The sequence below is a fragment of the Diadema antillarum genome, unplaced genomic scaffold (assembly GCF_040938485.1).
Source record: "Diadema antillarum isolate AM-2024a unplaced genomic scaffold, OU_Dant_1.0 scf00000141, whole genome shotgun sequence".
In the NCBI taxonomy this organism is placed as follows: domain Eukaryota; kingdom Metazoa; phylum Echinodermata; class Echinoidea; order Diadematoida; family Diadematidae; genus Diadema; species Diadema antillarum.
Genome location: NW_027271030.1, coordinates 1,934,285 through 2,056,180, shown reverse-complemented (window position 1 = coordinate 2,056,180; position 121,896 = coordinate 1,934,285). Strand labels below are relative to the sequence as shown.

At 40.1% G+C, this 121,896-nt stretch overlaps 5 protein-coding genes across 5 annotated transcripts in view; 3 read left to right on the top strand and 2 right to left on the bottom strand.

The window, feature by feature from the left end:
- Positions 1-2,010: 2,010 nt before the first annotated feature.
- LOC139721335 (PR domain zinc finger protein 12-like) lies at positions 2,011-33,500 on the top strand. Its single transcript, XM_071632654.1, has 6 exons — positions 2,011-2,155; positions 22,526-22,698; positions 23,161-23,316; positions 23,800-23,911; positions 25,797-26,012; positions 33,295-33,500. The coding sequence occupies exons 1-6, from the start codon at positions 2,011-2,013 to the stop codon at positions 33,498-33,500; spliced, it is 1,008 nt and encodes a 335-aa protein (XP_071488755.1).
- A 9,299-nt stretch (positions 33,501-42,799) lies between these two features.
- LOC139721284 (2-aminoadipate transaminase-like) lies at positions 42,800-65,476 on the bottom strand. The gene is made up of 9 exons (XM_071632606.1): positions 65,276-65,476; positions 55,966-56,084; positions 54,796-54,950; positions 50,739-50,894; positions 50,083-50,356; positions 48,394-48,508; positions 46,631-46,702; positions 44,146-44,249; positions 42,800-42,935 (listed from the first exon to the last, which is right to left on the bottom strand). The coding sequence occupies exons 1-9, from the start codon at positions 65,474-65,476 to the stop codon at positions 42,800-42,802; spliced, it is 1,332 nt and encodes a 443-aa protein (XP_071488707.1).
- A 4,321-nt stretch (positions 65,477-69,797) lies between these two features.
- LOC139721283 (uncharacterized) lies at positions 69,798-74,564 on the top strand. Its single transcript, XM_071632605.1, has 2 exons — positions 69,798-70,190; positions 72,842-74,564. Exon 2 carries the CDS (start codon positions 72,849-72,851, stop codon positions 74,442-74,444), a length of 1,596 nt encoding a protein of 531 aa, XP_071488706.1. The 5' UTR covers positions 69,798-70,190; positions 72,842-72,848; the 3' UTR covers positions 74,445-74,564.
- Positions 74,565-89,979: 15,415 nt separating this feature from the next.
- Positions 89,980-91,179, top strand: LOC139721334 (uncharacterized). The gene has a single exon (XM_071632653.1). The coding sequence runs from the start codon at positions 90,055-90,057 to the stop codon at positions 90,463-90,465; it is 411 nt and encodes a 136-aa protein (XP_071488754.1). The 5' UTR covers positions 89,980-90,054; the 3' UTR covers positions 90,466-91,179.
- Positions 91,180-118,830: 27,651 nt separating this feature from the next.
- LOC139721282 (uncharacterized) overlaps positions 118,831-121,896 on the bottom strand; it is a 25,889-nt gene continuing 22,823 nt past the window's right edge. The window contains exons 6-8 of the mRNA XM_071632604.1: positions 120,386-121,891; positions 119,849-120,067; positions 118,831-118,930 (exon numbers count right to left, since the gene is read on the bottom strand). Coding sequence (XP_071488705.1) covers positions 118,884-118,930; positions 119,849-120,067; positions 120,386-121,891 — 1,772 coding nt within the window. The 3' untranslated portion in view covers positions 118,831-118,883. The remainder of the gene's footprint in view (positions 118,931-119,848; positions 120,068-120,385; positions 121,892-121,896) is intronic.

The window sequence follows — 121,896 nt, the reverse complement described above, 5'->3', positions numbered from 1 at the left end:
GCGGTGCACAAGAAATGCAATACACAGTGTTCAGCTTGTTGGAAGTGTTCTACAAGGTATTATCTCTTCACAATCTTACGCTGTACGTAACGATGTGCTTTTTATTTCTCTTGTTGTTGTTGTTGTTGTTGTTATTTTGTCCTTTGTATTGACAAATTGCAAACGTGATACACATAATCTTATCAAAACATGTTAGTGCATTGGACATTAGGAGTGTCTGAATCAAAACATGGTAATCAAGAATAATTTTCTTTTTAATTTACGACAGGAAAGATCACTCTTCCCCCGGAAAGTCATAAAGCATTGTTTGAAAAGTAACACGTGTTTTGAAATACACCAATCTGAATAATCCTGTCTTTGGATGAATAGAACTTTGTTCCACAAGGATAGGACCTGTAACAAAGATTGCGTGATATAACAATTCCACCTGTTGAGCGCAGTTCGCTTATCACGCAAGGTGCAGAGGACGCGTTGCCCCGACCAGGCCTGGTGCGGATCGATCGCAGAGATCTTTATTACGCCTCGCGTCTGGGTTTGCCGTCCGACGCCGCGCGATCTTTGCAACCACAATCTCTTTGTTCCCGAAAAACATTCCAAGTCTTAATTGAAATATAGAAGTGGCCCAAGTCTCCCTGTTACCCTTCTATCACCCGCTATAAGCTCTAAACAGCGTCCGAGTCATAATGTTTGCCCTAAAAGCCTGTAATTTTGCCTTGCAATTGTGTATTCTAAGGAGAAAGTTGTGCCGATTTTGTCGGCCATTGTGTGCGAAAGCAGCGTCATGGGTGTGCCGACGGGAGTCCTGTCATTTCGACACCCCACCGTCCGTGCAAGACCCACGGGATGGGTCCCCCCACCTTTGATTGAACACTGTTTTTTGATCATCTCGCCAGGTGGGAGCGATGCTAGATTTGCCTAATTTTATTTGGTTTTCCTCTGAACCGGGCACGGTTTTGGGCCTCGTAGCGAGGTTTTCAAGCCACGCCCGGTTGTTGTGATTCGAGGCGAGGGGGAAAAAGGGAGTGCCCGGCTGCTGGTTAGTTAAAACTCATCGCTGAAATCTTGGTGTTTCAATTTATGCTTGATGAAGAATGAATTGGTAACGAACAAAAGAGGCGTCAGAGTCGTCCTCGTCGATCTGCTCGCCTGGCTGACTGGATGGTCTCGGTTGGTCGCCAAATCTGCGTCGACAATAAGCCAAATGGCAGGCCTTGCCGTCTCCCATGAGCCGTACACAACCCGGGCCCTGTCGTGACGCTCCGACGCTACCAGAGCGCGAGGAAAACCCAAAAGGCAGAAAGTCTCTTGGGTCCACATGTGCGATTTTCGGGTGTTTTGTGGCATTGTTTGGGCCACCAGCCGGGCGGCCGCTTCCTAGCGGCATTAGAGTGTAGAGCAACCAAACCAGGCTTCGGCCGTGATGCCGTTTTCTGCAAACAGCGTCTGGATGGACCAACCACTCATACAGTCACTAACTGGTGGCTAATGCCACAGCCGCGCAAGCGACACACGCCCCCAAAAACATTTATCGTTTTGTTATTTATTTATATTAATTGAGCTATTAGAACAAGCAGTGGCAGGCAGCCGACGATCCATCATGTTCCCCGCTTCACCATTGAAATCAGAACACACGATCGACTTTTGTCCAGGGCGGGCGTCCGGCTAGAAGCGCACGGTTGGCCGCGAGCAGCAGCTGCGGTTCGCCCGTCAAGAGTACGGCGAGCAGCCAGAGAGCTCGCTAAAAAGGTCTGCCAGTTGATATGCCACATAATAATCATCGGAGACACTTATTATATTCAATTGGGGGGAAACAGAGTTCTTTGTTCGACGCTGCACCGTAGTTTTGGGCTTATTACGAGCATATTTGCCGCTCATTACGCCGTGGTGTGACTGAACGGCGAAAAGGCACAGGTTTTATTGAAAGCCAGATATATAAACAAGTGCTCGACGCAGACTGACTCACAACTGAGCTGCCTTCACCTGGCTTTTGCAGGTCCCACTACAGCTGCAATGGACAGACGTCTAGCCTCCCCCGATTACATCAGCCAAGAGATGCTTCGAAACGCTCTCTACGGCAAGTGGTGCGACTTGAACGGCCGAAGTTTACCGGCCGACAGCAACACCCTGGCTCGCCAGCTACTAGAAAAGAAGAAAGGTAAGTCCTAAACTTTTTTTTCTCTCGTCACACATTTTAGTACCTTTACCCCGTTATCAGAGAAAACCGTCTTTTAAGCAAAAATGACTGACACATGATAGCCTAAATTTCTCAAAACCACTACTTTTTATTCCAAAAAGAAAATATTCTTTGAAAAAGTCTTATGAATTTTGTCAAGTGCGATTTCCTACGATTTTGGGCAAATTTTCATCGCTTTTGACGAGTCAAGGGCATGTCGACACCCCACAGTTACAGAAAAAAAGAAGCATATACTCAGTCCAAAATGGCAGTTACCTCACTGTTTTTTAACCTACGGGAAAGTAAAAACAGCCGTAAATACGAAACAAACTATTTTCCCCACCTGTTGCCGCAAATTAAAAAAAGTTTCCTTGTGCCGAAATTTCGCCACCCAAGGTTGTCGAAAATCGTCAACCAGCAGACAATGGTGATAATAGTCGTCGTTTTGTCTAAGTAACTTTTTAAAAGTCCATGAGTATATCCATTTCATGTATTACCGTGTTTTCTAGACAGCCTGAGTGTGAGTTTCTTCTTTGGTATCCACAGCATGCATGGTAGCAGCGTTCTTTAAATGAAAGAAATGATATACAAAAAGTCATCATAAACTGTTTATATTGTACTTTGGCACACTATTCGCAACGAAGACAAGACCATGCCTCTAACAGGGGGCAAAGAGGCGACATTAGTAAAATATGTCCTGTTTGCAGACTGGGGATCTACCTATACTCAGAAATGAAAGTTAAGGTGGCGCATGAATAAACCGGGCAGAAGAGCATACTTTTTTATGTTTGGTAGAGTTTTGCAGGCAAAAAAAAAAGAAAAAGAAAAGAACAGGAGAGATAGTTTCTACCCGAGATCGTTTGTGTTTCTCTTCTCTTGGACGCGCATGCAGTCGCGCACACTTTCGATGTGACCCCTCCCACCCGGTACGTGCATTGAATAAAAGCTTTGAGATCAAGTGATGCGAACAGCGAACAAATCAACGCGTCCAAATCGGCTTCAAAGTATATTTGAGAAAGCTCCCTGCTTTTTTTGTTCCTGGTAGTCGGGACGAATAATTGTTTCTGAAAATGAAGTCAATGTAGCGGCTCCAAAGCAGATATATTATTCATGTCAAGGAATAACACGCCTCAGGCGTCCAAAGCGACGTAGTCATATCTTATGGTCGTTTAAGCAAACTTATTGTAACTGATATGGTCTGGTCTTTTTCACCTGTAATAATGTCCGCCTCGATCCACCTGCTGCCCAGGCGCAACGTGCCATTCCCTATTTTTGCGGGCATGACCAAAAACCTGTATTTATATTGTAATGCCGGCATTGCAGCGATCAGATGTGAGTGGGGAAAGGGGAGCGTCTTAAGAGATGTAATCTACGATTACGCTCGTTCTTCTCGCAATGTGAATTAAATTAGCGGGAGTAGCGTATCCTGGAGCAAGTTTGCAGGGTGTTTGTCGTACAACCGTTATCTCCCGACCAGTTCAGTTCCATAAGTCTTTGTCTGACAAATCCGAACATCAAACTCAGCATATTCTGGAGACGAGGGTGGAAAGGGCAGCCAGCCTTACTAAGCCTCTTGTGGTGGCGGTCCGAGTTACATGCCTGCACCTCCGCCCTACCTAACTCCGTTGAACAAGTTGTGGGCAGACACAGCGCTACTGTGATAACAATTTCCAGCCATATAAAGTTTTACGACGGCAATGTGATTCATCGCCCGTCCTTCTTGGCTAAGATTTTCGCAGGCAGAAATTCGGGGCGTGGGAGGACAACGACAATGCCGCGCCAAAGCAGAGGGGCGGGGAAGCCGGCATTGGATTCGGTGGTAAAACAATATCGTTTTCATTGCCATTACTTCAAAACAAAGGAAAAATGTTCATGGACACCGGGAGCATATGGTATCTAACTTTAAGCTGTTGAATGCAAATTGACTCCGCAGCCATGAGTAAAGCCAAATGTAACCCAGCGAGGCCATGTGACTCTAACCCACATCACTTGTTACAGTTCAACACGTTTGTTCGCTAGATGCGCAACAGTCGTGGTCGCCACAGATGCTGAACTCAAATAATAACTCGTGAGTTGTATCATGCTGGTGATACGTTCCTCACTGTTCAATTCTGAGCAATTCTTGATTACTGACAACTACTAAATATCTAGTAGTCCTGTATTTTGCTGTCTTAAAAACGAACATTTTTAACCTGCAAAATGATGTGCGTTTCGTTGTTATTGTCGTAGTTGCTATTGTGGATCCAGTTAAGATTGGCGTTTATATGGACCTGATGATATTTCACAAATTATTGCACTGTTCGTTCAGGGATTTTTTGTTTGTTTGTTTAACGGTAGATACGAAAAACAATTTCTTCAGAGAAGATGCATCGGAGATATCTCTTTCTTTTTCTTTAGATTTGTATTTTATTGGGGTGATGGCTAGCACCATCCGGGTGTTGGGAAGCTCGTCGATGGTTTCACTAACTTTCTTTTCTGTTGTTTTGAAAGCTGTAACAAATTTGGAAAAAAAAAGAAGAAGGATAATGAGGAATATCAAACTGGCAAATATCAGTCCACTCAAGTCCAATCAAGTTCTTTAAAGGAGAGAAGCTTAACTCTTAAATCTATTTCAACAATTACAACTTATACCTTCTGCAATCGCTTTGTTGCATAATGTTTGATATACCATGAATATATATATATATATATATATCTCCTGCGCGTTGAAAAAATGAAATATGCGTGCATATATATTCTAAAATTGTCTGTCACTTTATGTTCATATAAGTTTATGAATTAATCCGTTTATGAATACTGCCAATGAATTAATCCGTGTTGGCCCATTCTTAATGAGTCATTTGCCATCTTCATGCCCCTTTCCACGAGAATGGTTAATTTCAGCGCTTCAAAAGAAAGAAAAATAGTCTTTTCACTGTTTTTAAATCAACTGGCATTACATACTTTTTTTCGCGAAGCGCAGTCTCAAAATATGTCTATCCAAAGCCTACTGTTTTCATATAATTAGCTGAAGCGCTAACGCCCGCTGAACATGACGTCATCAATCCCTGCATTCAGACCCCTTAGCACTTAGGAGGCACTCATCACTGCAGAATAGTATTGCAATATCTTTCCTTTTAAGAAAGAGGACCGACAGAGCGACTTTGCAGAAAATAAGGATGCTGAGCACAGCGGCAATAGATACAGAAGCATCTTTACAGGTGTAGGCTACCAAGACTTGTCTTGTGATATTAGTTACCAATGTTACGTAATTACAATGACGTCACGCGTGTTCTTACCACTTCAGAGCAATTTGTGTCTAGTGGTTTGGAAATCATCCTTTCAAATTTCGAAATCGTATGGGAGGTGAGGTTTTTCGTGAGTAATGGTCTTCAAAGTCTTTTGGTGCGAACTTTTATTAATTGGCTGCAGCACATCATTTCTTCATATGACAGAACAAGATGACGTCACCCTACATGTTACGTAATATGATATATAGATATGACCATAATTGTTATTCATTTTTGTACATGAAGGTTGACCACAGGTGAAGAATAGAATACATCTGGATCAAGCGGTTTTTTCTACTCTTTCGGAATTGAATAATTAAATACATGACGAACGCATTTTCTCATGGTCTGACACTTGCTGGTTTCCACACGAAATTAGAGTTGGCAAGAGGAGTGACGTCACCACTATGGTTACGTAATACTGTACGGTCGAATTGACAGGCATTACTCAAAGAAATGTTACAAAAATCAATCTACACATGTGATCAAGGAAACTGAGCAGCAAAGTTGACCAAAACATTATTCTCTGGCGCTTTTAGAATTAACAATTTTCCCGATAGCATGGTTCGCTATGGAGTTCTCGAATAGTCCAACTAATTGTTATTACGTCACCATAGTTGTTACGTAACACCGTGTCATTTGTCACACTCAATATAAGCCTGAATCTACAACGCAATACCCTTTCTACGTGTAAAAGCGATTTTAAGACACAACACTACTGTAAAATATATTTTTACGGTTTCTTTTTCCACAAATATCATGGAAAAAGCGGGTTTCGACCAGTAATGGATTCTGAAGTAAGTGAAGGCACATGTCATGACGTCACCCCAGTTGTTACGTAATCTCCTACCCGCGTAACCCCTCCAAAAGTATATGAATGTGTGAATTTGAGTTTTTACGACATGTTTATTGTACGAATGATTCTGTATCATCGTTTTCTTGCCAATTTGTTTCAATTTCTAAAATCTCTTCTTATTCCTTGGTTTTGTCACCATTTTCCATAGTTTTCATATGAGAGGCATGGTACCTGTGACGTCACCGTCATTGTTACGTAATAACGCATCACGAAAACCATATCAAAGGAACGTGGTTGGAATTGTAGATTATTGTCATAAGTGTAGACCACTGGACGTGATCTGAATTTTTCTCTTTCATTTTTTTTATTACATTTCTTGTGTGTTGAAATTCCCCGCTCTACCCCATTTCTGCAATATTGCAATATCAGTGCCATGATACTTGTGACGTCACCATCATTATTACGTAACATGAGGTCAAGTAGCCTATGTCAAGTTGGTACATATTTAAACCTGACGTATTGACGTAGGCGTAAGGGGCTTTCGATCACTTGTTTTATTTCTCATTTGTTTTTTAAATCGCAAGAATTATTCTTTTTTGAAAGTACGCTGCTGTTCTATCCACTCTACAGTGAGTAGGAATTCAGAGCTATGTGAATGATGACGTCACCACTATGGTTACGTAATACTAGGTCAAACAAAGTCAATCAAAACCCTATGGGATTAAATGTATTACAGTGACGTACGCGTAGGATACTCACATTCCAGACTATTAATCACTGCTCATTCTTAAATCAAAGTTTATCATTGGCAACATTGACTCGCGTGCATATGCTCTATAAGCAAAAAGAAGATGTAAGCTTTTGACTAGGTAACAGTGACGTCACAAAAGGTAGTTTGCTGTTTTTGATTACGTAACATGCGTTACTACAAAGCTATGCGCAATAGATTTCAAGGTGATATCTATATCACATGAAATCAATCTATTTTTCAGTGATTTTTTCCTGGTATCATCTAAAGGATTTCTTTGAGTTTTTAAGTGTGTTGGAAAGAGATAAAAAGTCAAATCTAAGTCTTCATTGAGATGAGCCTTGACTAATTCAAATTAATAGTTCAAATTCGACATGCTATGATGTGGTATAACCAGTCGTTGCCTTTGCATAATATACAAGGCTGTGTTTCCCGGTTTTTTGAAAGGAAATGAATCTGATGTTTCAATTCTATGCTCAAGAATAAAAAATGTAAGATTTAGAATGAAAAAATTTCTAAAAGTGGTCAGTTCGACAACCTTTTTTTCATCACATTTTCATGCCATTTTACAAACTTTGTCTTATATAATTTACTTGATTACGTAATACGTGTGAGCCATTAAGGAACAAGTCAGTGTGCTCCCGCTTGCAAACTGTATTTTCATCATCCCATCGAAAGTATTTCAAAATTATTCCAATTCTACTTGATGTGAGCCGGTCATCTGTTAAGCTGTCTTTACCATAAAGACATGACTTCGTCACCCTCAGAAGTAAAGGTCGGAAATGAAACAAGTATTTGGGTTATTCACCCTCACTGATTACGTAACACACAATAGATACAAGCAGAAATATTTTAAGAGGTTGATTGGTTTGTAGGTATCGCGAGACTCTTCAAATATTTTCCACTTCAGGCGATTTCTGTCGTAACTCTCGTAGTAGCGAGCTGATTAAAATTGTATTTTAGAATAGAGGAACTGCAGTGGAAAGTGACGTCGTTGAGAAGTCGTGATCACCTGTTTGTTTTACACATCAACACAACAGCTCGTGTTGTGAGTGTTACACCACATCAACCTCCCACCTCAGCTCAAGCTGCTTGAAGTCTAATATCTATCCTTTATCATCCTTCTTCCCTTTCGACGTACCAAATTCTTGAGTTTGGATCAATTCCACATTCGTGGAATTAGTAAGTAATATTGTATAAGAGTAACATTCTTCAACCCTGGTAATTTGAAAAGTTACGGCTTGAGCGTCACTTCATATAATCATTCAATTCTCTTAAAATTTATAGTAGCACATGATTGGAGTTTTGATCTTCGTGATGAATGATTTTACACCTCCGACCAACTTACTTTGAACGTTGCATTTCTTTAAATTAATTCTTCTTTTGTTTTGTTTTTTACATTTAGCTTTCTTGCAGCTTAGAAGCAACAAAACAAAGACAGTACCATTTCTATGTATTTTCCCTACAATACATCGTTGCAACAAACAGTTTGAATGGAACATTAACAAGCTATGCTAACGTGGAGTTTGCTACAGGCAGAAGAGGCGCGAATACGCCTTGGGTCACATTATCATAATTAATTCCATGAAAAAGTGCGATATCGTCCAGATCATTACATTGGTAACGTCCATGAAATAATAGCTCATGAATCGGGACGATAAACAAAATAAATCGCGCAAAGTGAAAATCGCATTTGATGACATGTGGGGGGAGAATCTCTCTGATTATCCTAAAAAGTTTTTTTTTTTTTTTTTTTAAGCACATTAATATTTTTTCCTTCTTCTTCTCTGGATGAGTAGATGGTACGTGACTTGTCGGGGGAGTAAACAGATACGAAGTCCCAACCCCCATCTGGACTGTAAAAAGAGCGCCAAACAAAAAAAAGGCAAAAAAAAATCCCCAGTCTCCATATGCCGTCTGCTGGTGCCGGAGTTTCCCGAAACAGATGGTTGAAGCAGTCGCTACAGTGACACTGCCGATTCTCTCTTCTGCTCTCTCTTCCTCTCTCCCCTCCTCTTTTTCTCTCACTCTCTCACTCTCTCCCTTTCTATCTATAAGTCTCTCTCTCTTTATCTATCTCTCCCCTTTCTCCTTTTTCTTTTTTCTTCCTCCCTCTCTCACTTTCTATTCTCCCTCTGTATCTCTTTACTCCCCTCCCACTCCGTCTCTCTCTCATTTTATCAAACTCTCCTGCCCCATGTGCCCTTCCTCTCTATGACGATCCATTCTGTCCCCCTGCTTTTGCTTCTTTCCTAATTACTCTGGGGTTGTGTGGTTTTTTTTTTTTAGTCTTACACATTTGCTGCCCCAAATTCCCCCCAATCTCCGCCTTGCACTTTTTGAGATTTCCAAGATTCCTTTCCTCTTTCCTATGTTGCGTTGAGAGTGGTTGCAAGTGTCTATCACTTTAATCCCATGTATCGAGAGAAAATAAGAGAAAAGAGAGGGAGGGAGGGAGAGACCTTTGGCTCTTTCCGAAGCATCAGTGACCACAGATAACGAGCATGTTCTGATTTCATCACTCAGAATATACCGGTGGTGAATTTGTTCCGTGCACAGAGGCTTTTTATCCGACGTTCGTTTTCGATCGAACAGATTTTGCATAAAGGATGTACAGTCCTTGCTGTTTAGGTTGATTCCTTCTTTAATTTCATTACCATCTCAAAAGAGTGCGTATTGCGCGCTAACGACCAATAAGATGAGAGATGTAATCAGAGGCGCGCGGCAGTAGCAGCAAACAATCGCAAATCACCGCACCGGCGCGGATGAGACGTGTGGGGAAGAGCCGTTACAAGTGCACCGTACTCCCTTCGTCAATTTGATGTAATAAATGCTTATTACTTGCAAATATTCTGTGCTATGGAGAGAGTAGCAGAAAGGGAAAATAGAGAAGAGAGGGGGACACGGTAAAGGTGATAGAAAGGGAGAGGGGAAAGGGGAGAGACAGAGGAATAGGGAGGAAGACAAGCGAAAAGAAAAAGGAAGAGGAGACGTATGTGGGGTGCTTGACAATAACGCATCATATTAGTGAAGCGGGCTGAAACACGAAGATGATTTCTTTTGTTGCTCCAAACGGTCGAGTTAATGATGCGAGACTTATCACAAAACAAGGCGTTGCTGCCGTTCAGTGCTTACAAGTCTTGTCAAAGAGACATACTACACAGATCGCCTCAAAACCAACGACTTTTTTGTTTTACGTTTAAATTACCGGGTCCTTTTACATTTTTTTTTCTTCTGCTTTTGTCGCTGATCGAAGTGATTTTTCACTTCGCCAATGTGTGTGTGTGTGTGTGTGCGTGTGTGTGTGCGAGAGCAACTTGACCGCGCGTGTTCATGTGCGTGCGAGGCATTGAGCGCACGCGCGCTCTATTACTAAAGCAAATCGACTTGTTCCCTTCCTCCTTTCGTTTGATGATAGGAACTGTGAGGAATAGACATTCTGTTATCTTATTCTTGTCATTTTTTCATTTCTCTCTCTCTCTCTCTCTCTGTACGTGAGTGAGGGTGACCGCCGCGCCGGGCCTCCGGTTCTGCATCGGCCGCACGCAAAACTGCTCCTCTACAAATCGCTTTCTAACTTACTCCACCCACCTGCTAAACGACACCACACATCAACTCGCTGCGGTCAGCATCGGATATCCATAAACTCATAATTTCTCCCTCATGCCTCTCCCTGAGCCCCCCCCCCCCCCCCCCTCCTCCTTCTTCCCGGTCCAGCATGACCCATCAACATCGATTGTTTGCTCCCACACACCTCTATCGACAAACCCACAGATAGAGCGGCTATCTATCAGTGAGTGTTACCCTTATTCATTGTTTCGACGGACGCGTTTTGCCAACGTCACGTACGAACATTAGACCTACATGTTTGCTCTATCAATGGCAATTGGAAAGGGGTGTGCCTAGGTTGAATAAATACGACAAACCTACTTCAGTTCTGAGCTCCTGTTGAAGTAAGCCCGGATAGTAATGATGAGAAGACAGATATACGAGAGAGTGTGTCAGTAAAAAAAAAAAAAAAAAAAAAAAAAAAAAAACTAGGTCTCTCTGGTCAGTATAGGTGGTATTGCCATAAAAAGTTACTCGTGGAAGAAAACGAGGTTGATGAGAAATAAAGAGGGACGCAATCTCGAGCAACCGGCCAGTGCACGACATCTAAAAGGAGAAGAAGAAAAAACACACACGAACCTCTGAATGCTCTCTATAGTTTGGGACGGGCACACCATGTGCGTTTACGTTCAGCTCCCTTAACGACAATTATTTAGCAACAGAAACTTGTGGTGTTTCCTGATAAATGCGTTGTGAATAACAGTTTATGAGTGTGACGATGCTTGAAATTACGACGTTGCCCTAATTCCGAGCCTAGACAATGCTTATTCGTGTTCACTGTAAAGGCTTTGGCTAGTTCTACCAAGGAGGTACCTCCTTGGTTCTACCAGTATTTTTTTATTGCTGCCCTACGCTGGAATACTACCGTGTGTTCGGTGTCTTTTTTCAGAGTCTTGGTGTCTTTTGGTGGGAAATTAACATTGCTATTGATGTTTGACATCATAGTCAGTAAACCTAACTACTGCTGTACCATGACTACTACAACAGAGTTCTTGGAAGACACAAAAATGCTCGTATTTGTAGGTAATACATCTTATACACACACTGAGACATTTTCTAATTCGCGTTTCACAGGCCACATTAGAATATCACTAAACCACACGATCGACTTACGTCGCTAGTTGCCTAGCGTACCTGAATTCCCCTTGCGTCACCTATGACTTGCACTCTTTGCCCTATATACGTGCATGCAATTAAGACGTAAAATGGAAACAAAAGAGTCGTCGACTTTCACCGCTTGGTGTGCAAATTTGCGTTTATGTGTAAAGAGGTGTTTTGATTTTATACCAAAGATGCCATTATTGTCAGGGAATGTGCTGCGGGCAGCGTTTAAATGACTGATTCGTTAACACTTTGCTCTTTCCAGATGATCGTTGGGGTTTTTTTTCTTCACGCAAATATACAAGCAACAAGCTCTTTACCGGACTTCAGGAGTTACGAGATTTTGTTTTGATTTTGATCGACAATTGCGGAGGAAATTTATGAGCTGGCACAAGTTTTATCGTAACGCAGGTCGTTTTGACCGAAGATGGCGCTCTCGTCATTGGCCAATTAGTTCAATTAAAATCTTATCGTCTCGAAATATCGCTTATCCTACGGTGCGACAACAATTCTTAACAGATGGCGAGTCCTTTCCTAATCAGTTTTCACCCTGCAAGGAAGATGGAGATCAATAAAGTGCCCGTGTGAAGGAATCAAGGGTTGCACAAGTCACCACTTCTAAAAACAATACGAGGTATTGTCCACGTGGCCGGGCCGCCAGCGAATCCATCGGGGAGAGCCTATCCGCACGGCAAAGTTTCGGGACGTTCTACCGTCGCGACACCGTAAACAATCACACGTGCTCGTCCACTTGCAAAAAGAAAAGTCCAGGACTGTGGTGTTATGACAAGTACCCGCCTGATTGTGATTTCATGACGCTTAGCTGACCAAGTACACGTAATGGTGCTCGTCTGATGGACAAAACAAACTCCCTTCACGCTCAGCGGACCGTGGTATGGACACAGGAGAAAATCACTGACAGCAAATCCATCTACAAAGCAGCGTTCTCAAAGAGGCGTTTTGAGAAAGGGAGGAAAATGCATGATCTTTTAAGAAACGGAAAAGACAAACAAGACTCTACAAGAGGCAATAGACGGTATCTCAGTAGGTAGTCGTGACATATTGTGAATAATCAAGTACAAACTTGTCCGAAAAATATAATCATGTATATAAAGAAAGAGAAATTTATAAGAAGCCAAAGAAACACAAGCAAAAGACGAAAATGTGGGTATCATGACCCTCCCCTGTGCATGACTCAACAAAGAGGGCGGGCTAGCACAGCTGAGTCCCAAACAAAAGACTCGTCGACTTACAACGTGATACGGGGGAAGAGATTTTGGCGAGGTGAAACACATGAGATGTCGCAGGACTTCATGATGCGCTGTCATGGTAACCAAACCCCACTTCTTCAGTTTGGAGTCATACATTCTTGGGTGGGTGTATTTTTTGTTTTTAATCACCATTACAATGCGTAGGCTTAAATTAGTTGTATAATATACACGCATTCTAAAAGCCGTAATTGTAAAACCTATCACGTCGTCTGGATTTAGCACTGATTGAGGTCACGGACTATAACTGGTTCAGACGCAGTCACGTACTCACGTGTCCGCTTGGAAATGTTGTTAAGATGTCGACTGATCATGTGCGAAATGTCTAAAGTTTGAGAAAAGTAGAAATATGTTTATAAAGGTCACCTAACTAAGATAATAATCACAGTCGTGTTTATGGGGATGGGGTGTTTAAAAATACGTCCATTAACATCTGAAAAACTCTGAGAGGAGATTGATGAGAAATGATTCTATACTGATCAGTTTGTCTCGATGGTCAGGTGGTTGCTGTAGGAGGTTTTCCTGCATCTTTATATAATTCATATTGTTCTCGTAGAAGTGATTTCTCATGATTACCACATAGTTTGTCTTCTTTTTAGCAGCTTCTCTTTCTAGTATTACTCTTCGTGCTTCTGTCTTCAAAAGCATTAAAATCCACAATTGAATTCAACATCGTCCCTGCAAGGACGTTGCGTGCTTGACTGGAGCTCGGTTTAAAACCGTTTCGATCTATACGCGGTTGCTGGCAGAATCATACTAGGATGTTGAGCAAAGCAGGCTCTTCTTTAACATTTAATGGTGGGGCTTGATCTTGGGCTAACCCTAGTACATCCCCTTGGCACTACTGAGCGGATTTTACCACAATTTTCATTGCAAATTCATGTCGTAACTCTCTGACAATCTAAAGACCCCTATAAAATGTCGCGCTACCTGCTCAGTGCGAAGGTCGGTACGGGCGCTGACGGGCAAGTTTATTGAACTTCGTTGCGCTGCCTTCTCCACGGGGAGTCCACATGACCGTGGAAATACTCGTGGCATAACGCAACAACTTGTAGTGAGGTGTGCGTAGGGTAGAGCCGCACGCAACGTGTGCAGTCTTGTTAAAAGCTGCCTTTGTTTAAAAAAATACTCCACGGTATCGTGCCGGAATATTTACATCGCCTTTCATTTTGATCTAAAGGCGTGTTTTTGAACATTACCGAGTGTAAATCGTCACAAAAAAAAAATCATGATCATACATAGCTTACTGTAGGAGAGTAATAACATGCATGTGAGCCTCCAACAAACAAACAAGCTTTTTTCTTTGCCTGGACAAGGAGACTAACAATTCCAAATGAATGTAAAAACAGGAAATGTGTACATAGACAGCTCGCAAAAATTTACGTTTGAACCATTACCGGCAGCAGCTGTACATTTGTGTGTGTCAGTATGACCAACGCCAATCATTCTACTTGTTCCGCTTGCAGAAGAAAAAGAAATTAAGCTATTGGCATCATTCACAACGAGAGCAGCAAAAATGTTAGTATGCAAATTCCATCGCCTTTAATTCTTTCCCTCCTGTCGTTCGTTTAAATTTCCTTTCTGAGTCACGTTCGCGATCGTTATCGTATCCAATCTCGCTCAGCAATCTCTCACGTCTTTGTGTTGCGTCAATTGTACGTATTGGCAATAAGGGCATAGGACACATAAAGTAACATGGTACATAACCAAAACTAGACCAGTTAACAAGTAGTCTTTGTTGCCAGACTCTATTTTGTATCAACTCGTCATAGAAACCAATGCATCATTGTCTCCGAAGACCGGTTAGACGCGAACTACGAAATTCATCATTCAAGAACAGGATATCGAACCGGATAGTTGGAAAGTCGAGTGGTAGTCATTGTCAAGATATACTTTGTAGAGATTTAATTCTTGCTTTATAAATGCAAGTGACCTGAACAATGCCAGACTACAAGCTCACATACATCTGGAATAGATGCGTTTTCCGCCATTGACAATCTTGTGGGCACTTCCTGTCGAGTTGGTACTCTCCTACTTGTACACTCATTTTTTACCGTACCACCGTCGCGTCCACAGAACTCTTACAGAGTTCTGTGGTCGCGTCTCCTTTAGAATTGCGTAATTAACATCAATCATGTCACAATGATATATAAAAAAGGCATGTTATGGCCTATGTGCTACATGTCAAATGATTGATTCGCATAGATCATCCCTTCAACTTTCTCTTGTACGGCCGATATCCTCAAAGAAATTCAGATAAACAAGGAGAAGTAGTATTGTGGTGGATTTGAGTCTCAGTAATGTTTCATCATCCTCAAAGTTCAATCTACTTGTATTTTTTCAAGTCAAAATTAAGATTCATATCGATCTTGGTTATATCATAAAAATGGGAGCCTCAATCATGTGTATTTGGTACTGACAGGTAATTTTCGGATTTGTTATTTTTTTCTACCGCTACCTGTTTCCAGCAAAATGTCGTCATTTCCAAAATATTCGCCACATAAAGTCACGTAAGTCATGTTTAAGAATTGAAGGTGTCATCACAGGTGTGTCGAGCCAGTACAGGAAAAGGGTTTCTGTCTGTGGTGTCCAATTTTCATGTATGTCAGTTTGACAAGAATGAAGGGATTTTTCCCTCAACAGCCTAAAACAAACAAAAATATTTGTCATTTCTAAGTTGCACCGAATATCAATACGGCGGAGAGCTACTCGAGCAAGAAAGTGGATAATAATCTCAAATTCTGGTTTCGCGCTTCCCCCCCCCCCCCCAAGAATACGTTGAATGCATTTGGCTTCTTTGAGTTTACTTGCTACAGACATAAAATTATGCTAGCAGCGATTACCATAGCAACAACGAATCGGCGTTCATAAATCCTCTTTACACTACAGGTTGCTGTCATTGTTGTGCGCTACTATAAGGGGATTCGATCGGACACAAGGCGGGGATCTTTTGTCGTATGTTCAATTCGAAATGAAGAGTACCTCCCAACGGACATGACAAACATGCGAGTAAGACGATTGGTTTGATTAGCTCACATTCGAAAATTCATAACCGTCTTTCATTTTACATGATTTCCCTGCATTTCACTTCTATTGCTCTCCCTCCATCCCATCCCCACCCCCTCGTCTAATTGCGACAACCGACCTGTAGCGTAAAACTGGGAAATTAAGTTCTACATATTTTATGCAGCATTTACTTTCACTTTCGACGCGCTAGCCGTACGGAAAAAGGGGACGCCTGGCGGAGCGGTAATTATGGACCATTAGGGTTCAAGTGTACTTCACCAAGGTCATGGAAGAAACGACACGTAGTCTTTACACCACATTCATTCAGACCTCGCCTTGCTCCTAGATGGGCCTAGTAGGGCCCGCGATCTGTTGTGCGCGTGTCATGTCCATTCAATGTCGTCCGCACTTATTACAGATTGCATAGGTTATGTGTTCCGCACTACCCATCACGTTTGATTTCAACAAGCCTTCTCTGCCCCACACTTTTATCTCCCCTCACCCCCTCCAAAAAAAAAAGGGGGGAGATATAAGTTCATACCCATCCCTCCCTTGCTGTACTTCGCATATCTTGGCAAATGCCTCGTGTATAGAGTAGTCTTGCTTTCAACAAATTCTGCATGTTGTGAGAGATAAGTAATCATGTTTTAGTTCACTTTACTCTAAATTGATAAGTTAAACGTTTTTGCATACATTCGTAAGTAAAAAGTTGTTTATGACAACTCAAAAACATAGAAATCGTACACAACAATATGATCATAGATCCAAGATGAATCTTAAGAACTTGCATACAACTAGGTAAAGGTGAACATACGCCAGTAGAGTATTAAATTCGTGATGGTGGCGATACCAGAGGCAAGCAACTCCCTTATTGCCCAATTGCTGTCGAAATTCGACAGCACCGTCGAAGATGCGCAACCATGTATGGTGTGCGCGTTTTTATGTACGTCTGTGTTTGTGCGCACGCGTGCAACCGGAAAGAGTGTCTCAATTATTGAAACAGGTCAAAACAGACAAATATACGCATCTGAAAGACATACTGAAAACAGTCACATAATCAAAATGATTGATCGTTATTTGACTGTCTGTTATAACTATGATGCTTTACCATGTCTGTTATAACTATGATGCTTACCATGGCCTGATATTGAGGTGTTGCTTTTTGCTATGAAATGTTGGGCTCTTCTGCATGTTGGCCGAGGGTGTTCATTAACAACGCGCTTTTCAATGACGTATGCACTACGTCATGAAACTGCTCTGAAGCTGATTCGGTTTATAGTTTGATGTATTCACAATTATGACTGCTTCCGTTGCAATTGAACATAATCAATTGCTCAGTTACAAAGAGCATCAGATTCGATTCTTTCATATTTTCTTTTCTTGTCTGAACGACTTTAAGGCAGCCCGCCCCTTATTATGTTCTTTAATGAGGTCTCCCTCCTTCCTCTTCCTGTAAACACACACACACACACACACACACACACACATAAAAATCATATACCGATGCTGCTGTAAAGAGCAAATGCCGTGCGTGGTATTCCAGTGGATTGAATATAAATATGAAGACGATCGATCTTTCCCTGAATCTCTCCTTTCTCTCTCTCCCTCTTGCAAAACAAAATACAAAATACAAAACACAACAAAAGAAAACATACAAATTAGGAATACATTTTTCAACATCTGAACACTGCCCTCAACGCCAACAATTATACTGCAATACACGCGATTGCTCCTTGCGCCTTTGATCTTCGGCAGTCGCGAAACGGAACACAGCCGCCTTGTACACCGTACTACATATTATTTCCACTATCACGTCACAATCGATTGACCTTTTCCACTCCATTTAACTATTTTCATATCGAAAACGCTACAATCATAATTTCCTAGCTCCAGCGGTCCCTTGCTTTCAAAAAGAAAGAAAGTAATAAAGAAATCGTGTAATGGCAAACCCGACTGGCAGACGTGTCTCCTATAGTGAGTAGAAGCTCTCGCTGTCTCGCGTTCGCCACGAGCTTCAACGAATGGCGTCATGATCAGACATCGTACCAAAGTATCGCATCGCTCTTTCAGTGTGAACTCGGCCCTATATCAAAAAAACTTACAATTTGTGTGCCCTGCTCCTATCTCCCATCTCAAGAAAACAATATAAAGGAGCGAGAAGGGCCAACTTTAAGATAGTGTTGGAAGCATCTTTCTCACGTTTATCCCTTCGACGAATAACCAGGTCTGTTAAAGATGCGATGCTTGAAATTTTGTTTACAGTCAGAAGGACTCACCCAGGAAGATAATCTGAAGGTAGACAAGCTGTAGAACGTGTTCCTTCCAAATTCATCTGTCACACAAATGATAATAACGCGCCAGAAATGAAATGCTCAAAATCGTATCGTCATAAATAAGAGCACCAGCACCAATAACAACAACAACAACAACAAAGAGGTCAACAAATCACATTTTAACAAGCCCCTGAACAAAAGCGTGAAATTATGATAGACCTGAAAAATGGAGAAACGACATTAGATGTATGACGGAGCAAGAAAAACCGACAAAAGAAGAAGACCAGAGCGCAATGATATCGAATATCATAACTCGCCCCCACGTAACATGAGTAAGGAGTCAGACCGAATTATCGTTCCGAGATTCAATAAATATTTACTATCCTCCTGCGGCGAGTTAACCGATACCGCGCAATTTTGTCGTGGTACAGACAGCGATCCGGACAAAAAAAAAATGATAGCAGCGTTGTTTAAATGGCCGAAGCAAATTGACAATGACACCTTATTGGTTTGTGTCACACAGGAGAAGACAATTCGGGCAAAGACAACAAAAGAGCTTAAGAAGAAGAACAACAAAAACAAAAACAAAAAGAATAGGAAGAGGAACAAGTATAAGAACAAGAAGATCAAGATAAGGAAAAAAAGAGAAAATAATAAGGAAGACGGGAACTAGATAGAAAAAAAAACCCAATAGATACGGATTGACAGGAAGGAGAGAAAGAAAAATGTAGAAGGGAAGAAGTAATGATATTATCGTCATTCCTGTAGTTCTATTCGGGAGAAAGGAAACTACAAAAGACTACCAAAAAATAATTGCAACAATATCAAAATAACAAAATCCACACGATAACATTCACATATACAACACATGCACGTAACTTCAATGATCTGCTATTACGCCTTATATTTGTCACAATATATGAGCAGCAAGGACTGTACACTCTTGAGCAATTTCATCTTAACCTTAAAACCTTAAAAAAAAGAAACCCGATAAAGGACAACCGAAGAGACTGGAAACTCGAACTTCCTTTAATTTTCTTCGAAATGCGTCCCACCAGCATGTCTGCTCCTTGTTATTGTGCCGCGGCATTATCCCCGTACGTGAAGTTTATAGCATGAGACATCCCCACTTCTTTCTACCTTTACATCAAACAACAACAACATCCCCCTTATGTGATCTGACCAATCATGTTCTTTTGTTAGAGTGTCATTATCACCTCAACTATCGCTGACGCTGCACGAAGCCTTTGTTCGAAATGACGTATTTAAGTGTTCCTCTCCTCATAAATGTTGCATTCTCTCTCTCTCTCTCTCGCTTGTTTCAATGATTAGTATAGACCTAAGGAGCAGCGCTTCACACAGAGGTAAAACAGTAGTTCCTGTGCAAAGATGATGTCTATGATATCCATATGCCATCAAAGGTAGCAAAGTGTACTAGTTCATCAGTTTTTGTTCATATGAATGACGCCCAAACTGTTCATCAAAATACGTTCTTGTCAACGGCCTCAGTGATAACGAAATGATCGAGAGAATATTGATGACTTTTGAGAGAGTGGTTGAATCGTTATCACTAGTGTTCACCACGGGGTAAGTGAAGTTATAGTTCATTGTGCTCTGGTAGTTAAGACTAGAACAACCGCGATAATTATACCCTCTTCACTTTCTACTCATATGCTACTGTAGTCACATAATGTGTAGAAAATGTAATACCCTACAAGTTCTCCTTAAATGTGATCTAAAAAATACTTCCAGTAATACGCCCACAGTTAAAAACAAAAGGAAATGAAAAACTAACTCAATGTCACTCGAGAATACTCTGCTTTTAATTACCTATGATAACTATTGGAATTTTCTTCGGGATCCGAATAAGTTCACCAGAAATGTAAAGTATATCATCCCCGCCATCATAATGAAGTTTCAAGTTTTATCATTCTAAGGAAAGGTCTTAATTGCTTACCTCTAAAATATACCAGCTTATGAAAGGAACCTATATGTCAGGGTTGCAAAATGGACCAACTTTAAAGATGACAAACTCATAAACAATGCAAACTCTTCCATGCTTCGTAATCATACCGCTGCGATGCCTCAACAACGTAGATTTCAAGTCATGTGCAGTAGGATCTTGAACAGCGTCTTTAAGAGATATTTTATGATATTTATTCACTATTTCCTCACTTAGAATACAACAATCAGTAAGTGTAATGGTTACTATCATTTATAGCTTAAAACAACAACGTGGAATGGTTACTTAAAGAAATAATCGGCGTTGCTTGTTTGTTTGTTTGTTTCTTCGTTTTTATTGTCCTGATGATTACAATAGATCCACAAAGTTGAAAAGTGGAACTTCCATTAAGTGGAAGAGAGTATATACACATACTTCTTTTACATACACTCATAACTACACAAGTATAAGAAGAATGTAATGAAGCTATATTCATGAAGTTCAGTTTATCTATATCTATCTATCTTTCTGTCTGTCTGTCTCTCTCTCTCCATAGATAGATAAATAGATAGATAGATAGATAGATAGATAGATGGATAGATGAATAGATGGATGGATAGATAGATAGATAGATAGATAGATAGATAGATAAGTAGATAGATAGATAGATAGATAGATAGATAGATAGATAGATAGGTAGGTAGGTATAGATACGTATCGTAGTACACAAAAGACAGAAATATTTGACTCTCTGACCTCAAGAAAAGCAGGTCATATGCCAGCATGTGGCGGGTTCCCACCAGACTTCCCATCTCCCTGTAGGGAGAGACCCTATCAGCTTGAAGTGTTCACACTATTCATCAATCTAATTGGACTGCCGGGATTTACTCCGTGAAAAGTTCTCTCTATATTTAAGAGTGACGAGTTTCCACGAGTCCGTAAAGTAACAGCGGTTACTCTGACTCTATTGTGCACAAAGTGAGCTCTATCTTCTTCTTTTTTTATTATTCCTCTTGTTAGATGGAAGGGTAATGCGTCATAAGCTGTTTCAAGCCTCTTTAGTGTCTTTTCTTTCCTCTGCTTTCATAGGACATTTTCCGCACTAGACTATATTTTATTTTTCTTGACTTAGAGTGTTTCCTAGATTTGACTTATTCATTGCCAATTAGTGTTGGTCACTCCAGTGGAAAACGTTAGTTGGAGCTCACAAATTGCCTTAGTTTGGTAGTACAGTAGTAGCATTTATGGGTTTTGTCAAAAATTGGAAAATCTCACTCGTGTGCAGTGTACTCCATGTTCTTATACTTGGAACAAAACCGCACAAATAATCGTAGTGGTTCTTTGCTACGTGTTATTCATTGCTCGTACTCCATTGCATTCATCTTTGTTTCTGATCTGATAATTTGCGACAGGCTGACCATACATGGCGCCATATAAAGCGTTATAATTTTCAGCCCTTGTTTAATAGACACCCCTCTCCCCTCGTCCTGTCCCCTATCCCTCCCTCCCTCGCCCGGCTGCCAACCTGCTATGTTTGCATTGAACGACGGCGTTACGGGAATATTGTGGCCGTCGCTGTGCGCCCTTCGCGGGACAACCGAACGTCGATGTTTACACCCCTCGGGAATCGCGGGAGCAAACAAACTCCCCCGGACGTGCCACCAACGTGCCGCACCGGTGGCCGAAGTTCCAGCGTCGAGCCGATGTTCGCGGCTGTCTCTTCCCACACGCGAACCGTAATCCCCCTCCTAATGTGACTGATGGCCTCCCGGATTCGTGACTTTTCCTTCGGAATAATGCATCAAAAGTATCTTTATTGGCCTCGGTAGAAATTGAGATCATTCCGAAGCGCATGCCACCTTCCTGTTAACTAGAAGTAAATTGTCCTTAGATTATACACACAAAGTAGGGAGGAGCTATATCATATGTACATGTTTTTTTTTTCAACACAAGAGGTGTATATCTTCCTTGATCAAAACAAATGCTAATTGTTCTTTGCTCCTTTTCTTATTTTGTTTTTCTTTTCTTCTTTCTTGTTATATCTAAACAAGCATCAATATTTTGTCTATCCAAATATCCACTGTCCACTTCTTGATCCGTCTATTCAGATGTGCGGAAACGAGCATTGCTATTATCCTTTATCTTAACGTATGAATGAATGACGCATTCATCAATCCATACAATTACACTGAACTCCCCTCCTCCCTCTCTCTACACCTGTTCTCAGTCTAGTATTGTTCTTTCTCCCACTTAGTGTACCAATTTATCTATCTATCCATCATCCAATTGTTCCATCAATCAAATCCATCATCGTGATTCATTCTCTGATACCCCATCCAGGTCTCCCAATGCCGCCGCAGGTCACGCTCTGTCCCTCTTCCCTGCCGGGTGTCATCCTAGGTGTCTTCTCCACAGACTGGATCAAGGAAGGGACCGAAATGGGTCCCTACTCAGGCCGCATCGTCAGACCGCAGGACATCCCGACTGACCGCGACAACAGGTTCATGTGGGAGGTAATATGATGTCACGCTGTTGCTGCTTTCCACTGAGGATAAGGGCGTATAGGGAGAGTGGGATGGGGTTGGGGAGGGGGGAGTAAGGGAGGGGATATGTACCTACGTGCCTGCAAGAAATCACCGATGAGTCCAGAGAATTTCCGGCGAAGTGTCGACACGGTTGGTAGAGGAGATCAGAGAAATATGCATCGCTTTGAACATGTTTCCTGCATGTGTTATTTTTTGTTCGCTTGTTTTGCTTCGTTGATTTTCTTTTCTTGCCCTGCGGTAACATCGCGGTTACTTAACAAACAAGTAGCGGTCATTTTTCGATGCACCACATATAGTTGCAGGACCGATCGAGAATATGACAATGCATCAACATGTTTGTTACTGGATCACGTCTATTTTTTTTTCTCTCTCTCTCTTCTTCCCTCCTTCTTTTATTCTCCCCTTTGCTAATGACTGCGCCGTTGACAGGTCTTCGACGACGAGGGAAGACTGGTCCATTTCGTGGATGCGTCGGACGAGGCTACACAGACGTGGATGTCGCACGTGAACTGCGCGCGGAACGAGCAGGAGCAGAACTTAGAGGTCTTTCAGATGGGATCGGAAATCTACTACCGAGCTACAAAGGTGATGCACCTGCCTTCCTGCTGCCCCACCCCCCCACACACACACACAGCCTTTCTTTCCTGGTTCGAATTTCGAGACACATTGCAAAGTTTAGATTGAGATGGAACTTTGATTTGTAAAAGTAATTGATGACTATGGCAAGACAATAATAATGCTAATAATGACGATGATGATAATAATAATGATACTACTACTACTACTACTACTACTACTACTACTACTACTAATAATAATAATAATAATAATAACAATAATAATAGTGATAAATTATGGTGATGCGAGAACGGACTGATGAGATATCTTTGACAGTAAGTAGCGCCCAAGTGCGTGGAAGCGAAATTTGTCCTCATTTTATTTTTGAATACCATGAGGTTTATGGAAATCTTATATGATAGTTTTCTACTTCTGAACTTCAGCGTTGGGCAACTTCCCTTCAACTTCAACTTCAACTTGTTCTTTTCCTTTTGATTCTTGTCCATGCAGACTATTCCACCAGACCAAGAGCTCCTGGTGTACTACGGGTCATCGTTCGACCTGTTTCTGGGCATCCCCTGCGGGCCGCTGGTTCAGGAGCAGCGCACAAAGCCAGCAACAGGTACGGTGCCGATTGTCACTTGCCGGGTAGGAAAGGGGGGAAAGAGGACACGAGAGACCCGGTTGATGGATGACTTCACTACGGCGAGGTGAAGGGGTGGGGCTAGGCGAGGGTGAGAGGGTGCGGTTGACGGACAATTGAAATCGAGAGTGGCAGCGCTTTGCTGCCACCAGATGATTTGAGGGCGCGACGTATCATTTTAAAATTTATTTGATTTTTAATCATGATGAATAGAAGGACTCTATTAAAGGGCTACTGAAAGAGATTTTTTCTTATCTCACTCGACGACAGATTGAGTTTGCAATATCTGCGAGTGGTAGGAATTCTCTCGCTCTAGAAGTAAAAAGACAAGATGGATGGAGGAAACAAAAACATATATATTGAGGAAATTCTACGAAACCAAGTAAAGAAAAGATAGACTAATAGATGCAGTTGTATACAAATTCATACAAAGATAGATCGATAGATAGATAGATAGATAGATAGGCATATATGCAGATATATATATATATATATATGTATATATATATAGATAGATAGATAGATAGATAGATAGATACACGTAGATAGATGGACAGATATAAATAGATATATAGATATAGACAGATAGATAGATAGATAGATAGATAGATAGATAGATAGATAGATAGATAGATGATAGATAGATATGGATAGATAAATAGATATGGATAGGTAGATAGATAGATAGATAGACAGATAGATAAATAAACGGATAGATAAAAGAGAGATAAGGTGAGATGAATACGAAGACAGAGAGAGAGCGCGAGGAAACGGGAAAGACATTAAGTGGGAAATATAATAGACTTGCATGATACTGAACAGAATCCCATAATTCATTGACCTTCCATCTGTATTATACAGCTTTAGCTCATATATCTTTTTTTTTTCTTTTCTCCATCTCTCTGTTGGTGGCAGAAGATTTTCTATTTGTTCTCCATTGATAACCGGCGACCCTTTGTACCCCCAGACAATGCCCCCTTGCATTTATAAAATATTGACTTTTGATGACATATCCCCATTCTAGCGGCTCTGCGTTTGTTTGTTTTGGGTTTTTCATTTCTCACCATAACTAATGACATACAGTGATATGATATTAGAGCATATTTGCTTTGGCTGCTATAACAAAGCTTGAAACTTTCCCCCCATCTAGCGGATGCGGTGTGGGTAAAATATGCGTAGCGAAGGGAAGATTGATAGATTTCGCCATTTTTCAGTTCTTCGCAATAAATCTAATTCATCTCAGCTAGCCCGTAGTCGATGGGTTTATTCAGTTACACTGTATATGTCATGCACGCGGTCAAACCCATTACCAGGTGCCAAGGGTTTCGTTTGTTTTCACACCTACTGCAAAAGCACACACACGTGATATAGATAGATAGATAGATAGATAGATAGATAGATAGATAGATACATACATACATACATACATACATACATACATACATACATACATATACATACATACATATACATACATACATACATGCATACATGCATACATACATACATACATACATACATACATAGAAAAATAGAAAGATAGATAGATAGATAGACATATAGATAGATAGATAGATGGATGGATAGATAGATGGATGGATAGATAGATAGATAGATTGAGACATAGATAGATGGATAGATAGAGATGCATACACTTCAAACATTCATTAACACATAGGTGTCCTACATACACGCTTATACACAATCTTTACTGTTTTTCTTGTCCATCTCGCATTATTTGTCATCTCCTTTCTGTAGTTATTCCTTCCCTCTCCCTCCTTCGTCCCCCCCCCCCCCCCCCCCCTCCCCCTTTCTCATCACGTGACTATTGAAAAAGCCTCTCAATTTTCTTTCCGTCCAGCAGAAGAGACGATGAGCGAGCACCCACCTCCCCCGGCCACGACCGGCAGTAACTCGAACCGGCTGCACTGCGTGGTGTGTCGGCGCGGCTTCAACTCGCGTAGCAACCTCCGCTCGCACATGCGCATTCACACGCTGGAGAAGCCGTTCATGTGCAAGTTCTGTCACCGGCGCTTCAGCCAGTCATCTACGCTAAGAAACCACACGAGACTACACACAGGTCAGTTTCAAGCCTAGCCCGGCTAATTCCACCCCTATCATCACAAATGTTACTTTATCAGTAGCAGCAGTTGAAGTAGTAGTTGTAGTTGTACTTATAGTAGCAGTAGTAGTAGCAGAATTACTAGTAGTAGTAATAGTAATAGTAATAGTAGTAATAATAATAGTAATAGTCAACAGTAATAATAATAGTGATAGCGATACTCATACTGATACTAATACTAATACTAATACTAATACTAATATTAATACTAATACTAATACTAATACTAATACTAATACTAATACTAATACTAATACTAATACTAATACTAATACTAATACTAATACTAATACTAATACTAATACTAATACTAATACTAATACTAATACTAATACTAATACTAATGTCAACAGATAGTAGTAGTAATACACTGTAGCAGTAATAGCAATAGTGATAGTAAAGTAGTAGTAGATGTTGTAGCAGTAATACAGCACTAGCAACAGAAGCAGTGATATCATAGTTATCATCGTTATGATTATCAGTAACATCGTTTTTCTTGTCATGTAGCAACAGTATATATCAGTCGTAGGATGGAAAAAAAAAGTTTCCACAGATGGAGATTGTTGAGTAATGTTGATGTCAATCACAATCGTCAGTACATGTATCATCATCATCATCATCATCATCATCATCATCATCATCATCATTATCATCATCATCGTCATCATCATCATCTTATATACTTATATATCATAATCTTGGCTTTAAATAATTTTTTAGCCATGACCTACTTATCTTGAACCTCGGGTGACATCTACATAACAAAACAAAACAAAAAAAAAACAAAACAAAAATGATTAGAATCCATTGATGGTCATTCAATGAGATTACATGTACATATTACCATGGCAACAAGTGGTTAATGGGGAGGGGGAGGGAGTCCCGTGAAGATTTCAGTAATGACTAATGTAGTGTTCTTCTTCGCGACTTTATAACTAAGTCTGGACATATAGGGGTGGAAAGGGTACCCCCCTGCTCCGTGTATCTCCCCTTTCTCCAGTCATTCCTCATGAACCTTTGGTAACTTACAATTGGCGTTCAGGGTAATAGCTTTGGAATTACTCTTTTAGTGCAGATTACCTCTAAATTGAATCCTGAGTATGTGTGTATGTAAGTGTGCGTGTGTATTGGTGTATGAGTGTGTGGGTGCGTTACTGGAGATCGCATCATCGTCCGCCCGACGGCAGTAGATTTCAATCGGGATTACGAAGCGCACACAGCTGCGGCAAAAGAAGCCTTTCCAGCGGAGGAGCGAACCGATGGCTCCCCGGTGGATGGAGTCCGGTAAATCCCTCCCAGCTACCCCTCTCGGAGCTTTCATTCCTATCGTTTATCTTGGACAGGTGTCATATTATTAACACGTTTCAATCCATTTAAAGCCCAATTTCTTACCCCTCTTGATAAATTGATTAATCCGCAATGCTCCCGGCACTGTTAGCATGACCTCTCGCACTGGCAAGTGCGCCTGATCTTTCCCTCCACCCAACTAATTATCAGTGGTCAAGTGGCGCGCAGTTGGGATTTTGCAGCTCGGAGTGATCGGCGAGAGACATCCCGTTTTTTTCGGCGAGAAAACCGCCTGTCCTAAACGGGTCACCGCCAAATCTTTACCAGCATCTGTGGCTTTTATCTTAGTTTTATCGTGGTCTTATTTGATATCATTGTGTGGCGTGGGGCTGGGGGAGGGACACTGAGTCACGCTATTTTTACTCAATTAAAAGATCGTAACGTAGTAATACCAGTGAGGTGGGATGCACCTCCCTGACAGTACTTAGTTTTTCAGCTCACAAATCAGGACAGTTTGATAAACGTACCATAGAATTTACCAGCTCGAAAATATCAAAATGATGCATAATGCGCCACACTACTCGAAAAGATGGGAGTCAAATTATTGGTACAAAAGAATGGGAAATTTAGGTACAGTCTAAATATATCAATACTTAATGAACTTTTTTTTTTCTTTGTAAAGTTATCTAATATGACCATTTACTTGCGTCTTTACGCGGCCGTATATAGCATTTGTTTTGTACGTGTCCTCTCGGCCAGGCTGTTGTGTAATCCTTCCTTAACGAAACTCTTTGATTAACTTTTTTTGCAGACTTAAAAACAAGGATATGTTTTGTAAATGACGTCACAATTTGGAGTCAAAGTGGCTGTGATGATTGACCAATAGATGACGTCACTTTGCACTGTGTGCTAGCATTTAAACGGTCACAAATTTGTTTGGGACGTGTCATCCATTTTGCTTCGGTGCAAACCAATATCTTGCTTTTATATACTCAGTGCATTCGCCATGGGAAATTGCACAAAAGTTGGATAAAATCATCAACAGGTTGGACGCATTTTGGAAAGCGGGGGGGGGGGGGGGCTCTTTGGACTCTTGTGACGTTCCTATCGGCAACTCGTCGGTCCAAAATCAACGCTGTTTTGAGATGGTGGTTCCATGAGTGTTAAGCTCTCTTGTTTCTGCTCTGACGGGACTTTAATACGACGGTGATTTTCTGACCACTTCGTCACCCTCTTTTGAAAGGAGGTCAAAGGGCCGAACGTAGAGGGACGAACGTTCGCCGCTGTCGGCCAAGAGACCATAATAACATAGTAACAAAGGCCGAAACAAAACAGGCGCAAACTCGAGCTGGACAGAAGCTAGGACACGCATTGATGAAGGGGAGGGGTTAAAAATGGTTAGCACTAACAGAAAAACAAAGCACGACAAAACAAAACAAGAGAGGGAGAGGGAGAGGAAGGAGAAAATTGAAGGAAAGACGAGTTAGTATTAACCCTCTGTGGGATTAAAAAACAGGCTGCCACCAGCTCTAAAACCACTCTAATCCGAAAGGACACGGGTTTTCTTACGGCACGCGACGACCTCGCCCCGCGGCTCTGCTGGCGAGTCGCTCGTGACTGTTCGCTGGTCGAATGTACACCAAAGCTAATGAGCCGTGCTCTTGGAATAGTATTTATCCAAAAATTGTGCGTACCCTCACCCCACCACAGAAAAAAAGTACTGTAAGAATATAGACAGGTTTCCATCCCCTTAATAAATGTACATTTCTGGTGAGCAATTTGAGCGTAGGGAGTTTGACTGTTTCAATTTTTGTGGTCAGTAACCGTGTCCAAGTAGTCGCTCAAAACTATCCGTGCCTGTTTCGGTCATTGTGGCAAATATTCTTGACAGGTGCCACGTACAGATATGAAAGACAAAAAAAAAAAAAAAAAACAACTCACCGTCCTAAGCTCTCTCTTTCTTTTTCTTCATTTTTTCATGCCCTTCATAGATACGAAAAGTATCGATACAACTATCAGACTCGTTAGAGTATTGTTGATACCAACACAAATGCCTTTGTTGTAACGTAGTATGAATTCGCCTACGCAAAAATCGCAGTATAATATATGTCCTGCATTATAATTTATCTTGTGTTTTTGTGTTCTTTTCAGTCCTTATAACATGGTAAGACGTACATGAATCAAACTTTTGGCGAATTGCTGAGCCCTTGGCTGTCACAGGCATGACATGAAATCACGATTTTCAGTCAAGCATAGTGGGCCAAACATTTCGAAATAATTATATAGATATCACTCAGTTCGGATTCAAATAAGTAAAGTTAAATAAGATGCTGATGATGGGCATGATGGGAGACCGCTTTTAGCCGTTTTGGGTCGACTCGGTCAACTCGGGAGGCATTTCGCTGGACCACAATTTCTCTACAAGCCAGGAATAACAACAGCCCCAGATGATGAGCTCGATAGTGATGATAATGCCGCTGTCCACCTCAAGTAAAGTCCTCTTCTTGTTTAAGTTAAAGGGGCTGTACAGTAGAGGTGGGGATTCGTGTTTTTTACATTCCTAAGTGAGATAATGAGAAACCTCTTATGAAATATGTAAGAGCATGTAATTTCAAGAAGGATTCAACATTTATTTGATGTAAATTGGTTTTCAAATGGCTGAGATATCCAAAAAAGTGATAATGATAAAAGACTACAGGCCATAACTTTATTAGGATCTTTTTTCACCTTGTTTTTGGATATCTCGGCCACTTCAAAACCGATTTTCATCAAATAAACTTTTGATACCCCTTAGAATTGCATGCTCTTTGACATCTCATAGAGTGGTTTCTGAATATTTCGCAAAACGTTAAAAGCTAAATCCTCACCTCGACCAGAACTGTACACACCCTTTAAGCTTAACTAAAGATAGAGGCTCCGAATAAACAAAACAGTTATTGTTTCAGCACATTTGGACTATAGAAATCATAAAGATTCTGCAGGTCTTGTAATATCTCTCATATTTTTCTCTCATGTGATCACGGAACAGTCAAAATGATGATAGTTTTCTTACAAATCAGATGAGAAGACAACGTCATCTCCTCATAACTATACAATATCTTTATATTCTTATCTGCACATCGAACTTAACTTGAAGGGGAGTTCGAGTTGAAGTCTTTCATCTTCGTCAATGTCATCTCCGTGGCCGCTGTTCCTGAAGACGACTTCACTGCGCCCCTCCCTCTCCCACATATAGGCCTTTTTTTTTTGGTACTCTGCTAAAACCCTGTCGTGAAAGTTTATTCTCTTGTTGTATATACTCTTCATTGATAGTTCATCTATCCTCTCCCCTCCTTCCTCCTGTATCGCTCCCCTTCCCCTCTCTCTCTTCCTTCATCTGCTTTGTTGTCGTCCCGTCATCAATAACTGACCACTGATGCGACCTGACAGGCGCCCACTCTTTTCCCCCTGAATCTGGTTCATCCCACTTGACCTCCTGACCCTATCCTTCCATCGTCTCTCCATTTCCCTCTCCACTTCTATCTCTCTGTTTCCCGTTCTATCTATCTGTCAATCCATGCAGATAGTGATATATGAATATGTACATATATATTCATATGTTTATTCGACTTCATCTTTTTTCACAAATTTATCTTATTTCTTTTTATTATCCTCTCACATCTTCCGTGTATCTGGAAACTGTTTCAATTGATCATCTATCAGTGGAAGACTTAAGTTTTTCTCTGATCAATTTCGCATCAACATATAAAGCAATGATCTTTTGTGGTCTATAGGCATAAGAATATAATAAGAATGTTTAAGCCATTCATAAAGTGACCCATAACCCTTTGAACGGGAACGGAATTGATATCACAGCAAAAGAATTTGGCGGTCAGCTGAGATGTCATCCACGCGCCTTTCTTTTGTCTGGTGCTGACCTGAGGTCGATAGAAGTGACCGAACAGACAGTCCCGACTGAAGACGGGCAAACAATGACATGGTCAACGCCCACGTGTCGGTCGGAACACTAACCCACTCCCTGCGTGGAGAACGCTTTCAAGTTGTGCCCTGATGCCGACCGACAAATGCCCGACCGCCGAGTCTGGACAATAGTAGCCACCGCCCCTCTGGCCAGTAGATCACCCACCGGCTTCATTTGGCGGCAGCGGACAATGATGATACTAAATCGCGAGAGAGGAAATATCAATTCAACTCGCAGAAATCCAGTTTTGATTTCAGGTCATTCATATAAGAGTACACTTTCCTTCAACAAAAACAAAAACAAGAACAAAACAAAGTGACGGCGAGAAGAAATTAAAAGCGGAAAGAGACAGAAGAAAATAATGTTTGGGAGGGGAAAACACGATCTTGTCAGGCGTTTCGGAGGAGACCAAGCCGAGAGTCTCCTGCCGGAGGACACGGCCAGACAAACGAAATTAGAACAAGTAGGACAGCATGCTCGAGGGAAATAGTATACAATTATGTTTCCATACGTGCGATGCACTGGTTTTTGGAGGAGGAGGAGGAGGAGGAGGAGGAAGGGGAGGGGATGAGGAGGGGGAGGGGGAGGGAAATGTAGAATACTACCATTTGTTGAACGTCAAGATCGCGCACGGAGCTGGTGGCAGATTGATGGCAGTCCCGGCGAGAAATCGATCCGGCGAAATTGGAAGAAGAGAGAAAGAGAGGAGAGAAAGAGATAGGGAGGGGGTGCGTGAGAAGAGAAGAGACAAAAAGAAAAGAGAAGAAGAGGAAAGGGGAGAGAAAAGAATTGAAAAGGGGTTGAAAAATACACGGGTATCATTTCCTCGGGAAAATAAAGTCACAAAACATGCCGGCAGCTCTTCCGTCACTCCGGTACCTGTGTGTGTTTTTTGGATTTGTTTGTTGACGCGGACAGTTGTCCATTATGAGAGGCGGGGGGAAAGCCGTGCGAAGGTCTGGTGTCTTTTTGTATCAGGTCAGATTTTGCTTCCAGCCATCCTCCTTATTATTCTCACTGAAACCAGAAAGCACTGATTAACCTGCTTTCTTGAGGGATATAGCGCGAACGACTGCTCAAATTAATTACAGTTCCCGAGTTATTATTATCAAATCAACTAATCGTGGCAGATCGAAACATCATCTCACTTGAGGAGTTACCCTCCATTTAATCCAAGTCCTTTGCAACATTTTGACAACGATCTTCAGCTCGGCCCCTCCCATATAAAAATAGAATATTAAACAGTGTTAAAGAGAAACGCAGCGAAGAAAGAGCCGTGGAACGCAAAGTAATTACCTGATTACCGCAAATTCGTTTGAACCAGTTCTCAGATGTAGTAATGGGAGCGGACAACTCTGAAGAATAACAAGACTTCTTTTGATGTCTAAATGTGATTCGGAGAACACCAGAAGGTTGAGATGTTGCGTATAGGCTTGTACTCTTTAATTTATTGTGTCATACTAAGAACATTCTGCCCTAATTGAAAAAGCACAGAACCATGTTTTATTTGCTTTTTAACAGAGAGTCATGAAATTGCATAAAGTGAATCCAACGTAAGTTTTCTCCTTGGTGGAAAGTTATCAAGTATATTTGTAACTGCTCGATGATGTGTTCACTATCCCTGCACCATAACTATAATAGCTGACTATCGAAAGAAAGATGATATATCTTCTTTTAACTGACAATGGTAGCTATTGAAAAATACATTTTCATTTGTATTTGGTATTATTTCGGAATCAAAAACATCTCGCCTAACAAAGACATATAGGGAGAAAATCGAATCCTTCAAAGCATTAGTGTCGCTGAAATATGAAAGGACCTGTCAAACAGAAATGATTAGATATGAAGTGGTTCCAGTGATTTGCGGTTCGCCACACACCGCAAACCTCCCGCCACGATACGTTCAGAAAACATGAAATGAAGAGACTTTGTGCTCTAATTGTCACTGCTATCATGTCGGGGTTTTTCTTTCTGATTTTATTTCCTCCACAGGCGAAAAACCGTATCGATGCAATGTCTGTCACAGTGCGTATTCGCAGCTTGCCGGTCTTCGCGCCCACCAGAAGAGCGCTCGTCATCGACCACCGGTCTCGAGCTCGACGATCACTTCGATTCCAGTGTCCATCCAGCGACCGCCCCTCCAACCCGTGCCCCACACCGTCCCCGCCTACAAACCGACAGAGGCGGGCAAGCTATGAGCAGTCGGTTCTCTAACACACCTGCGGTGGAACGTACGCGCCACTCGGTTCAACCCCAGAGGAACTCAACGTTTCGACGGTTCAACGGATGAGGCATGAACTATCCATCTAGGCGGTTGCAATACATGTACGTGCGAAATGTCAAAACTTACGACGAACTGTTGGACCAGCAGGGAAATTTTTGTATAATAAAAGCTACAAAGCCGATCGTGACAACATAAAGCGAGCGTGTCTGATGAGAGAAGTCAAGGATTCCATTCAGGTCTTTCCCCCTTCCTTCCGTTAAATGCACGTGTGAATTGCCCGTGTCGTCACTCAAGCGTCCGCCGTGGTTGGGTGGGCGAACATTGTGGTGGAAAGAAAGAAAAAAGGTGGACAGTTTTCCGCTCTGATTGAAGACATGAAAAGAAACCTAGAACGGATTTGGTGTCGCGGCAATTGGGCAGATATGGTTTTTTTCACACCTATATTTTCATTTTTGGCGAAGAGAAACCTTCGGTGCGTGCCTGATATATAGATTTCCGCAGTGAACATTGCGTCAAAGTTTGCATCCCCAGTAAGAAAGAGAGAGCAGGTGTGTATAGTTTATTGAATGACTCCTTGAAGCCACTTTTCTACGCTCATATTAGTGTTCTATATGTTGCTACATGCACTGAACTGTAACAAAGGGGACTTTGATATTGTTTTTTTTTTCTGCGAAGACGGAACACAACTGTCAATTGCCAGTATATATTTGACCACTGTGTATTTCCATGTATATAGTTATGTTGGATGTAATTTATTTTCATACTGTATACTGAGAGAACTTAAAGTGCAAGATTCCATGACGAAATGGTAAAGTTGGACGATCAGTTTTTTGTTTTTATTTTCATGATATATGTGTAATGTATTTATTTGCCCCGATATGAGACATTCCAGCGACTTGATTCGCTTAATTTATTTCTTTCATTTAGTTTTGTTTTGAGCTCTGCGCATGCGCCGAGCATCGACTCATGCGTAATGACTGCAATCAAGTATAGAATAAGCAAGCATTATATTATATATAAGAAAGTGAATCGTTCTTTTCCTTTTATCTTGTTTTCTCTGTATATTTTTATATTATTGTCTATATTTTGTTGGCAACGGGTCAACAATGTAGATACACAAGATTTCATATCTTTCTACATAAACCCCAGATCATGCTGTCTGGTGAACATATTTTTGTGCCAAGATTAAGAGGCATCATGCTACTTAAAAAATAAGGCTCCTCTCGATTCGAACGCCTGTAGATCCAGATGACGGTTTCGTAGAGTTTTTATCGTTATTCTTATCATTATCATCATCATCATTATCATCATCATCGTCATCATCGTCGTCGTCATCATCATCATCATCATCATCATCATCATCATCATCATTTACGCCCATGGAACAATCCCTGGCCAAAATCGTCACTTAGTATACTTTGTATGGCATGCGAATTATGTTTGTAATGTAGTATGGTACAATGCATTCTTTATTTTGTTTTTATTCGATGAATGAGCTAATGATATCAACCGACACCAGTTTTGCCAAGGGTATTCTGCATGTCAACGATACTTAGTGACTCTGATATTTAGTGAGCATCTTCATAATCGAGTTATTGTGTGATTGATCACAATGATACAAATGTATATCATTTATTGTAATTTATTGCAGCCACTCAACTGAAATTTTGTATAGAATACTCTTTTGAACACGTACTGAAATGCATATTTGGATAAACATTCCAGGTTTCTAGTAATTTATTGCGTCAGGTTTAATCAATGACATAATTATTAACATATTGCTTGTTAAATCATGTGCTCGGAATAATGTGAAGTTTTTATATAAAGTTATGTCGATATTGTGTAAAGTTTATGATGTGCTGGGCGTTTGACGATAAATTGACGATAATACTCCAGTTTTTCTAAAGAAACCCACGTATGGCTAATTTCAGGCTGAATTGGAACTGTCCTTGTGATATAATGTAAACACGCACTTCAGGGTCCTTACGCAAATGAATCATGTGTAATAGTCAGCTGCAATGACTTCGCTAAGCTATGCATTGTTGTAAACAAACAAACAAACAAACAAACAAACAAACAAACAAACAAACAAGTTTTGCTCCTAAAGCAAGAGAACAATAAGCAGTTTGTCTACCTCTACAAATGAAATTTGTAAGACTGCTGGCCGGAAAGCAGAAGATGACGGACTCGAGTCCCGTGGTTCTTTTTTTTTTTTCCCGAAATGTTTGTTTATTGTAGATCGGCAGTCGCTATCTTAAAAGATTCATTTGTAGAGCAGACAAATTGAAAGAACTCCACACCTCAAGTTTTGCTATCATTATAGCAGCAGTCAACTTCACGACAGTGTAACCACGAAGCTCCATGGTGTAACGCAGGGTTTGTTTGTCAGCTGTTGTTTGCAGATAATATAATACACATCATGAGCATACCGATACGATACGGTAAAACTGAGTATAGCCACGTGACTATTTCTTACTGGTCTATCTTCCATGTGGTCTGACAGATCACATTATTCTTCAAGCATGCAAAACGTCGTGACGTTTGTAAATGGGAGTACTGTACGACCTTTCAGTCTGATCGAAAACTTTACACCCTAGAGCTGTGAATTCTTTGTAGCTCGACCGCACAGACAGAATTAGACAGTAGGGAAATAGGATTACACCTACATGTACTTGCTATTACCTGATTCTGTGTGCTCTTCCATACAGCTATAGCTTTCGTTTAGTATTCGAGAATTTCTCATGTTAAAAGCGTATTCGTGTATTCTTAGAAGTAGGTCACCCAAGAAGATGAACCGTTCAATACAGTAGTTGAAAAGGTTACGGTACAACAGTTGACCCCTTCTCTGCAAGGGATTTTGGACAGTATTTACAATGTCACGGGGTTTTCTGCGCTAACCCGTATAATCAGCAGTCAAAGCATACAAAGGGGTAAGGAAAGTTTTTCCTGCGAGTTTAGGGCGCATACAACTTTATATATATATATATATATATATATATATATATATATATATATATATATATATATATATATACATATATACCATTATCATTTTTCCTTTAAGAATTGGGTTGAGATATCAGTCCAGACACAGGAATTCTAGTAATTTAACCATTATGAAAACAAATACATAAAGCAAATCTCTTAAGAAAATAGATTTGCAACGTAGCTTTATCAGGGTTTGTTAAGAGAGAGTTTTACGCTTTATCCAACAAAAATACTCGTATGCGTATTCAAGAAAATTACTCTATGAATGAGAGAGAGGGGGGAAGATAGAAAGAGAGGGAGAGAGAAAGAAAAATACTGGTTGTTTGAACGATGGATCGAATGCACAGGTTCATTGATACATGTACTTCTTTTCCGCATCATTTATTCGAATTTCGTTCAATGATGCACAAACTATAATGTATATTCACTCTAAATCAGTAGGGCCTATGTAACAGACAAGTTCACGCACAAAGCAATGGGAGGTTTAGAATGCACACATACACACATGCTTTGATCTCATCTTTGGACTGACCTCGTATGTATAACAATGACCCCCACCGCCACCACTACCACTCTGCACTCACACATACTCTACACACACGCACACACACAATCAGACGCGTACTAGTACTCCATGAAATGAACAAATCCGAAACTAGTCGCTTGGCATTAATTGCAATACCGCCATCTCTTGTCAGATACTTTATAATTTTTGTTCAGATTTCATGCCAATTCATTTCGTACACATTCCCGGATTGGGAATATCCTGCAATAAATGATTTGTATTCTTGCTTCAGAAACCATCTTGCGTTGGCTCCTTTTACTTCGTCTTATTTCGTTTGCTTCCATTTTGTTTTCCATTCTCATGAATACCAATGTGAATAATACTTTCCTCATTACATGTACAACAAAAACAGTAATAAAAAAAAAATCCTACAAGCTTGTCTTTTACGTGGGTTCCTCTTTGAACAATCTGTTCTATAATATATGCATATTCTTTTGTTGTAATGCATTGTACATTCTGATTTCTTCAAATCTGAAGCGATAACAAACATGTGTTATTGGAAATAGAATTTAATTTGAATTGAACTGAATTGAACAAGGCACACCACTACACGACAAAATATACTGACTTTTATTTATCTGCATTTGCATTTACTATGATCTTTCAAATCAAAACAGAGCAATCTTAGTATGAAGGATTCTTGGGACAAGAGAATTTGAGGCGAGTTGTTACATTAGAAGCAAAAAGAAAAAAGAAGAAAAAATATATGTACATTAATATCTACATATTTTTTTCTTCAAAATTGGAAGTAAAGCAAAAAAGTACATAATTTCACAAATTGTGTTAAAGGGATGAAATAGTATTAGTGGAGATGAGAATTCGGCTTTTAACTTTTTGAGAGATATCAAGAAACCACTTATGAAATAGTACAGACCACACCATTCTATGAGGAATTCAAAGTTTATTTGATGAAAATCGGTTTGGGAATGGCTGAGACATCCAAAACAAGGTAAAACAAAGCGATTGTAATAAAAGGTGGGTCCCACCTTTTGTTAGGATCGCTCTGTTTTGGATTATCTCAGCCATTTCAAAATGAATTTTCATCAAATAATCGTTGAATTCCTCTTGGAATAAAATGTTCTTTCATATTTCATAAAAAGTTTCTCATTATCTCCACAAAAAAAAAAGTTCAAAACCTGTAGTTCGGTCTTGGCCAAAAACTATAGGGCCTACGGTCTCTTTAAACACATAATCAGACCTCTCTTCCTCCATTGTATTCATGTTAATACTTGGTGAGCAGCATATGCATCTGCTGTAAAGGTTAGGACAAAAATATTATTGTCTTGTAGCCCCCCCCCCCCCCATCATTCCAATAACACATGTCATCCTTTACAGATCATTCTTATTTGATTTTGATTTGATTTGATTTCAACATTTCTCTTTTTTTAATACAAGAATATAACACAATGTCAGTTGAAAAAATATTGATTCATACAGTGGACATGCTTGCAAATGGTAAATCATTGACTCATACACAAGAAATCCTGTACAAAGATTACTGAAACCAGAATATTGTATTTGTTACAACAGATGCTAACCCCCCCCCCCCAACAAACAAACAAACACACAAACAAACAAACAAACAGACAGACACAACAAATTATAGGACTAAAAGAGAGAGAATGCTAATTCGGAGTGACTTTCATCGAGACCATAACACCACTGCTTTCCAGGAGGTATTAGAATCTCTTGGAAAAGTTGAAATCTTTAGTCAAATATGTCTCAGTAGATCTTTCTTTGCCCAATCCAGAACGTAGTCAAACCTGTTTATAGCAGCCACAAGAGAGACAAAAAGAGGCCTCTATAGACAGGTGGCCACTATAGACAAGGTCTCTGATATTTCATGTGCATCACACACATGTACATGTATATATTATCGTTGTAAACTTGCACAAGTATTTACACTAATGCTACCACCCGTGACAATGACGGCATTGGCAGCATGGTATTCAGTTGGTACTTCTAAAGAACACAATATTATTTTCATCATTCTTTCTGCTTCCATTGATTACTACTCACATGATCGTTCTGTTGCTTATAATAATAATAATAAAATAATAATAATAAGGTCCTATTTACCCAGAGTAGCCTCTTCAGTGTTGCCACTGCTCTACCAGAGTCCCTGCTATTATTATTACCCTAGCGTTGCCAGGTACCCATTTATACACCAGGGTTGAAATGGACACAGTGGGTAAAAACATCTTGTCAAAGGACGTAAGCACAGGGTGGGATTCAAACTCGGGTCCTCCAATCAGGAGTTATGAGTCTTATCCACTATGCCACAGTGCCCCCACGGTTTCTGATCATCATCACAATTGCTAGCGGGATACATTTGCACTGTTTACATGATATACATACAACACTTAAAGCTAAAACAACTTCTCAGAAGGGCTAAAAATTCATCTTTCACCATTTGGAATTTGCTTGCTACATATCAAAAGGTTCTACAGTACTAAGAAACTTATCTGGTCAGGAGATTGATTTGTTTTGGAGAATTTTGAGATCAAGAGTTAAAGGTGCATGGTCCTGGTGTTTTAGTCAAATGCGTACGCGGGCGCACAGCGCAAGTTTCCTATAGAGACCTACGCTATCGACTCCTCTTTTAGCGCTTACGCCGTGGCCCACTTCCCTGAGTCCGAAGAAGTCCGATTCACTGTAGTCAGTGGTCGGATCACAGTTCAGCTCATGATTCGGCTGAGGGGGATGACAGCTCTAGCAAACTTCTTTTGTGATGTGATAATAACAAGCACATATGCACGCACCCTGGCATTATTACAGACTGCGCGATGCGCAGAGAAGACAACGAAGGCAACGTTACTTAGCAACACCTACGCACTTTACTCTTGATGACAGCTCAACTTCGGTAATCTTCGTACCAATGCTAACGGTGATCAGCAGTATCATCAACAGCGCCCTCTACACTACCGGGACTATGCACCTTTAAATAGTTTCAATAGTAGTACTTGGATTTTATTTTTTAAGTGCCTTCCCCATTCAATAGTGGGTAGGTATAGAATGTTCCTGGTATGTGATGATGGAATTGTGCCCCGGCAATGGTACTGAATTGTACGCAGCTAATAAGCTGTGTGTGATTCAATTACATGATGCATACCGCTATGGCCCAATATTTGTAATTGATTTAATTGACTATAAAACATCACAGAGCAACCATGATCAGGTATGCTCTCAGACTGTGATACTTCCTGTGTACTTTTTTTTTTTTTTTTTTTTTGGGGGGGGGGGGGGGGTAATATTTCACATTTTTGTCATTACTCAACTGATATGGTGTTAACACAGTGTTACATCACACATTTCATGTGCATATGTCTCCATTCCAGAGCCAAAAATCAAGTTTATGCAGTAAAAAAAAAAATGGTAATAATAATAAATAACACTTGTATAGCACTTAATACTGACGTTTCTAAATCATGTTTTTCCCTTCATGCTACCAGACTAGATTCAAAGTCATGAAATGCATTCAGTAACCCTTCCAGGGTGTTCCACCCCATGAAGTGGCAATAAATTCAATTCAATTCAATTCCAAACTGACGAATAGTAAAGTTACTCAGGTGTTTTAAAATACTGATCAACAATGAGCTTACTCTCAGATGATTATAATCATGCTGTTTAGAGACTCAGGACAGCATAGGGTCTTTGAAAGGCATGAATGCATTGCACAAAAGTACAACAAAACTTCAGTAGTTTTAAGGCAAGTCACATTTCATATCAATTCTTTTATCTTAATCAACACCAAATCCTTGTATGGAAGCCATATTGCATTCATGAAGGAAACAAGATATTCACAGCTAGAAGAGGTATTGTTCTAACATAGTACTACTCTCAAATACTGGTAATATAATATGATGTAGATTTGTTCTTCATACTCATAAGCTCTTGTCCTGATTAATGATGCATACTTTTCATTCATCTCATGATAACAAATATAACTATGACAATGGGTACTGACCAGCTAAATGACCACGTGGCAAACAGATTGCTGGCAATCTGACAGGTCACCATAGAGAAATATTCTGGGTTGTTCTCTGTAGTGACCAGTGCAAAGTCGCAGTCATAATCAATAAAGTCTATACACATACATATGAACCGAATAATATATAAACATATTTTTGGCAACCAAGTATGGGACACAAATACACACACACACACACACACACACACCAACACTTGGCCTATTTGAGCAAGCCTAACAGATGAGGTTTAAGTCAATAATATATAGAAAGATATCATGTGTCTGGTTTCACAGAGCAGTCAGATAAGTCTGCTGCTGCTAAAATTGAGAAAGAAACCAAACGTACATGAACTAATGAAGGCCAAGTTGAAAAATTAAACAAAAGTGAAGGTACTCTCAGAAACTGTCGAATACAACATGCATCTTCTGGTACCCTGGCTGTCTCATATATGTCTTGATCTAATGGAAGAATAGAGTGTCTTCTTTTATATGCCATGCGTGTTGCCAAAAACAAAACAAAACAAAACAAAACAAAACAAAACAAAACAAAACAAAACACCATGGCAGAGTTGCCTCCTACATTTCCTTGTTCTGCAGGATGCTCCCTGATTGAATAACATTTCTAACAAGACAATAGAATATGACAGCCTTGCTAAATTGGAAGTCACTGTTGCCTACTGAAATGCATGTAACATGCTGGTATCTCTGATCGACTTGGAACCACCATGACTCTTGTTGTTTGACTGTGTGGCAGCCATGCTGAGGACCCTGTTTTCAATACCTCATCAAAGAGGAAATAATACATACACATACTGTAAAACGAGGAATGTTCGCTAGCATTTTAATTTCGCAAATTTTGCAAGCGCCAAGATTCGCGAAATGAAAAATGCACGTGAAAGTTGTCGTCTACACTATATGCATTGAATGCCAGTGGCAGTTCGCAAAAATTTCATGACACAAAAAAAGCTGTCGGCTCCAATTGGCAAAATTTTCATGTCGCGAATATATCATGTTTTACAGTATTGAGTACAGTGCACACCCATTATAATGAACACGTTTATAACGAAATTTCGGTTACAACGAAGTACAAATTCGGGCCACAACATTATCTGCTCTTAAGTTTTTTACTATTTATTTGTTTGGTTATAGACCGAATCTGTGAGGCGGTTTGTGTATAATCGGCATGGGCAGCGCCATTACTGCGGTGTCCCGGCCGACCCCCCTCCCACTCCCCCACCCCTCTCCCTACATTAGCACGCGCACGGAATGAAAAACTGATGCATGGTTGTTTTAGCCAATAGGCTTCTCGTACTGAGTGCACAAACGCTTGCTTAGTGCGCGAACCTTTGTTACAAGTGCGCGTACTCCTGCTACAAGTGCGTGATAAACATGCTGCCCGTGGGGTGGGGGAGAGGAGGGGGGGGGGGGGGGTCGGCTGGGCCACCGCAATTTGAGCTTATGGCTGCGCCCAGTGCCACAAATTGTCTGCTGCCCTCAATGAACCCGAATCGGTCTATAATGAAATTTCGATATAACAAAAGAAAACTGTTAACGGCCCCAAGGACTTCGTTATAACGGGAGTCCACTGTATTAACAGTCATGACCTGAGAACTTAGGAGAATACATCCACATGGAGTTTGACAATGCAGCCAAAAAGGGGCTGAGCATCTTGCCGAGAAGCACAGATATTGGGGGCTGGTTTTGCAACCCCACCACTCTGAAGCAGAACAAAGGCAAAGACAGATGTTTCTCACGCAGAGGGTGTGGTCGACATCATCTCCTTGACGGCTTGGCAGAGCTTCCTGGTGCCGTCGGCCAGCTGGCCCGGCGCGTAGTGGGAGAAGGCGATGCGGATGCAGTGGTTGAAGTAGGGGTTGACGGAGAAGCTGCGAGGGGGTGGATCCAGGTGGAAAAGCAGAAACTGGTTATTAAAGGAGACCTCCGGATGATTTTCGAACTTTTACATTTGAACAACTATTAATTTGTTATACTAAGTACAGAGTTTCAGAATCTATCGTGATTGTGATATAGAATGAGAATTTTTTCACAATTTACAACAAGTTGCAATGAACAAGGATGATGACACGGCAGCCTCAACATAAGAATGTATGAGTTGGAGCTCAAGGAAGCAGAACAAAAGAAGAAGGCATACATAGATTCTACATAGGGGAACTTGTTGAGCAAGCGCCATTGTATTGGAATTACAGTACTACATTTCTGAAATATGTGAGCCTCCTATGTCATCAACATTGTTCAGTATAATTTGTTTTTTAAAAATTTTCAGAGTATTGGTTTCTCTGCTCAAGGGTGACAATAAATTCCACAAATCTACCTGGTATACATGGAGCTATCGAATTATGTACTACATGATGTGAAATTATGAAAAATTGTCTGGAATGTCCCTTTAATGTGTCAGCTCTGTATGGCAGTCACCTGAAATGCACATCCAAATCCATTTTGCAATGGGTATTGAGTATCAAAGCTACAACTTCACAACAAAAGGGTAGTGCAAAGGTAACGATATCAAGATATGGATACAAATGTATCCGTATGAGGAAATTGATATCTGAAATGGATACTTGGGGATAACTATCAAGTTATGGTTATCAGGATGTGAGTACTTTAAGATGGGTTTATGGAGATGACTGTCTAACGATGGATACCTAAAATGGACATGGCTATCATTATTGGGCAACTGGAGATAACTATCTGGAGAAGGGCATCTGAAGATGGATATCCAGTAATGAATATCTAAAGATAGATATCTAGGATAGATATCTAGGGACAAATATTTTGGGATGGATATCTAGAGATGGATAGCTGGGGATGGATATCCTGAAATGGATACCCAGAGGCAATATTTGGAAATGGACACCTTTGGATAGATATCAAGAAATGGATATGTCGAGGCTGATATTTAGAAATTTATATCTAGTGATGATATCTGGAAATGGATACCTTCACATGGATATCAAGTGATGGATATCTAGAGATAATATCTGGGTATAGATACCTTAACATGGATATCCAGAGATGTATCTGGATATGGATACTCTCAAATTGATATCTACAGATGGAAATGGATGAAGAGCTTACTTCTTTCCTTGGGCAAAGTTGATTTTGTATTTCTCCTGACACAGCTGATACAGCTTTGGGACATCAATAGATTTGGGGAGCTCCATCCAGAAGAAATAGCCACCCTGATGAAGACAGTGCAGAAGAAATACAAATGCAACAAGTCTAAATCTACTGTAATAAAACTGATTGGACACCAGCTGCTTTAAAGGGATACTATAGTATAGTATTGGTTGAGGTCAGAATTTAGCTTTTAACTTTTGTGAGATACTTAGAAACCACATTATGCATTGTTAAAGAGCATACAATTCTAAAAGGAATTCAAAGTTTATTTGATAAAAATCAGTTTTGAAATGGCCGACACATCCAAAAACAAAGTAAAACAAAGCGATCCTAATACAAGGTGGATCCCACCTTTTACACTTTGTTTTGGATATCTCAGCCATTTTAGAACCAATTTTAATCCAACAAAACTTGAATTCCTCCTAGAATTATATGCTCTTCCATATTTCATGAGAGGAATCTCATTATGTCAAAAAGTCACCATTGAAAAACATTTGAAAACTTGAAGCCCCATTTTGACCAAAACTGTACCATCCCTTTACAGAGAGTTAATGAAATGTGGTGCCTCCCACTGAAAAACAGAGCCAAAAAAAAAAATAGATAAATAAAATGAAACAAAACCAAAAAAGAAAAACAACAACAATAGCAAACACATCTGATGGAAAAAAAAAATCATTTTTGACTGGTTTGAAACAGATCTTATTCAAGGTTCCAATGGCAGGTCATCTTATCTACATATCACAGTATGCAATAAATGATCATAATGAAACTCATAGGGTGGTATTCTGAAATCCTTCCTAGGAAGAAATTTCTTCCTAAGTCAGGATTTTTTCATAAGTGGTATTCTGAAAATCTTCCTAAGTTTCTTCCTAAGTCTGTTCCTCAGTTTTTCCTAAACTTAGGAAGGGGGTGGGAGTATGCAAATTTCTGACTTAGGAAGTAGTTGGTATTCTAGAATGCACTTAGGAAAGAAATTTAGGAAGATATTTAGGAAAGCTCCACCCCTGTCCTAAGTATGTTGTTAAGAATAGCAAGCTGCAGACATCGTGATAGGGGCGCTTGTCATTCACTGCGCGCACATGTACTTTGATGCGTGAAATGAGCTTGAGAAAGGGGACATGCCGTGCACACGTATATTTGACCCTACGTCATAGTAATATGCAATTGTCATTGGTTGGTTCCTTATGATACTGCATTTCGTATTGGCTTAAGAAAGGACGTGGGCAGGGATAAGGATGGCCTAATTTGCATTAAGAAGTACCTAGGAAGAAATTTCAGAATACCAGTTCTGTCTTTCCTAGGCACTTCCTAAGTTTCTGACTTAGGAAGAAACTTAGGAAGAAACTTAGGAAGATTTTCAGAATACCACCCATATAGTCTTTGGCAATCTATGAAGTATTACTGCACTTGTTGTGTAAGGATGACAGGATGCCTCATGTATTCACCAAATTGAAACGAAAATTGTCAAATATTTTCATTTTCTAACTGCTATAACTTTGATTATTTGAGCTGAAATGTTACACACAGTATCCCGAGTTCAAAAAGAGATCGTTCCATACAAATTTGGACTGACATTGCCTGATATCTCAATATCAATTGGTCATTCCAGATTGACAAACATATTTCTACAAATATGACCATAAAGATCAACTACTCTTACCCCTCCATGACTTTCCCATGGGGTTTGGCAACATCACATGTTGAAAGTTAAAAACTTTGTCACTTATTTCTGGAAGAGACCTAAACATGATTGGAACTTTTGAGAACTCTATCAGTTTTTACCCCACGTATATGAGTGAAAATTCATAAGGAACAACGATTCTACTGTTGTTTGAAACAAATTTTTTGAATCTTTGCAGGTGGTGGTCACTACACGTGGAGGTTTCTAGCCTATGCTTGTGAAATACCAAAGGGCATCTCAAGCAAGTAGATGTGAATTCAGAAAGGTAGTTTGAATATTAAAAATCCAAGGTTTGGATTTAGTCTGCGGACTAGGACAAACTTGGAATGGGCATTCCCAGCCAAGTATCACACACGTTTATGCAATCAAAATAGACATAATTCATGCACTAATCTATATAAATAACTTTTATGTATGTACCTGTAAAGTCTGGCCAAAGAAGCTCAAACCAGCTCATGTTCATTACTAATCGGGCCATATTTTAAAGTTTGAATTCAAGGTCGCATCATGACGATTGCAACAATAAATACTACATTTGTGAATCAAGACTAAGTGAAAGATATGTCAACGAGTCAAAAACGAAAAGATATCTGAGAAACAATACTGTAAAAATTCAAAATTTGGCACTCGCTACTACAATGCGAATTCAGACATCACTGAAGGGAGATAAGGAAAAGAAACTCCTCGGAGAATTTAATGGGAATATTCCCGACAAACACTTTCACCTCTATGGAGGATAATTTCTATTGTGTAGTCTCTCACCTGAGGCACGCTGTATTTCACTTCTGGTGGCATCTCCTCTTTCAACACCGCAGCAATGGCATCCACAGATGTCTGCCAGCAAGAGAGAAATATTATACTCGGGGATGAACATAACGATATAATATAAATGCAGGTTTGTTTGTTTGTTTGGGTGTTTTGGGTTTTTTTTTTAATCTGATAAAATTCTAATTGCGGTGATTGTAAATTGTTTGTCTTTTTCCCTTTTAGAATCAAGTCATTTCTGGTCCAGAATTGTCCTTCAAAGCTAATGCCACACTCCTGTCATAATGAAAACCCCAAAAGTTTTGCGTGCATGAAACTTTCACGAACTTTGTGAGGAGCCAAGATTCATGAAGATGAAATGCACGCGCAAGTTTTTGTCTACATAATGCAGTGAATGCTGGTGCATATTGTGTACTCATAATACTTTCATGAACGGCAATTTGTAAAAGCTTCATGCCATGATGAAAAAGGCCATCGGCTCCATTCTGCAAAAGTTTTATGCCACAAAACCTTCTGGTTTTATAGTTATGTTATAGCCTCGTCTAGTGGCTCCAAGGTACACAAACAAGCAATTCACAATCCTCCTTCCCGTTCTTAACAGCTTACCTTTAACTTTAACTGCTTTTCATGACAAAACACGTCTCAACTCGAAGGATTTTTCTATTGCTGACATGACTCACACATAAAGTGTCAAACAAAAATTTTATCAGTATGTCACAGTAACTGATATGTTATTCTTGTGCTACAAGAAATTTTGAGCAGTCAAGTGTATTTTGCCCTCTTTTTCTCTGTTCTTTTTTTTTTCCATGAATCACACTTTAAACTTTGTAACACCTAAAGAAGAGGGGGAATTCTATGAGAGTATGTTCTCACCGTGATCTGCCCATTCACAAAAATCTGCCAATAGGCAAAGGAAATCTGAACCTTGAATGTACACTCCCATCATTTTCTTTCAAACATCAAGTATTTGTAAAACTGAATGTATCCCAATTCATGAAATTCTTCCGTCGAGATGTTTTCATTGCAACTGATTGACAAAATGTCAATGTGGGGCAATTTGTCAATCAGTTGCAATGAATGTATCCCCCTAAAAAAAAAAAGAAATGAATAGAGCAGGCACAGAATCTCCCATTCGTCGATTTATACATGTACGTTTGTTCTCTTTTGTTTGTTGTAAAGTGCTGAGAAACATTTTTTGTCTTAAGTACTGTATAAATTCTCCATATCATTACCTCCGCCAAGGGAGGAAGTTATGTTTTCAAATGTTACTGTTTCGTTTGTTTGTCCATGTGCAAAATGACTAAAAAAGTTGTGCACAGATTTGGATGAAACTTGCAGGAAAGGTTGAGAATGACACAAGGAACAGATGATTAAATTTTGGTAGTGATCCGGAAATTTTTATGGATTTTATGAAGGATTTTTGATATTTTGGCAGGTAGGGTCAAAGAACTTGGAGTTCCAAGCTGCGCATTTTTTAGGTTTTTCAAAAGTGCATGCTCCAGTTTCTGCTAGGGCAAGGCGCACCGCGCAGCTGAGGGTTTATGACGTAACAAAGGCTTCAATATTGGGAAATCAGGAGATTTTTCAGCATGCATACGTATTGGATGGAAATCACTGATCTCTATGGAAGAGAAAGATCATCAGTGGAAAGTAGCTGTTTGGCAGAGGTCTGCACTCTCAGAGTGCTTTTCTAGTTATTATTATATCAGTGAAATAGAAAATTGAATTTCTAAACTTACATATTGATGAACGTGACCAACCTTAAACGTGTCGATGACATTGTCCAAATGGTCATCAAGAAGACCACTCTTCAGCATGGTACCCACAATGCCACTGGTGAAATGGTTGAACGAGCCCCCACTGTCAAGCAGCTGGCTGCAGAGGTTGAGAAGCGTCCAGTGAGACATTTTAAGGTGAGTCATATTTGATAGGAAAAATCTCCTTTTTTTTTATTCAGAGAAACATGGAGTGCCACAAAATTTTGAAGACATGTACACACGTGTAACTAGTTATCTATTCAAAATTTTGATCATCATGTAATAACAGTACTTTTTCTTCATCATGGTAGTCATCTCTGTCGGCATTCAGCACTGTTCTTCCATCGACCTTGCCAATGATATCACACTGGTATATTACTAGGTGCCGATTTACATTCCCGGACCATGAGGGAGTCACTGAGGAAAGAATCTCGTCCAGGGATGCACCCACTGCATGGGATTTGAACCTAGGATTTACCTCTTTAGGATGTAGCACTTTGTCCACTGTGGATCTGTGACAGTTCTTCTTTATGATATTGTTGTACATTTAATTGTTAGATTGTGGGCTCTTTGTTTTGTTTTGTTTTGTTAAAAGGCATTTGATATTGCAGTGGTATATTCAATAATGAATGCTGTTGTTTAATAAATAATACACTGACAAGGGTAAAGGGACTATTTATCTCACTTGAGAAGACATTACCACAACTTGTGCATCTTGAAAAAAAAACAAAAAAAAAAACCAAAAATGGCTTGTGCTGTCACCAAGAAGGCAACTCCACGGCAATATCTGAGACATCTCCAAATAAGGTGACAACTAATTTGCCCAGAAGTCACCACGACATCTCAGACACATCTTCTCAGTCACTATTCTCATGGTCAGATACTCGGGTATTAAGCAGTGACTGGAATGAAAACAAGCCCATGACCAGTGCACGATCAGTGTATTTTGAAACAAAATTATCTACTTTTCTTCCAAATTGACTTTGAAATTTCATGAAATTGTCAGATATGGTCCATCTTTTAACATTTCAGACAACCATAAGAAATGTTAACGATAAATTACTTAAAAGAATGGTAGAGCAAGGATTCAGAATGCCGACGCCGTGTAGATTTGTACACTGTATGCACAGCATTCACACCGATTCCCCACACTCCCACTCCACACATATTGCAAACAGGCGAGCAGTTTGTTTTCACTCCAGTTATACCGGAAGTGACAAACACCCGATCATGAGAACAGGATGGCATGGGTCTCTGCAAGGCCCCGGAGATGTCTCAGAGATGCCACAGACAAATTAGTCTTTGCAACTTAGATGCAACTAAGGAAATGTTACAGAGATGTCTCCGAAACTGGCTGAAGATGTTGCAGAGGCATCTCCGAGACCAGCTGGAGACCAGAAAAAGTCTCCAAAAAAAAAAAAAATTGAACATGTTTGATTCTCTCGCCACTCCCTGGAGACCTGGCTAGTCTCCAGGTGAGGTCTGGGGGCATCATCACGACTAACGAGACTCTAGTCGCCATCAGGTTGCCATCTAGTCTCCAAGCCAATGAGATACTCACTTTAGAACAGAAACTTATTGATGGCAATAAATGAGCGGTCATTCAATCTACAATTGAAACAAACAATTTGACATTTCAAAACCAAACTTCAGAGTGATATTCTATCCATTATACTTTAAGCATCTTCTTACTTCTTCAAGAGCATTTTCACAATCCTGTCTGATGCTTCAATCCAGCCTAGTCTCATTCCAGGCCCCATGAATTTCGAAACACTGCCGTTGGACACCACATGACCCTTGAAGTCCGCATCCTCAGGATTGTCGTAAGTGAGGAGTCTCAGCGGGGACTGATACCGCTGCCCGCTGCCTTCCTCAGCGGGTTGCCACGACAGGAGATTGTAGACATCATCGCAGATGACCAGTACGTTGTATCTCCTCGCAATCTTGATGATTTTGCGGGCTCTCTCTGCAAAGGTGAATGGCATCAGCATCAGATGAACTTCCAAGTTACTCAAGTAAAATCAACAAGAAGAAAGCATGCAAGCAAAAGGCACACTCTATCTTAGCACTTATGATGGACAAAAGAAATAAAATCACATACTTTTATTTACTGTTTTCTGAAACTTTACTTCCGTTTATCATTGCTACATCAAGGAACCTCTTAACATCATATCCAGAAAATATGGTGACACCATACAATTTGTTATAAAAACTCCGATGAGCTGCCACTTTAAAACGGAGCAACAGTGACATAAAAATGAGGGATGCCGACAGCTTGAAATAGCATACAAAATCTAAGTGAAATTTGAGGTTGCATGGTATACAGTCAGGCTGGCTGATTACCTTACCTGGTGATGTGCATGTTGAGGTAGGATTATGGAAGGTGGAGACGAGATAGAGCATGCAGCTGAATGGCCTGCCCTCTTGTGGTGACCCTTCACCTATGACCTCCCTCAGCTTCTGCTCCAGCTCCACTGTATCGATGCCATCTTCATCCTTGGGGACTGTGGGCAGGGGGAAGGAGGTTGAAATGATAATCCTACTATACCGTGGTACATGCCAACTGATTTGTAGCACTTATTCCCCATGAATGCCGCCCTAATGGCCTATGTATTTCATGAGCATCTAGACATTCGGCTCAGGTTTGTAAATGTGACACCATCAAAATAATACTCAGATTATTTTGTCAGTATGCGCACAATGTTGTCTTGAAATCACATTTTCAACAAGAGACCCGCGGGTCTAGCGCTCACCTGAGTATCGCAAGTTCACCTTTCACGCAGTCACTAATCTAAATTATTCACAGCTCTACCAAAATTTGACCAGGCACTCTCAAGTAGAAGATGAAAATGTACAATAAGGTCCCATTTTTTTAAAGATTCCTTAATTTGGGGGGATTGGGGCCCCCTGGGGCCCTCTGGGTGGGGCATGGTGCTCATTTTGATAAATTGTGATCCTGATCCCCTAGGGATGCTACTTGCCAAGTTTGACGAAAATCCATCATGAGGTTTTCAGGAAGAAGATGAAAATGTACAATTTAGGCCCCCATTTGGACCTTCCCAACCACCCCCCCCCCTCCCCGAGGGGCACCCCTGGATCTCCTATGAACAAACTTGAAACTACAGTCATTAATGTACTCACTCATAGTATTATCTTAGCTCTATAACTTCTGATACTAGAGAAGATTTTAAAAGATTCCTTCATTTTGGGGGTGTGGGCCCCCCGGGGGCCCCCTGGGTGGGGCATGGTGCCCATTTTAACAAATTGAGATCCTAACCCCTTAGGGATGCTACCTGCCAAGTTTGGTGAAAATGGGTCATGGGGTTCTCAAGAAGATAAAAATGTACAATTTAGGCCCCATTAGGATCCCTCCTCACCCCCCTCCCCTGGGTCCCAAGGGGGGCACCCCTGATTCTGCCATGAACAAACTTGAAACTACAGTCATTAATGTACAAACTCATAGTATTAACTTAGCTCTATCACTTATGGTTCTAGAGAAGAAGAAGATTTTTACAGATTCCTTAATTTTGGGGGGTTTGGGCCCCCTGGGGCCCCCTGGGTGGGGCATGGTGCCCATTTTAACAAATTGGGTTCCTAACCCCCTAGGGATGCTAGCTGCCAAGTTTGGTGAAAATGGGTCATGGGATTCTTAAGAAGAAGATGAAAATGTACAATATAGGCCCCATTAGAACCCCTCCCCACCCCCCTCCCCTGGGTCCCAAGGGGGGCACCCCTGATTCTGCCATGAACAAACTTGAAACTACAGTCATCAATGTACTAACTCATAGTATTAACTTAGCTCTATCACTTCTGGTTCTAGAGAAGAAGATTTTTACAGATTCCTTAATTTTGGGGGGTTTGGGCCCCCTGGGGCCCCCTGGGTGGGGCATGGTGCCCATTTTAACAAATTGGGTTCCTAACCCCCTAGGGATGCTCGCTGCCAAGTTTGGTGAAAATGGGTCATGGGATTCTTAAGAAGAAGATGAAAATGTACAATATAGGCCCCATTAGAACCCCTCCCCACCCCCTCCCCTGGGTCCCAAGGGGGGCACCCCTGATTCTGCCATGAACAAACTTGAAACTACAGTCATCAATGTACTAACTCATAGTGTTAACTTAGCTCTATCACTTCTGGTTCTAGAGAAGAAGATTTTTACAGATTCCTTAATTTTGGGGGGTTTGGGCCCCCCTGGGGGCCCCCTGGGTGGGGCATGGTGCCCATTTTAACAAATTGAGTTCCTAACCCCCTAGGGATGCTACCTGCCAAGTTTGATGAAAATCGGTCTTGGGGTTTTCAAGAAGAAGATGAAAATGTAAAAAGTTTACGCACGACGCACGACGGACGACGGACGACGGACGACGGACGACGCACGACGCACGACGCACGACGCACGACGGACGCCGGACGAAGGGCGATCGCAATAGCTCACTTGAGCCTTTGGCTCAGGTGAGCTAACAAGAAACTAGAAATGTCGCTACAGCGACTGGTTATACCCCCGCCAAACAACATTTCATAAGCTTTGGTCAAAACAACATTTGATAAGCTTTGGTCAAAAAACTGAGGAAGTAGTTAAATCCGCAAGATCTTTCCTTGATCTTCTGCCATTAATATGCCATTACCATGGCAACCTACTTTCGGGTACTGTCGAAAAATGCGTCTTGCACATCTACAACCAAAGGCACACATCTGTACCAAGTTTCATGGAAATTGGGCAAAAACTGAGGAAGTAGTTTGCAACACAAAATTTTCCATCATTTTGGCTCATAATATGTGAGCTGTTACCATGGCAACATACTTTTTGTCACTGTCAAGAAATGTGTCATGCTGACCTGTATCCTAAGACAAACATTCAATATGAATTCCATGAGAATTGGAAGAACACTGATGAAGCAGTTTTGCCATGAAGCATTTTGCCCTATATTTTACCAATAACATGCCGTTACCATGGCAACGCACTTTTTGCCACGCGGAAATATGTGTCTTGCACATTAACATATTCAGATGAACATCTGTACCTAATTTCATAAAAATTGATCAAAAACTGTGGGAGGAGTTCGCGACGCAAGATTTGTACCCATTTTTGCCCATAATACGCCGTTACCATGGCAACGTACTTTTGGGTACTGTCAAAAAATATGTCTTGCACATCTACAACCCAAGGCACACATCTGTGCCAAATTTTATGGGAATCGGTTGAAAACTGAGGAAGTAGTTCGCGACGCAAGATTTGTACCCATTTTTGCCCATAATATGCCGTTACCATGGCAACGTACTTTTGGGTACTGTCAAAAAATACGTCTTGCACATCTACAACCCAAGGCACACATCTGTGCCAAGTTTTATGGGAATCGGTTGAAAACTGAGGAAGTAGTTCGCGACGCAAGATTTGCAACGGACCGACCGCCCGACCGACCGCCCGACCGCCCGACCGACCGCCCGACCGCCCGACCGCCCGACCGACCGTCCGCTGATTCCTATATACCCCCTTCAAACTTCGTTTGGCGGGGGTATAAAAAAAAAACACACATACATGTCACTTGCTTTCTCTACTTCAGCTTTAGGCATTGGTCTCAAAACATCATGCACTACCGGTACTAGAAAGGGAGTTTATTTCTACATATGAAATACAGACATTATTGGTCCAAATACACAGGGATAACTGAATGAAATATTCTGTCCACTGAACGGATGAAAAAAGCATTTATTATTTCTTTTATACAACACCTAAAAATAGATCCTTGTCATTTGATGTTTTATGAATTAAGAAACAAGAGAGAATGTGTGAGATCTGAGATCGAGAGAGTGCTGAGCGCTATACGCTAGCACGCTTTCCATCCATATGCTTGATCGCATGCACACTGCAATGCAAGCATCTTAAGTACGTAATGTGCCAGGCTCTTGGCGTGCATGCAAATGGAGCAAATTGCTTGGATCCAAGATTAAATGGTAAATGGAGCCAGAATTGCATGAATGATGATGCAATAGTAAAATGGGACAAACGATCAATATCAGACAACCAATCAAATGACAAAGATCTATTTTGGTGTTATATAATTTATGCACTATCTGTCATGCACATTTACACAGTTGAAACACGCATAATCCACAGTTTAAATTTTAAACTACCTCGGCGAATTTCCTTTTTTTTTCTCCTGTATATTGCATATATACAGCCTTTCCGTATGTGAAGCCCGTAAAGATGTCCATGCTGTGACATCAAGGTCACGTGACCAAAATTGCCATTTAAGGTAAGGTTCCCAAAAAGGGCAACATACTAGTACATAGTGTATGAGACAACCTAGCAAAATCTAAACCACTGCACCATTTGGAATCCCATCAACAATTCCTTCCGCCCAACTTTCTCGTTTGGATAAATTTTTCCTTAAGTTTGGGTGAACACTCACCTGGAACCACCTTCAACTGCTGATCCAAGCGGAATGAGGCGAGAGCTAGGAAGTACGTGGGGTCTTCTACAAAGACCACATCCCCCTTATTGAAGAAGTGTGAGGAGACAAAACCCAGACCCTGGCTGGCTCCAGCTGTGCAGAGTATGTTATCACTGGAAAGAAACAAATTCCTCTCTCCTGGTTTACAAATGTACGGTACTGAAACTCGTGCACACACTTCTCTTTTTGTCCTCTTTTTAAAGAGAATTCAAAAAAAATGTCATTCTTATGAAAAGTACACATTCCCTCGACTTGTTACGAACACATATTAACCCATTGCGTGAGGACGAGTCCCGAGTATACTCAGGCAAGTGTCCGTGGGAAATGCGTGTTTTAGCAAATCAACCCGTCCTGAATGGATTTAAGACCCCATAGTGTGGGGATTCATGGAGAGAGAAGGCTGGCCCTGTTTGGATATAAATATTCGAGAATCCCAGTAACGAATAGTGTACAGCGTTATCACAGATCTCTATGTATGTACACACATGGCCAAAGAATCTGAAATGGAGTCGACCTTTACTGACAAGTGTGCACTTCGATGCACACATTTGCTGGCACATGGCTGACTGGGGCTATCATATTTGTGGCTTTCGAAAACCCTTGGTGGGCAGCGAATTCAATCAGTCCACCTAGTTTCCCCACGCAACCAGGGCTATAAAACCAGACACACTGTGCCATACGATTGAATGAATGAATGAGGGTAATATCAAACTCAAGCTTTCACTGGTGTGTATTATCAATATTGCTGCATTCACTCAATTCAGACATGTACAGCCTGTATTTGGATATTCCCGTATTTCATGTATTTGGGTATTCCCGTTAAAATCCTATATAGGCAATATTCCATGCAATTGTACAATACATTGTTCAATATTGAGAACCGTAAATGTCCCAAACTAGCCATGTCACTGAAAGAACATCTCTTTAATTCACAAAAAAAAAAATGTTAAGAAGAAAACAATGTCTAAAGACACTACACACTTTTATCTAAATCTCATCTTTTTTTTGTTTTTTCTTTTTGAAATCAAAACCCTAAACAAAACAAAAATTTAAATACAATCGATGAAACGACTTGAACATCTCATTCCAAAGAATGATGTGTCTCAGAGAGAGGCAACATAGACTAACCTGTGAACTGGAGTGCCATATCTCCGTGTCAGAAACTTTGCAAGCTGGATGCGAAAGGTCGGTTCTCCCTGGAGCGCTCCGTACTGCAGAAGGTCACAATCTGCGGCAAGTTCCTCAGCCTCAAATATGCAAAAACAAAAAAGCAAGGCAAAACTTAAATACATGATGTCATAGTTGCAAGATCATACGACTCTTTTTTTTAAAAGTTATTTCATGTGGTTGAAAGAGTTCTTCATTTGGATTAAGACAGTAGAAAGATAAGGATAATCCAGCATTACACCAGGTGACAGCCTAAAATCAGCTCCCTCAGCTAAGATTATAGGGCTGCAAATCTCAACAGATGAAAATGTTAACTGCTGCAAACTAAAAAAAGGAAAGAAATTTTAAACAAAGCAAACATACAAGTACCTTCAGGACTAAAAACAAGTCTTAAAGAGCAAAATAATATAGTACAAAATGGGCATATTGACAAAATCACATCATTCTTAATACCGACATGACTATTTCATTTCAAAAACTTGTTTCTTATTATAGATAAAGATTAAAAATATATAAATATCATGAAAAAAAAAAATGTTGACAGCTTTGCTGACCAAAGGACCCATGTTCAGTTTGAGGAAAGCTAAAGATCAGCCCAGTAGTGTATCACCACGTATAGACATTGCATTGACTGGAATGAGGAAAGAAAAATGCACAATCTATACATTAAATGTCACATGTAGTATCTCTCTGTGTACATTAAAAAAGCATACACATATTTTGAATATAAATTGTATTAGCAAGGTAACACTAGAGTTTGTTATTGTTGTTGTTGAAGAATGATAAATGGCATCCATGGGAAATGGTGAATGCTCACAATAGTAGTAATCTAAGGTATGTTACAAACATATCCATCAGCCATGGGAGAAAATAAAGACTTTTGTATACCAGGATGCATAATGTGCTGTTGGTGGACCGGTGCCATTACACAACGCAGGTCATTTGTGTTTGTGAATGGGGGGGGGGTGAGGAATCACTCAATATTATTCCTGTGTCCTATTGTGGAATATCTATTGTGTTTCCTCAAAGTGCATTACAAAGCTGTAATGGCATCCCCTACCTACAATTCTATCATCAGGTCTTAAAGTTCTGGGCAATCAGTTATCATCCCAATCAAACTGGACACATTTCCCAACCCATCGAATTTCGGGGGATCTTGTCGCAGAAATCACCAGGTTGTCATTATATATGAACCTCTACTCCTCACTATTCACTAGCTTCTTTTGGAGAAGATTATTGGTACTAGCTATTCAAATAGTTAAACCCCCCTGGGTAAAATCAGAAAGAGGCAAGCCAAATTTGCAAATGTGAGAGAGAGAAAAAGAATTCAGTCTTCTAAAAAATTTTGCATTCATGAAGGACCGGTAATGGATTTAGCAAACCAAAAAGATTTTGAAACTTCTACAACTGAAACAAACAAGATTTGCAGTCAACATTCTTCAGTAATCAAAGTTGTAAGCATGTGATAAAAGTTGCCACAAAGAACAGTGCTTTATAAAATCAACCTGAAATTCCACAGAATACATTACAAAAGCGGGTGTGCATTTCTCTGCAAGGTAATGAATGCCTTTCAGAGTGTCAAAGCCAGAAACTACTGATCGTAGCATCAGTTGAACCTGTGCCTTGTCACATGATCTTTTTGATATGAATGAATCATTTATCCCATGTGAGATCCCAAACCATAGCCAACACTTTTATCAAGCCCAGACTGGGCAGAAAAACAGGCAACTCCTGTTACAGCAAAGTCCTTGGTACCAGCAGTTTTCATTTTTTTTTTTTACAAATGTACATCAAAATTTGCTAAAGCAGAACATAATGTATTATGATATCTGAAAAGATATACATATAATAATTTTGGGTTTGGAATGTGAATTTTTACTTTGTTGAAATGAAATTTCTAAATATTCTATGTTTGTTATAAGGGGCTGCAAGTGCACTGTACAGAAAGGATGGAAATACTCATGCTCCAGAAATGCATAAAAAGGGGCAAATATAGATAATTGTACATGTAGTTTTAACCCTGGAACTATGACAGGAGATATATGAATCCACAAACTATAGAAATATGAAAAGGGATGAGGGATTTCTTCCTGTACTGCACTTAAGTATACACTTAGCAATTAAAGAAACAAAATTATGATAAATTGAATAAGTTTTGAGCATTAACTTAAAAATTGTCTACACTTCAAGTGTTTTGAGCATGAGCGGGGCCTTTGTTCTCGAGAAAAGAGCAATGACAGAAAATGCCCCATAACCATAATGGGTACAAGTGCAAGGACCATCATTTCAATTGCAGAGCAGATGAAAAATGGAGAGATTAGGAAGCTTTAGATTTTGAGGCGCGGACGTTTGAGACGACGAGTGCACTGGACGTTCTCCTCTCCCCTGCGTCGCGTTGAAAAGTAGCTTTAGATTACGCTGGGACGCAACGTAGAAAAAATAAAATCACGCCCCCATATGATCAGTACATCAAGTAGCTCTCTACGTTGCAAACTGTGCGGACGTAAAAATAGTCCAGTACGCGTAGTGAAAAACTCAGGCGACGCAAGCTAAAAATAGATCGACTTGACGCGCGCTTCTGCGCATGCTCAGAGCATGTTTTTTCCCTCTGAACGTCCGCGCATCTAAAATCTAAAGCTCCCTATTGGGTTGAAGTAGAGGAGCGGGAAATAATCAAGTCTTTGAGATAAGATGGGACAATGTTGTACCAGGGTCCCTGGTTGTACATACATCTAAAACCATTCGAGGAATTTAAAGGTGATACCCTGATGTACAAAGAGCCAGTGAAGGGAACAGAGAATTGGAGTAAAATGGTCAGATCTTTTTGGTAAGGGTCACAAGCCCAGCAGCTGCATTTTGAATTTTTTACAGCGGTGCAATATTTGAGGCAAGGAGGCCAGCAAGAAGGGAATGACAGTCCATCAAGATGACAGTGCAAACAGGAGATATTCCACCAGATGATATCATTTTACAGTTTTGATTAGCAAATGCAGAATTCCAATGGCTTCGCGGTCACATTCTCTCTAGAAAGAAAAGGTTCTTCCACCAACCAAACGTTCAGCAGGTTTGATTGCACACATACTCAATTTCAGCTTCCCATTATTTAAAAAATAGAAGAAGTAAGAACAGTAAGAAACTGCACGGGATGTGGTATTTAGTACAATGAGCAAATCAGCATCACATCAAAGCAGGTGGATAATGGCCTTGAAATTACCATCCGCATCTGCACCGCTTTCTGCAGCAGCCCAGCCGCGCTTCTGAGAATGGCTTTCCCCGGTGCCCCGGCGAACATGGCGGTCATGTCGTCCGACATGATGCCATGGTGACGAAATTCGTGCACGAAATAGCCAAACTTTTCTCTCTCCTCCTTGGTCATCGCCTCCAGTGCCTCAAGGGGCACACGCCCACAGGAACTCATAGTGTCTTGTAAACGATGGTCCCTGTTGATCGATGTAGGATGGTGGTGTTTGCAGAAGATAATGGGTCTTTCCTTGTCTGCTTGGTTGAAATTATTGAGCTGTTCACAAAGTAAGGAGACTCCTTACACACCACATTTATTTTAATATCATTATCCAAAAAAAAAAAAAATGCTGGTACACCGTTCCAGACTGGAGATCATCAATGGTAGTTCAAGGCCTCAACAGTCTATAAAACTACAATGCACGCCAGTCTCACCAGCTCTAATTAATACCAGTACCACTTACCAGTAACTTGCAAATACTCTGTTATAAAATGCTGAAAGATTCACCTAACACATCACATACAATGTATGCTTTGTATATGTGCATTGTACAAATACAATTCAGCCCCCAATATCATAACATCTGGTTTACACTAGTTCATGGAAAAAGCATACATATAGTATGTTTGGCTTCAAAACATTGCGAACTTTGTTCGCTCTTAAAATGATTGAGTCAAGGGTTCAGTCTTGTCATGTGAGGAATCAAACAGCCAGGATCTCAGGGATTAAAAGGTGAGAATGAGCCTAATAATAAAAGAACACCTCACATTGTAAGATTTGTAAGATTTTATTGACTCTATCGACCCCCTCTGAGAGTACAAACATATTTACAAAATACAAAAATATAAGTGATAATGTACATGTACATGTGAAAATAACAGATATAATATAAACTAGAAAAGCACTCTGAGAGCGCAGACCAAGCATGCAGCTCATTTTCCACCACTAATCTTGTTCTTCCATTAGAAATATCAGTGATTTCCACCCATACGTACTTATAGGATTGTGTGCTGAAAGTCTCCCGATTTCCCAATATAGAAGCCTTTGTTACGTCATAAACCCTCAGCTGCACGGCGCGCCTCGTCCTAGCAGAAACTAGAGCACGCAATTATGTGCGCGCATGCAAACCTCAAATATGCGCAGCCTGCACTCCCAAGTTCATTGACCCTACCTGCCAAAATATCAAAAATCCTTCATAAATTCCCCCAAAATTTTCAGATCACTACCAAAAGTTAATCGTTTGTTACTTGTGTCATTCTCAACCTTTCCTGTAAGTTGCATCCAAATCCGTTAACTATTTTTAAAGTTATTTTGCACACAGACAAACTAACTAACTAACTAACTAACTAACTAACTAACTAACTAACGAACAAACAAACAAACCAACGGGAACGAAAACATAACCTCCTCCCTTGGTGGAGGTAATAAATATGTTTACAAAACAAGGCGTAAAGGACTTTTAACTACTCTACCACTACGTGTACAAACATTCACATATAGATCTACTTTACTTTCTACAAAACTACTGTCTTTCTTCTTTGGTATTGAAGAGAACTGAAACATAATAATTCTGACAAATTTGGCTAGTTTTTTCAAATGGCAAGCATTAGCTGAATAGAATAGTTTGGCCGTATGTAATGCAATAGCATACAATATGATTTAAGAAAATGAATATGAACATGTTTACTCACACTCGTACAGTGGTGTGTTTGCTTTGAATTATAAACACATTTATCACCAATGACTTTTGGCTTTCTGTCCTTGTCATTCAATAATTTCCCCATCCATTCCAGAGACTCCAACCCCAAGCACCTTCTGATCTGGAGATTCTCCCGCCCGAAACCCCCAGCAAACGGGAGACTCCAAGTTGATGTGTGCGAAGCGCGAAGTTCCTAGGGTTCTAGATGTTCTCTGGTGCTATCTAAGGCTTATTTTTTCAACATACGATAGCAATAAGTAACAAATCCTTTCCACCGGGAGACACAGAGCCAGGGCGGGAGAAATCAAATCTCAAACGGGAGAACGGGAGATTTTGCAAAAATGGGCTTTTGGAGGGAGATCTCCCGTCGAAAACGGGAGAGTTGGAGTCTCTGCCATTCCCCCTCCCCCCCCCCAAAAAAAAAAAATATATATATATTTATAAAGAGACATCAAGCAAGAAAAGAACATGCAAGTCATTAAAAGCATAGTTTTGCATGGTACCAGTAATCATTCTCTCACAGCAAAACATTGCATGATCAATACCATTGGTACTCTAAGTGTGACTGATCATGTTGATCAGGTGTACATGTAAGTACGGCATAATTCATTGCCTTTTGAATTTGCCCATTAACAAGTCTTGCCGGCTTTAACTGCACATGCTATAAAATAAAGAGCATTTATTTCACTGGTTCAAATACCTGCTTTAAAGGGATGATACAGTATTGGTGGAGAGGAGGATTGGGCTTGTAACTTTTTGCCAGATACCAAGAAAGCACTTATGAAATAGTACAGAGCATGCCATGCTAAGAACAATTCAAAGTTTATTTGATGAAAACCAGTTTTGGAGAGGCTGAGCCATCCAAAAACAAAGTAAAACAAAGCAATCCTTATAAAAGGTGGGTCCCATCTTTTATTACGATTGGTCTCTTTTGGATTACATCTCAGCCATTTCAAAACCAATTTTCATCAGATAAATGTTGAATTCCTCTTGGCATTACATGCTCTTTCACAGTTCATGAGAGGTTTCTCATTATCACAACAACAACAACAACAAAATGTTAGAAACCTGAAGTTAGGTCTCAACCAAAACTATACAATCCCTTTAATACTCTTGATAGCATTGAAGAATTGGAGGATAGGATTGGAGGATACAACACTAGCTAGAAACTCTGTGGGCACATCAACGTACAAACTAGCACTCCAGATTCTTATGCCAAATGTCATGATGATTGCACACAGCATCTAATATCCATGTCTAAACATGTGTTTTCAAGATTGACCTAGTTGTAGCAGCGAAACAACTTCCCATCCCATGAATAGCGGAAGTCTCAGTTTTGACAGTGATTCAACTGAAATATCACTAACCTGAAGTATCACTGACCTCTACTCTAGTACTAGGTAACATGATACTGTAGGTGGCAGTTAACCCATGCAGTTAAGGAGTGTGCAATACTTTTGTATCTGGTAAAAACAAGCCTAAAATTGGGAAGGCTGATCTTGTATAAGCATGGACCTACTGCACATAATATGGACATTCATCATTTCGTTAATTAATGCATGTCTCTGTCGATGGCAAAAGTGTCCCACAAGCATTTTAAACATTCTTCTCTGAGTTTGATCGTATGAGCTCCACCGCAGGCAGGCCGGGGCAAAACACAATGCAGCTTTGAAAAAATCTATCTTTATAAACTAAATGCACAGAAGATATCTGTCTTAAATCAAGGAAATTGCATGGGCCGTTGTGGTATATCACCGCTCAGACATTCATTAGTGAAATGCTGGTACTTTTAAAAGAAAGATACGTTTTTAGCTAATTGATTATGATCTATGGTCATCATAATCTCATTTCCCACCTTCTCTGCACATATTTCCAGAGAAAAAACAGATAGTAAGGGGACAGGATATGTCTGTCTTACTATCAGGCAAGGTCATTCGTGTGAGTACCCTATGAGGGAATTGGTAATTTCCAACTCAGTGACACAAAATCAGTCATATCTGAGGTTGGCTGCTTTAATTCTCATCAGTGGCGTTTATTCAAAGACGTTTCAGTCTGAAAAGGCGCATCAGCCAAATAAGACCGGAATTAGGGAAACAATTCCTTTGCCACTAATGTCAGTGACAATGCACGATGTTATGCAATCATCATTTTTGAGACATCTGTATTGGTACAGGCACTTAATGAAATGTGCATTTAATCAGGTGGCTGTGGATCTCGTACTTCAAAGTGGTTCTTGTCTTTGAAAGTCCACTCGTTAGTACGTCCATGGTCTAAGTACTAGTAAACATCTTACAGTCACTGGCGTTGTCCCACTAGCCCCATCACACATGCTAGAAACCGAGTACCCAATAACTCGAACATGCAAGCAGGGTACAATGGCACGACTGTGAAGAATTTATGTAAATGCTCTCATAATCTTTGAAGTTACTGTATACGCCATATATTTCGCGAGTCTAAATTTTCGCAAATCTGGAATTCCAAACAATTTCATGAGTGGTTAAATTCGCAATCGTGGAGTCCTGTGACTCCTGGTATGAACGGTGAAGTGTAAACGCATACGTCACATTCACATCGGGATCAGAGTCAATATTTTTGCATAGTCTTTAATTTCGCGAATAGCACCTGACTCGCGAAATTCACGAAAATAAAGACCTTGTGAAATATTCGGTGTATACAGTATTTGACCACAAAATAATACAGTAAATAGTATGCAGGGTGGTCCACGAGGGGTTTTAGCATGTCGCTGCAACATGCTAAAATTCTTGTGCAACATCCTAAAAAGCCTGCAACATGCTATGCAACATCCTCAAGAATTTGCAACAAGCTCAAAGTAAAAGTATTCAAAAATGTGCAAAACATGTGCATAACATAAGAAACATCAATCTACCAGGTACGCTGTACTTTAGATATTTGTGTGCAAAACATGAGAGAGAACATTGAATGTAAGCAGCACAAGCAGCAAAATATTGCGTACAGAGGTACTATGTACTCATCGTGTGCGCTCCGCGCATGTCAATTTCTGCAATATTCTCAGATTCTGAGCTTGCAACATGCTAAAATTTCAAGTTGTGGACCACCCTGTAGTATGCATTACTAATGTCATCAGTGCAAATACAATACAAATAATAAGCATTTTTACACATCAGAATGACACAGGACAATGAACAATGAGAAATGTAAAATAAAGGAAAATGCTACAGGGGGGGGGGGGGGTGTTTAACAAAGTCAAACTTAATCTAAGATCGACTAAAAATTATGGCATGCCACAGCTTTCCCTGGTCAATTTCGTGAGCCCATTCACCATCCACTTCAAATTATCATTAATGTTTACAGAATAGAGCATCGTCATTTATTTTATCAATGGCTATGCATAAGAAAAGTCTCCAAAATCTTTATTTTCATTAGAAAGTTGAGCAACATTGAAGACATATACACAGCATATACCATAATTTTTAGTCAATCTTGAATTTTAAGTTCGACTTAATTCTTCGTGAAACATCCCCCTGTAGCTGTGCTAGACTAAATCTGGGTTGACTGGAACAGGAAGGTCTCTTCCCACCTCCCATAACTGCGACCAGCCCGAACACCTCCATGCTCGGAAGCATGCCAGCCCAAACATGTAGCACTGCGGGTTTAAAAGGGTGTGTACAGTTCTGGTCGAGGTGAGGATTTAGCTTAACATTTTGCGAGATATTCAGAAACCACTCTGTGAGATGTCAAAGAGCACACAATTCTAAGGGGTATCAAAAGTTTATTTGATGAAAATCGGTTTTGAAATGGCTGAGATATCCAAAAACAAGGTGAAACAAAGAGATCCTAATAAAAGGCGTGGCCTGTCGCCTTTTATTATTACCGGTATCGCGGTACTGTATCACTTTTTTGGATATCTCAGCCATTTGAAAACCAATTTTCATCGAATAAACGTTGAATCCTTCTTGAAATTACATGCTCTTTCATATATTTCATTAGACTCGAGGTTTCTCATTATCTCACTTAGGAATGTTCAAAACATGAATATGGTATTTCCCCACCTCAACCAGGCAGTACTGTACAGTCCCTTTAACATTTCGAAATACAATCATGGTTATGCATACCAAATATGACAAAGATAAGTTTACATCGTATAAGATTAATGATAATATGCCAAATACTGCAGTCTGTACTGATAATGATATGATCCCAACTGCTCTCTGATCGCACGAACGTCCCGTCAAAAGGGAGCCTAGCCGGTACTCACGATATTCCACCACAGACCTCTAATTAGTGTGCAGTATCCTACGACTGCTGTACAAAAACAGCAGCCAGCCCAAGGCGGCCCTATCGCAACTCACCAGTCGCCGCGAAATAGCCTCCTGCAAGCCCCTGGTAACACTGTGCAAGATTTTAGACCCTGGACGGCCAGAAGCAAACGCAGTGATATTGCCTTTGTGGTATTCCATCTCTTTCTGCTGACTGAAAAAGTAGCCATGCTGTGCTAATTCTGATGCCGGCATCTTTTCTAGAACTTCCAAACTAACGCGAGACTGCTCCATTTTGTACGAGTTTCTGTCTTCCCAAACAACTAACGTTAGTACGATTACTAGTGACTATAACGACGAACATTAATTGTACCTTGCATGGTAGTCAGTCAATAGACTGGTCATTCGGATCTCATGGGGTTCAGAGGGCCGGGGCGCGGCCGGGGCGTAGGGGTGCATCCATCCAACCATTCTGTAGATGTCCCGTCCTCCCCGATCCCCACAGGTCCAGGCGCCACCAAGAGTGATCACAGTACATCGTACAGTAAACTCGTACTCTGTAACCCTGTCACTCTGTTTAGCCCCTCATAATCATTGGCCCCTGGGAGCTGGAGGTGCTGCATGCTTGGGAACGCACTGCGTACAGCTGCACCCACGATAAGGGGATGTGGGGGTGAGGGGGAGCATAGCACCCCTTTGAAAAATGATTGAGGTAGCAACCCCAATGTAAATGTGTATATTGGGTCCGTGTATACTAAGTATTACATGCATTACATACGTGTCATTCCGGTGAAAACCTGAAAGTATGTTGCACCCCCTCCCCCGAAAGAAAAAAATTAAAAAAAACATTTATATTTGGATACCGTATTAGATTTCATAATAATTTCATTAAAGCCCTTGTACAGTAGTCAATTAGACACCTGAATTGTCGCCAGAAGCCACGAAAGTGATCGATTTTCTCAATGACGCAACAGTAAAGAATTAGTTTGTAGGCCCTATTCTATTTTTATTTCCTGCATTGTTTGCTAAGTAGTGGATCTATAAATTTCCTTTATCCTATGGTGTGAGAAAGCACATGGCATTTGACCCGCCCATATCTGTCACCCCTCCCTCGTTATTAGGCCTACTACTTAGTATCATTTGTTTTGAAACTGAGTAAGTTACCTACCTCAATGGACTCAGTACAGACTACAAGTATATAATGATGCACACGCGGAACAAGAGGTAACAGGCCTACATTTTTATAAATTCAATTCAATTACAAATGCATGGTTGGGCGTCACGGGGGTGAGGGGGATGTGCATTGGTGCGAACGCAACGTAACCCCCCCCCCCCCTTCAAAACCGTAAAAAGAAAGTTTTACTTAGGCCTATCATGACGTATGCACGCACAATTTAAATCTCCATGGTCTCGGAGGTGGGGCACCCCCTATCCAGACCCTCCCCTGCTCCGCTCTCGCTTCTTCTTTTTTTTTTCCTTTTTTTTTTGGGGGGGGGGGAGGGGGGGGGCTTGTCAGCTGAAGAAACCCGGAAGTGCAATAAAAAGGTTGCGCTGAGGGCCTTTTTTCATTTTTTATTTTATTTTGCTTGCTAGCTGATGAAACCCGGAAGTGGAACTAGAAATATAAACGCATCCCCCCCCCCCCCCCGTGACAAAAGCTGGTGACGCCCCTGGAATGTCAACTTATTTAGTTTTTTTTTTTTGCATTTAACATAATGTATAAAGGAACACACAAACAAACACGATATACACATACTTATTGACAAACTAGAATACAGTCGTATAATCTGTGATTTTTATTCATAAAAAGCATTTCCCCTCTCTTCTCCGTATATATGCATATTATGTAATATCCAAGAATAAGTTATTATTTTTTCCCCAAAACATGGTAGTTCCGTCTCTAAATTGTGCTAAATATGCATAATATTTGTGTGTGTGTGTGTGTGTGTGTGTGTGTGCATCATATTTTAAAGAAATTGTATAGTTTTGGTCAGTTGAGAAGGTGATTCGTGTTTTAACTTTTTGTAAGATGATTAAACCATGCAGGTAGGCCTATTATACAAAATACTGAAGAGCATAAAGGCCTATATACTGAGAAGTTTGTTTGATGACAATTCCGAGGTTTTGAAATGGCTGAGATATCCAGAAAAAAAGAGGTCCTTATAACAGGTGGGCTCCAGCTTTTATAAGGACCGTTTCGTTTTGCTTTGTTTTTGAATATCTCAGCCATTTCAAAACTTATTTTTATCAAATAAACTTTTAATTCCTCTTAGAATCATATATACCTTTAATATTTCATGATCGTAAGAGATTTCTAATCATCTCGCAAAAGTTAAAGCCTGAATTCGAGTCATCTCAACCCGAACTATTAACTCATGATCCATGCACTTAAGCTCTAAATTTCTAAATGAAGCTTCAAAAAAATTGTCTGTAGTATTAACGAATCCACTTGTAAATACTGTATATGAAAACGAATTTCAGATTTTTTAAATATTCTTTATGTATTTCTTTGTTTTATATACGTTTGATTCAGTTGATGATAACCAAAAAGGATGTTATCTGAGAAAAAAAAAAGGGGGGGAGAACATTGATCTTACACTTAATGCAAAACCCATTTGTACGCACAAAAGCAATGGAAACTGCAATTTTTGTGATATTTGTCACGGAAAAAAAATTGCCGGGCAAGCGTAGGCCTATCCACCCGCCCCCTCCCGATGTTCGCGAAAAAAAAAAAAAACCACCAAAAACATTTTGCGTTGTAAAATCATCGCGAAACTAATGTCGAGGAGGGGGAGGTTTCTTTAGCCCCCTGCCCCCCCCCCCCCGTTACATAGGGGGGTCATTCTTCGCTAAGTGTATATTTTCGGCATTACAAATTATTGAAAGAAATAGTGTCTCAGAAATGGAAAATCTTTCATAAAGTGGGGAAATACCCGATGAATGTTGACTTCATTTAATACGGGCGCAATCTTTATGGGGTGTTTCCTCATTTAAAATAACTTTCAATTTTTAGTGCTGCAGTAATAAATATAATACTATGCAAAATATGACGTGACGGAGATGACGTGACGGAGATGACATTTGGTAATCTAATATGGCATAAACAAATTTAAGGATAGATATACAAATTATAATGCAACTGAACAAAAAAAATAGCAGTGGTTAAAGGACTTCCAATATGATTAACACCATGCATTTTTTATATCACTTTTATTGCTATTTTGTACTAAAGAAAAAATTCCATCAACGTCATCTCCGTCACTTTTCGTGACGGAGATGACGTGACGGAGATGACGGGTTTACAATTACTGGAGTATCAATGGCCTCATTTTTTTTTATCATCTTCCTAATCCTTTCACCTGCGGTAATTACCGTGTGTACCATATGTGTACGATCTTCTCTCCCGTTATGCCACCAAAATTGTAAATTGATTTGATTTGATATGTAATCTTAAGCGTTCAGAGAATGATGACGCTGAATAAAGGTACGACCTGGCTTTTGTCACAAATTTCAAAAGAATTATAACTTTCTTGATTAAACTAGGGGAACAGGTGAGTTCTTCAACTTCCGCATGTAACCGTCTTGTAGCACTCACACAAAGTCGATACTTAGGGTACCCGACATTTTTCGTTAATGGCGTTCTAAATGTTCGTGACGGAGATGACGCAAAATGGCGGGACACACAATTTTGAATTATCTATTTCATTTTTTTTTCTTAAATCGTTTGATGTTGGTATATCTTGTGCTAATATTTCAATAGTACGCTCTGAAATGAAATAGAAAAGCATTTACAAACGTTTCAACATGCTTCCATCTTGAAATGCAACATCAGGATATTTATTTTTAGTATCACCGGGACATAGGGTTTTGAGTGGTAAGGATACGGGAAAATTAAGATAATTATTATAGGTCAGGATAAACTATTCATCCCTCTTTTTGTATGTTATCTTAATTACCGGTACATGAATGTAAGTCATTGTAAACAGAACAGAAAGTAATGAAATGACCTTTTATATTTGTACATATTACCTTTAAACTGGTGGGACACAGAAATATTAGCGAAGAATGACCCAGGGTTAATGCACATATTGGAGACTCTTAAAGAAATTGGCCCTTAGAGGCCTATATAACTCATGGAAAATAAAATGCAATCTTTTGTTGTCATTTTACCCATGCATTTTAACGGGTGCTATAATCGAGGAGCAAAAGGTAACAATAATTTCTCTCAAAATGTACAAATTTGGAGTCATTATTGTTGACATATATTTAAACGCATTTGTTTCAATGCTGAACAGTGAATACACATTTACCTTGTTTATGTTTTTTTCATTGATTGTATGCTAAACTCCTATCAAGTACATTGTGTCCTGATAAGAGACTAACCAGTCGGGTAATTCCCCTTTCAAGTGCGCGAGCTTGTCGAAACTTGCCTGATAGCGTCATGACGCTTCTCAGGGACGCGATACTTGGCTGTTACGTAGCCAGGGCGTACTGTAGGGACGGACACGTATTGCCACGATTTCCGCGTGTCCAGCGCACAGCCACATGTTCTTTTATTGAGTGTGTGTAGTACTGGATCTACTGATACCCACTATGACAACACTTTTGACGCAGAAAACAAGTCTGATCTGGCAGGACTCGTGTAGGTATATCCCATGAAATGACGAATTTTACGCTTTGTCATTATTGGCTGACGGTGTGAGAAGGTAGCTCTTTAACCTTCACTACCATGATTTATGCTAATGACATGTTCTAAATGTATGAAACGGAGAGATTCGTGAAACGGAGACACATGCTCTTTCATCTGCTGCGCCCACTGTGAGCTCCTCTCACCAGGCAGGCAATCCACCGAAGAGCCGAGCCGAGACGAGAAGGCAGTTTCTCCCGACCCCGGCTCGCTCGTCATCGTGCTGATTGACCACATATGATCATGAATGTCGCAGACGGCAAGAAACTAGCGTACGGCGGAGATTGTACAATCCTGATCCGATGAGCTTGTAATGTAATAGTAAGTAAATAATTGAATGAATAAGGCTAAGCTGGGACTAGACAGAAAGATCCGTCTGTCCGGAGGACTGTTTTTATATTTTGCCATTAACGCTGTCCTCGAGGGGATCCGTGCAGCCCAGTTCGGGAAACCCACTCACAAGGGGGGCCCCTCCTTATAAGTAACCCGTCCCCCTTATAAGTAACCCCGTCCCCCTTATAAGTAACCCCCGGGGCACCCCTTATAAGGAGTCTCCACGCTTTTTTGCAATGCAACGCGAAAATGAAAGGACTGCGGCAATCCGCTTGATTATGTCCATAAAGCTTCACAAGTTTCCTAGTTACTCACGAAATTTGAGCAAAATCGGTTTGAGGCATCATATCTAAAATCATGGATTTAAATGCGATGTCCAACGACCCATGCGAATGCTGAAATGCGAGCGATTACTGGCGTGAGTGTCGCCAGGCGCGGCGGCGCGGCAATGCTTGAGTGCAGACGTGGCGACTGAGTACGGAGACTCTCTCCGTACTCAGTCGCCACGTCTGCACTCAAGCATTGCCGCGCCGCCGCGCCTGGCGACACTCGCGCCAGTAATCGCTCGCATTTCAGCATTCGCAAGGGTCGTTTGACATCGCATTTAAATCCATGATTTTAGATATGATGCCTCAAACCGATTTTGCTCAAATTTCGTGAGTAACTAGGAAACTTGTGAAGCTTTATGGACATAATCAAGCGAATTGCCGCAGTCCTTTCATTTTCGCGTTGCATTGCAAAAAAGCGTGGAGACTCCTTATAAGGGGTGCCCCGGGGGTTACTTATAAGGGGGACGGGGTTACTTATAAGGGGGACGGGTTACTTATAAGGAGGGGCCCCCCTTGTGAGTGGGTTTCCCGAACTGAGCCAGACGTAGTCTCCGCGGAACATTCCCCGACGGACAGATACAGACCGATCTTTCGGTCAAAGCTGGGACATACGGCTCATGCGAATTTGACAGAAAGGTCGGTCTGTATCAAGCCTCGGCGTAGCCTGACCAGACACTGTGCAGCGCTCGCGACAGCGCTGCGTGTAGTTTATAGCCTCGGCGTAGAGTCGATATTAAGTCTACATAAGTTGTAACCGTTTTGGTTAGATCCAGACTCTATTTAAATTGTTGTCGGGATATTTTTCGCTGAGACTACGTCTGGCTTCACGGAAGCCGTAGGATTTATTTTGGCGATCTTTAGTGCACATACAATGTCAATGTTCATATTTCTGTCATAACCTTTTTTTTTTTTGTTTATGCTATGAAATTCTGCACCAATGATTTTAACATTCAATGAGAAAACTTGACCGAAAGATCGGTCTGTAGGGCCTAGATATAGTATCTGGTAGTCGGTGATATGTTCCGCGGAGACTGCGTCTGACTTCACGGATCCCCTTGAGAGTGATAACGTCAAAAAAAAAAAGAAGAAGACTCCGGACAGACGGATCTTTCTGTCGATGAGAAAACCTGCTGTATTCAGGTATTTACATCACAAAGTGTCAGGTGGTGGGTGTTTCTCAGACAGCTAGAGGAGCAAAGATCAGTTAAGGTCTTCTTTGGAGTCTTTTTACATTGAGGCACAAAATTCATCTGCCATCAAAAAACATAGGAATTTTTTAGGATCCACTGGCATCGCATGCAACCAGTCACTGACTCGACACAAGACAAAATGTCAGGGCTGCTATCTAAATCGACTCTCATTGTGGATGACTTTGACAGTTACAGTCAGACAAAGAAAATATTTGCAATGCTGTTATAACATGTGCAAGTTGGGAATTCCCGGTTCGAGCCAGACGCACTACACCAAGACCTTCTGTTCGTGTTAAAAAACAACAACATTTAAAAAAAAGATCAGAATGAAATTGAAAGGACGTCTGAAAAGAATTATTGCTAGAGCTATTGTTCAATTCTAAGGAGTGAAGTTGGAATTCCCCAGTGGCCTTGTATTTTTATTATTCCATGTCAAGCCCAGAGATAAATTACCACAAGGGGATGACATTTTGACCAGTGAAATGCCTTGGGCTTACAATACTAGCTCTCTTAAAAAATGTAAACAGATTTAAAAAAAAAAATACATTGACTGATTACCTCGTAGCAGCAAAACACTCAAAAGAAAAGGTACAGGTATGGAACTTGCAATGCATTTCCAACATTAAAGGGACTGTACAGTACTGGTTGAGGTAGGGATTCATGTTTTGAACATTCCTAAGTGAGATAATGAAAAGCCTCTTATGAAATATGAAAGAGCATGTAATTTTAAAAAGGATTCAACGTTTATTTGATGAAAATTGGTTTTCAAATGGCTGAGATATCCAAAAAAGTGCTAATAATAAAAGGCGACATGCCACAACTTCATTAGGATATCTTTGTGTCACCTTGTTTTTGGATATCTCAGCCATTTCAAAAGGTTCCGATTTTCATCGAATAAACTTTTGATACCCCTTAGAACCGCATGCTCTTTGACATCTCGTAGAGTAGTTTCTGAATATCTCGCAAAACGTTAAAAGCTAAATCTTCACCTCGACCAGAACTGTACACACCCTTTAAAGCAGTCAGTCAGTCTTCCTTTAACACTTTGTATTTTGTACTCGAATGTCTGCATCAGAACATATTTTATCCTTTCTCTCCCTCAATCTTTCACCTGCTACAGACTGCCCATGTTGACTGATGATTCTGGTGTGAAAATGGCTGTAACAGGTACCTCTGGAGAGAATCATTTTGCCACGGGCCAAGAGTTGCCTGCTGACTGTGCCGCCGACTCTGGGTGTAGAGTCAAGAGCTTTGTTTTCCTGGACCTCGAAACCAGCCACCTCCACAGTTCTGATCAGCCTACCATCATGGAAATCAGCCTGATAGCAGTGCATCGGCTGGCACTGGTCCATCCGGATGTGCTGACGTCAGTTCAGCATGCCTGGAAGGATGATGGCACCTTGGACATCTCAAAGATCAGGATGCCACGAGTGGCCGACAAGTTGACCCTCTGCTTGGACCCTCGCAAGCACACTAGCCCGATGTCCTTCGCGCTCACAAAGCTGGACAATCTGAACTTGATCGAGAGCAAGAAGATGCCCTTCGACGATGGCGTCATCTCGATGCTGAAGCTTTTCCTGGCGAGGCAGGAAGCGCCCGTGGGTCTTGTGGCCCATAACGGCAATGGGTTCGACTTTCCCCTGCTCAAGACAGAGTTGGCAAGGCTCACTCTTGAACAGCCCCTGGATGATATCTTGTGCATTGACTCCCTGGATGCTTTTCGCTCAGACTTTGTCACAAATCCTGTGACATTGGGTTTGAGAGACAATGCATGTACATCTTCCTCCTCTCTCAAGAGGAAAGCCATCTTCAATGAGGAAATGGATTCTGTTATACCTGACAAAAGGGAAATGCTTCAAACTGACACAGCTGGAAACTGCAACCTTCAAAAATGTAATCATGATGATTCCACTGCTCTTTCTAATGTATCAAGAGATGAACAAGATTCAATGAAACATGGAGTAGACGACAGGACTGCTCATTGTGAATATAATCATTCAAACACAGTCCAGCAAAAAATGGATAGTGATATCGAGATTTCTTCTAAACTACAAATGGGAGAATCAGTTGTGCTGCATGAGTCCGATGGAAGGGTAGCCCCTTCTACCACCTCAAAACCAATAGCAGCCCCACATTGCTGTGTGTCCAGTCTACCCACGTCGTCGTCTTCGTTGTTGTTACCCCAACCTGATGTTTCTACCAATCCCTCATCTGGCCCCTCCACTTGCGCGCCAGCAGCAGCAGCTTCAATGACGCTGCCATGTTCATCATTCACCCCGCCCTCTGAAGGTGCTCTCCTTACCGGAAGCATACCTCAGCAAAATTCCGTGGATGGGGCATCACATGGTCTGCTCTTCTCAACCAGCGCATCCATGCCAACAGATTCAAGCCAATGCTTAGTAACATCATCTACACCTGACTCAGAGTCTAGGCGTTCACCTCCTCCTCCCCCAATTAAATCCAAAAACATGCACCCAATATCACATTCACAGGAAGGCAAGGCATCAAGGGTTTCTTTCTCCTTGGTCAACATCTTCAAGAGAACTTTTGGGATGCCACCTCCAAATTCTCACGCTGCTGAGGATGACATCATCGCTCTCATGCAAATCATCCTGCCCAGAGCAGAAGAGTTTGCTGCTTGGGCAGATGAAAAGGCAACAGAGTTTAAGAATGTCGGACTGTACTACAAGCCACTGAATCCAAGACGCAAGCTAGAATTCTGAGTTGTGATATGTGTGTCTGTCTTTCTCAGTTGTAAGGAATGCATAATTATTTTTCCTTGGTAGTAATGAATTATGTTTACAGTGAATATGAAATCAAGACTATAATGAAGAAGTTTTCGAATGAGCAAGCTTGATGTTACACGTAGCACATTCTGATGAACAGAAAAAGGTTATTTTTGTAATAGCACTAGCAGGCATAGTGGTCTTGGTTTTTAAATTCACTGATATACAATTGTACAACAAGCATCTGTGATGACATGATTATTTGTATAGTCCTTTATATACAATTGTAAATTGTTCTTGTCAGCACATTTTCTTGATGAACTCAATAAAGAGATTGTTAAACTCTAGTGCGTATGTGTAATAGAATTTTTTTTTTTTTAATGCGTTCAATGCAAAACAGTGAAATGGATGTTCCCCCAAGTGTTAATTGATGAGCCATTCTGGGTGTCTGGTTTCCACAAATAAATTCTTTGTGCGAACATGAATTCCATGATTTGTTCCATGAGGCAAGCTTACCACTACGCATTAATGTCGCTTTGAAAAATGAGTGAAGTGCCTTAACTTAGTACCAACTTACATGAGCCATTACGAACTGGCTTATTGGAATGAAGCGAGAAAATTACACTATTTTGTTTGTGACTGTTATTTTGTGAATTTCCTTGTATTGCAAAGATTTATATTACACCGTATATGGATATCAGAATTATGTACTGTATTTGGCCCTCATCCTATTCAAACACATAAATCTCTTGTGATTTCGGTAACACTAACAGCTCATGTTTTCAGATGTCAGTATGATATCAGCAACATTTTGCTGATGTGAAACACTTGTTTCCCTCAAATCATGTGGACTTCAGAGGTGAGGGAAAAAATTATGCTGTGTACCAGAGACACTGTGTACTGACAATACAGATGGCAAAGCACTAACTGTGTTGAACTGGACACACATGAGAAGAATAACTGTGTGGGGAAAAGGTATGGATTGCATAGGTTACTTTAATTGTGGAATATTCTTGGTGTGGTAATTTTCATGGATTTCAAACCCTGACTGAAGTATCAGGAATCTGATAGCGTGCCTACAAAAAGAAAAAAAAAAAGAATATTGATTTTGTGTGTGTGTGTGTTTTGTTAACATTCCCCGCGTTCACATTGGTTCGCGCAACGCGGGGAAAGTCCCGAGCTGTGGGACTTTCTCCTCCAAAACCATAATGTGAACGCTCACTTGGACTTGTCCCCCCGTCCTTGCCAAGCAAGTCGGGTACGGGTACAAGATTTGGAGGGGAGAGTGACCTTGGGGCGAAATTGATAGCGTCCAGCTGTGGTAATCAAATGTGCGCATGCGCTATGCCTGGCAGAGCTCGCCCCAAGCCCCAAAATGCCCCCACAGCTCGGGGACAGATGAGATACCAATGTGAACGATCAGTCGTAAAAAAGATAAGATCTCTTATGGCTGTGCCCGTGTCGTGGGGACTAATGTGAACGCGGGGTGTGTTTTGCTTGCCTGCATCATGGCAGAATTTTGCAAAGTTTTAAGAAAATGTCATCACATCAGTGTGTGTCAATTTTGCTCTGTTGAACTGTAAATCATGTAATATTTCCATTGATGCACGTTTTTCGTAGGTGTATTTTAGATTTCGTTATATCAATCATGAATTCAGCAGGCAAATGTAACAAGATTTCGTTAATATGAATTATACAGTGTATCAATCATGAATTCAGCAGGCAAGTGTAACAAATGTGTGCACCGTTGAGCTGAATATGTGTCTTGTGTACCTGCTACTACCAGAACCATGAATTGACAATTCTATTTTTTTTTTTTTTTTTAGATTGAGTCGTCTTGTAGCATATTGAAATTATTCTTGTACAGCTGTATTCATAAGTGTTCTTTTTAGAGAGGGGCTAGTTTGTGTTATTAGGTGTTTTCTTGCCTGTAGGTGCAATGTAAAAAGATACACACTGAAATAATTTTATTTACTGTACAAACTGTATGTAAAGAATGTAGGCTCATTAATCTGAGATAATGAACGTGGTACATTAGATTTTTGATAGAAAGAGGTTTGCATACATTTTGTACATTGTATAAAAAAAACCTCATATAACAAGCTGATTGTGCAGGTTCAAACTATTTGTACTTCTTTGTACATTTGTATCCCAGTGTAGTGAGAAGCCTCATCATAACAAGGTAAACGTCATGATTTGGAGGTATTGGCCTACTTTGCAAACTCTTGAAGCAGGTAAAATTTTGTCATAACATGAAGAAATTAGAAGTTTGACAGCGACCAAGAGGAAGACACTTGTAGTATGCTTGCTTTTTGTTTTCCCACAGAATATCTGCAAGAGGCTTCCCAGGAAATGCAATTAACTAAAGTTCAATTAATTGATTGTCCATATTTTCTGCCCTTCAGCCATTTTTAGAGGAGATTCCTTTTCATTACTAAAAAAAAAAAGAATAATTAACAAATTCTGTAAAATCCAGAACATACTTTGGCTTATCAAACATATCTCACATTTTATATCTGATATTTTTACACCAAGATTGGTGAATTAGTAATTTAACTTCAGTTTTAAGTTGTGAAAAGGTAATGTTACCTTATTATACACTCTGATACCTGCAGAGATAACACAGTTCTAGCAATGCAAGATCACTGGAGTCCCTCTTGAAGTCTGAAGTACATGTAATGCACTGGATATTTGTGTATGATGCTCTCAATCAATGCATTATGTAATTCTGCGCCCCTGCTTGAAAATGTTAATTCCCAATGTATGCATAATATCACACATGCCCCCCTGAGTTTTGGATTGCAAGGTCTGAGGTGCAACTTCCTTCTGGTGTATAATTTTTTTTTTTTTATGCTGGCAGTCTCTTGGAAGTGCAGCAGTATTGTAATTTGCATAACTTGGAACCAATTATTACTCTGTACTCCTACACTGTATACACACATGCACAAATTGCACTGTACACTGGACAACATTGCAGTGCACTTCAGTTATAACGAACACGGTTTATATAAAGAAATTCTGGTAACAACAAAATAAAAATTCAGGCCTCAACATTATCCACCCTCTGCTTTTTATTATTAATTTGCTCGGTTATTAAGAGATTTCAATATAACGAAAGAAAACGGCTGGTCCCGAGGACTTCGATCGTTATAACAGGAGTCCACTGTACACAAAGAATGTATGATCGTGAGGATTGTTTTCATTCTCAAAATACTGATGCTTGAAATTCTGTCTCATGAAAACTTATGCATTTTTTTGATACTGTGATTAGTAATCTAATACAACAATTTATAGCACTGCATATTCTAGCTTGAAATTTGAAATCGAGTTGGTTGTAATATTTTGACGAACCTGTTAGTATCTAGTAAAAACAATACTAACAGGTATAAGAATGTTAAAGAAAGTTGGGATTAAGGCTTAAATTCTTTCATTGAATTTTTTTTTTCATCATTATCTCACATGTAAATTGGGGTTTTTGCTGCAGTTATCATATCCATCAATGACCAATCTGTACAACAGTCATTGGTGTCATGACTGTCATGAAAATTGATATTTCTTTCTCTAGAGAGAGAGAGAGAGAGAGAGAGAGAGTTGCATTTGAGCTATTCAGAAGAAAATGTTTCAAGTATTATGCATGACAAATAGTTTCAACAGGAAATTATTTGATGTAGTCTGTATAAAGCATGAGAAATGAGAAAGATTTTTAGGGGTATTTTTTCTTTGTTGTTTGTTTGTTTGCTTGCTTGTTTATTGTCGTTGTTGCTTCTTTTTTTTTTTTGGGGGGGGGGGGGGGGGGGGGTAAGACCCCTCTCCCCTCCCGAAGAGAACTTTGATGCTGATATGATGAATGTATGATGTCATACCACATGGCATGCTGGGATATATATATATATATGTATATATATATATATATATTGACAGCAAATCTTGCACATTAATAGACGTGGCTGGTGTTGGGTAGCACCCCTTTAATCATCGAGCTTTCGGGCGAAAAGCCCTTCTTCAGGATCTATGCAGTCAGTGACAACAACATATAAATGAAATCAACCTAGGTATAAAATCATACTAAACTCAACTTACCTCATATACTATACATTTCAAAATATACTCAACATAAAACATACCTCAATTCAGCGCATTTTATAACAAAAAACAAATCGGCATACTATTGCTAAATACAATCTCAAAACAAAATTTACTGTGTTGGTGCCGAGTGTGGTCTTGTAGTGTTGTCTGTGTGAAGGTTGTGGTCGGGTGTATCTTATATGTATTTGTTTTTTGTTTTTTGTTATATAATGCGCTGAATTGAGGTATGTTTTATGTTGAGTATATTTTGAAATGTATAGTTTATGAGGTTAGTTGAGTTTAGTATGATTTTATACCTAGGTTGATTTCATTTATATGTTGTTGTCATTGACTGTATAGATCCTGAAGAAGGGCTTTTCGCCCGAAAGCTCGATGATTAAAGGGGTGCTACCCAACACCAGCCACGTCTATTAATGTGCAAGATTTGCTGTCAATAGATTTACTGTTCTTGCACCGCCCCGCCATGTTGTGGTTAAGTCTTTTGATGTCAGTATATATATATATATATATATATATATATATATATATATATATATATATATATTATATATGTATGATGCATCACGCGTTACCCGGGGTACCACGCTGTGTGGCGACACCTCACGTCCACTCGAGGACAGCCGCAGAGAAATACTGCACTGTATGTGCGTGTACACAGTCATTCCCAAGTTCTTGAAAACTCTGTGCAAGACGTAGTTTTAACAAATTTTCGCCCATAGGGCCTATTCATAGGGCTTTGTGTGTGTGTGTGTGTGTGTATACATAATGTATATATATATTATATATATATATATATATATATATATATATATATATATATATATACACACACACACACACATGGTATAGGGTCTTATTGCATTCATTAAGGGTAAACTTTTACTTGTGTAATGCATGTGTGGTGGTGGTGGTGGTTGTTTTTTTCTCTCAAAAAAAAGAATACACACACAAAAACCCTGCCTCAGGGGTAAAACCATTATTAAAACCAAACTCGTCTCCATAATTGTGTTGAGAGGTTAATGTTATACGAAGTAAATCTTGCACATAGGAGCAATTGCTGCAGGAGCAAATGTCATGGAACTGTATAATAAGCTTTGAAACGACTTTAAATGCACAGACAAGAGATTGAGTATGATTTTCAAGCTGTGAGTACACATGTTTGTCAATCAAATCAGCCTCGGTCGCCGCTCTGAGTTGTGACCGTAGCCCAGATACCCAAAACATCAAAGCCAGTTAGGTTTTCCCAGCCCATTTCGCACTTTTGTTGGTTCATTTGATAGAAGGTTCGAATTCGTACAATGGGTATTCAAATTGACTGGTACCCTACGTTCATTCAAATTCGCCTTGATTTGCCGAAAAGGGTATTTCAGTCATTAAATTTCGCGAAGGACAGTCAAATTCCAAACGTGTTCATTCAAATTCAAATCATGCTATTTCTTTGTTTCAGATCATTTTAACGTGTCTTTCTATGTGTGTTTTCGTTTCATCTATAAATTACTGTTATAAAGCAGTAAAAGTATCATATTTCTTGTCTAGTATAACTGGATTTGGTTGTTCTGTAACCAGACTGGTAACGCTCATTCTCTTTCATATACATGTCATTATAGGCCTATACGTGTACCAGCAATGCAGATTAACTTCATTTTTTATAGTCATGACAGCACAATAGATACAGACGTATATCTCTAGAAGACATAGAAATAATTATCTTAAAAAAAATTGAGGATGATAACCTTGACTTCCTGGAACTGGCCGACCGCTCGTAATAAAGCGCTCGTAACAGCCAGATAATTTGTGGCTTCTTACTTCTTCGGATTCAAAAAGCACGTAAAAAAAATGGTGTCAAAGTCTCTTAAACGAATACGAAAACATGAAAAGCTATGATGCTTACAAAACAATAATTACGATGAAATAAAATAAGGAAAGAGGTCAAGCATGAACATATCTGGACTGCAGACATGTTAAATTAGATGGCCAGAAATCAATTTGAATGAACGAGTGCAGCATGTGATCACGTGACTATATCATTATGAATTTATGAATGAACGGATAGTGGAATGGTGCTTGTCTTATATATGGATTTCAGTTGAAAAAGTGTTATTTAGAATAAGGTTAGAGGTAATGTGAATGTTTCAAAATGAATTTGAATGAAGAGATTATGACATAATGAACTACCATGTCATCTAGGCGAAATTTTTGCTAAATTTGATTCAACATTAAAGAATTTGATTAAAAGAGGTGCGAAATTGGTCCGGATGCAGGGCCCTTGACAGGTATAGCCCCAAGGTATTCCCACCCCATATGAATTAAGCGTTTTTAGGTGAAAAGAGTCATGTATGCCTATTTTCCTTGGCAGTGGAATTAACAGCTGAGATACGTAAAACACAAACCCATCCGCCCCCAGCCAGTAGCTGGAAAGTGCTCCCGTATTATTTTATTCTAAGTGAAAAGAATCACTGCTATAATTTCTTTTGCAATGGAAGTAGTACTCCATCAAAATCACCGAAACCAGTTATATAGCTGTATGGGGCCCCACCGAGTGTTCCTAAAGTGTCCCCACATGTAATTCCACTATCAAGATCTGCATCCCGATCTATTCAATCTGTCAGATCGGGAGAGAGCGGCAAAAGTGTACGGGGACCGGGAGCATCGTAGCAGCAGCGTTTGGGTGATGGGGTTGGATCTGGCAATTTTACAGATCAGGAAGAAATTTTGAACTGGTTCAAAATTTCTTCCCCATCTCCCCATCAAGATTGACCTATTTTGAATTGTTGCTCAAACGCGGAGAGAGCAGTGACAGTGTAAATACCGCGGGATGAGCATAACAATTCTAGGTTTTTCTGACCGTAGTAACAGTGGCACAAGAACGGGAAATAGTCTAAACTAGACACCGACGACATGGTCCCGCTGCTGGGCTGCTTTCTTGATCAAAGCACAACCTTCCCGCTTTAACGACGCTCTCACTAAGTTCACTACTCTCGTATAAAATCAAGGCCTGTTCCTACGACGCTTCATTCCTGCTTCGATAACGCTGTTGGCCGCTTTAGCTACGCTGTTCCTACGCTTTCCCAGACTCAATTACGCATGTCTTCCGCTCTCGCCGCTCTGAAACCGAACGTAGCCGATACGCTGGAAAATGTTTGCCAGAACAGCAAAACTGATGATGATGAGGAGGACGTTGTCGTTGTCGCGAAAATGAAGACGAAGGAGCGCATATTCAAGAAGAAGAAGAGATGCAAACAATAAAGAGAATAAAGCAAAACACATTGGAGCTACTGTCTGGGGCCCCGTGCAGGATAAAATCTGACTTTGGTATTTTGGATATCCGATGGGAACTACTTCCATTGCAAAATAAATTAGCCGTGACCCTTTTCGGCTGAATGAAACCAATATATATATATATATATATATATATATATATATATATATATATATATGTGTGTGTGTGTGTGTGTGTGTGTGTGTGTGCGTGTGTGTGTGTGTGTGTGTGTGTGTGTGTGTGTGTAGGGGGCACTTTGGGGCTACTGTCTGGGGCCCCGTACAGGATAAAATAACTGGCTTTAGTGCTTTGGATATCTCTGATGAGTACTACTTCCGATTGCAAAAGAAAGTAGCCGCGACCCTTTTCAGCTGAATAAAATCAATGTGTGTGTGTGGGGGGGGGGGGGGGGAGGGGGAGGGGGTAAGGGGGAAATTTGGGGGCTACTGTCTTGGGCCCCGTGCAGGATAAAATAACTGGCTTTGGTATTTTGGATTTATCTGATGGGTACTACTTCCATTGCAAAAGAAATTAGCCGTGACCCTTTTCAGCTAAATGAAACTATTGTGTGAGTATGTATGTAGGGGGGGGGGGGGGCACTTTGGGACTACTGTCTGGGGCCCCGTACAGGATAAAACAGCTGACTTTGGTGTTTTGTATATCTCTGATGGGTACTACTTCCATTGTAAATGAAATTAGCCGTTACTGTTATCAGCTGAATAAAGTCAATGTGTGTGTGTGTGTGTGTTTGTACGTAGGGCTTACAGGGGGCGGGGCACTTTGGGGCTACTGTCTGGGGCCCCATGCAGGATAAAATAGCTGGCTTTGGTGTTTTGGATATCTCTGATTGGTACTCCTTCCATTGCAAAAGAAATTAGCCATGACTCCTTTCAACTGCATAAAGTCAGTGTTTGTGTGTGTTTGTACGTAGGGCCTATGGGGGGTGGGGCCCTTTGGGGCTACTGTCTGGGGCCCCGTACAGGATGAAATAGCTGGCATTGGCGTTTTGGATATCTCTGATGGGAACTACTTCCATTGCAAAAGAAATTTGCCGTGACCCTTGTCAGCTGAATAACACCATATTTGTGGGGCCCTTTGGGGCTACTGTCTGGGGCCCCGTACAGGATAAAATAGCTGGCATTGCTGTTTTCATGATAAGTACACCCAAAGGAACAATATCCACCAACTTTTGTCCGTGACCCCCTTCGGCTGAATAAATCCATTTTTCGGGGTCCCTTTTTGTCGCCCCTAGGCTTACGGTACAGGATGTGACTTGCCAGCAATTCATTTTATTGACCCTTGGCCACATCCTTATATGATGAGACCATCAAAAAGTGTGACCCTTTCCAGCTGAATAAATGCTCTGGGCCCCCGGTCTATGCGTGTACCTATCTAACAAAACAGTTACATATTGAAGTATATGCTATACATTATGGTTGACTTAACAAGAATTATTTCTTTAATTTCTAAGTTATTGACATCCGCATTTGTACAGAATTTGACAAAAGAAATAGCAACTGATACAATGTATTAAAGAAAACTATAGGCATTGCATGATGTAAAAAATTCCGACTACTTTTGCAGTCACAAGCAATAAGAACCTTATGAATTGAATGGTGTCTCTCTGTTAAAAACAAAATGTTCAGAAATATTCAGTGGCTAGAACAACGTAAGCAAAAATTGTCGGTAATGAATGAGCACTGCATTTAGCAAGTATGAAAAGAAGTATGATGTCTCCTTGTCCTTTTTTTCTTTTTATTTTTTCAATCTATCTTTAAACCTTCCTATTGCCTCTTCATTTATGCAGCTTTGGGTTGTGTATTTCCTTTTCAACAAACAACGCATGCTGCTGAATATGGACAGAATGACTCAGTTCGTATAACGATTGATCTCTTTAAAGCTACCTTCCAGTACCTTGTACATTTATAAGCGATACACCACTGTATTATTATTTCGTCAGCAGTACCTCCCCCACTCGGTTTGGGGTACACCCAGCAGATACTGCGTGGCTGAAGTTAGCAACTCTTGTATGATTAAGGGAAAGCATCGTCTATGTAATTACGTATTGAGGTATGCGTGAGGTTGACGTTTTCCAATTACATCGTTACAATGCGTGGGTGGACTCTTAAAACGCTGTATATGCATTTTAACCGCAAGGCCCTTTAAAAGTAAAAGAAAACAGTAGCTCACGAGAAAATGACGATAGTGATGTGTCATTGATCGCAAAGCATTTTTCTCTAAATTCTTTACCCAGGGCATGACTAATATTGTAAACAATGCAATATCAATATGCCCTTCGAACCTAATCGATGATTTGCTGATGACGTTGGCACACAATGTACATACCTACACATACACACAGACAGACACACCTACAAACACATACACACACACACACACACACACACACACACACACACACACACCTACACACACACACACACAAATCAGTATCTGCTGAAACAGCCATTGCGGTAGCTAAACATGAACACTCAAACTGCGCCCTATTCGGGTTTAGCTATTTCACGTCTGTAATTAAATTTCGTTCGCAACTCAGCGGGGGGGGGGGGGGGTGGAATAAAACCAAACAAAACAAAAAGAGAAAGAGGAGATCTCTATGAAATGTGGTATGATGGTGGAAAGGGTTTTCACAGCGGCCCAACTCCATCAAAACAAAACTCTGGCGTTCACCGAGTGAGCGCCGTAATGAAATATACACAGACCGTCTGCCCACGCTGGGGCATTTCCCGCGCAATAAGTCAATTCATTGAATTATCCGCTGCGGAGTGGTGGCTGAGGCAGACAGTCGTATGGTTGCCTGGGTATCACTGGAGCATACAATTAAAGAACGAGAATGGAAAGGATGCGATGCCCAGTTCCCATTAGTAGAATGAATCCGACTCCACGATTGGATCCCGTAAAGCGTCATTTCTATAAACGAGAAATTGATATAACTTGCATGCATTCCCCTCCGCCCACCCCATCTTTGATTGCCATTTCGCCATTGATCAAACCTATACAATTTATGTATCTTAAAAGTATGGCCATGCTACGTTTATATCTACCATAGATATTAGTCGAGATGAACATTGAATCTCGCTGTGCTGCCAGAGCGTCGCTATCGACAATGTCTTTACATTATTGGAAGATGTTTACATGAAAAAGTTGAGTCCCAGAAGGTCATCTCACATATGAACTCCCTTGCATTATTCGGAACACAATTTCGAGTGGTACAAACAAATATTTTGAAGACTTTTTGATGGCGTTTCGACTCTGTGAATGATTTTTTTTTTTCAACTGCAAATTCTGAGATCAGAGAAGATAGAACAGGCAAAATATGTAATAATTCCTCTTTCAAATTAAATGAACCTTGACTTCGATTTCAGTTCCTTATGCATAGTGTTATTCAATACTCATATTTTCATAATTTTGGTGTTTAACCATCATGAGTTATTACTGACAGAGGGGGCCCTTTTCAGAACAAAATCTGTTAAAATCACGGTATAATATTGATTGTGCAACCAATCACAAAGCTACCGCACCCGGCGGATTTGAATGTCCTTAGCATGGAAACATTTTAAGCCTAGCTTTTTGAATGAGCTCATACCAAGGCAGACTGCATACTATGTGCGAGATCTTTCGCGGGCGGAATTCTCCATGTGAACGGGTAGGTCAGGACCGCCTGTATCCTAACGTCATTTCCCGCGTGTGTTTTGATTTGGAGAGAGAACGAGAGTTGAAAGAGAGAGAGAGGGAGAAAGGGAGGGAGAAAGAGAAAGAATCGTAGGGATGTTTTACTCATGGTAGAGCCTTTGAATCCTGGCGTATGCGATGTTCACCTTGACCCTCAAATGAATTCACCGCGCCTCACGTTTAGTCGAGCGTAAGTCGGTAGATCCAAAGGAAAGATCAAGAGTGAGTTATCTTCAAATCGTCGGTACCCGGCGACGATGTAATCTTCACGCGTGCTACACGGGAGGTGCAGAATAAACAAACAAATCGACTTGTGAAGGCGTGCGTCATTTCAACAATATCAGAATGTATTTAAGAAAATGTCTGTAAAGAGACAAACGTTACACGACAAGTATCTCTTTCAACATAATGAATGTTTCCCTAATCATTTATTACACTGAACCAATGAAATGGAAAATATGTATGGAGTTAGGCATGACATATTGTGGACTCGGAACCTACCAATACTGATTATCATGCATGTATATATATATATATATATATATACTCCTAGATGGGTCATTTGGAAGACATTTCCATTTGTTTTATATGCAAATTTTAAAATACATGTTCAATGGCAATTTACGCAATGGAGACACGAAAATTGTCTCCTTAATGACCAGTTGTCTCCCTAATGAAGACACTTCCCCCCAATATGTCTCCCTAAGGTGCCAACTAGGGATATATATTTGTATATGCATATATATATATATATATATATATAGGTATGTATGTATGTATATATGTGTCTGTATGTATGCATGTAAATATATATATATATATATATATATATGTATGTATATTTGTATATACATATATACATATATAGGTATGTACGTATGTATATATGTGTCTGTATGTATGTATGTATATGTACATGTATATGCGTGTATAGTTTTGTATGTGAATGGTGACGTGAAATGTTCACCTGTATTGACATCAGTGAAGAAAACTAAGTGATCCACACAGCCCTGACAAGATGAGCAATTCTTCAAAGGACGGCCGATGGCTGCCGAAAAAACTCATCGGCACCTTGCAAACGAAAGAAAATATCGAATTATCAAGTCCAAACACACCACGTCCGTTTATACAGTAAAATCTGAGAAGGCTTGCAGTATTGTGGAGATCAGATATCATTAGGGATGATTAGACCACCAGGTCAAGGGGGACATGCTCTACCACGTCTGGCGAACAGGTGGACAAAGACACATTTAGTGATAAAAACTCTTAGGGTGGCAGCATCACGAAAGACTAGCGTATTATGGGCAGAAGAAGTGGGTAGGTATTAGGTGCAACCAACACGTTGATCTCTCCAGTTAGATCATGATCAAAATTTATGGTACAAAATGTTTTGTCGGACACACGAAAATAAAAATTATGAACTTATATATCCATGAACAAATATCTTGAAATCATATACATGTACATAATAATCATACCATCGATGGGGTGAATGCTCTTGGGTTCAGGGCAGAAACACTTGTAAGAAAATGAACCACTCTGAGAACAGTACGCACTGCCTTGCTATTTCCACATCTACATAAGATTACCTTAGACACTGCATGGTAGGTAATATTATACAAGCTTGTACATGTATTATCATACGCGTTAATTTTCTCTGCGTTCTTTTGTAGGCCTCCTTTCGTCGAAAGCGTTTTATGTTCCTCAATACCAAAAACTATTTTTATTGCTAAAAGACAAAAACCTATTTACTTTCTACTTTGTGCTGTATGGTTTTCCTATCGTTAAGTAGGAAGGGAATCCACACGTGTATTGTTCATGGAAGTATTTCTCCATGTCCCTCCATCATATTTTTTGCCCCTTGAATCAATTTACTTGAGAAGATACCACTGCTGCTCTTGCGAGGAGAATACTTGTAGTTGGTATACTCATGAATTTCATAAAATCCACTATGTGTATTGAATTTGGCAATGCATTACAATTACGCATCAAGCAGAACGAGAAACGGGTTGATGCTCCAGAGGATCTGATATTTCCATTTTGGGTCAACTCGGCTGATTTTTGGTTGTGAGCATTTTCTGACAAAGTATCACTTTGTTTCTTTTCTAATTTAGTATCTAACTTTGTGAGCATACCGTTAATTACAACAAGTATTCATAAATAAACATGTTTGTTTTCTGTCTGATGTTCATGGGTTTTTTTTCGGTTTTCGCTTATGGAAGTTTTGATAGTGTGTATAAAGGTCAATAAAATATTCAAATGCAGTCTTCTTTAGTTGATATACTTAAAAAAGAGAGATGAATTAGAATGTAGTGCATGGGCATACTATTGTGGGGTATTCAAATTAACAATCCATTCACAGTATATAGTTGTCACAGAGATTCAAGTTCAAGTTCAAGTTCAACTTTATTTTCATTTCCATTAAATAAATAGGAGAAATTATATTCAATGCATAAACAAAACAAATTTGTAGTAATTTCGATAAACGTACATCAACAAGATACATGTGATGATGAGTAACGACATATAATTGCATTTATAAGGTATATACATATGCATATTACACGAATGATGAGTTTCAACTCATCCCCCGCTTTAAAGCGTGACACAGCAGTGCATCTGCATAAACCCTCTATTTCGCACCCGTTTTCTCAATGGTAAAAGCACCTGTATCAGCTTGATATTTCTTCAATCTTTCGGATGTGTAAGAAATGCTCACTTGCAATGATGTTATTCCAAATTCTAGAGCCGAAAATGTTACCCGAGCCAAAAAGATCTTACATAGCGACGTTTTTTTGCTGGTTCTGTGATGGTTCCATATTTGATTAGGTACAACATACTCCATGCGTTTGAGATCTGTGGTACAGCAGATATCTCATACGAACTGGTAAGCAGGCAATCGGGGATTCAAATCTTGTAAGACACCTATACATCCTTACCCGAGATGGAGTCGTAAAACTAGACTCCCTGGCACTCCGAGAATGATAATTACAGCGGGGCACTCTTTACAATTCTTAAACTTAGGAGGTTGTTATGGGTAACGAAGACAATAACGCTATCAATGTTACTATGATTGATGTACTCAATCAATAAAGTCTCATGCACAAAAAGACCGCTCTCATTCTCATTACGCTAAATGCATCTTGTGTGCGCATGACCTAGCTTATCATTTTATCGTACGAGCACTTCATGTACATAAGTCAGCGAGAGAGACAAGAGAGCCAATTGTTGGACTGTAGAAAGAGTCTAAACATCAGACGTTAATGCTTTAATAAAAGATGAAATTCAGTGGTCGCATTGCATCCAGGTCAGGCTTTTGTGTTGCCATGGCTACAGAGTCGTAATACCGGAGTTCATTTCAAAATCTTTATGGGTCTTTTGTTCTTCCATTTTATAACGAGCCCATTATGGTGATTGGTAGGCCCATAGGGGTAAAGACAAAGTTGGTACGTGCGATCAAGCGACAAGCGAACTGGTACAAGCGAACTGGTATACAGACCTTCCAGTGTGAGCGGGGACCGGGCGGGGAGGGGTAGGGGCACGGGGAGGGGCACGGGGGTATCATGGGGCAAAGTGGATTTGAAAGTTTGGAAGAGGAGAGATATCCCCCCCCCCCCCCCCCCCATCCACCCATCCCTGTCTCCCCCGGGCCAGAGCTTACCGTGTGATATTCAACTCCGCGATCTATAGGCGGTAATGCTGTGTGTATCTTCTGATGGGTTTAGCACGTGCTTGACATGAATACAATATGTATCCCGGTGTACGCGTATGACTTCATAACAAGGATGGACTTAAGGCGCGAGGCCGCTGTGGCTCAGATTTAATATGGAAAACCATTATGCCAACCCCCTCGGGTGTACAAACGCTAACGGGAAATGATGTATTGCGACTGACATTTTGGCGGGAAAATGGCGACGAGTTCATTTGGGATCAGTTATACCGCTATTAATCTGCCTAATGTTAGGCAGTGTCTGCCCGAATTCTACTCCAAAGCTGTTTAACAATGAATGCGCTCCGAGCGACAGTCTGTCGTCTCGGTGTAGCAGCCATTTCCGCTCCTGATGTTGCTGTTGTTGTTTTCCGATCACAAAGTAGAACTTTCGGAAGTCTGGAACTCACTTTCAGACGTTGCCGTTTCTCAATGTAGTCAAATTGAAAATGGCAATTCTGCAAGGAGTACAGGCTCATCAAATCTCACTTTTTTTTTCTTGCTTGTTATATTAACCAAGTCGCTTTTGGGATATAACAAATAACCTTTTCGAGATAATCCGTCTGTTAATCGAGTTACCAATTAGCTTTTGTCTGAATGAAGTCATGGATTATTAGTACGTACCTTGCGTATGATCGTTATCCATCCCTCAAGCGCTTTCTAGCCAGAGCAAACGTTAATGAAACCACGAAACATTGCTATTGTCACCATGCTAAACAGCTATCTTTATTCTTTTCCCTTCATCTATCCATAAGAAATCAATTTCATCTGTTATCTACTTTACTTTAGTTTAAGATATTTCTCACCGATTGTTAAATTTGTTTGTGTATTTACTTATTCTACACCCTTCACAGAGTATCATGCAAAAAGTCGTTGGGCGCCAAAATAGCACGCTGGGGGGAGGAGGAGGAGGAGGAGGACGCGCCACGTCACCAGAGCGCCGCCAACGACAGCGCCAGATGCTGCAGGAGATCCGGCAGAACATTTCCGAGGCACGCTTCGAGACGAACGAAGCCATCGAGCAGATGAGCTCGGAGATGCGACGAATGAACCATCGGCTTAGCCGATCAAGTACGACGGACGCCGAAGACGAGAGTGCGCCCCCGCCACCGCTCGACTACGGTACCACGGACACGCTGCGCGCCATGAAGCAGCTGATCCTCACTCAGAAGCAGCCGGACAAGGACAAGGTTACGACGAAAGCCGAGTGTTCCAGCCGGCCGCCCGAAGACGAGATTACCCCCTGCGATGATGCCGACGAAGAGAGGTAAATAGACGCCACGAGTCTGTGGAATGCATTGACGCTACCTGCATGGTGGCAGAAGGAGAAGAAAGGGGGAAAAATAACACAAGTTTCAGGAGACTGCTATTGCCTTATGAACAGATGTCGTCACTCGGTTGTGGTTGGCTAAACAGCCTGCATCAATGAAGCTGAATAGGCAGATGTTGAGCCGTTTCGAACACACCCGCCTGGTGGTATACCTTCGGGTGCATTGGCTTTTCGTTCCTTCTTCGTTATTTTACCTCTACGGGTGTCTCGACAGGAGAGGAATATCATTTATGGTGCGATGTCACTCTTACACTCATCTTTTTCACAGATTCTTCCTTCGGAAAGAACACCAATCAATAACAATAGCAGGTGTTGACATTATAGAATGAGTCGGGCACTAGATCACCGAAGCTCCGGCGGGGATGAAAAACCTCGGGTTCAAACGCTAGTTTGTGAGTGCAGTCACTGGCTTTACACGAAAATGAATACCAATGTCAGTGTTTTGAACCTCAGAACTACGACGCTGAAAACGAACGGATGATGTTCAGCATCGGCGAGGTCGTAAAGTTATTCGACGTCAACCATACAATATATGGGGACTGTTCAGGAGTTATCATTTGAAATTCCTAAATTTTCGTATACGCACGGATCTAGCCTGCGTCATCATTGTCTCGATATGCCAGAAACTACGTCGTGCATTAATCATCTATATTTGGTTTAACGGATGAGATATGGAGGTCATTCTACATGTCTCCAGTAGTATGGTACAAATTGAATGATTATGGTGATATGACCAGGAAATAGTCAAATTGAAGAATCATAAGGTGGAGATATGATAATTCGAGGTTAAGTCACACTTACAAACGCCACCATTGAATAACTTTACATCAATGACAGTTTTCAGTATTTTGCAAGATCAGAAAAAAAACCCTACTTGAAAGAATTGTACGAGATTAAAATACCTTGAAAGTATACACATTAAACTTGAATACCTTCAGTCGCATTACAAGTACTGGATAGCATACATACCAGAGTTAATGATATACATTCGCCGAAAATGGATTGCTTACGATTTTGATATCATTTTGCTATCATCAAAGTTTTTCTACCAAGTCTCAAATCCTAGCTATGAAATGATTTACGTTTTGTTCAGGATTTGAAGCTATATGCCAATGAAAGATAAGAAATACGTAGCCTGTAGGCACATAGAAAGCTAAAAGTCTCTATTAATGTTCCAGTGCTTATCACAGTTTGTCATGTATACCTTTATGAGATGATGGATATACCAACTAAGAAAATTTTTTTTTGAACGTAATCATCTTGTTCAGAACATCATTGACTCTAATAGTCACAGCCATGGCCATATTTTAACATTTCGACATCGAATTATCATCATCGATATAACGGCCTCCACATGAATGGTTTTATCTTTGAGACTTAAATCGTCAGTGTTTCGAAGTGAAAGGGACATGCCTCGATCATACAATTGAACTGAATTTCGGGCTACGATTACGAGTTCAAAAGAACTTTCGAGCTTTTGGCCTGCGATGCGGACGCTAAGACGACACTAATTGGGGGAAAGTGGTGTTCTGCGCACATGCGCGAGACAGTTACTGTTTCTATTGTTCGACCTGCGCCGTTGTAGCGTTCAGCGTCGCAGATTTAAACCTCGCTAATCTCCGCTTTGCGGACATACGCGATTGTCAACCGTTTCGGCGCTATGCTTGTTCTGAAATTTTACCCGCTGTTTTCGGTCAAGGTATATGTCTGTGTGCAGTTATAGCATATTACAAATCAACAGCTCTCTCCATTTACTGTATTCATGATAGTGTATTGCCCGTATGTTAACCGTTCGTTTTAGATACATAACATGGTCACGTGTGTCCCAAAACGGGTGAGAGCCAGTCACGTGGGTTCGGGGACATGCACGTGATCACAAGATGTTACTGTAGCTTAAGGTCTTTACAACGAACATTATATTTTTCAGTTACTATTAATCAATATTGACAAAATTCTCTTGTATACAAAGGTGCTGGTAACGGTTCAATAACGTGTTTCCACTTGGTGCCTTTTGTAAATTTACTACTATTCAGAGGAAATATTTCACATTTCATTGTGCGTGGAAGATGGTCGCAATCTTGGCCTGTTACATCTTAACATATACAATGTTGTCTGTTCGTGGTGTTCATATACATGCATATCAAATATTACACGACTTATGTATTATAACATTTGCAGAATAACAAAGTGGGGTCACATGGGGTGTGAGTAACCTATATAATTCACTGTAAAAAGGAGATTCTTGACGTGGAAGAATTTCTAACGTGACGCGGTAGAATTTTCCGAGTAGGATCTACTCCCCCACCCCCTCTCTCTATCTCTCTCTTTCTTCCGCTCTGGATGTATACTCGTTCATACTCTTTCATCAAGGTGAAACTATTTAGACGAGCACCTTGACTTTAAAGTATTAAGCACTCAAATTCTGATTGATTAAATACAAAATGCATTTGAATTTCATGAATTTGCACTTTTTTTCTTTACGAGTATCCTCAAAGATATGGCGATTTACTCACCCTGTTTCAAGGATTAATAACTTCCCACAGCGTCACCTTTAAACAAATACCCGATTCACAAAGTTGCATTCCTGATGCCTGAGTTGCGGAGAATTTCCAGTGCTACGTGGCCAGGTTTTACCCAACGAGATCATTTCGGTAAAAATGAAGGTGAACATAAAGATTGACTGGAATTGCACTTTAACCCTTTCTGTGCCACAGACATTGTACAGTGTGTACAGTGCTATGGGGATTTCTGTGACATGGGCACTCAAAGGACACAGAGGGTTAACTGTTTAAAACATTCAGCGAAATGGCGCATAAAAATTTCCCAAGATGATAAATGTTTCAATTCCTCATCTTAGCGGATTTTCATCTTCTTTGCTGAAAATTGGCATCAACTAAAGTGTGCCATTTGTTGTATGATATTCCAAACTTGAAATAATCAATGGAATTTCAACATTATATTAACTAGTAAGTATATAAAATACTGAAAATCATTCAGGACGGTCCTTCGATGGGCAAATAACATCAAATGAATAACATTGACCTTGTTTATGTCGGTTTCATTTCTGGAGATGGTGTGGAAGGGGAGTGTCTTCCCCACCCCCACCTTTCCACTATAGGGAGCTTTGACAATTTTGCATTTTAAATGCTGCACACTGCTGTAACACATGCATAGAGAGAGAGTGTGTGGGTGTGGGAAATTCGTGAAAGTTTGGTCTTGCATTGGCATATTGAATGATCGAATGTTCAGGGATATTGTAGACATTTTCCTTTCTACTTTCTGTTTTGAGGGTTCAGCGTGAGAAAATCTTTTATCAGAGTGAGACAATTAAAAATTTGGCTAATCGCATGAGTCTCAAGGTAAATGTGTGAGAGTTGGCAGCCCTGCCTACTGTATTCCATCAAAGTGAAAGATACACCATTACAATTTTTCTACCAACTTGGTAATGATTAAAACTGTATGTCTCAATTTCTCGAGAGCGACATTATAGCGTTTTGTTCAGTATATTCATCTAAATGCAGCTCCACGATGCTCTGGATACAAATCAATTCAATCAATTATCGAATACATGAATTGTTCCCAAAATCGAATGGAAGAGCGTTCGTAAACAAACAATCAATCAAGCAAACGGTGATTGCTGGTTTGATATTAGCATAATTCGATGAGTGTAAGATTGATTTTCGCTGATTACCAAAAGGGACAAATATCATAACACTTTGAATCGCTGAAGCCATGTAGGGGCCTTTATAAGAGTATTTGGACTGCTGCTGGAGTTTGTCTTTTCTTTCGACAATACTGCTAGCAAAAAAAGTTACGATTCTCTGAGACGGAACGTGATGCATGTTTGTGCATCTCTGAAATCTTTGGTAGGTGTGTTCAAAAAAAACCTGAGGCGCCGCTTTACCACGAAAATAGAAAGACACGTTTAACAGTTTCCAAGAAATTTATCTCTGACGAAGGCCAAGCAAGGAGTATTTGTTCTGTTTTAAAAGTTGTGTGAGTGACGAAGGTAATTGACTTTTCTCAATCTTCTTATTGCTTTTCATGTAAACTAATAACTCAACTGACTTTGAGTATTGAGACTCCGATAGTAGTGTTTAATAGAAACATCCTTCAACCGTTTCGATGTGAGAGAGACTTATTGATACCAAACCTGTCAAAATTTACCCTAATACTTTGGAAAACTGAATGTGTTGGATTTGCAATTTCCTTATTTTTTGGAGGCAACGCATTATGACAGCCATAGCCGACTGGAAAATTTGTGATGAATTTCTAGTAACACATGATCAGCTGTCTCCCCCTTCGCTGACATTGTCTACTGTAGGCACAAATACATTGATCAATCCTATGAATAAAAACAAAAACAAAAACGCGAAGTAGCGGCTATGAAGGAAACAAGCAGCACGCCATTTTTTTTTGTCAACGTTAAGAGAATATGACTAGGATAATCACGAATTCAGCGAAGCAAATGTATACATATATTTATTTTATGAAAGTATGAATGCCCGTGAATGTTACACTTGTCAAAACATTCATGGGAATGTAAAAAAAGATTCGATGCATACCGAGTTTATTATCTGTATATACTCTGCCTTGATTTCTGTTCATGTTTACGCTCTTTGATTATCATTATTGTATTTGTTCTGAAATAAAAAAAGAAAGATATTGAATCCTAATTGTGTGCGGTCGATTCGAGCTCTTTGTTTTCATCGTGGCGTATCCGAGGCGGAGGGACGGTGGAACCTTCTCTCGGAACATGAAGCTGCGAGTTTGGAAATTCGATAGAAGTTGGGGAAGGGCTTCCATGAAATTACCCTCCATCAGTGGTAGAAGAGCTTATCGGCAAATCGGCAAGAGCGAGCACGTTCGGTAAATAGCATTAAGACTGAGCAAACAGCCCCATTACCTGGGCCCTCTCACCTCTTCGCTCTGTACCTATCTATCTTTCTGTTCATTCCCCGCTTCTTTCGGGGTGTCTGTCTGTCTGTCTAAATGTCTGTCGCTTGTCTGTCCCTATACATGTATGAAACTAATACATGCATATTTTCATTTTCATTACAGTTCTTTTTTTTTTATATTTCTCATACATCATGCGTCACAGTAGATACAATAGAATACAATGCAATAACATATTCTTACTAACTTAAATACTATGAGGACAATGATAAGTGAAACCGTTCTCTCACATATTATGTATCAAATAGATACAATTACTATATTTTCATTTTCATTCTCATTACAGTTCATTTTTTTTATATTTCTCATACATCAGTCATCAGAATAGATACAACAGAATACAATGCAATAACGTATTTTTACTAACATAAATACTATGAAGAAAATGATAAGCGTAAAAAAAATGATAAAAATAATCGTTGCGTACGAATGGAATACAATCCACTCCAGTTATAACGAAGTCCTCCGGACCGGCAGTTTTTATGTCGTTCTATCGAAATTTCGTTATAACCGAACGAATAAAAGGTGAAAAAACATACTCAGCGGATAATGTTGCGGAGTGAATTTTCACTTCGTGTAACCGGAATTTCGTTATAACCGTGTCCGCTATAACGGGAGTACACTGTGTAGAGAACTATGGTGATCATGACTATATATAAACAAGCTTGTTGTAATCATAGGAGCCATTATCACATATGTATATGTATATGTATATGTATATGTATATATATATATGTATATATATATATATGTATATATATACTGTGTATACATGTATATATGTTTCATATATATGCTTCACATATAGGTATATGTAATTATGTATTATATATATATATATATATATATATATATATATATTGTTTGTTTGTTTGTTTGTTTGTTCATTTCCATCTGAGAAGATGGCTGGATAACCCATATTCAGCTACGTTTGGGTCCAGTTACATACATAATGTAGACACCAACATATGATATGTAGCCTATATATATGTATGTTTAAATATATATATATATATATATATATATATATATATATATATATATATATGTATATATATATATAACACTGTATAATGATATATTACATATGATAACACGGTATAATGATATATTGCATATATATACATATATATATATATATGAAATGAATACTCACTTAAATATAAAAGCGATTGGGTGTAAATGATTCTTATGATTCAGTCACATTTTGCCCATGTATTTTGTCAACTAGTATGTTTATTGATTCATGTAAACAAATGACGTGTATCTAAATTTCATTTGGAAATGAAATAGTTACATTGTACTTAATTTGTTTATATGAAATTGTCATATTATATGCTTTGGCCGGAAATGAAAAAAAAAATGAAATGAAATAGTTAAAGGGACGACTATGTTGGGGCAAAACAGCTAATGGATTAAGAGAAAGATCAGAAAGAGAATGGAGATGGTGAAGATGATGATGATGATGATGACACTGACGGTGACGAAGATGACACTCCGGGGATAACGAACGATAACTTAAGATGATACGGAAGGCAAGATGTGCGTTAAGAGGCACGCATCATAATAGCCTTGTTTACGAAATTTTTGTCATTGTAATAATGTGTTTCGAATGAAGCTAATCAGGCTAATGGACGACGAGCAGAAAACAGAATAGCAAGAATGAGTTATGGATGATGACCCGGTTGCCATGGTGACAGTTCGTCTCGGATATGATGCAGGAAGCAAAGGACACATGATACATTGATAAACACGCGTGGAGGTGTGCGCACGTGCTATTTTTCTGGCTCAGCAGTCATTCAATCCTTGTGCCTCGTAAGTTATATAGGATATTCTGACAAACGATTGTTACGTCACTTTCTCTGACAAAGGTTATTAACCCTTTCTATGCCAACACGTCAAATGTGCACAAATTTTCACACACTTTAAGTGTGTGATACCTATTGGCAAGAAATTTATTTGGCACGCAGAGGCTTAAAAGGGGAAACTGAACCGCCATTGAACACTTTCAGTCCAATCATGTAACGTAATTCTTTTTTTTTTTCAAGGAAGGCTTGATATTATAAGCTTTCCTTATTATATATTTTATCTTTATTTTCCGTGAAAGGGATTTCATATACTGATATTTTGCTTACTGTACGCAACACACAGCCACTCTACGAGAATATAATAAAGCTTTTGGAGAGTCAGTCCTACCGTATTTTGCTGTTGCATTTTTTGTTTGTCCTTCTTTTCTTTCTTCCGTTGTTCCCCTTCTTGATTTTTAAGACACATGATTATTCATGTTTTCATTCTCGTCAAATAGAGTTTTGAGAGTGGTATCTGACTGAAATTACACATTACACACACAGTTCTGTCTCATATGGCTTCCACCTGAGTACTGAGGCCGACCACACTTGGCGTGAGCATTAACACTTCGGGATGTTGCCTCTGTAAAGCAAAGACGACGGAAGCAACACAACCAAGAAATGTGCCACCGATGTAAAGGTATCAACCCATTTTGAGTATCTTTCCTTCCCTCATTCTCTTCTTTTAATGGGGGTGGGGTTGAGTTTAAGAAGAGAAGAACGAAGAGGGAGTGTGACTCGTTGACTCAAAACACACACTGGCATCATGAGCACATAATGCACTCGAGAGAATTGACACCAATTACACACTGCGTGCACTTGAAAGTGTACTCAGCACTTCAGAACGCGCGCTCTGCTACTGCACGCGGTGATATTCACACATTCGTGAGCTCAATTTCCCGCGCTGCTCCTACTTCTTCTTGACTCGTTTTCGCGCCATTAGTGCTGAACTCCAAACCTCCTCCCGCTGACGCAATTGACACCAAAGAACTTTGGCTAAGTAGCCAAACCTATAGAGTATCACTGCCACTCTTCCTGAAGCTGAATTGGACGAGCCTTTTGAGCCCCTTTTGTTGATTTTTACACCCATTTGGCATCGTCATTACATGGCAGTCCCATCAGTAACAGCATCGTTAGGGTTCTCGTATGCAGTTAAAATGACAAGTTACCGTCCTGCAAACAAATTCTTAACACATCCTCACTACTACACTTCGCTGAATAATTGGCAGGTTGACTTGGCTATTTAAGTCTTAAACAGGGATGGTGTTCCTGGAAATTAAGAAGATTGACCTGAGTATTGACTAACGCGACATAAAAGCAAACTGGATTATCAAGAGCTGCAATGACATAAGCCTAACAATGTAAGTCAAATAGATCATCAGGAGCCACCACGCCGAGGAAAATACCAATACACTGAAATACAAGAGGAAGAACCATCTTTTGCTTGGTCATATTTCAGAACGACAAATTGTCATCTATTAATCAATATGGGGATCCTGGAGTTCATAGTTTTTTTTATAAAAGCTCACTCCCCCCCCCCCCCCCTCAAAAAAAAAAAAAGATAATGACTTCAGGCATACAATGGCAAATTAAGATTTAGGGGCAAACCAGTTAGCAAGGAAGTTTGATTACTATCTTTTTTTTTAAGAACAGTACGTTTTCCAGAGGCCTTGGGGGGGGGGGGAAGCTTTAAATACCTGCGATTGGTCTACAAAGTTAGCATAGTAAGTTATGATGTAGGCTACCCATTACCATTCAGGTCCAAAATGGTGGGTTGCCTGTAAATACTTTAGTAGGGCTCGAAGCTCTGGCATCGTTTTTCGCGTAGTACATGTATCTGTTGAAGAAAACAAAACATTCAACGGCAGTCAACAAATTTCATGTTACCCAACTATTTTTTCTTTTTTGTTCAGTGTGAACTTGGTCTATCTGTTCCTCCTCCTTTCTTTCCTTCTTTCTCTTTCTCTTTCTTTCTATTGCCCAGGCGTGGAAACAGTATGATGCCACATCCTCCCTGCACCTCTTGAAAAAGATCGCTCGGAGGCATTGCACTATTGAGTACTCGTCTCCAAGATCGAGAGGGGGGTAAGAGATACCCCCCACTGGATGGAGTCCACGGAATTAGGTCTCCCTATTTCTACTTCTCACGGACAAGCCCGTCTTATCGAGGAGTTATGGACGCAGATCCCCGAGTCCCCCGGAAATTACTCTGGTGCTAATCGGCTTCGACGACACGTACGGAAAAACGAACCGAAATAAAGGGAAAATACAACACTGGTGGATACAGCGGGATGGATGTTCCTTAAAGCGCTTGTCCGCCCTACTTCTGATGATAATAATAATGATGATGATGATAATAATGATAATCACAATGATAATAGTAATTATTATTATTATAGTAACAACAACAACAACAATGATAATAATGATGATAATAATGATAATAATAATAATAATAATGATAATTATGACTATTGATATTATTATTATTATTATTATTATTATTATCATCATCATTATTATAGTAACAACAACCACAATAATAATGTTAATAAAATAATAATAATAATGATAATAATAATAATAATAATAATAATGATAATAAGGTCTTCTCTACCAGAGGGCCCTGCCATTATCATTACCCTATAGCGTTGTCAGGTACCCATTTACACACATGGGTTGAGAGGGACATGGTGCGTAAAAACGTCTTGTCCAAGGACGTAAGCACTGGGTGGGAATCGAACTCGGGTCCTCCGATTTGGAGTTGGGAGTCTTATCTCTATGCCACAGAGCCCCCAGTATACTAGTAATACAAATGAATTATCATTTTTGAATGATGGTGTCATTTTGAATACGAGAGATCAACCCATTTGGGATCTAACAACAACACAACAACAACAACAACAACAACAACAAACCTGAAATGCTTTCGATTAATGTCCCTTGTGCTAGATTATCAACAACATTGAACCTTTTGAACATAGCGCTGATTCCTTGATAAATGCAAAATACTTCGCTAACAATATATTGTGATCTTCAAAGTGGTTTTGGGAGGAGCTAAGTTGCTATTATAACAATGACTCTCATTTGTATTATTTATACTCCAGACATTTCTCGTTACCCGTTCGGGCTACTAAAATCTTTGAATTGTAGATTTTGTTGGTCTGAAAAAGAAATGTTGAGCCCCAAATTGAAGGAAATGTGAAAGAAAATCTGAACATTAGCTGCCCAACGTATTGTGCCACCAAAAGATAGCCTTTTTGGAAGCTTGGTGGCCCGACATAGTTTTTTAGTGGCCCGGGCCATCGTTTATGTCGAGTCCTGTATTCTATATAGATATATATAGGCCTAATGTTATGGTACATAATGTTTGTGTTGTGTGTTTTGTGTGTTTAATGTGTGGTTTTCCACTAATATGACAAAATGCAAATCCACTTTGAGTTTCTGTCAAATCAAGATTTTTTTCTTTCCGGAAATTCTTACTGTCGGCAATTCGAAAACCTCACACATTTTAACTCCATGCCAAAAAGAAAAAAATAAGAAAGAATACCTTTACGCAGTACGAAATGCTGTAGTTTGCAGAAGAAAATGAATGTCTAATAACATGGCGGTACCCTTGAACACACAGTTCAAGCGACTGCTTCTGCCTTTAAAGATCGATAAGCTAACCCTGGCCCTCTGTCAAGCGCCCCTTTCGGCGGCAACCTGTCAACCTCCAAAGCAGATTCCGCAATCCAGCAGCATCCGGCAGGTGGTCGTGACACTGAGATACCACTACACGGGGTGTTTGTGTGAGCCGCAACTATACTACAGCTGTACGTAGTCTTACGCCGCAGCTATAGCCTTTACGGCAGTTATTTTTATGTCATGTATTCATAATGAGCAGGGACGCAGCAACAAGATTAAAAAAAGCAGACATGCAAACATACACACACACACACACACACACAGACACAAACTTATATATATATATATATATATATATATATATATATATATATATAGTAAACAAATCAGTAGAAGAAGAACGCCGTAAAAAATAATAATAAATCCTAGATCTTGAAGATCTTAAAAACGGAGCATAGCTCTCAAATACTGAAAGGCAAGGTCACACTCTTCATCAGTGCCTTTCAGTATTTGAGAGCTATGCTCCGTTTTTAAGATCTTCAAGATCTAGGATTTATTATTATTTTTTACGGCGTTCTTCTTCTACTGATTTGTTTACTTATTATCATCAAGATGCCGAGCAGACCAATTTTCTTATTACGTTTCTGTATATATATATATATATATATATATATATATATATATGTATATTATATATATATATTGTATGCATTGTATATATATATATATATATGTATTGTACGCATTGTATATATCACATGTACAAATACATATACACACAGTATACATATACATATACATATACATATATATATCAGATGTGTATATATATGTATATATTTATGATATGTGTGTGTCTGTGTGTGCGCGTGTGTGTGTTTGTATACTACGTTTGAACTTTTATTGTGCATTGACACCTTTGAGCATAATGCAAATGCAGTGTGAAAGTTTAAATATAGTGTGAAGGTGTTGTTGATCTACGGAAGATGTTAACGTGTAGCCAGCTCATGTCAGTTTTAGTGGACCTCTCAATTATTTTTTTTTTTCTCTAAACATAACTTTGTATTTTGCCGGTATGCATGTATATCTTTATTTTTTAACTATCATTATCCTTTGCACAGTTGAATGTATGCCTATGCTATAAGTCCTGATTTATTCTGTGTTATGTTTTGTTGGAAAAAGAATGAAAATAAATGATTTGAATTGAATTGAATTGAATTGAATTGATTGGAACGAAAGGAAGTGGTTACACGAAGTTGATCAGGAACCTTAAAGACCTTATTGCTCTTGAGCTAATGGATGATTTAAAGTAGTTAAACTCATATCTTTCTCAACAACAAGTTTCCAGAAGAAAGGTGAATAATGCCGGCATGTTTGAGAAGGTGAAAGCCAGAATTGTCAGAAAGAACTCACAGGGCAATAATATTTGTTCATGATACGTACATACCCACACAGATTTAATCATTGTTTTAAATCACGGATTGCAGAATGGGGGCCTACATCCCAATGTCTCTTTACAACATTCAAAGACATAGCGATGGTCAAAAGTCTTCTCATTTATTGTTGAACGACCAAAAATATTGTCGTATGACCAAAAATATTGTAGTATTTACGATCGATTAATGTAGCCTATAACGATCAAACAGCACTTCTTAATTAGGTGCAAAATGCAGATTCAAAATCACTAGTCTGCTAGTGCGATTGAATTGTGTGCGACTGAATTGTGTGCCATTGAATTGTATGGTAGTAATGCGTATGCGTAGTTACTTTTCTTTGTGAATCCAAATAAATATAAAATGTACAGGTTAAGTCATTATACATACACAGGCGCTACTTCAAGTAGTACTACAGTACTACTACAGTACTAGTTCAAATTGTCGCAATCTAGTATAGTTTGGAAGTCTCCTCCTACCTATACTTTGATGTAGATGAAGGCGTTTCAAGCTGTGAGTATAGACATTAGGAAAGAAAAAAACAACTGCAATCATAATCCTTTTAGCAACATGTCGCCTAACACACTTGGGATAAAGGCAATTTTCGACGACCTTGCCAGGTACCGTGAGCATTAATGATACAGACACCATTAAGACTCAGTAAAGTGTTATCTTAACACTATGCAGCATTGTCATTAGGGCTCAGATATTAGTTTCTTAACGGTGATGGCAACCTCCATGAAAGAACTAAAATTCCAAAGGCAGTAACCTTTCTTTGTAGAGAACCTTAGAGGTCAGTGGCACATGGAACGTGACTATCGCATTAGCCACCATTTTAGTTCTTAATGTGCTAAGGTCATTCATTAGAATTATGGAGCAGCCGTTCATTCAAAAGATACAAGAACACTCCAGAAATATATGATGCTTTTTAATGCTTTGTTAAATTTAGTCAGCAGTTTACCTTAATTCCTGCAGCGGTCACTACTTAGTTACTTTAGTAGTTCGATCTGCTTTTCAGTTGAGTTCTGACGAAAGAGGACAGTACGAGTGAATTGTCTTGAGTTTAGTACGTGTAACCATGGTAACATAAAAACTGTACCCTATACAGTTCTGCATTACTCATTGATTTCCTGTCCTGTCCATATAGGCATATGTGTGAAATTTGTACACAATACACTGATACATCTTATTAGTACAGAAAATATTAAGTACATAGGCCTACATGGCATGTGTGAAATTTGTGCACAATACACTGATACATCTTATTCGTACAGAAAGGATTAAGTACATAGGCCTATATGGCAGAATGTCGATAGAAGAAGGAAAAACCAGGTAAAATAAATATGAACATTACCAGAGAGATTCTGAAAACTGACTTGTACTATGCAGCACAATCTGGACGACTTTTTTGTTGTTGTTGTCTCAGTGTAAAGTGCAAACAACAGACGACCGAGTAATACGACAATGGAAGGAATCTCCCGCAGTAGAAGATACTGGGACGAATATCTCCTTGCCAACTCTCCTGCAAGAAAACAAAATGAGAGGAGGTTATACGGAGTGCCATCTTTTTACCATGGAAATGTCAAAATGCCAAAGAAGAGGGATCGAAATGCACGAGCCCAAGACCATCTCTCGACGGAACGTGGAGTGTTCCCTCGAGCCTTGTTATCAATGGAATATCGGGGATTCAGCGGCGGATTCGACCAAAACAAATGATTTCCAAACACGAATCTGTCATCTACCCAACCCAACACGTTAATGCCGCGCTAAGTTAGGGCCACTTCAATATCCGTATTATTCGGTGAGAACATACGAGGATGGACATTCGATCTGCCTTTCTCTTTCCAACCTACTTGCCTTCCAAACATTCATTCTTCTCTTGCTTGCGTCCTCTCCTATTTTTACAAGGCATTTTGGTTATACGACTACCATAGCATTAATTAAAGGAAAATCAACAAATTTGTCTTTCAAACTTTTGATTCTTATTCAGCAGGTTTGTTCGGGGAAAAGATTGACAGGGGGAGAAAAAACGTTGCGAGTTGATTAACAATATTTCATCCAAGTGAGGCAGATCTAAGAGGTGATTGAGAAGTGATAAGCGCCTCAGCTTCTTTTATGTTTCGCACGATTCTCTTCCTCGACGGCATTCTTTGTTTGCATTATCTTAGTCTTTATTGGTTATTGTGGAGATGAGCTGGTGACGTGTTTGCTGTATCAAGCGATGATGCAAGGTATTTTACTTCATGAGATACTCGGTATGTCACGTGACAGTAAGAGGATGACGTGTTATGTTACCTCTTTGCTGATACTGTATAAGCTGTTATTTTCGCGAGGGTTTAATTTTCGCGAATTTCGCGAATCACAGTTGGATCGCGAATTTAACAACACGCGAATATGACCCCATGCGCTGTCTTTATAGAGCATTAAGTTAAGCGTCGGTGTCGATTCGCGAAAACAACATCTCGCGAAAATGTCTATGACGTCGTCATACGCGAAAATGTCTGTACGCGAAAATAACAGCGTATACAGAGTATAGAATGAGATGCGGTGAAGACAGGTCGTACGAACAGCTGTTGGATTGATCGTGTTTGTTGCTTATTGTCGTGAGGTGGCGAGAATCGTCGATACAAAATGATGCAGAGACATCAAACAAAAAATTGAATGCTGCAAAAATATCAAAAAAGAGAGCTTATGGGATCAAATTATAAAAATTTCTCACTAAAAACTTTCTCACTAAAACAATATACATTGTTAGAATGGTACAAAAACTTTGTTCCCCTCCCCTTGATTCTCAACTCTTAAATATTGTCGCTCAGAATATCCCGAGTTGCCAGGCGTGACCTCAACCATTGTCAACAGAATTCCTAAACCGTCGAGACTATAGCTAATACATGAAAGTGTGCTCGTTTTGACGCGAAATATCTGTCTGTGTCAGCAAAAATAGAATAGCTACTGTTACTTCATGAAATGTTGGCCAACTGCGGAGAAAGGCGAAAGTATCGCGATATTGCGCAGTATAAGAAATATAAGAAGGATGAAATGAGAGATTGTCCCAAGTATAGGCGGCAATGATTAGATGTTTTATTATGATTACCACTCGTCTCAGATGACAAATTCGAGTTGCCCCGAGGACTCTTTTCCCAACCAATGGCTGATCACAGATAGATGAATATCTATAAAATCTATGATATAATTATGTGCGAGAAGGGGGCCTGACCTTGTACAGAACCAGTGTAGCTCCTTCATTATTTATTCAGTGGGAGAAGATAAGGGCAGCCATGTTAATACCAGTGAGTCATTTTATGTATCACTTCACAGCCCTGGTGAAGTTAAACTACATGTACGTTGAACTAGCTACGTCCGTGAATGCCCTTATTTTCTCGCACTGTATATATATATACATGTATATATATATATATATATATATATATATATATATATATATATATATATAATGAGTATATTTATATTTATATATATATGAGAGAGAGAGAGAAACATATATGTTATCTTATATTTATATGGTATTTTGTGACGCATCTTGAAAAATAACTTGCTTACTTATCGTGTCGTCTGCAAAATAAATCTTGTCAATAACTTGACAAGATACTATGGACAAATTCATTGATTCGGTGTCTTTCACGGAAAGAGAGGGTCAGAGAGAAAGAGGAAGAGAGAGAGAGAGAGAGAGAGAGAGAGGGAGAGATTATTAACGTCTTCTTGTTTATCAAAATGTCATTAAAGCCCAAACGTTATTATGTGATTCTTGCGATGGGGGTCACTACTAATATAAAACTGATCCGATCATGCTGTCAGCTACAATACATCGCTCTTGAACATGTCTTGCAAACAAACTGATACATGATTGTATAACATTTTACGTACGAAGAAATGTACATGAAGTTTTATGTAATGTATAAAGACAATGGCGGATAACACAGAAATCAAGTTAATACGACTGTACACAGACATGAATGACTGAGTGGCAAAAGACTAATAAAGAACAAAAAGATATGATGTACAAAAGGGCGGTGAGATTTGAGATGGATTGAAATGAATACGGGAAATTTAAGAGCTAAATCTCTCTTCCTCTGTCTTCCTGTCCCCCTCTGGCCTTTGACCTCCTATTTATTCTTTCCACGTGTATGTAAGAGAGCAGCTTTGTTTTTGTCTGTGTGTGCATGTTGTGTGCGTACTCGTTTTATGTTCTGTTTCCCGAGGACAATGTCAAATTGTCTTGTTGCATTATTACTATAATTTTCACGACTCACGACGGGACTGCATTCTACAAGCTTGGCTTTTTAGCAGTCCCCTCCATTTCCGACCTTTTCTTTCTTATGATTCAGTCACATTTTGCCCATGTATTTCTTCAACTATGTTTATTGATTCATGTAAACAAATGACGTGTACCTAAATTTCATTTGGACATGTAATAGTTACATTGTACTTAATTTGTTTATATGAAATTGTCATATTATATGCTTTGGCCGGAAATGAAATAAAAATGAAATGAAATGAAATGATTTGTCGAAATTGGTGTAAAATGCTGCAATTTTGCCTCTGGCATAACTGCAGTGACTTGAACGCGCATTACTATAACACTTGTGTAAAATATCATTCTTGTTTTAAAAAGGAATTGGAATGCTTGCTAAAATATTGTGTAATGATGCCTGCACATGATACACATTACTCTAATAACAAAGGGACACAAATAGAGTGACACACTTGAGTTACTGTTCAGGAGTGCATATATAAATCTTTGAGTGATTAAGACGCCATTTTAAAGTTAATTGCAAACCCGCGTAATAATGCCGTTTCCGTTTTTGTTTTTGTTTTTTCCCCCAAGCCATTATAGGTTTAGAGTGTCTTCTTCACGTCTTGCATTCTGTAATGGGAAAATCATCTTTAATCTTGGGCCGATATCATAATTGCTGGATCGCTGACTATCTGAACCCTCTACCAGTAATGCGGAAGATAACTTTATTTCTTCTCTTGTGAAATATTGATAGAAGACACGGGGAACGATGTAGGGATGCCCTGGAGATTGAGATGGCAGACCAATCACCGGGGTTGCCATGGTGAGACGGATGGGTCCCTGGAGATCAAATCGGAGGGAATTTTACAACTATACTATTGGGAAAGGAGTTAATGAGGTTAATAGAAGATTAGGATTTTGCTCATCAGAGCTCGGTATCAATATTAACCAGAGTAAAACAGTTTCCTCCCCTATGGATCGGGTCAACTGAGAACTATGTCAGAAAAGAAAGAACTTATGAAGTTGTTTCTTAATTGGGCAAATGCTTGATTACGTGAGCAGGGGGTTAGGGGAACAATCGAGTTTGTAAGTTTGTTCGAAACTTGTGGGATGTTCGCTGTGATGACGGTATTCAATAATGGCAGAATGGGAGTGACGACATACGCAGAAGAAAGGTAGGTTTATATACTCAAGAGACAACCGGAAAATGACTCAGTATTACTTTTGCTCCCATTAAGGAATTTTAAATAATCTTCTGAGTTTGGGTTTTGATGTATCATTCCTCTGCTTGCCACATTAATTTCCAGTCTATAGGTAGGCTCTTTGTGTGTGGGATTTTTGCACATCTGACTCACTGGCCCAAAAAAAGTGTTAAAAGTACTTGTTTAATTAGGACTGTTTAATTAGGACTGATTGCCATGTTTCACGCATGTCAGCGAAAATTCTACAAATTAACAAAGACTATCCTAGTGCCAAACGGTTGACACAAGATAATATTTATCAAAGATCAACTGAACAGGCTCTAATTTGGAGCATTTGTGCCGATACTGAGGATTTGTTTTGATTTGTGATGATATCCATACTGCAAGAATATTTCCTGTCTTAAATGATGAGGCCGCGGCCTAAAGCAGTAAATGCTAACACGCCGCATAGAGCCATGAAGGACGTGACACGGTTTCTTTAAATAGAACACACAAACCTTGCACGAAAGGGGGACGAAAATAGCGTCAATTAGCACCAAAAATACAGTCCAGAGGAAAAAAAAACCCGAAAGTAATAATCAAAACAAATGCTGCAAGTGAGATGGGCTGGCCGCGGCACTGCCTACGAGACTTCTGTCGAGTAATTTCGCAGTTTAGAGCTTGTCATTGTCTTAAAGCGGCATTCCGTTTATCGAGGGCTTGCGCGATACGAGTTTCTCTTAGCTGCGCCATCACTGCTCAGTCAAGGAGAGTTCGTCTTACGTAGATGAGAAATTAAGTTACTGTCTGTTCTTGAAATCAATGTATTTTGAAGGGAGAGCAGCACCCAACTTGCCACTGTGTGAATATTATGCGTTCGTACGTCATACATGAGTTCATTTATAAGTTGCAAAAAGGTGGTTCTGCAGAGAACATAATTATCTTTTTATCTTTTTCTTTTCTTTTTTTTTTGTTGCTCATGCGTGAATGCACGTACGCATTTATGAGGGAAAGGTAATTTTGTGTCTTGCATCACAGTGAAGCATCGTCAGTTTCTGGTCTGTCGTATCAATTTTCTTCATTCTTTTTTTTTCTTGTATAGTTCACTACCAATTATTCTTCCCCCCATCGCCCCAATATTTTCTGATCTAGAGTATGCGTGCTAGAACAAGAAAGCCAATCAAAGTTTCATTATTATCCTGTCGCATTGACTGCTAATCCAGTAACTTTAAAAGACGGAAACACAAATCATGACGAGTGCATTTCCTTCATGTTCAAAAAGTGGAAGCGGCGACATCGTCAGTGACTGTCAATTATTGAATAGAGAATGAAAACCCACCAAACACCATCCATTTATTCCATCATGCGATATGAAAGCTGACCGGGGGACAGTGATCATGAGATTAAAACAAACAAACAAACAAACAAACAAACAAACAAACAACAACAACAAGCAAAAGAGCTTATGTCTGACTTACATCTGTTATTGGCCCATGTGAGACAGAGCTTATTCTGATTAAGACTTTTTTGCCCCACATGAATGGTTATAGATGGTGATAAGCTATTCTATGGGGATGAATTTCGTATAATCTTTGAAGTGATCGTCACGAGGAACGTGAGCTCGTCGAAGGTTGTAGAAGAAGTGCTAACTGAAGAAGTTGCAAAGAAAGGAAAGGAAGAGAGGACGGAACTCGAAAGAGGAAACAAGAAATATAAAGATTGCAAGAGAGGGGGTGAAATTCTCTTGTGCCTGAATGCGTCTTTAAGCCTGAGCGCAAGGGCGGATCTTCCCGCGTCGCCGGGAGATAGGGGCTGTCGCGAGGATGGCGTGAAGTGTCCGCCACGCACCGCGGCACCAACGACACGGATCCCTACGCCCATTGACGTCAAGATAACGCTCTCCTGCCCGACCGATACATAGCTTATACTCCTTTTCGTCTTTTCCTCATTTTCCCATGTTTTCTTCTTCTTCGTCTACATTTCTTTCTCACCCTCTCTCCTCTCTCTCTCTTTCTCTCATAACATAAATCCCAACTGACATTTGGTATACACTTTTGCCATCAAATTAACAATGCTTTGTTGACTTCTAACGGTTGTTAATGTTGTTATTTCCTGCATAGAGCATTGGCTCAAAGGTCGGAAGAGTGCATGCAATAACCAACAGATATAACATTTCCTCCCTAATCACGAATCAAATGATTTACGTCTCCATTGGTTCGGAAAAGAAGTATACAATATGCTACCAAGAAGACACCTAATCCATGTATGATATTTTTTGTTCAAATATGGATTTGCTAAGGAAAAAAAAATCCGCAAAACTAACTACGACAGAGAGTGGATTTGTGTGTGTGTGTGTGTGTGTGTGTGTGTGTGTGTGTGTGTGTGTGTGTGTGTGTCTGTGTGTGTTTATGGTTCATCAGTTGAAATTTTCCTGTTGGGATCACGTGGTTTGATTATAGACTGAATACTTTCACGGCCATATTCTTGCTGGAAAGTGTCAAGACTTATGTGGGACCATAGAGACAGATACGGGCTAACGGTAGGCCCGAGATTCGATAGTTACTGTTTTGGTCCTAACGTGGTCATCTTCTCCAAATTCTGCGAGCCAATACAGGAAAAGATAAAGTAAGTTCATATGACGAAGGAAAGAGGAAAGCAAGGTTTTACTTGGTTGTCGATATGGGCCATAATTGTACATGAAGGTTTAGATTAAGTAAAATAAGGACACCAGAAAAAAACTGACTGTTAATCGGAGAAACGTCGCATGACGTTAGTTTAGATCCAATTTTCTGATTCATAAGAATTAGGAGATAACCAATCAATCGCAATTACAAATCTAACTTTAGTAAGCTGTAGGCAGCAATTAAGAAACTTTTGCTGAAATGATACCGAAATAAAGCTCTACGTATCAAATATTTCATTTTGAACATTTAGGACATTTTTTTGTTGACTTGTTGACATCAGAATGCATTTCGGGAATCCAGAGAGTGTAGATGCTTAAGTTTTTATCTGTGATGTAATTGTGTCACTCCACATCATGAGGTACTCGATATCCTCAAGTACTGGTTTAATCTTCTTCATCATTACGTCTCTATTCTAGGTAGTTATCGTAGCCGTTAGTCACTTTGAAGTGTTGTTTCTTTTTCCTGAGCATGTTTCTGTTACGGAAAATCTGGATGACTTACCTTCATGTTCGAGTATCTTGTCCTTTAAAGTGATGGTATATAGTACTGGCGGAGATGAAGACTGAGTTTCTGAGAGATACTAAAAAGCCACCAATAAAATATTACAGAGCGTTCTGAGAGGAATTCAAAGTTTATTTGATGAAAATCAATCCGAAAAGAAAATGAAACAAACCATTCCTGATTATAGTGAGTCCTCTCTTTTATCGGTATCGCTTTGTTTTGGATATCTCAGCCATTTCAAAACCAATTTTCATCAAATAAACGTCGAATTCCTCTTGGAATAAATGCTCTTTCATATTTTCATAAGAGGTTTCTCATTATCTCACCAAAAAGTTACAAACCTGTAGCCAGGTCTCAGCCAAAACTATACATCCCTTTAAGGCAGTTGATACTGAAAACTAACTGATAAAAGAACTCCCTGCCAGCCCCCAGCAGCAGTTCGATATCTCTCTTGCTAGAGGCTTGTTACACGTCATCTACAAGATGTCCAAGAAGAGAGTGATGTGTCGTGTTTTGATTGACACGAGCGAATTCAAGTGCACAGGGGCATCTTCGCTTTGGCGCCTTGAGTATGAGTGTACGGCGTGTGACCTCGTCAATGAAACAGCCGTCCTTCATAGGGGGCACATTGCGGATGACGTCACAGGCAACTCGGGGGGATTCTCTGTGACGTAACCTGTTTGCTGACGGCGTGGCAGGTTCGAGTTGGCAACAACTCGGTCAATACTGCTGTTTGTCCTCCGCGAGCACTGCGGGGGTTAAACGGGTTTCATCGCCAAAGGGGTCATCCCCTCAAACCCCCACTGGTCAAAGCAATATGTCGCTGTGAAATTCTCCTCTTACCAGACCTATTGTACCACTTTTTTTATTCATAGCGCATCAACGGCCTTACACAGGTCAAATCTCGATCCTAGCGCACAGCACTTGAAGCAATGCACAACATAAAGAAGAAGTAGGAATTTGTGTTCATGAGGAATAAACACTATTTGACAGCCAGTCGTGTTGATAGGATTTGAACGTCATGAGCAACACCGACTGTGATTAATTCTGAACATATGCTTGCATCTGCCCATCACGCCATCTGGACAATTAAATTCGATTCAAATCAATTCAATTAATTTCATTTTAATTCTACTTAATTCAATTCAATTCAATTCAATTATTTCCATTAATAAAAGGAAATACATAATGTCAAGTGATACATTTATCAATTAAACCCTTAAACGATTTGACAGAAAAAAAATCATAGAGTATAATACAAAAGATGTACGAATTATGATATAGCAAAATATAGAAATTTGAATTTTCTTTTTGAGTGGTCATTTTCCATTTTTCTGTATTTCCTAATTCTTCCCATCTACCATTCTCCTCTTTTCTCTTCTAATTGCTCTCTCTCACTCAGCCTCCCTTGAATTTTTCCCGGTCGATTACGATACGTACGTATATTATAGGTATATGTAAACAGGATAAAATGCTCAAAGTTATTGTGTCTTCTAACTAAAGAATTATCCATACAGGGGCAAAATCTAATCCGCACAATTTATTGAACATCTCAGAAATATGTTTGTATGTACGTACGCATGTATGTATGCCATATAAATCGCTCAGATGAATTCAATCTGTCAGTTTATCGCAACTCTGATATATGATTCGTATCATGTGTTTATATATTCTGTCAGACATTCTGTAAATATTGCCACATGGTCTTGCGGTCTTGCTTTTTTATCTGTCTGTCACGAGATGATGTATTAAGTCAACATGGGCAATGATGGATTGTATTTGGTTGGCACGGGTTTAAGTCTGTTTGGAAAAATTACTAGAATGATCACTCGCTTCTCTTTAGCCCTTTTTACACTTGTGTTTCTTAACCCCGTACTTTCTCTGACCCAGGACTATCGTTAGTCCCGTACCAATTTTTTCAGCTTTTTACACTCGCCAATTAGTCCCGTACTAAGCTCTTGTCCGGGGCTAAGGATAAAATTGACCTTTTCAGACTCGTATTTCTTAGTCCGGTACTTTCCAAACCACATGAATATTCATGATTACGCTGTGCACTGTACACGTACACGCACGCACCGGCAGCACTTGATTACCTCGTTTCTGATTGGTCAGTGGGGGTCGGACTTCGTCTCCGTCGCTTAGCCCCGGATTATTTTTTCGTTCTGTTTACACTCACTTGCTTGGCACCGCAATTGCGGTGCTAACCCTGCTATTTTGCAGGGCCAGATAGTACGGGATTATCGGTGGGCCTAGCCCACTTTGGCAAAAACGAGTGTAAACAGAAAGTGGGCTAAGTGCTATAAAAAGTCCCGTACCAACGGTGGGGCTAAGGCCCCCCCCCCCCCCCTTAGCCCCACCGTTGGTACGGGACTAAGCAAAAATTTACAAATGTAAAAAAGCCCTTTATGTTAACCTGGACTGATTTTATAACATGATATTTACATGGCAGAGAATTCAGAGGGGAAATAAACACTTGCAAACGATCCAATCTGTAAAGATTTGACACGAAAAATGAACCAAATTGCACACAGGCTTTGCTATCTCTTTATCTTATTTGTATAGAGTAAACAGAAAAGTAGGACGCGTCCACTCTGCACATGATCAAGCAGTCCAATGCTGAAAAAGGTTTCTTAAATACACAAAACGGCACACCTTCAAAGATCGATCAGTGCATGTCTTTTTATTTTGAATTTGTTTATACGTACAACCAAACCCAACTATGGATCATTTTGTTTGTCTTTTTGTCTGTTTATTTGTTTTTCATAAAGGATTGTTCTCCATATCCGATAGGGCGAGAATTCTCAAAACAAGTTGGAGGGCATGAACCATTCAGAACCGGTAGGTGACATGTTCCTCTCAATCTCAGTCTAGACTTAGGTATTATGCATTTCACCAATTCATGTTGGAACATTCCCTACAAGGATTACAACATGTTATGAGACTTCGAGTGAAGAATGTAAATCTGGATGCATATTGTATGAGGAATCAAAGGCTTACCCCAAGGGGTACACGTCACGAGTCCGACACTCACGAGTCATACAGCCCATGAACTTGACACCAGGCAAATAAGGCCCACGAGACCAACATTTCATTACGGGGCTTAATGTGTCCGTCTCGTGGGCTTTTTTACCTAGTGTCGGACACATGGGACTTGTTTGCCTATTGTCGGACTCATGGGCCTTATTTACCTAGTGTCGAGCTCATAGGCTGTATGACTCGTGGGCTGTACTACTCATGGACATTTTTTTTTTTCAATGTCGAAGCTCGTGGGCCGTATGACTCGTGGGTGTCGGGGTCGTGGGATGACCCCATCAGCAATTTGCAACCTTGACCTCCTTCAACCAAGGATTGAAGAGGAAGTCAACTTGAATACTCCAGAAAAAAAGAAAAATTACACTCGATGTTCGTCACTTCCGAGCCCGCACGCCCTCACGCACTAACAGAGACACAAGCACACACAAACACACACAAATCGCGAACGAATACTTTCTGTTTCACTATACATAGCAATATTAATTCAGCTACCTCCGTTCCATGGGAGTGCAATTTTCTGACAAAACCACAACGATATTAAAACCAAATATTTCTTTTTTGAAGTCCATAAATATCATCTTTTTTATTGTTGCAGCCTCAAAAGAAAGAAGATACATATATTATACACAGGTAACGAGAAATTATTGTACACATAAAGAAAAAATAACTTAACGTCATAATGTCACTCATAACACCAGCATTACGAATTTCATAAATACGACTGTGTGAATTGACATAATATTTTTTGAAAGTCGCATTGATCAACTTATATCAACGAACCACCAGCAATATCGCTCTGCGCTGAAATATCACTAAAGGCTAAGGAAATGACGACTTTACAAGTATATCGTGACCGCTGAGGTACGAAACAGTGAGTACAATGTATTTTCAAACAACCTTTATGTCATAACACCAGCAACAACAAAAACACGTCTAGTGAGAAATATCAGATAGAAGGAACGACTAACAGAAACCAGGTTGAATTTGGAAAAATGCTTAAGGTATATAATCATCTTCCTTTTTAAATGATAATAACAACGATTCCTTTTTTGTGTGTGAGTGTACGAACTTGCTTTCTGACGGTATGCCATGCTTTTATGCAAAATCACCTCACATGCAACACGTTTTATTTTGCACCGACTTTTCTGACTGAAGAGCTTGGGACCAGTATGGTATATAAAATATATGTTTTTATTCGCTGGTATAAGAACTGAAGAAGGTGAGATGTCTTATTTGAAGCTGGACTGTACCCAGCAGTGCAAGCGTCTCCTGCCATGCCTCCTCCCCCGTCGTTTTGAGAGGATACATAGACCCACATCCGTACTTCTGCAGGGGGTCATATGCATGCCACACACTTTTATAAGTGCAATAGAAATATGACGACAGATCATGTTGAATAAGAATAGGCCTCTATATGAAGATACAAAGCATTGTGAAAATTGAGCACATTGGTGTATAGGGCCTACATCTCCTTACCCTTGTGAAGGAACTTTCCTGCCCACGAAATTTACCGAAGAGTACTTAAGTCACTACTACTATTATGCCATCTACTGTTGATCATTACTCTCTCTAGAATTTGTTTGTGCGCGTGTTTGTTTGTCTGTTTGTTTGTCTCTCTGTCCCTCTTTAATATTAGTAGAGTTTGCGGATATCAAGGAGGGAGCAGAAAAGTAAATCATGTAAGTGTTCAGAGATACATGACGTACATTCAAACCGGGCTGATGTTGGTTTTATGATGCGAATAAAACTCGGTTAAAACGGGCACATCACTCCCTTGCAGACGGTGGAATCGTTGCTGATAAGAGCGGCCCATAAAGAGAGCGTAAAGAAAGTGGAGCATCTCCCCCCTCCCATTTATCACGCAATATGATTGTGAATTGATTGATAGAAGTGTGAAGTATGCTGGATCCCTCCCTCCCCCCCCCCCCCCCCCCCCCATTAGATATAAATTGAACAGTCTGCCTGCACGGAGATGCGATCATATAGATGGATCTGTACCCCGAATTGCTGAATTACTGATTTCAAACAGGTATTAATTGTGGTCATAATTTTACGCAAAGATTTCGAAGCTCTGGATTGTATTTCAATTTCTATTCAATTTCAGATTCCAAATTCCAAATTCGTAATTCCAAATCTCAGATCTCAAATTTCAAGTTCGCTTTCAAATTTCGGATTTCAAATTCAATTGTATACCCTATACCCTACCTTTTCTATAGGACTACATGGGATGGATGAATAAGACAATGACGCCCATTTGCAATGCAGTGCCTTATTTGGGAATAAAATCCAAATGATTGCCAAACTAATACCAAACTTGTATAATTCCAGGGATTCCAATGAGATGTCGAAAGGGAAATCTACCATTAACACGCACGTGGATTGACAAAAAAAAAAAGTGCACCGAGGATAAAGAATAATTTCAAATCTATAACTGTAAACTGTGGTCACGTGCAGTTATGGCAAAGATATGTGTAACAGTGTAACGACATGAATAATGATTGTAGATTTATCATTCTATTCAGGAGACGACAGCATTATGAAATTTATTTCGTCATTCTATATGCCACAAAAACAGACATACCATTAAATAAATATCTTTAGCCATGAGGAGAATATCAATGATTTGTTTTGTTGTTTGTATTTCAGTTCATGGTTAGGCATGTTAGGACAGATGGTAAACTTTGGTGTCAAATTGAAGAAAATACATTAAAAGTCAGGAGTGTGTCCATGTCGAGTTGCGCTATACATACCGTACATCGGAACAAACTTTTACTGACAAATATAAAACAAAATTTAAAGAAAAGGTCTGAAATACAAGGCTCTAGACTGAAAGACATGGATCTATTTCAAAGAACTAAAGTTACCACTCTACTCTGTAAATAATGGTAACATAAAGGCACAACACTGGTAACAATATGTACATATCATGAATATATATTAGTCTTTATACAGGACACGGTTTCTCCGACATTTTTCTGACAACAGTGTAGAAACATAAATACAGCTTGTCATTTTTGCCACCTATGTAGCAAAGGTTAATGAACTTTGCACCACGGCTTATTTTCGTGAACGCAACAAAATAGAGTAAACTAAAATTTTTCTCATAATGTGCGTCTGCCTATATACTCAACAATTATTCTTCTCATGATCTCGACATACCACATAATCGATTTTCAATAATGATATTCAGACAACCGAACAATAGCAAAATACCAAATCTTGACACGAAAATATCAAATATCATGCTTTGTTTACACGTGACCATCAGGTTTAAAGCATCAATTTCCTCAATGCTTTCTTCCATGATGACATCAAAATATCCACACTTAACCGCAGAATTCTTTCCAGCACAACAGAAGGCACTTCAAATAATCTGAAATGGCAAATCTGGTGACATTGATACCCAGAATATTGAAAACAACAAGAAAAATATGCATAAAAGTACTTTCCAAAATTAAAACTGGATATCACCCAGCGCACAATCATCGCTCTCTAACGACAGAGTGGTCTGCCAGAGAGGAATAGCTTCTTCAAGCGTATTTACACTCTTTCTTTAAAAACGACGCAATACAACAGCTGGCATAACCGAAGTCTTAATCATTATTAATTAATTGTTGATGGGAAAATATTGTTCGATCGAATTTCGCATAATAATTCTTCTCTGCGAGAAAAGTGGACAAATCCCGCGGGATCGAACGATTAGTTTCAGCAGATCGCAGCAAAACGGCTGCTCTACTGGCACAGGCGCGACACCTCGATCTTGAATATCCCCCTGTCTCAGGGCCGTATGCCGTGTCTAAGTCTGAGGCGCCCTCTAAAGTTAGCCAAACACACATGTGAGGCCATTTGCCACATTAGTTTATAAGGCATATCTTATAAGGCGTATAGACGTGCTAAATTAATACAGAATGTCATCAACATTTAGAAGTAATGGGAATTTAACAGGTGAATCCGCTATCAGTCATATTCGGATCTGTGTAATTCCCATCTCTTTGTTTTCGCGAGAGTTCATTGATGCCCTGTAGATGTTTTATTGCCCATTGTCCAGTTCTTAATGCTATTTACCCGCTCTGAAAACACCCGTTTGGTATCGGTTAAAAAATCGCAACATGTAAGCCCTACCTCGACTTCGCAATATAATGACTTTCTACCTTCCGAGAAAAAATGCTATTGATATACCTTTGACTGTTGGACGAATAACTCTCTGACTGTGCTAACATTTGTCGTAGATGGCGTAAGCATCGTTCCTGCCTCGCTAGTTTTGAGTATAATACACAACAACACCAATTCGTGTTATTGATCTTTACGTTGATATGCGATTGTCATGAATAATCGCGAAGAAGTTTTAAAGTACAATTTACAACGTCTGAATCGAAGCTTCATCAGTGAGTGTGCATTAAAATATGTGCATGACTAAATCTATCAGATCTTAGGACAAAGTCATATATATGTATGTTAACAGGCGTGAATTACTCTCGCAAAGAGAGAGTATCTTTTCTATAAACCTTCACAGATTATCTCAGAGAGAATTCCAACACTGCTGACTCGCATTTAACTGTTACACGACCGCCAGTCTCCCGACGTTAAAACTTCCATCCAACGCCACATAAAACCATATTGCACTCCATGTCCAAGGCGGGCGATGGAACGTGCCTCAAAGCCGTGCAAGAGTGCCATGCTGATCGAGATCTTGGCCACGACGTGCTTCCCGGCTTGGGCAAAAATGCAGTAAGTCGCACCATGACATCCTGAGCAGTGGACTGTAATCTTCCAACGGTTTTCAAAACCGCCCGTCTCTCAGATCTGCTCCTGAACTTAAACAACCGTCACGTGGCGTCAACGCTAGCTGAGCGGCTGTGAAGTCAGGTGACACCATCTTCCGTGAAATCCTTTTGGAACAAGAAAAAATTATTTTATAGGGATGGTACAGTTTGGGTTGAGATGGGACTTGAAGTTTCCAACATTTTTTGATGATTACTTTTTAAGATAATTAGAACCTCCCTTGAAATATGAAAGAGCATATAATTCTAAGAGCAATTCAAAGTTTATTTGATGAAAATCGGTTTTGAACTGGCTGAGATATCAAAAACGAAGTCATCCTGATAAAAGGTGGGACCAACCTTTTATTAGGATCACTTTGTTTCACTTTGTTTGGCAAAAAGTTAAAAGCTGAATTCTCACCTCAAACTATATTATACCTTCCCTTTAATGAAATATCATAACTCTTCAAATATAAAACATATCTCTTCACTTTGCACATTTTTAAATGATTATGCTGTTGAAGATAGTATGTAATATGATACTCATCAAAGGTAGGCCTATATAATCTGCAAACATTTCAGTTCGCTAAAATTACCTTGAAGTATGTCTTTGTAGGCACTGTCAGTTTTACCTATTACCGGCAATATAAGAAATCACCAGTACAAATCAAACAGGGTGCAAAATTCTTGCAAAGAATTTAGGATTATCAAATTTTCGCGATTGAGAAATAAAATTACAATAAAGCATAGCAAGAAGGTCAGGTGAGGAGTGAAAATGGACAGTAAACAGCCGGATTTGTTGTTGCTTTATTAAAGCAATACTGGATATCTGTTTGTATCGAGCCATCAATTCAATTCAATTCACTTCAAATTTTATTTCATTTTTCCGAAAAGAACATATACATTTAACTTTCTTTGGTAACAGAGAATAAGGTTTCATAAGAAAAACAAAGTTCACCGAGACTAACAGGATTATGAAAAAAAAAAATATTGGCGGAAATAGGAGTCATTACACTTTTCAGGAGTACACTGCTGTAGTTTACATACCTTGCCGACAGACGCAAGCAAATCCGCCCAACTCTCTGAGGCAGGTGGCGCCGTTGAGGCACGGGCCGCTCTCGCAGTGATCTATCGTCGTCTCACACGACCGCCCGGTGTAGCCATCGCTGCAGTGGCAAGCGAAACCATCCACGTGGTTGATGCACCGCCCGCAATTCATACAGGGGCTCGACGCGCAGAAATCCGCCTCTTCCTCACAGAATTTACCTGAAAAAAAGGCATTATACTATCATAATTGCAAAGAAGTCTTGGCAGTGCTGGTTGTTAATTCCTCATATATCATTAACAGTCATAAATTTGGCATCGTCTCTTGTATTGCAGAACAATTTCGGGGTAATCGAAGTATCAACATTCTTTGACGTGACTTATATTTGTATACTCATTACTGAACGGGAAACCGTGCTTCGTAACTTTTATATTGATTATTCTTGGCCGCTTTTTTATCATAGTAGTCACTTTGAAAATGGGAAATTAGATTTTCGTAAAAGGTAAATTATTTACTAGGAAAAAAAGATCATAATGTACCTGTCCATCCAATGGGGCAATGACAATAGAAGTTTTCTTCTTCTGCAACATCCGTAGCGATACAGGTCCCTCCATGCTGACAGGGATCCGAGATACACGGGTGTTTGGGATCCCTGCAGCCCGGTCCCGTGTAACCCAGGGGACAGACACAGACGTACCCCATGACTTGGTCCACGCACGTACCGCCGTTCAGGCAGGGGCTGTTGGCGCAGTCATTAATGTTCAGTTCGCATAGGGATCCCGTGAAGCCCAGACCACACTGACACCTGTACGAGTCCGCGCCATCAATGCAGTCCCCGTAATAACACGGATTGGAAGCACACTCGTCTATGTTATGCTCGCAGGTTCGCCCAGTGAACCCACTCGGACATTCACAGAAGAAGTTACCATCAAAGGACAGGCACTTTGAGCCAGATCTGCAAGGGTTGCTCGCGCACGCGTCGATCCATACTTCACAGTCTTTGCCCGTGCGCATTGGAGGACACATGCATATGTATGAATTAGTGAGATCGAGGCATGTACCACCCTCTCCACAAGGTGAGCTAGCACACTCATTAGTGTTTACGTTGCACTGGTCGCCCTGAAAGCCAGGCTGGCACTGGCACTGGTAACCGGCAATGGCATCCACACATTCCCCGCCATTGCGGCAGGGATCAGACATACACTCGTCAACGTCGTGCTGGCACATGGCGCCCATGAATCCAAGGTGACACTGGCACGTAAACTCGCCGACCCCATCCACGCATTGTCCGTGTATGCATGGTGAACTCTTGCATTCGTCAACATTGTGTTCGCAGAGATGGCCTTCGAAGCCCAATTGGCATTCACAACGGAACCCATCTACAAGATCCACACACGACGCACCGTTCTGACACGGCGAACTGATACACTCATAGATGTCCGTATCACAGTCACTTCCCGTAAAGCCTGATGCACACAGACATCGGTAAGAATCGGTTTGATCCAGGCATGTACCGTTGTTGGAGCATGGATTTGACTGACACTCGTTAATCTCCAAGTCGCAGTGGCGCCCCTCAAAACCACGTGGACAAATGCAGAGGTAGTCGTTGACGAGATCCTGGCAAACCGCCATAGGATGATGACAAGGTTTAGCGGCGCACTCGTCAAGATCGATCTCACAGTTTGCTCCAGCGCGTCCCGGCGGACACACGCAGTGGTACATTCCCACAGCGTCTACACACTTCCCACCATGCAAACAAGGATCGCTGAGGCATTCATTGATGTCTAACTCGCACAGAGATCCTCCATAGCCCACAGAGCATCGGCACATGAAGTTGATACCGTTGCCGGCGCTCTGACACACTCCGTCGTGACGACATGGATCCGAGAGACATATATTTACAGTCTGTTCGCAGAGGGCGCCCTCCCTACCAGGTGGACACTGACATCGGAAGCCATCGACGATATCATGACAGGTTCCTCCATCTTGACAAGGAAAGCTGGCGCACTCGTTGATGTCAGATTCACAGTGTTCTCCAGTAAAACCTAGA

Bases quoted from the DNA above. Each gene is read 5' to 3' on its own strand.
- LOC139721284 (XM_071632606.1), bottom strand. From the start codon at position 65,476: ATGGAGCAGTCTCGCGTTAGTTTGGAAGTTCTAGAAAAGATGCCGGCA. The intron at 50,895-54,795 runs GTGAGTGTTCAC...CCCTGCCCACAG, and splicing joins GCAGTTGAAGGTGGTTCCAG to TCCCCAAGGATGAAGATGGC. The intron at 46,703-48,393 runs GTTGGTCACGTT...TCTTGCTGGCAG, and splicing joins ATGTCATCGACACGTTTAAG to ACATCTGTGGATGCCATTGC.
- LOC139721335 (XM_071632654.1), top strand. From the start codon at position 2,011: ATGGACAGACGTCTAGCCTCCCCCGATTACATCAGCCAAGAGATGCTT. The intron at 2,156-22,525 runs GTAAGTCCTAAA...TACCCCATCCAG, and splicing joins GCTACTAGAAAAGAAGAAAG to GTCTCCCAATGCCGCCGCAG. The intron at 23,912-25,796 runs GTACGGTGCCGA...TCCGTCCAGCAG, and splicing joins GCGCACAAAGCCAGCAACAG to AAGAGACGATGAGCGAGCAC.
- LOC139721283 (XM_071632605.1), top strand. From the start codon at position 72,849: ATGTTGACTGATGATTCTGGTGTGAAAATGGCTGTAACAGGTACCTCT.
- LOC139721334 (XM_071632653.1), top strand. From the start codon at position 90,055: ATGCAAAAAGTCGTTGGGCGCCAAAATAGCACGCTGGGGGGAGGAGGA.